At 40.9% G+C, this 121,616-nt stretch overlaps 1 protein-coding gene and 3 long non-coding RNA genes across 6 annotated transcripts; 2 read left to right on the forward strand and 2 right to left on the reverse strand.

The window, feature by feature from the left end:
• Positions 1–17,187: 17,187 nt before the first annotated feature.
• Positions 17,188–82,728, reverse strand: LOC148002588 (uncharacterized). Of its 2 annotated transcripts, none has more exons than XR_015633062.1 (3): positions 82,698–82,728; positions 48,281–48,408; positions 17,188–17,795 (listed from the first exon to the last, which is right to left on the reverse strand). It is a non-coding gene; the product is annotated as an uncharacterized LOC148002588 (long non-coding RNA). The 2 variants fall into 2 exon arrangements; XR_015633061.1 differs by lacking the exon at positions 17,188–17,795 and adding an exon at positions 27,560–29,910.
• A 363-nt stretch (positions 82,729–83,091) lies between these two features.
• LOC102548829 (uncharacterized) lies at positions 83,092–112,591 on the reverse strand. Its single transcript, XR_015633056.1, has 4 exons — positions 112,350–112,591; positions 104,394–104,453; positions 84,775–84,922; positions 83,092–83,728 (listed from the first exon to the last, which is right to left on the reverse strand). It is a non-coding gene; the product is annotated as an uncharacterized LOC102548829 (long non-coding RNA).
• On the forward strand, positions 99,803–102,900 carry Ccdc54 (coiled-coil domain containing 54). The gene is made up of 2 exons (NM_001398860.1): positions 99,803–99,835; positions 101,713–102,900. The coding sequence occupies exon 2, from the start codon at positions 101,857–101,859 to the stop codon at positions 102,847–102,849; it is 993 nt and encodes a 330-aa protein (NP_001385789.1). The 5' UTR covers positions 99,803–99,835; positions 101,713–101,856; the 3' UTR covers positions 102,850–102,900.
• A 36-nt stretch (positions 112,592–112,627) lies between the features above and the next one.
• LOC120095654 (uncharacterized) lies at positions 112,628–119,969 on the forward strand. Of its 2 annotated transcripts, XR_015633059.1 has the most exons (4): positions 112,640–112,787; positions 113,826–113,908; positions 116,657–116,773; positions 119,101–119,969. It is a non-coding gene; the product is annotated as an uncharacterized LOC120095654 (long non-coding RNA). The 2 variants fall into 2 exon arrangements; XR_015633060.1 differs by lacking the exons at positions 116,657–116,773; positions 119,101–119,969 and adding an exon at positions 114,371–114,656 and having other exon boundaries at positions 112,628–112,787.
• Positions 119,970–121,616: the final 1,647 nt, after the last annotated feature.

A 121,616-nucleotide genomic window follows, 5' to 3' on the forward strand; every position in this document is an offset into this window, starting at 1 on the left:
ATAATCTGCTGAAGGAAGTCATCTCGGAATGCACGGAGACACTGTGTTCTTAGACTAGACGATTTGGCATAATAAAAGTGTCAATTCAAATGTATTTCCACCCAAAATCCCACAGGGCTTTGTACACACAAACGGTACAAACTGATTCTAAACTTTACAGGGGGCCTGCGAGATGGATCAGAAGGTGAAAAGCACGTGCTACACAATCCTAACACAAGATTCAGCCCCAGAATCCTCAAAAAGCCAGGAGCCTTGGCTCAAATCCATAATCTCAGCACTCCGACCGGAGATGGAAGGTGGAGAGAGGGCAGTCCCTGGGAAGCTTACAGTCAACAAGGCAGGACTACAAGAGCAGCAGAGCCCATTGAGACCCTACTGCAGCAAGACGGAGAGCCACGTTGTCTTCTGACCCCCACACAGGTGCCACAGCGTACGTGCACCACACTCACACACGTGCACACAATAATAAAAAAAATGAAAATGTAAGTGGATGTGGAAAACAAAGGAACCATGGTAACCCAGACAATCTTTGAAAGAGCAGAAAATCTGGAGGTGATTTAGAAATTGACAAAGCTATACTGATCGAAGCAGCATGCTACTGATGAAGAGATCCAGAGGAAAATCAACTGAATGGAATAGGGAAGACAGGAGAAACCCGCACAGACCCAACTGATTGGTAATTCTTTTCACAATGAGTAGATAATCAATGAAATACCTTCTCAAGGGAGTAGGACATTGGTGGATGCCCCATACATAACAATGGGAAAATTGGAATCTATATAAAAAGATGAAACTCAACCTTTTCACCTTACGCAAACCTTAATTCAGTATGAAATCTAGATCTACACATACAACTACAAAACATTTGAAGAAAAATAAGAAGTCTTCACGATGTGAAGTTAAGCAAAGAATTTATTTTTGATTTCTATATACGCTTTGTTTTTTATTTTTTTATTTTTTTTATTAACTTGAGTATTTCTTATTTACATTTCCAGTGTTATTCCCTTTCCCGGTTTCTGGGCAAACATACCCCTCCCCCTCCCCTTCTTTATGGGTGTTCCCCTCCCCATCCTCCCCCCTTGCCGCCCTCCCCCCAACAATCTAGTTCACTGGGGGTTCAGTCTTAGCAGGACCCAGGGCTTCCCCTTCCACTGGTGCTCTTACTAGGATATTCATTGCTACCTATGAGGTCAGAGTCCAGGGTCAGTCCATGTATAGTCTTTAGGTAGTGGCTTAGTCCCTGGAAGCTCTGGTTGCTTGGCATTGTTGTACATATGGGGTCTCAAGCCCCTTCAAGCTCTTCCAGTTCTTTCTCTGATTCCTTCAATGTGGGTCCTATTCTTAGTTCAGTGGTTTGCTGCTGGCATACGCCTCTGTGTTTGCTGTATTCTGGCTGTGTCTCTCAGGAGAGATCTACATCCGGCTCCTGTGGGCCTGCACTTCTTTGCTTCATCCATCTTCTCTAATTGGGTGGCTGTATATGTATGGGCCACATGTGGGACAGACTCTGAATGGGTGTTCCTTCTGTGTCTGTTTTAATCTTTGCCTCTCTCTTCCCTGCCAAGGGTATTCTTGTTCCCCCTTTTAAAGAAGGAGTGAAGCATTCACATTTTGATCATCCGTCTTGAGTTTCGTTTGTTCTAGGCATCTAGGGTAATTCAAGCATTTGGGCTAATAGCCACTTATCAATAAGTGCATACCATGTGTGTTTTTCTGTGATTGGGTTACCTCACTCAGGATGATATTTTCCAGTTCCGACCATTTGCCTACGAATTTCATAAAGTCATTGTTTTTGATAGCTGAGTAATATTCCCTTGTGTAGATGTACCACATTTTCTGTATCCATTCCTCTGTTGAAGGGCATCTGGGTTCTTTCCATTTTCTGGCTATTATAAATAAGGCTGGGATGAACATAGTGGAGCACGTGTCTTTTTTATATGTTAGGGCATCTTTTGGGTATATGCCCAAGAGAGGTATAGCTGGATCCTCGGGGAGTTCAATGTCCAATTTTCTGAGGAACCTCCAGACTGATTTCCAGAATGGTTTTACCAGTCTGCAATCCCACCAACAATGGAGGAGTGTTCCTCTTTCTCCGCATCCTCGCCAGCATCTGCTGTCACCTGAGTTTTTGATCTTAGCCATTCTCACTGGTGTGAGGTGAAATCTCAGGGTTGTTTTGATTTGCATTTCCCTTATGACTAAAGATGTTGAACATTTCTTTAGGTGTTTCTCAGCCATTCGGCATTCCTCAGCTGTGAATTCTTTGTTTAGCTCTGAACCCCATTTTTAATAGGGTTATTTGTCTCCCTGCGGTCTAACTTCTTGAGTTCTTTGTATATTTTGGATATAAGGCCTCTATCTGTTGTAGGATTGGTAAAGATCTTTTCCCAATCTGTTGGTTGCCGTTTTGTCCTAACCACAGTGTCCTTTGCCTTACACAAGCTTTGCAGTTTTATGAGATCTCATTTGTCGATTCTTGATCTTAGAGCATAAGCCATTGGTGTTTTGTTCAGGAAAATTTTTCTAGTGCCCATGTGTTCCAGATGCTTCCCTAGTTTTTCTTCTATTAGTTTGAGTGTATCTGGTTTGATGTGGAAGTCCTTGATCCACTTGGACTTCAGCTTTGTACAGGGTGATAAGCATGGATCGATCTGCATTCTTCTACATGTTGACCTCCAGTTGAACCAGCACCATTTGCTGAAAATGCTATCTTTTTTCCATTGGACGGTTTTGGCTCCTTTGTCAAAAATCAAGTGACCATAGGTGTGTGGGTTCATTTCTGGGTCTTCAATTCTGTTCCATTGGTCTATCTGTCTGTCTCTGTAACAATACCATGCAGTTTTTATCACTATTGCTCTGTAATACTGCTTGAGTTCAGGGATAGTGATTCCCCCTGAAGTCCTTTTATTGTTGAGGATAGTTTTAGCTATCCTGGGTTTTTTGTTATTCCAGATGAATTTGCAAATTGTTCTGTCTAACTCTTTGAAGAAATGGATTGGTATTTTGATGGGGATTGCATTGAATCTGTAGATTGCTTTTGGTAAAATGGCCATTTTTACTATATTGATCCTGCCAATCCATGAGCATGGGAGATCTTTCCATCTTCTGAGGTCTTCTTCAATTTCTTTCTTCAGTGTCTTGAAATTCTCATTGTACAAATCTTTTACTTGCTTGGTTAAAGTCACACCGAGGTACTTTATATTATTTGGGTCTATTATGAAGGGTGTCGTTCCCCTAATTTCTTTCTCGGCTTGTTTCTCTTTTTTGTAGAGGAAGGCTACTGATTTATTTGAGTTAATTTTATACCCAGCCACTTTGCTGAAGTTGTTTATCAGCTTTAGTAGTTCTCTGGTGGAACTTTTGGGATCATTTAAATATACTATCATATCATCTGCAAATAGTGATATTTTGACTTCTTCTTTTCCGATCTGTATCCCCTTGACCTCCTTTTGTTGTCTGATTGCTCTGGCTAGGACTTCAGGAACTATATTGAATAAGTAGGGAGAGAGTGGGCAGCCTTGTCTAGTCCCTGATTTTAGTGGGATTGCTTCAAGTTTCTCTCCATTTAGTTTAATGTTAGCAACTGGTTTGCTGTATATGGCTTTTACTATGTTTAGGTATGGGCCTTGAATTCCTATTCTTTCCAGGACTTTTATCATGAAGGGGTTTTGAATTTTATCAAATGCTTTCTAAGCATCTAATGAAATGATCATGTGGTTTTTATCTTTCAGTTTGTTTATATAATGGATCACGTTGATGGATTTCCGTATATTAAATCATCCCTGCATGCCTGGGATGAAGCCTACTTGATCATGGTGGATGATTGTTTTGATGTGCTCTTGGATTCGGTTTGCCAGAATTTTACTGAGTATTTTTGCGTCGATATTCATAAGGGAAATTGGTCTGAAGTTCTCTTTCTTTGTTGGGTCTTTGTGTGGTTTAGGTATAAGAGTAATTGTGGCTTCGTAGAAGGTAATCGGTAGGGATCCATCTGTTTCAATTTTGTGGAATAGTTTGGATAATATTGGTATGAGGTCTTCTATGATGGTCTGATAGAATTCTGCACTAAACCCATCTGGACCTGGGCTCTTTTTGGTTGGGAGACCTTTAATGACTGCTTCTATTTCCTTAGGAGTTATGGGGTTGTTTAAATGGTTTATCTGTTCCTGATTTAACTTCGGTACCTGGTATCTGTCTAGGAAATTGTCCATTTCCTGCAGATTTTCAAGTTTTCTTGAATATAGGCTTTTTTTTTTTATTAACTTGAGTACTTCTTATATACATTTCAAGTGTTATTCCCTTTCCCGGTTTCCGGGCAAACATCCCCCTCCCCCCTCCCCTTCCTAATGGGTGTCCCCCTCCCAACCCTCCCCTCATTGCCGCCCTCCCGCCATAGTCTAGTTCACTGGGGGTTCAGTCTTAGCAGGACCCAGGGCTTCCCCTTCCACTGCTGCTCTGACTAGGATATTCATTGCTACCTATAGGGTCAGAGTCCAGGGTCAGTCCCTGTATAGTATTTAGGTAGTGGCTTAATCCCTGGAAGCTCTGGTTGCTTGACATTGTTGTACTTTTGGGGTCTCGAGCCCCTTCAAGCTCTTCCAGTTCTTTCTCTGATTCCTTCAACGGGGGACCTATTCTCAGTTCAGTGGTTTGCTGCTGGCATTCGCCTCTGTATTTACTGTATTCTGGCTGTGTCTCTCAGGAGCGATCTACATCCGGCTCCTGTCGGTCTGCACTTCTTTGCTTCATCCATCTTGTCCAATTGGGTGGCTGTATATGTATGGGCCACCTGTGGGGCAGGCTCTGAATGGGTGTTCCTTCAGTCTCTGTTTTAATCTTTGCCTCTCCCTTCCCAGCCAAGGGTATTCTTTTTCCTCATTTAAAGAAGGAGTGAAGCATTCACATTTTGATCATCTGTCTTGAGTTTCGTTTGTTCTAGGCATCTAGGGTAATTCAAGCATTTGGGCTAATAGCCACTTATCAATGAGTGCATACCATGTATGTCTTTCTGTGATTGGGTTAGCTCACTCAGGATGATATTTTCCAGTTCCAACCATTTGCCTATGAATTTCATAAACTCGTTGTTTTTGATAGCTGAGTAATATTCCATTGTGTAGATGTACCACATTTTCTGTATCCATTCCTCTGTTGAAGGGCATCTGGGTTCTCTCCATTTTCTGGCTATTATAAATAAGGCTGGGATGAACATAGTGGAGCACGTGTCTCTTTTATATGTTGAGGCATCTTTTGGGTATATGCCCAAGAGAGGTATAGCTGGATCCTCAGGGAGTTCAATTTCCAATTTTCTGAGGAACCTCCAGACTGATTTCCAGAATGGTTTTACCAGTCTGCAATCCCACCAACAATGGAGGAGTGTTCCTCTTTCTCCGCATCCTCGCCAGCATCTGCTGTCACCTGAGTTTTTGATCTTAGCCATTCTCACTGGTGTGAGGTGAAATCTCAGGGTTGTTTTGATTTGCATTTCCCTTATGACTAAAGATGTTGAACATTTCTTTAGGTGTTTCTCAGCCATTCGGCATTCCTCAGCTGTGAATTCTTTGTTTAGCTCTGAACCCCATTTTTAATAGGGTTATTTGTCTCCCTGCGGTCTAACTTCTTGAGTTCTTTGTATATTTTGGATATAAGGCCTCTATCTGTTGTAGGATTGGTAAAGATCTTTTCCCAATCTGTTGGTTGCCGTTTTGTCCTAACCACAGTGTCCTTTGCCTTACAGAAGCTTTGCAGTTTTATGAGATCCCATTTGTCGATTCTTGATCTTAGAGCATAAGCCATTGGTGTTTTGTTCAGGAAATTTTTTCCAGTGCCCATGTGTTCCAGATGCTTACCTAGTTTTTCTTCTATTAGTTTGAGTGTGTCTGGTTTGATGTGGAGGTCCTTGATCCACTTGGACTTCAGCTTTGTACAGGGTGATAAGCATGGATCGATCTGCATTCTTCTACATGTTGACCTCCAGTTGAACCAGCACCATTTGCTGAAAATGCTATCTTTTTTCCATTGGACGGTTTTGGCTCCTTTGTCAAAAATCAAGTGACCATAGGTGTGTAGGTTCATTTCTGGGTCTTCAATTCTATTCCATTGGTCTATCTGTCTGTCTCTGTATCAATACCATGCAGTTTTTATCACTATTGCTCTGTAATACTGCTTGAGTTCAGGGATAGTGATTCCCCCTGAAGTCCTTTTATTGTTGAGGATAGCTTTAGCTATCCTCGGTTTTTTGTTATTCCAGATGAATTTGCAAATTGTTCTGTCTAACTCTTTGAAGAATTGGATTGGTATTTTGATGGGGATTGCATTGAATCTGTAGATTGCTTTTGGTAAAATGGCCATTTTTACTATATTAATCCTGCCAATCCATGAGCATGGGAGATCTTTCCATCTTCTGAGGTCTTCTTCAATTTCTTTCTTCAGTGTCTTGAAGTTCTTATTGTACAGATCTTTTACTTGCTTGGTTAAAGTCACACCGAGGTACTTTATATTATTTGGGTCTATTATGAAGGGTGTCGTTTCCCTAATTTCTTTCTCGGCTTGTTTCTCTTTTGTATAGAGGAAGGCTACTGATTTATTTGAGTTAATTTTATACCCAGCCACTTTGCTGAAGTTGTTTATCAGCTTTAGTAGTTCTCTGGTGGAACTTTTGGGATCACTTAAATATACAATCATGTCATCTGCAAATAGTGATATTTTGACTTCTTCTTTTCCGATCTGTATCCCCTTGATCTCCATTTGTTGTCTGATTGCTCTGGCTAGAACTTCAAGAACTATATTGAATAAGTAGGGAGAGAGTGGGCAGCCTTGTCTAGTCCCTGATTTTAGTGGGATTGCTTCAAGTTTCTCTCCATTTAGTTTAATGTTAGCAACTGGTTTGCTGTATATGGCTTTTACTATGTTTAGGTATGGGCCTTGAATTCCTATTCTTTCCAGGACTTTTATCATGAAGGGGTGTTGAATTTTGTCAAATGCTTTCTCAGCATCTAATGAAATGATCATGTGGTTCTGTTCTTTCAGTTTGTTTATATAATGGATCACGTTGATGGTTTTCCGTATATTAAACCATCCCTGCATGCCTGGGATGAAGCCTACTTGATCATGGTGGATGATTGTTTTGATGTGCTCTTGAATTCGGTTTGCCAGAATTTTATTGAGTATTTTTGCGTCGATATTCATAAGGGAAATTGGTCTGAAGTTCTCTTTCTTTGTTGTGTCTTTGTGTGGTTTAGGTATAAGAGTAATTGTGGCTTCGTAGAAGGAATTCGGTAGGGCTCCATCTGTTTCAATTTTGTGGAATAGTTTGGATAATATTGGTATGAGGTCTTCTATGAAGGTTTGATAGAATTCTGCACTAAACCCGTCTGGACCTGGGCTCTTTTTGGTTGGGAGACCTTTAATGACTGCTTCTATATCCTTAGGAGTTATGGGGTTGTTTAACTGGTTTATCTGTTCCTGATTTAACTTCGATACCTGGTATCTGTCTAGGAAATTGTCCATTTCCTGAAGATTTTCAAATTTTGTTGAATATAGGTTTTTATAGTAAGATCTGATGATTTTTTGAATTTCCTCGAATTTGTAGTTATGTCTCCCTTTTCATTTCTGATTTTGTTAATTTGGACGCACTCTCTGTGTCTTCTGGTTAGTCTGGCTAAGGGTTTATCTATCTTGTTGATTTTCTCAAAGAACCAACTTTTGGTTCTGTTGATTCTTTCTATGGTCCTTTTTGTTTCTACTTGGTTGATTTCAGCTCTGAGTTTGATTATTTCCTGCCTTCTACTCCTCCTGGGTGTATTTCCTTCTTTTTGTTCTAGAGCTTTTAGGTGTGCTGTCAAGCTGCTGACATATGCTCTTTCCTGTTTCTTTCTGCAGGCACTCAGCGCTATGAGTTTTCCTCTTAGCACAGCTTTCATTGTGTCCCATAAGTTTGAGTATGTTGTATCTTCATTTTCATTAAATTCTAAAAAGTTTTTCATTTCTTTCTTTATTTCTTCCTTGACCAGGTTATCATTGAGTAGAGCATTGTTCAATTTCCACGTATATGTGGGCATTCTTCCCTTATTGTTATTGAAGACCAGTTTTAGGCCGTGGTGGTCCGATAGCACGCATGGGATTATTTCTATCTTTCTGTACCTGTTGAGGCCCGTTTTTTGACCAATTATATGGTCAATTTTGGAGAAAGTACCATGAGGAGCTGAGAAGAAGGTATATCCTTTTGCTTTAGGATAGAATGTTCTATAAATATCCGTTAAGTCCATTTGGCTCATGACTTCTCTTAGTCTGTCGACATCACTGTTTAATTTCTGTTTCCATGATGTGTCCTTTGATGAGAGTGGGGTGTTGAAATCTCCCACTATTATTGTGTGAGGTGCAATGTGTGTTTTGAGCTTTATTAAGGTTTCTTTTACGTATGTAGGTGCCCTTGTATTTGGGGCATAGATATTTAGGATTGAGAGTTCATCTTGGTGGATTTTTCCTTTGATGAATATGAAGTGTCCTTCCTTATCTTTTTTGATGACTTTTAGTTGGAAATTGATTTTATTTGATATTAGAATGGCTACTCCAGCTTGCTTCTTCCGACCATTTGCTTGGAAAGTTGTTTTCCAGCCTTTCACTCTGAGGTAGTGTCTGTCTTTGTGTCTGAGGTGTGTTTCCTGTAGGCAGCAGAATGCAGGGTCCTCGTTGCGTATCCAGTTTGTTAATCTATGTCTTTTTATTGGGGAGTTGAGGCCATTGATATTGAGAGATATTAAGGAATAGTGATTATTGTTTCCCTTTATATTCATATTTGGATGTGAGGTTATGTTTGTGTGCTTTCATTCTCTTTGTTTTGTTGCCAAGACGATTAGTTTCTTGCTTCTTCTAGGGTATAGCTTGCCTCCTTATGTTGGGCTTTACCATTTATTATCCTTTGTAGTGCTGGATTTGTAGAAAGATATTGTGTAAATTTGGTTTTGTCATGGAATATCTTGGTTTCTCCATCAATGTTAATTGAGAGTTTTGCTGGATACAGTAACCTGGGCTGGCATTTGTGTTCTCTTAGGGTCTGTATGACATCAGTCCAGGATCTTCTGGCCTTCATAGTTTCTGGCGAAAAGTCTGGTGTGATTCTGATAGGTCTGCCTTTATATGTTACTTGACCTTTTTCCCTTACTGCTTTTAATATTCTTTCTTTATTTTGTGCGTTTGGTGTTTTGACAATTATGTGACGGGAGGTGTTTCTTTTCTGGTCCAATCTATTTGGAGTTCTGTAGGCTTCTTGTATGCCTATGGGTATCTCTTTTTTTAGGTTAGGGAAGTTTTCTTCTATGATTTTGTTGAAGATATTTACTGGTCCTTTGAGCTGGGAGTCTTCACTCTCTTCTATACCTATTATCCTTAGGTTTGATCTTCTCATTGAGTCCTGGATTTCCTGTATGTTTTGGACCAGTAGCTTTTTCCGCTTTACATTATCTTTGACAGTTGAGTCAATGATTTCTATGGAATCTTCTGCTCCTGAGATTCTCTCTTCCATCTCTTGTATTCTGTTGGTGAAGCTTGTATCTACAGCTCCTTGTCTCTTCTTTTGGTTTTCTATATCCAGGGTTGTTTCCATGTGTTCTTTCTTGATTGCTTCTATTTCCATTTTTAATTCCTTCAACTGTTTGATTGTGTTTTCCTGGAATTCTTTCAGGGATTTTTGTGACTCCTCTCTATGGGCTTCTACTTGTTTATTTATGTTTTCCTGGACTTCTTTCAGGGATTTTTGCGATTCTTTCAGGCATTTTTGTGATTCCTCTCTGTAGGCTTCTACTTGTTCTCTAAGGGAGTTCTTCATGTCTTTCTTGAAGTCCTCCACTATCATGATCAAATATGATTTTGAAACTAAATCTTGCTTTTCTGGTGTGTTTGGATATTCCGTGTTTGCTTTGGTGGGAGAATTGGGCTCCGATGATGCCATGTAGTCTTGGTTTCTGTTGCTTGTGTTCCTGTGCTTGCCTCTCGCCATCAGATTATCTCTAGTGTTACTTTGTTCTGCTATTTCTGACAGTGGCTTGACTGTCCTATAAGCCTGTGTTTCAGGAGTGCTGTAGACCTGTTTTCCTGTTTTCTTTCAGCTAGTTATGGGGACATAGTGTTCTGCTTTCAGGCGTGTAGTTTTTCCTCTCTACAGGTCTTCAGCTGTTCCTGTGGGCCTGTGTCTTGAGTTCACCAGGCAACTTTCTTGCAGCAGAAAATTTGGTCTTACCTGTGGTCCTGAGGCTCAAGTTCGCTCGTGGGGTGCTGCCCAGGGGCTCTCTGCAGTGGCAGCAACCAGGAAGACCTGTGCCGCCCCTTCCGGGAGCTTCCGTGCACCAGGGTTCCAGATGGTCTTTGGCTTTTTCCTCTGGCGTCCGAGATGTGTGTGCAGGGAGCAGTCTCTTCTGGTTTCCCAGGCTTGTCTGCCTCTCTGAAGGTTTAGCTCTCCCTCCCACGGGATTTGGGTGCAGAGAACTGTTTATCCGGTCTGTTTCTTTCAGGTTCCGGCGGTCGAATATAGGCTTTTATAGTAAGATCTGATGATTTTTTTAATTTCCTCTGAATCTGTAGTTATGTCTCCCTTTTCATTTCTGATTTTGTTAATTTGTACACACTCTATGTGTCCTCTCGTTAGTCTGGCTAAGGGTTTATCTATCTTGTTGATTTTCTCAAAGAACCAACTTTTGGTTCTGTTGATTCTTTCTATGGTCCTTTTTGTTTCTACTTAGTTGATTTCAGCTCTGAGTTTGATTATTTCCTGCCTTCTTCTCCTCCTGGGTGTATTTGCTTCTTTTTGTTCTAGAGCTTTTAGGTGTGTTGTCAAGCAGGTGACATATGCTCTTTCCTATTTCTTTCTGCAGGCACTCAGCGCTATTAGTTTTCCTCTTAGCACAGCTTCCATTGTGTCCCATAAGTTTGGGTATGTTGTACCTTCATTTTCATTAAATTCTAAAACGTCTTTAATGTCTTTCTTTATTTCTTCCGTGACAAGGTTATCATTGAGTAGAGCATTGTTCAATTTCCACGTATATGTGGGCATTCTTCCCTTATTGTTATTGAAGTCCAGCTTTAGGCCGTGGTGGTCCGATAGCACGCATGGGAATATTTCTATCTTTCTGTACCTGTTGAGGCCCGTTTTTTGACCAATTATATGGTCAATTTTGGAGAAAGTACCATGAGGAGCTGAGAAGAAAGTATATCCTTTTGCTTTAGGATAGAATGTTCTATAAATATCCGTTAAGTCCATTTGGCTCATGACTTCTCTTAGTCTGTCTACGTCTCTGTTTAATTTCTGTTTCCATGATCTGTCCATTGATGAGAGTGGGGTGTTGAAATCTCCTACTATTATTGTGTGAGGTGCAATGTGTGTTTTGAGCTTTATTAAGGTTTCTTTTATGTATGTAGGTGCCCTTGTATTTGGGGCATAGATATTTAGGATTGAGAGTTCATCTTGGTGGATTTTTCCTTTGATGAATATGAAGTGTCCTTCCTTATCTTTTTTGATGACTTTTAGTTGGAAATTGATTTTATTTGATATTAGAATGGCTACTCCAGCTTGCTTCTTCCGACCATTTGCTTGGAAAGTTGTTTTCCAGCCTTTCACTCTGAGGTAGTGTCTGTCTTTGTGTCTGAGGTGTGTTTCCTGTAGGCAGCAGAATGCAGGATCCTCGTTGCGTATCCAGTTTGTTAATCTATGTCTTTTTATTGGGGAGTTGAGGCCATTGATGTTGAGATATATTAAGGAATAGTGATTATTGCTTCCTGTTATATTCATATTTGGATGTGAGGTTATGTTTGTGTGCTTTTATTCTCTTTGTTTTGTTGCCAAGACGATTAGTTTCTTGCTTCTTCTAGGGTATAGCTTGCCTCCTTATGTTGGGCTTTACCATTTATTATCCTTTGTAGTGCTGGATTTGTAGAAAGATATTGTGTAAATTTGGTTTTGTCATGGAATATCTTGGTTTCTCCATCTATGTTAATTGAGAGTTTTGCAGGATACAGTAACCTGGGCTGGCATTTGTGTTCTCTTAGGGTCTGTATGACATCAGTCCAGGATCTTCTGGCCTTCATAGTTTCTGGCGAAAAGTCTGGTGTGATTCTGATAGGTCTGCCTTTATATGTTACTTGACCTTTTTCCCTTACTGCTTTTAATATTCTTTCTTTATTTTGTGCGTTTGGTGTTTTGACAATTATGTGACGGGAGGTGTTTCTTTTCTGGTCCAATCTATTTGGAGTTCTGTAGGCTTCTTGTATGCCTATGGGTATCTCTTTTTTTAGGTTAGGGAAGTTTTCTTCTATGATTTTGTTGAAGATATTTACTGGTCCTTTGAGCTGGGAGTCTTCACTCTCTTCTATACCTATTATTTTTAGGTTTGATCTTCTCATTGAGTCCTGGATTTCCTGTATGTTTTGGACCAGTAGCTTTTTCTGCTTTTCATTATGTCAGTTGAGTCGATGATTTCTATAGAATCTTCTGCTCCTGAGATTCTCTCTTCCATCTCTTGTATTCTGTTGGTGAAGCTTGTATCTACGGCTCCTTGTCTCTTCTTTTAGTTTTCTATATCCAGGGTTGTTTCCATGTGTTCTTTCTTGATTGCTTCTATTTCCATTTTTAATTCCTTCAATTGTTTGATTGAGTTTTTCTGGAATTCTTTCAGGAATTTTTGTGACTCCTCTCTATGGGCTTCTACTTGTTTATTTATGTTTTCCTGGAATTCTTTCAGGGATTTTTGCGATTCCTCTCTGTAGGCTTCTACTTGTTTATTAATATTTCCCTGTGTTTCTCTAAGGGAGTTCTTCACATCTTTCTTAATCCTCCAGCATCATGATCAAATATGATTTTGAAACTAGATCTTGCTTTTCTGGTGTGTTTGGATATTCCATGTTTGCTTTGGTGGGAGAATTGGGCTCCAATGATGCCCTGTAGTCTTGGTTTCTGTTGCTTGGGTTCCTGTGCTTGCCTCTCGCCATCAGATTATCTCTAGTGTTACTTTGTTCTGCTATTTCTGACAGTGGCTTGACTGTCCTATAAGCCTGTGTTTCAGGAGTGCTGTAGACCTGTTTTCCTGTTTTCTTTCAGCTAGTTATGGGGACAGAGTGTTCTGCTTTCAGGCGTGTAGTTTTTCCTCTCTACAGGTCTTCAGCTGTTCCTGTGGGCCTGTGTCTTGAGTTCACCAGGCAGGTCACTTGCAGCAGAAAAGTTGGTCTTACCTGTGGTCCGAGGCTCAAGTTTGCTCCTGGGGTGCTGCCTATGAGCTCTCCGCAGGGGTAGCAACCAGGAAGATCTGCGCTGCCCTTTCTGGGAGCTTCCGTGCACCAGGGTTCCAGATGGCGTTTGGTGTTTTTCTCTGGAGTCAGAGATGTGGGCAGAGTGTAGTCTCTTCTGGTTTCCCAGGTGTGTCTGCCTCCCTGAAGGTTTAGCTCTCCCTCCCACGGGATTTGGGTGCAGAGAACTGTTTATCCGGTCGGTCCCTTCAGGGCGGTGTCTCAGACATAGGGGACCCGCTGCTGCTGTGCCCTTATCCAAGGGAACGCAGAGGCCTTATACAGTTTCCTCTTGGGCCAGGGATGTGGGCAGGGGTGGGCAGTGTTGGTGGTCTCTTCCGCTCTGCAGCCTCAGGAGTGCCCACCTGACCAGGCGGTGAGGGCTTTCTCCCACGGGGTCTGGGAGCAGAGAGCTGCTGCGGGCCGGGATCCGCGGGTCCATGGTGTGGATTTTTATGTCCCCCAAAGCTCATGTATTGAAGACTTGGTCTCTGCTGGTTGTGAAACCAGGCACTGTTGGAAACTCTAAACGGGGCCTCGTTGGAGCTGTAGTTCACTGGGTGTGTGCTTTGTTGAAATACCTAGAACCTCTCACCCCTTTTCTCTTTTCCTTCCCAGCTACCTACCAGGAAGTGCTCAGTATTGCTCCACCCTCAGGCACAATGTTCAGCCTCATCACAGACCCAGAGTAACACGGCCTTTCTTCCTCTTAACCTGTTTATCTTAGGTATTTTGTCCCAGTGAAAAACACCTAGCACATGCAACTCAACCGTCTGTCCTTGTTTGAGGAACATATCAACTGTGACACAGGGCTTCTGGACAGTGATCAAAAGATTTTTTTCAATGAATTACAAAATACCATCCCACAACTGATGTCAATTAACCACAGTTTGCAATCTCATGCTTTAAAACAATTTTTTTTTTCAAAGGAAAAGTAACAATAAAACCTTAAGAAGCACGCTAATGGGAGTTGAACTTGGGGCTCTACCACTGAGTTTCTTTTTTAGCCTTTCTTTTATATTTATTTTGAAGTAAGAACTTGCTAAGTTATCCAGGCTGCCCTTGAGCTTGGCTTAGACCCCACCATATTGGTATTATGGAAGCCAGATATCATGTCTGTCTTGTCAAGAAAAACCTAAATCGTATCTTTAAAAATACATTTCATCATTACTGACAATGCTGTCTGATCAAGTCACACCACAGCTTTTCAGTGTCTGTTCTTTCTCAGATTATGTTAAATAACAATTAACACATTATTGGTTATTGCTATTCCTGATTTAAGGTGCTGTGAGGGAAGATTCCCACCCTTGTTTCTTTGCACACTTCACACAATCCTTCTACTTTGGGGATGCTGAAGACTTTGTCCAATTAGATTTGGGTAATAAAAGCTTTAGCATGAGTCTTACTCCCTCGAGTTCCTCGGTAACAAACAGGAAATGCAAGCACTTAAAATAATTGCTGGAAAAACATAGCCTTATCTCTAGAGTCTAGAAAGACGTGAAGGAAGGAGAAACCTTTGCGTGGAGGGGTAATCAGGCAGGGCAGAGTGTAAAATCACTGAAGAGGAGTTCCTTAGCTACCTGGAGCTACACAGCTGGCTTCTTTCCTCAGAACAGATCATGTGTACAACCATAAAGAAACTTGAGAAGCTTTGGGGAAAGGATATGAAAGCATGAACCAATCCGAAGACCAGCAGGTACTTCTTTGGTAAAGGATCAAATGGCAATTGTTTTGTACGTTCTATTCCATGTATATTCTATCATATCCCAATAATAATTTACAAAAACAAGGGCAGGCTACCTGTGTCCCAGGGCCAAAGGTTGCTCCCTATTTGTCAAACCAATGTAACTACATTTGAGCTGTAGATAAAAACCACAAAAGATGTATATACCTATGAAAAAAGCCTCTTATTGATAAATCTAATAAAGACCCAATCTTTTTTTTTATTAACTTGAGTATTTCTTATTTACATTTCCAGTGTTATTCCCTTTCCCGGTTTCCGGGCAAACATCCCCCAATCCCTCCCCCTTCCCTTCTTTATAGGTGTTCCCCTCCCCATCCTCCCCCCATTCCTGCCCTCCCCCCAACAATCTAGTTCACTGGGGGTTCAGTCTTAGCAGGACCCAGGGCTTCCCCTTCCACTGGTGATCTTACTAGAATATTCATTGCTACCTATGAGGTCAGAGTCCAGGGTCAGTCCATGTATAGTCTTTAGGTAGTGGCTTAGTCCCTGGAAGCTCTGGTTGCTTGGCATTGTTGTTCATAAGGGGTCTCGAGCCCCTTCAAGCTCTTCCAGTTCTTTCTCTGATTCCTTCAATGGGGGTCCTATTCTCAGTTCAGTGGTTTGCTGCTAAGACCCAATGTTTTATGATGCCCATGACCTCATACATCTGACCCATCTCTTTATATGAAAGCTTAAGAGATTGCATAACCTAAAATTATTGTTTCTGGCCCAAAATGTTGCTATCCTTATTATATGAAGTTAGATGATGTGTTGAGAACACCCACAATTACAGAGGAAGGGTTCATTATGCATACACCTCTTACTGTCAGATTTCTTTGTGGGTGCCAGAATGTGCATGGATAGAAACTTGTCAACCATGTGCAGAAGTTTTCAATGTGTCCGATGAGCTCCCTTTACCCATTAACCGCTGATACCTTCCCTTGATGGGAGCCATAAAGGCCAGAAGCAAACGCTATGGCCTCCTTTATAACATACCTCCTTAGAGCTTTCCAGAGAGTCTTACCCGAGCCAGGAGGATTCCCTAAGAGATGGACACTTGATCTCTACTGAGACAGGACCTGTTGCTGCATAATCCCAGACTTATTTCCTCACTGCGCTAAAGGAATAAGAACTAGATGTGAGACCGTGGCGCCGAGGTGACAATGACTGGGGTGGGATGTAACAAGTATGAGGGCCATGAGTAGATCATCTTAATTTGTGTCTAAATCTGGGATGTTCTCTCTCAGAAAATGAAATCCAACATTATCTACAGACACTAAAATTCAGGTGAGTCAGCAGGTCAAGAATAAGCTGTACAAGTTTTTTCTTCCCCCAACTGCTGTTTCAAGAACACATAGTAATTACCACAGAATACAAAGTGTATCCTGCTTTTAAAAAATAATATCCTGATGCTTTAGCAGTAGTAATGCTTCTATTTTATTATGAGCTGCCCACGGCACTTCTTAGGTTGTGACTCATTTGAACAGGTTTGTTGGTTGTGATATTTGGTCTTTAATTCACCCAGTTTAAGGAACATTTTATTCTCAAATGATGGAGTGGGGAGGGGAATAAAGAATCAAATATGCTGGAATAGAGTGGGTTAGTACACTATGGAACGGCAGGCAGTTTAATCAAAGACCAGAATAAGGAAAAGATCTTATATCACACCAGAGCTGGTATGTGACTCCTTATATTCAGTATTTGGTTTTTTTATGACTATGATTTTGGGAGCTGTATTATCATGAGTCATCCTTCTGTTTACAAGGCTAACGTTTTGTTCTCTCCTGTCACTGTGAGGAGAGTCTGATGTTCACGTCATTCTAATTTTCTCTCCTGAAGGCGCTAGTTATGTATCGTGAATTGCTCTGGGTTTCAAAACCTTAAAGGACATCTTCAAAGAAAGGTGCAAAGACTTAAATTCCCTTCATCAAGTTTCTAATCGAACACAAGATAGCCTTATATTAAGACCCATTTGAGAGCAGCAGAAGCGTCACGTCTTCACCAAATCAAATAGGATTCTTATTTTAGCACCCACTGCAACTCTTTCCTTGTGGAGAGAAGCAAACCCCTGAACAGCCTGTGCAATAACAGGAACAGAGTACCCATCTCACCCTCCCTCCCTCCCTCCCTCCCTCCCTCCCTCCCATGTGGTTCCAGAGGTTATTGCATGTTAGTTAATGAACAACTAGTCTTTCATGGATCCTATTTTTGGTCCTTTAATTCTTTACCAACCTTGTTACATGGCTAGTATTGCTATCTACAAATTACAGAGCAGAAAAGGAACAGGAAGTCAAAGACCCGTTTTTGTCACACAGGTGGCAGAGCCAAGACTCAATCAAATATAAGGTACTCACACCAGTGATTAGGATCTAGAATTGCTATGAAAACAAAACCTGAGGAATGCCTTTGAAGGCATCTCTAGATTTGGTTAATGGAAGCAGGGAGATCCACCTTAAATGTGAAAGGCACCCTTCCATCATCCATGGTCCTGAGCTGAACAGCAAAGAAGAAATCAAGTCGCCTTCTGACATTCATCTCTCTTTGCTTCCTGACTGCAGAAGAGTTGGGAATCTCGAGTTCCTGCAATCTTGGCTTCCTCCTCATGATGGACTGTGACCTTGCTCTTCCTGTCTTAAGTTACTTTGACAGACAACTTTGTGTCAACAAAGAGAAAAGTAACTACTACAGTCCAATTCAGTCCCAGGGCTCCAGGCTATGAGGATGGTCTTGCCCAGGTCTCAGAATGCACAGCCAATGACTACTTGCCCTCCATCTTGGGTATCTCCAGCAGAATAGGCAGGACCTGATAAGAGATGCAACACATAAGCAACATAGACTCACCATTGTGGATGTGTTTACAAAGTGCCACAGGATATTTGTCCTGAATTCTTTCTGTCTGTGCAGAATGTACAATTCAGTAGACAAGAGTACCACTTCTGGATGTAGGTTATTCTGATGGCTGGTTGGCCTCCAGAATACTTTGGTATGTTGACCTTGATCTAGTCTATCACATACTTTAGAAGTTCCATGTTTATCCTAATGTAACTAGTGGCCACTAAGCACTGAACCTGGATGACCCACTTTTTCAAATTTAGTCCAGTTCAAGCATGGAGAATTTGGAATATTTGTGCAGCGAGCAATTTGCAGTCTAACACCTGGTTCAGTTGATAGATATCCAAACCTGTCTAGACACAGGCTATTAGGGTTTTAATATGTCCCGCCCAAAGTTTATGTGCTGGGAACTTAATCCTCAGATGTATTTGTTAATGATATTTGTAGGTGATTAGGGCTAAATAAAGTCACAAAGGAACGTCTTCTATAATGACATTAATACAATATACTGCCTGATGAACTAATGGAATAGTTCCTTCTTTTTGCCTATTAATACATAAGTTATGTTTAGTGTTTTTCTAATTTTTGTTAGCAATTATCAACTGCACAGGCTAATGGGTTTCCTCATGACATTTTACTCATGCACCTAGCAACACTTTATCATTTCCAGCTCCCTATTGCCATATCCCACCTCCTCACCCCAGTTTATCTTCTTCTGCCTCCAGCCCTTCCTCTTACTTACCCATATTATCTTTCTCATAATCCTTTTCTCTTGGATTGTTACATGCATACATGCATATAAATACAGAAAGGAAGGCCACCTGCTGAGTCTGTTTAGTGTTGCTCATATGCTTATGTGTTTATGGGTAACCCCTCGGGATTGGATAACTGATTCACCCTCCCCCCTCTCTGCAGCCAATAGTTGCTTGTACGTCTTTGTGCAGTGGTAGGTAGGACCTGGTGCATTTTCTCAGGTCTACATTGTCATGTCAGTTGGTAGTGTCATGTTGCTGGTCTTGTTCAGACAGCCATATTGTTGAGATTTCATTCGTTTTATGATAAGATTAAATATTTTGTGTTGGATATTTTCTTTATTCACATTTCAAATGTTATCCTTTTTCCCGGTTTCCCCTCCAGAAACCCCCTATCCTCTCTCCCACCCTCTGCTTAGGCAGTCTTGCTGCAGACATCCTGACCCTCTGGCTCTCACAGTCATTCTGTCCCTTCTTCCACTGTTCCCTGAGCCTTAGGAATGACACTTGTGCTGTAGCTGTATCAACTGGGCTTGAGCTACCCACAGTCAGTTGTTTTCTGCATTTAAATTTTATGAAATTAACTATATCATCCCCCACTTCCTTTTCTTCCCTCCTGTGGTAGTTTGAATGAAGATGACCCCCATAGGCTCCCAGGAAGTGGCATTGTTTGAAAGGATTAGGCCGTGTGGCCTTGTTGGAGTGGGTGTAGCCTATTGGGAGAAAGTGTGTCAGTGGGAGGTAGGCTTTGCAGATGCACAAGCTCAAGCCAGAAGCAATGGCTCTTTCTTCCTGCTGCCTGCTGAACCAGATGTAGAACTCTCAGCTCCTTCCCCAGCACCGTGTCTGCCTGCACAGAGCCTGCTTCTCTCCATGAAGACAATGCACAGTAAGCCAGCCCCAAATAAATGCTTAACTTTATAAGAGTTGTCATGGTAATGTTGTCTCTTCACGGCTATAGAAACCCTAAGACATCCCCAAACCCTCCCATATATTCCTCTTTGCTTTCTCTCAAATTCATGGCCTACTTTATAATTAATCGTTGTAACACACACATATATGTATTAGGTAAATATATATATATATGTATGTATATATATATAAAATATATGTTGCAGTAAAAGTTAAATAGAAACATTTTCTATCAGTTCCCATGAGCTGGATCTGCTCACTCCTACTGCTATTCTGACACAGGTCTGCAAGCCGCCCTCTCCTGGCTGTCTCTCTTTTAGGTACCCTCTCCTCGAGGTCCCCTAGGCAGTAGTTACCAGGCACACACACACACACACACACACACACACACACACACACCTCATTCTGTGGACCCTGCGTGTCACTCCCTCCACATGGGCAACAGAACCAAATCTGCACGCTCCAACTGCCTCTCAGCCATTTCTTTCACACACTGTCCTCTTTAGCCCGATAGAATAAAGCCCCAGAGACTTGGAATTTAGCAATTAGGTTTACATGATAAATTCTCTATCCACACAATAAATTCACTGCCAATTGATAAAGATATAAACTGCCCACCTAGACAAGATAAAATCGATCTAGTTCACCTAAATCTGAACCATCTTCCTCCATAGACTCCATCTTGATCTCTCCCTTTTCCTCCTCCTCCTCCCTCCTTCCTAAATGTTATCTCTGCCTACCTTTCCTTCTCATCTAATGATAGGCTTGGCCTTACCCTGGCCTGCCTTGCTACATGATGACATCATACTACACATCTATGTAACACATCTATGTAATATATGTATATATAACAAATATATGCATAACATATGAATACAATTTTTAAAAAGGAAAGCATGGAATAGACTGAAAGTACAAATATACATATACATATATATATATATATATATGTATATATATTTCTGGCAAAAGCTAGGAATTATTGTAAAAATTTATCCTTGTAGGCTTTCCAGTGCCCAGTCCAACTTGGGATCCTTCTCATGGCGAGCAAGGCAGGGGAGACCAAAGCCTGACATTATGCATGCTATGATGTGTTTACAGACAGGAAGAAGTATGGCTGTCCTCTGATAGACCCTATCGGCAGCTGTCTGAGACAGATGAAGATACATACACCCAACCATTGGACTGAATTCGGGAACCCCTATAGAGGAATTGTGAGAAGGACTGAAGGAGCTCAAGGAGAGGACAACCCCATAGGAAGACCAGCAGTCTCAACTAAGACCCCAGAGATCCTTGTGGAGATCCCAGAAACTGAACCACCAACCCCACCCTGCCCCCCACTCCCACCTGCACATATATAGCAGAGGACGGCCTGGTCTGGCCTCAGTGGGAGGAAATGCACCTAATCCTAATCTTGAGATTTGAGGCCCCAGGGAAGGGGCACACCTGGTGGGGGGGACCCACTCAGAGGCAAGAAGGGAGGGGGACTGGGGTGAGGAACTGGGTGAGGTGACCAGGAAGGGGGGGCAATGACTGAAATGTAAATAAATAAAATAGTTCATTAAAAATTCATCCTTTTAGATATTGCTTCCTGCATTGCCTTCTTATGAAATAAAAAGGAAAAAATAAAAAAATCATAAACTATTTTAAGTATAAGGAAACACACACAATCCTTTAAATCTTTTAATTTTTTTTTTATTTTTAATTTAAGGAATAGCAAAGCAGCCATCGCAACGGCATAAAAGCTTAAAGGCCAAACATAATGAGAAGTAGAAAAACAAAACTGACATGATTCAGGGGAAGGTAGGAAAGCTAGAAGCTTCTCGGAGCCACCCAACAGGAAGTAGAAGAAGCTACTGCTCACTCTCCTGGTTGCCCCACCCCCACCCCGGGGCCACACCACAAAACTCTGGATCGAAGAAGCCTTCAGTGCATTTATGTGAGGATACTGAAGGAGTCGGGCTTGGGTGGGCAAACGAGAAATATTTTCATCCAAGACCGCACACAGGAGAGGATGATTAAACAAAGTCCCCACCAAACATTCCTGACGGAAGACGGTCCTATTTGCTCTCTAGCAGGTCCCTAGCTACGGTTAATCTAGTCTAATAAAACAGATATCACCTATGAATGCATATGCCAACGTCCTAGATAAAAATGTTATACGACTACTTCAGAAGTCTAATAAAGATCTATGAAAGCGAGTGTGTTTCATATCAGGAATAAAGAAAAATCCAATATAGAGACACTTATTAAAGTGGAAAAATCATTCGATTATATCAAGAGATGCAGAAAGAACACCCGATAAAATTCCGCCATGTTCCTGATAGAAATCTCTTAGAATATAAGAATTGAAAAGCATTTCCACGATGTGTTTTTTTAAGAGTAATTATTATAAGTATAGTAAATGTAATTTTAAATGCTGGGATTCACAGTCTCTTACAGTTGACATAAAAAACGAAGGCTCTCTGTATCTTAGATGATCATTCATCCCGTCTCTTCAACTGAAAACCCTTGAACGCTGAGATGAGCTCATACTGGTATTATACCACCACATTTATTACCATTTCTAGGGTATTTTATACACCGTATCCTCATGCCTCGTAATCTTTTAGTGGAAGTAACGCCTAAATTATTCCATAGACCAACTGACTGAAATTCATCAGTAAAAACAGTTATTTCCATTTGAGTTCACGAATGAGAAACAGCCACAATTCCTGTTCCAAATAAAATGGCTCCTCCCATGATTCCAATGGTCATGCAACACACATGAATGTCCTTCATTCCGCCTTTCGTTTAAAATGGAAATGAAGGAATAAGAAATAAATGGAAGTGGGGAGAGGGAGAGAGAGAAGAAGGGAGGGATGGAAGGAAGGAGGGGAAATGCTCATCTTCCTTTCCTCAGAAGTTTCCTCTTACCATTTTGTACATGCACAAAGATGTTCCTCTCAATCTGATCTAAGAACAGACTGGTCCAGATGTGCTGGTCAGGTCCTCTGGGTAAAGTTTGCCCTGACATCTCTCAGTACCTTGTTAGGGTTTTCCTCAGTCTTGTCTGTGTGTCCTTGGGAACCACTTTATCTGGCTTCACACATCCAGAGTTGGAGAGCTCACTGGACCCTTTAATGACAAACATGCCTTGCTCAGTTTCTAGGGACCTGCGGTTTGCACAGGAGCCATTTTTAGTCATCCCCACCTCACTAAAAGGAGCTTCTCATTATTTTTGCTCTCTATCAGAATCCCTGCTCCGTTCCTCTTGTATTTCATTTCGTCTAGCCTTAAACAGCATTAATTCTCCCCAAGGACACTCAGTATCACTCGGGCAAATTTACTTGAGAATATGAGTCATTTGAAGGGGGCATTCAAAGCAAAGGAGGAAACCTTCACAAGATTCCCTGTTTTGAGAATCTAAATGAGAGGTCACTTGTAAAAAAAAAATCTGCCACCGGCTGCGGTGGTGACATGCACCGTTAGTCCCAGCACTTGGGAGGCAGGCAGATCTCTGAGTTCAAAGCAGCCTGGTCTACAGAGAACCGTCAGGGCTACACAGAGAAACTCTGTCTCAACAAAAACAAACAAACAAACAAAACCTTCTTCTTCTTCCTCTTCCTCTTCCTCTTCCTCTTCCTCTTCCTCTTATGTGTGCTTATGTGCTTATGTGCTTATGTGTGTGCATACGTGTGTGTCTGCATGCACACACTGTGGAAATCAAGGGACAATGTTGGGGGAATTAGAATGTTCCTGGTTGTTTTGAACAGAGAGAGTCTCCAGTCTTTCTTTTGCTGTATTATGTACTCCTGACTTACAAGCTTCTGAGCAATTGTCCGGTCCCCACCTCCCGTCTCACAGTAGGAGTGCTGTGATTACAGGTTTCTATCATAGTATTCTACCTTTGACATAGGACCTGGAAATCAAACTTGGAGGACTGAACTCAAGTCATCATTGCATGGTTAGCATTTTTTCCCAGCACGGGCATCTTCCCACCCTTCTGGGGTACATGTTGTTGCAGTGTGGTGGTCCAAACCTGACAAAAACGCCCTTCTTGAAAAGGGTGAGTGGTCCCTTTTCACATTCACAAGTTCCTGGTTTCTGAAACTTGTTCCTTCTCTCTTTCTTTCCTCCTTTTGTTCTTTTTTCCCTCTCCTTCTTCACTCCCTTTCTTTTTTCACATCTTTCTCTGCCAGTACCTGCCTTTAGGAAACTTTAGGATTCAATTACTGTAAAACAGCAATACCCAGTTCTTTACTAGTATAGTATATATTCTAGCATAATGACTCCTGATGAACAGTCAAAAATATCAAAGGGAGAAAAACTGAACCATGGATTATGTGGGGGACGGGGGATATGAACTATTTTGGGGTTTTAGTATATTTTCCCCAGCAAAAATAGCAACAAAATTATATTTAATTGAAAAAACTGATTAATCACTTAGATTCCAGAACAGAAAAAAAGCTAGATATGGGGGATTTTTGGGATGAAGTCAAGAATCTTAAAATACACATGACAACCACATGGGATTTGGATAATTTAGAAATACTTAAATTTAGATAAAAGTTCTCTGTCATCTTTCTGTCTTTAAAGACCATCACTGAATAAGGTTTTGTTTATTATAGTATAAGCTAAGTGTCCTGGTTGGTTGTATGTGGTTTTTTTTTTTTTTTTTTTTTTTTTTTGTCTTTTTTGTTTTTTGTTTTTTTTCTTTTGTTGTTGTTGTTGTTGTTGTTTGCTGTGTTTTTAGTTATTACTCTATTTTTTGTCAACTTGACACTATTAGGGCCATGGGAAGAGAGGTCCTCAATTGAGGAAATGCCTCCTTCAGATTGGCCTACATGCAAGTCAATGGGGGCATTTTCTTGATTAAGGATTGATGTGGAAGGGAGGAGCCCAGGGTAAGTGGTACCTCCCCTAGGCAGGTGGTCCTGGGTTGCATAAAACCTCAAGATGATTGAGCCATGGAAGATAAGCCAACAAGTAGCTTTCCTCCGTGGCTTCTGATTCACAGTTCTGTCTTCAGGGCCCTGCTTGAGTTCCAGCCCCAACTTCCTTCAGTGGTGGAATGTAATTGTTAAGATGGGATATACCCTTTTCTCTACAAGTTACTTCCGATCACTATTTTATCACAGCAATGGAAAAGCAAGGTAGGACTGTGGTGGCTACTCCTGGTTGTCACCTTGACTATATCTGGAGTGAACTACAATCCAGAATTGGAGGGCTCACCTGGGGTTCAGATCTTGGAAGACACAAGTTTTTGACCTGGATCTTGGCATGGAGATCTTGAGGCATAGTAGCTATGAAACACTTAGGCCCAGGCCTGGTAGTACATGTCTTTAGTCCCAGGAGAGTAAGGCAAGGATCTCTGAATTCAAGGTCAGCTGGGACAAAGCAAGTCCCAGATCCAGGTATGCTAGTACACCTTTAACCTGAGCACACTTGCTGGAGACCCACATAAAGACATTGGAAGAAGGAAGATTTGCTCTTCTTCGTCTGCTTGCATTTACTTGCTAGCATATCTGTTGGAACCTACTTCCACAGAAGACCAGCTGAAACAACTAACCTTGTGGGACTGAGCAAGTACTAGATCTTGGACTTCCCATTCATAGGTGACCATTGTTGAGTTACAGACTGATTGACTACAGACTGTAAGTCAGCACAACAAATTCCCTCAATACAGAGAGATATTCCATAAGTTCTGTGACTCGAGAACCCTGACTAAGACAAGGACAATGGGTGTAATTTCTAGTGATTCTAGGCTTCCAAATATTCTTCATCAGTTGTTTGCCTGGGTTTTCAAGGGTATACATTTTTCCAGGAATTGTTTGACATTATAAAATGTATATATAAGTCAGGCATGGTAGTACACACCTTTAATCCCAGCACTTAGGAAGCAGGGGCAGACAGATCTCTGTGAGTTCAAGGTCAGCCTTGACTATGAAGTGATTCATAGCCAGAGTTCTGGTCCACAGAAAAATTCTGTCTCAAAACAAGCAAACAAACAAAAACGAAACAAAAACAAACAGAAAGGTATACGTAGATAATTTTAGTGAGTAAAATTTGACAATTATTTCAAGTTTTCAGTTGTTTTCCTTTTATTTAAGACAGGTTCTCATACAATGTATCCTGATTACAGTTTCCAACTTTCTATTCCTCCCAGTTCCTCCCCACCTCCCCACCCCTCTGGACCCACTCCCTTTCCATCTCTCATTAGACAAGAACAGGTTTCTAGAAGATCAAAATCAAGCATGACAAAATAAAATATGATAGATGAAACAAAAACTAGCAAATCAAAGTTGGACATGGCAACCCAACAGGAGGAAAAGAGTCCCAAGAGTAGGCACAAGAGTCAGAGGCCCAGGAGTCCCATAAAAACACTAAATAGCTGTACTGTACATGCAGAAGACCTGGTGCAGATCCATGTGCTTCCTGTGCTTCCTGCTTCAGTCTCCGTTAGTGCATTTGAAACCTGCTTAATTCATGGAGAGGACCTTGTTCTGCTGGTTTTCTTTATCCTCTCTGGTTTCTACAAGATCTGAGGGATTCTCTGAGCTCTGAAGGGAGGGATTGATGGAGACCTCCCATTCAGATTCTGTCTGTCTGTCTGTCTGTCTGTCTATCTATCTATCTATGTATCATCTATCTATCATCTATCTATCTATCATCTATCATCTATCTATCTATCATCTATCTATCATCTATCATCTATCTATCATCTATCATCTATCTATCATCTATCATCTATCTATCATCTATCATCTATCATCTATCATCTATCATCTATCTATCTATCATCTATCTATCATCTATCATCTATCTATCATCTATCATCTATCTATCATCTATCATCTATCTATCATCTATCATCTATCTATCTATCATCTATCATCTATCTATCTATCATCTATCATCTATCTATCTATCTATCTATCTATCTATCTCTATCTTTCTCTCTATTTTATCTCTGCAAAGTCTATCTTACTGTTTTTTCAAAGAACCAATTCTTTGTTTCTTTGATTCTTTATATTGTTCTCTTTGTTTACATTTTATTGATTTCAGGCCATAGTTTGATTATTTCTTGCCATCTACTCCTCTTAGGTGTGCTTCTTTCTTTTTGTTTAAGAGTGTTTAGATGTGCTATTAAGTTGCTAATATAACATCTTTCCAATTTCTTAATGTAGGCACTTAGTGCTGTGAACGTTCCTCTAAGTAACTAATTCATTGTGCCCCATAAGTCTGAGCTTGCTATGAATTCACTTTCATCGAATTCTAGGAAATCTTTAATTTCTTTGTTGTCTCTGTCTTGACCTACTTTTCATTCCATAGAGAGTCGTTCCCAGTTTTATAAGTTCGCAACCCTTCTGCAACCAGTTTCTGGTTTTGTTCATATTTAGATTTAATCAACAGTGGTCTGATAGGATGCAGGGAGTTATTTCAATTTTCTTGTATCTGTTGAGACTTTGTCTCTGAGTATGTGGTCAATTGGGAGAAAGTTCCACGAGGTACAGAGAAGACGGTATACTCTTGTATGTTTTGAGGAAATGTTCTGTAAATATCTGTTGGGTCCATTTGGTTTATAATGTCTGTTAGCTCTAGTATTTCTCTGTGTAGTTTTTGTCTAGACAACCTGTCCATAAGACAGTAAGAGTGGAGTACTGAAGCATTCCACTATCATTTTGTGAGGCACAATCTGTGATCTAAGGGGTAGTAATATTTCTTGCACAAACTTGGGTACCCTAGATGGGGCATCGGTGTTAAGAATTGAAATGTCATCTTCATGTTAGATTGCAGCTGTTTTGTTTCTGCTGCTGTTGTTGTTGTTTGTGGTAGTAGTGGTAGTGGGGTTTGTGACTCTGTGTGTGTGTGTGTGTGTGTGTGTGTGTGTGTGTGTGTGTGTGTGTGTGTGTGTGTGTGTTTCCCTTCTTTTGGTTTGGCTGGTGTGAGATTTTGTATTTCCTTTGTTTTTATGGGTATAGTTAACCTCCTTAGGCTGGAGTTTTCCTTCTATCACCTTCTATAGGGCTGGACTTGTAGATTGTCTCAGTCAGGGTTTCTATTCCTGCACAAAACATCAAGACCAGTTGGGGAGGAAAAGGTTTATTCAGCTTACACTTCCACATTGCTCTTCATCACCAAAGGAAGCCAGGGCAGGAACTCACACATGACAGAAACTTGGAGTCAGGAACTGATGCAGAGGCCATGGAGGGTACTGCTTACTGGCTTGCTTCTCCTGATTTGCTCAGCTTGCTCTCTTATAGAACCCTGGACATTTAGCCCAGGGATGACAGCCCCCCCCCACTAGGCCCTCCTACCCTTGAACACTAATTGAGAAAATGCCTTACAGTTGGTTCTCACAGAGACATTTCCTCAAGGGAGACTCCTTTCTCTGTGATAATTCCAGCTTATGTCAAGTTGATACACAAAACCAGCCAGTACATAGATAAATATTGTTTAAATATGACTTTATCATGGAATATCTTATTTTCTCAATCTATGATGATTTAAACTTTTTCTAGGTATAGTAATCTGGACTGGCATCTGTGATCTCTTAGAGTCTATATGACTTCTTTTCAGGCCCTTTTGGCCTTAATCTCCACTGGGAAGTTGGTTGTACTTTAATAAATAGGTCTGCCTTTATATGTTAGTCGGCTTTTTCCCTTACAACTTTTAATATTGTTTCTTTGTTCTATATGTTTAATGTTTTGATTATTAATGGCAAGGAAACTTTCTTTTCTGTTCCAATCCATTTGGTGTTCTGTATCCATATTGCCCCTTTATAGGTGTCTCCTTCTTTAGGTTAGGAAAATTCTCTTTTATGATTTTGTTGAAAATATTTCCTGGGTCTTTGAGCTCAGCTTTTTCTCCTTCCTCTATTTCTATTATTCTTAGGTTTGATCTTTTCATAGTATCCTGGATTTCCAGAATATTTTGTCAAGAGTTTTTTATTTTTAGTAATTTCTTTGACCGATGTACTCATTTTTTTCTATTATATCTTCAATGCCTGAGATTTTCTCTTCCTTTTCTATTCTGTTGCTGAAGCATTCCTCTGTAGTTCCTGTGAAAACTCCTAAGTTTTTAATTTCCAGAATTTCCTCTGTTTGTGTTTTCTCTGTTGATTCTCTTTCCATGTTCAGATCTTGAACACTTCTATTCATTTCCTTCCACTGTTTTTATTTTCTTGGGTTTCTTTAAGAGGGTTATTCATTTCTTCCAGCCTTTTGTGTTTTCCTGGCTTCCTTTAAGGGATTTATTCATTTCCTCACATTGATTTTGTTTCTCTGGATTTCTTGAAGGGATTTGTTTGTTTCCTGTTCGAGGACCTCCATCATCTTCATACAGTTGGTTTTAAGGTCTTTTGCTTCAGCTGTGCTCAAGTGGAGACATAGCATTCTCTTGTGATTATCATGTTATTGTAGGGAAGAGCTGTGGCCTCTAGCGGTCTCAGTTTCTAATAATTATAGGTCTAGGTGCTGATTTCTGGATTTGTCTTTGTTGGTGGTTGTTTTGTTCCTTGGATTTGGTTCCTTTCCTGGATTTTTGGAGAGGGTTCCTGGCCTGTTTAGCTGATACTCTCACAGGGAATGCCTGCTGGTGTTGGAGGCAAGGGTCCTAGGATGAGTTGGTGGAAGCAAGGTTGGAGGAGAAGGTCTTTGTTATCCCCCTTGGGACTGGGGTCACAGAGAAAAAGGAGACCACAGCAGATTTGCTGTGTAGAGCTGGGAATGAAGCTGGCGGTATTGACTCCCAGGTGCAGTAGAAGAGGCGTGGTCCTGCCTTCAGCCTACTTGTTGCCTTGAAAGGAGGGGAACTTGGGATAGCAGGGGAATGACTGCTGGGATTGGGGTCTGGGAAGACTGAGGAGATTAGAAGGGGGAAGAGACTGGAGGATTGGAACTGGGGAAACAGAGAAAAGAGAAGGTCTGTAGGCAGCCTACCTGATTTCTGGTAGATGCAGCCTGTGGCTTAGAAGGGAGTGCCTGCCTGAGGAAAAGCAATAAATGGGGGCAGGGAGGTTAGCCCCCAGTGAACGTGATTGTTGGGGGGAGGGTGGTAATGGGAGGAGGATGGGGAGGGGAAGCCCATATAGAAGGGGAGGGGGAGGGGCTAGGGGGATGTTTGCCTGGAAACCGGGAAGGGGAATAACAATCGAAATGTAAATAAGAAATACCCAAGTTAATAAAGATAAAAAGAAAGAAAGAAAGAAAGAAAGAAAGAAAGAAAGAAAGAAAGAAAGAAAGAAAGGAAGGAAGGAAGGAAGGGAAGAAAGAAAGAAAGAAAGAAAGAAAGAAAGAAAGAAAGAAAGAAAGAAAGAAAGAAAGAAAGGGAAAAATCTATGGATCTATGGGATCCACAAGAAATGAAAGGTGGTGGGCAGGGGGTGGGGGCGGCCATGAGCTTCTGCTGCAGAACTGGGATGAGACTGGAGGATTGGATCTGGGGGAAACGAAAGAACGATTGACATTATTTTTTGGAAGTTTAATATTATGAACCTAACTATAAAATAATATTTTGATTTATCCCTAACCCAGAAGCTATCTCCAATTGATAATCACCCGCAAAAGAAAAAAAAACTGTTTTTGTTTTTGTTTTTTTCCAACAGAACCACCCTTAAGGACAGACCACACCCCCGCAGCAGTACATGGCTAACATGAAACAAACTCAATGGTAATTTTGGAGATTCCTACTCTCATTATGCTTTGCCTGGGCATATTCTTCTTCCTTCCCCTTCCCTCCCCTCCCCTCCCCTCCCCTTCCCTACCCTCCCCTCCCCTCCCCACCTCTCCCCTCCCCTTCCCTCCCCTCCCCTCCCCACCTCTCCCCTCCCCTCCCCTCCCCTCCCATCCCCTTCCCTTCCCTTCCCTTCTCTCCTTCTTATTTTCTTTTCTTCTTACTTTCTTTTCTACAGGTCTTTTGCATACATATTACAGTTCCCTGTGGTGTGTTTTTCTGGGATTTATGTGTATGCAAATGTGTATCTCTGTGTCTATATGTGTTTCTTGTGCCTTTTCTTTAGCTTCTTTGTTTGTTTGTTTGTTTGTTTGTTTGTTTTGTGCTATTCTGGTTTGTTTTTATCTTATTGTTTAGATGCCCATTTGTATTCTAATGAGAGAGAGAAAATATAATAAATTATTTCTCTGCTGGGGAAATGAGTTAATACAAGCCAGATATATATATCTACAGGTTTTTCGGCAAGCCACCCTCGGACTGGTTCTCATGTCCTGGGAAACAAGGCCAGGGAAGTCACCTTGGGAGGGAAATAGAGGGGAGAGGAAAGAGAAAGAATGAAAGCCAGCACAGAGAAAGTTGAGGAGTCCAGCTTCTCACCTAGAAAGTTCAGGGCAGAGGGCAGGCTGTGCCCTGTAACAGGTAGGAACTAAGGGATGCTGGGAGAACCTGAAACCAGGTTCAAAGAGGTTTGATATATAAAATATACACCTTAGTTATTTGACCCATGGTCTGATGCCCAACAGTATAGGTTTGAGTATGTGGGAAATCAGGGAGGACCTGAGAGGAGTTGAAGGAGGAAAAATTATATCAATCATAATATGTTATATGAAAAATATCTATTTGTAAAAAAGAACGATCTTAGTATTATGAACCTTTCTAACTGTAAGACTTAATACTTGATTTAAAATTTAGAACTTAAAATAACATCAAGATGTGTTATTTAGGAAACTGTAAATAGCAAGAGACATTGGGTTAAATTTCGTTTCCATGAATCTTATCCTACATGTAATAGCTACCAATTAAATGAATGTGTCACTTCTCAATGACATTGAACATTCTTCCATTTTAAAATGCATTTAAGTAAAATAACAGTCTCAAAGACGTTACCCATAATGATCCTGATTGTCTATTTTCTAGTTTCTTTTTTGTCTGAGAAAACAATACTTAACTTTGTTAACGGATTTAGTTAATAAAATTGCATGTGAAGCAATCAATATGCCTCATATAGACATATATGCTATGTATGTAAAGTGGATGGTTTTACAATAATTTTAAATCTTCATGTATCTTTCATTTTACTGTAATTTTCATTATAGTTCCTTAATTTTTAACATATAGTATTTCAGGCTGTATCACAAGTAGGGTATAGAACAAGCTACCCCCACACACACACACAAATCCCCCTTATTATCAAAGATATTCAAACTATACATCACACTAAGCCTTACAACTACTGATCCCTGTTTCTACAGTCGTATCTTTTCCAGAATGTCGTTTACCCTGAGCTTTTTGACTGACTTCTTAAACTTAATCTACCATATTTTACATCCAGTCATGCTGTCACATGCATTAAATATTCAACTTTCTATTGCTGAAAATATTCCACAGTTGTTCTCCATTGATGCAACTGGGGAACATTGAGTTGATTCTAGCTGATACAATATAAAAAACGCTTTTCTGTTTTTATTGGCAATGAATGCATTGAACCTCTCTAAAAATTTGGAAGGAACTAATAGCTTGACATCTTGCATCTTCTAACCATAAATATACTTTATCTCTGTTTTATTCTCATAAACCATTAATATCTTTCACCAATGTTTTAACATTTTTATCAGACAGAATTTGAAAATATTTTATCTGTCTCATACCTAGGTAACATTTCAATTTATTAAAAAACTCTCCCAAATTAAAAATAAATGTTCCTATTGTTATTCAATAGGGTATAAGTTATTGATTCTTTTAAAAATTGGTTTAGACTTGGTGTGGTGGTGCTGACCTTTAATGCAAGCACTCAGGAAGCAGAGGCAGCCAGGTCTACGTAGCAAGCTCCAGGCTAGCCAAGACTACATAGTGAGAATAGCAACCATTCTATTTCTTCCCTTCTGATTTTAAACTCACTCTTCCGATTATACTTTACAAACTAGGGTTTGTATTAGAAGGCGGAGAAGGAGTGCAGAGAGAGGAGAAGCTTACCCCACCCATGCTTTCCAAGGTTAAATAGTTAGCCTTTGCTCTGAATATGGTGCTCATGCAGAGACTCTTTACAAACTGTGTTAGCGTCCCTTTTCCGGCAACCACTTGAGAACTTCTTTAGATGGCACCTCGGAATCTATCAACATGGCTAGTTCCTGTCAGTGAGGTGAATATGTTAGTTGACTTTTGAATGTAGAGCCAGCCTTGCATTCCCAAGAGGAACTCTCCTTGATCACAATGGACTACAAGGACTTTTAGGATCATGCTAGGCTCACTTTGCTATAGTTTTATTGAGGATCTGGGGTCTGTGCTGGAGGAAGTCTGTAATTTTCCTATCTGGGTTGTCTTCATCTGCTTTAGATATTGGTAAACACTGCATACTTCATAAGTGGGAAAATTGTCTTGTACCTATTTTGTCAAAGATATCACTAAAAATTGGTTTGATTTCTAAAAAAAAAAAAAAGCCCCAAAACCCTGTTTGGCATGGTTCACCAATCACCTGAGAGTTTTCTTTTTCATTATTTCAAAGTATGAATTTAAGTTTTATACAAATATGAGACCCTTTGGGTCTCTATTTCTTATTATTTGCATCTTTCAAGAAATAGGCCTACTTTGTCTTCATTGTGAAATGCATGCACAGAGTGTTACTCACACATATTCTTAGTGCCTTCAGAGTCCAGAGTGGTAACTGCTGCCATCACTGACTTTTGTCTCTTCTCTCTTTTGCTTTCTGTTGGTTTCCTATCAACTGATTAGACTTTTCAAGAAGCTAATATTGGGGTTTTATTGGCCCTATGCTTTTCATATTTCAATTTCTTTTATTTGTCTCCTGATCTTTATTGTTTCCTTCCCTATGCTTGTGGGTGGAAGAACCCAGACGTCTCTGGTTTATTAGAGGGAAAGCTGACATTCTCGACGCCAGACCTCTTTGCTTTCCAGAATTAGCATTTGGTTGATAGAACTTGCTCTCCAAGGACGCTGTTAACTGCATCACAAAACTTTTACGTTATTGTATTTTCATTTTGTTAAAAAATATTTTATTTATTTTAGACATCTTCAGAGTACATTCATACTACCATGGTTATTATTCGGTCATCTTCATGAATGCATATTTTACCTCAAGCAAAAATTGTATTTTCCCGAATTAGGTTAACACTCTGGAAGATGATGAAACACTGCAGAAAAGGAAAATCCCTTGAGGCATGATGGGAAGGACCTTATCAGATCCAATTAGTAAATAATATTCAAGCCACATTCGAGACTTTCAAATGTCCCAATTAAGGAGACATAACTCATCCCTGAATCAATCACTCTCTCAGCCAGGGGCTCGAACATAAGGACCTTTAGGCTCCAGACTCCAGGCTGCAGGCTGCAGTGTGCTCCAAGTTTCCTAATGCAGCTGTGCTCGGGTCATTTATACCCCAGTAATAAACCCTAACCTTTATTCCTAGAAGTAACCTCAATAAAACTCATTGATCTGTCAAGTTGAACTTTGTAATATCCTCACTTTGCTCTGTTGTGGGCTCTTTATCTGGGCTATGTGTGTGTGTGTGTGTGTGTGTGTGTGTGTGTGTGTGTCTGTGTCTGTGTCTGTGTCTGTGTCTGTCTGTGTGTTGTCTCCCAGGGAAATGTCTGTCACACAACAACAGCTAACAAAGTACTTCAGATATGAAGGGCAACTTTGAATACAGAGTCTACTGAAGACTCACAAACAAGGCTACTCCATTTTATTCTAGTGTTCCGCTCTTGATTGCCTTCATTGTTTTCTTTCCCTCTTTTTGATTCAAGCTTCCTTACTCTCAGACAGCACATATTGCTTCAATGTGCTACCTGCAAAACCACTATCCTTAATGATCTGGGCTTGCTTATATCGTTCCTGGCACTAATTCTAACCCTGCTTATAACTGGTTCAGTCAAAGCCATCCACTCAAACTGACTTTGGGGTTTCCCTGTTTCCCTTTTGGTGCAACCCAGCTTTGTTTGGTTCCTGCTCTTCTTTCAAACAAGCTGGTCTCCTCATTAACTGAACTCAGTCAGTACGCAATGTACATGGCTGCCAAACTCCTGACGGATGAGATAGAAACCTAATGTCTACGCAGTGAAAATCCTTGGGAAAAAGTGTTTCTTTCTAGATGACAAAGTGTGCAAGGCAAGCTCACCAAAGCAATCAAGATTTCACAGAAGAAAACGGGAACAGACAGGATATTTATAGATATTCGTCCCTTTGACAGACTTGTAAGAAAGGAGGCTGAACTAAGGTAAATCTTCATCTTTGTCCAACTTACAAATTGCAGTTGATAATCTTTCATACCTCAAATATAATCTTAATTGTTATAGGCTTCCGTGATCTGCCTTCAGTGGAAACAGTTAGATGTGAATGTCTGATAAAATCAGCCTGGCACTAGGCAATGGAATTTGCACCAGGCTAATTCTGTATGATATGACATCTACCTCTAGGTATTTGAAGTACCAATGATTATTAGCTGCAGTCTATAATCTTAGAATCATGCAGGGATCTATGATGCCATTAACTGATGTCTGCTTTCAGGACAGTTCTTAATATCCTGTAACCATTTTGACCTACAAATTTCCCTCCAGAGGAAAAGAAGAAATTTAGATAATTTGATTCATAAAGGAAAAGCTTTAAATTTCAATTTAATTCAAAAGTTAACCAATGGAGAAAAGAGTATTTGAAACTGCTCTTTTCTACATTTCACACTTTATGTGAGATTAAGAAGTCAGTAGAATTCTACCGATGATGGTGCAGAGGGAACCAGATAATGGCCTTATTGCTAAAACCATGCAAACGCTCATCTGCGGAGTTCATAAATTTAGGCAAGTGGTAGTTAAATGAGAGGCCTTTCACACAAGAGTGCAAACCGAATTGGAGAAAGAATGTTACAGCTTCTGTTGGGGCTATAATATTACTATAATTATCAGAGAGGTAAATACAGAAGTCATGAAAGTGTATAGTGTGGGTCATGCCCGGCAACATATGTTGCCTTTTCAAATTAGACATCAGTTTTCCTTATTTAATTTGTTCACTCTTGACTCCAACTCACAACAGATTCTTTCTTGTAGTAATCACCTATGCCACAAAACTCAGGTGTGGGCTCTCCAAGACCTAATGTCTGCTGAACAAGTGCTATTCTATCATGATCCAGACACGATCTTTCTAAGAAAACTGATAAAGATTAAAATGACTACTGTACAACTATCTTGATCTATACAATCTACACTGGTACAGTTCTGAATGGATCTTGTGTCTAGATGACAAGAGTCAATCCTGTGACGAGCTAGGGGAAAAAGTTAAGAAGAAATCAACCTAATTCCCCATCTCTGTTAATACTGAAATCTAGCAATACTGAGGCAAAGCAAAAGTAACTGCTTTCACTTAGTCCAGGAATTACGACCAAGAAGATAAAATTCTATACCATTTTAACTATTGGCTTATCAAGACAAGTTGTCCCAACTCTCCAAGACTTTCATCTTGCTGTGCTCATCAATCCAAAGATCTTTATCTTGCTATCATTCAAAATTAGAGCATCAACTATCCCCCAACTACTACTTCTGGGGAGTCATTTGGAAATCTCCCATTGAAGTGGCTTTAAAGCTCTGTAAGTATTCTTCCATAATTTCTACATCTTGAAAAATTACCCACATCCTGTGAAGTTGGCATCCTTTGTTAGTATTCATCTAGTGAACTCAACCTTGGTTGACTGGTTGTTTTCTCTGGTAATATACTAGAGTAGGCTAGAGTTAACACCACCATATATCTCATTTAATCTTATTACCTTGAGTATATGGCTCCTTTATCCTCAGGATATCTAACCTGACTGATCTTCCTTCCTTCCTTCCTTCCTTCCTTCCTTCCTTCCTTCCTTCCTCTCTCTCTCTCTCTCTCTCTCTCTCTCTCTCTCTCTCTCTCTCTCCTTCTTTCTGTCCTTTTTAAGTTATTTATTTGTCTTTTGTTTACATACTTACTTACTTTAGTGTGTATGTGTGGACAACTTGTGGAAGTTTGTTCTCTCTTTTCACCATTGTGGGTCCCAGGAATTGAACTCAGGTCATCAGACTTGGTGACAATCATATTTACCTGTGACATCTCACCTGTGCACTGACTTGATTTTCTATAATTACCTGTTTGTGTTTCTCAAAAATTTACATGATTGCAATATTCAGTGACCACTTATACAAACTTATATTTGTACTAGAACATGGATGACTTACTGGAGATGGGGCAAAAATTGGAATACTCTTCTGATACACATGTGTTATTGTAATTACCCTAAAATGCAAACATATAGAAGAATTTCCTATGAATGAGAACTCTGACCATTGTCTTGCTGGTTTCACGGGCAGCAGGTTTGTTTCTCTAGGAGACCAAAGCTTTGAATTCTGGACCAATCTTGTAATCTCAGCTCTCCAGTCAAAACACCTACTTACATGGTTTCCTCCATCTCCTTTATTAAAGTAAGCATCCTTTGTTCCAACCCTTTTCTGAGTTTGGGTGTCTTCCCCATCTACTCTCCAGTAGCAGAATGGAGGAGGGACACGAGTGGTCATATGACTAATATGTTCTTCCTTTGTATTGACAAAACTATTGTCTCTACCCAGTAAAGTGGAAGTTTAACTCCAAAGCTTTTATACCGAGATGAGCTAGCATGTCCTAAAGCCCTTTCATCTTTGTAGGACTCCTTCACATTCTTATGACCCATGTCTTAATAAAACAGATCCATTGTATGATATGGCATCCCTCTATAATTCTCTCAGTGGTCTAGTTTGGTGAGGAGACACCATGGCCAAGGCAGCTTATAAAAGAAGGCATTTAATTTGGGACTTGCTTATAATTACAGAGGGTGAGACCATGACCATCATGGCAGGGGGTGTGATTGTCAGGTAGGCATGGTGCAGGAGCAGTAGCTAAGAGTTTACATTTGAGTCACAAGACGGAGGCAGAAAGAGAGCTAGACTAGGCCTGGTATGGGCTTTGGAAACCTCAAAGCCCACCTCAAGGTGACACACCTCCTCCAACAAGGCCACACTTTCTAATCATTCCTAAAGAGTTTACCAGTTGAGAACTAAACACTCACACGTGTGAGCCTAGAGCGAGGCATTCTCATTCAAACCACACAACTGAACAAGGCACTTCTGTATTCTTAGTCTAACATGAAAAGACTTAATTTCCATCCGCTTATTCGTACTATATAAGACCTGATCATCACTCAGCATCTTATTCTAGGGATGCGGAAGCAAGGGAAAGGTGGAAATCTGCTTGTGACAAGGGCTTCTGAGAAACCCAAGTTAATGTTAAGTCAAAGATCTTCTACTGCTGATTCTGTGCTACCTCTAGCAATATATGTCACCTTTAAGGAAAGGAAGGTTGTTTCCTTGCTTTGAGAGCAACAGAGTTCCTATGCCCTTCCACCAGAGCCACCATTTATACTATGCAGTGACTGTCATATGGACTGCCCAGTGTACCCTATTAACTTCTTTCTTTATAATGCATAGCCAAAGATTTTTATTGTAAATTACTTGGACTATTAGTCAGTGTCAATCTTTCCCTGCAGGAATGTAACCTTTGCAATGTCAGGAACCATATTTTCATACAGAAAAAGCTTATGCTTGGTGCTCTTTGCCTCATGGTAGGCACTCAACAGGGCCTGCAAAGGCCCCAGCAAAGATCTTCAGTGTGTGAACAAAGAAAGCCGCACAAATAAATACAAAGGGAGCCAGACGTCTGGAGGCAATGCTTCCTAAATATACTTGTCACAAAGGTTTTCACCGAAATGTAATGCTGCAAGAAAAGTAAGCGAAATGGAGTGAATTTTCATAATGCCACATAGTTTACACTACATTTTCTCCTACTCTCGTTGTATTAAAAAGCCCTCTGCTGCAATTTATAAAATGATAGTATTGCTAGGTAATAGTTTTCAGTGTTTGTGATTTTTAAATTGACATTATTTGAGAAACTTAAATTGGCTACTCTATCTCAGTCATCCAACTTCTTTCCATTTTAATAGTACCCCCTCTTCATAAAGCCTGAGAGTCTGATTTCATTGATCTAAGGCACGTCAAAGTATAATTTTCTAAGTAATAAAACATGAATCTAGGACAAATATACAGTGTACGGTGTCAGAATATTTTGAGCTCATTAATGAGAAAATGAGGCACAATGTTAAACCTTTTCAAAGGATATCAAATTTAAAGAGAAAAAAAAAGAAAACTGAAAAAAAGGTCGTAATTTAGATACAGGACAATATCTTAATCTCTAGGGGTTACCCTTTCCAAAGGACAGAAACCAATGAATCTTTCACCAGAAATGAAATCATTTAAACTGTGTCAACATTCTTTAGGTTGACATGTAACTTTAGAGAATTTGGACCCTCATCAACAGTAAACAAAGCAAAATTGGTTCCTTTAGGTGTGACAGGGGACCACGTCCATTCATTAAGATGGCCTCCATCTTACTCCACAGACCCTTTGGAAATCCTCTTGATTTATTTTCCAGTTTTATATAATTTAAAGAAAAATTTCTCTAGTATCCAGATTTAAAGTTGTCTATATCTGGGTGCATTTATGTGTGGGATGTATATATGTGTGCATATATGAATACATATTTATATTTATAAATTGAGACTATGAGTAGAAGAAAGAGTTAATATGAGTAGAAACTATTAATATGGCTCCAGTAATTTCTCAGCTGTGCATAGTGGAAGACTGGAACCAAGTGACATGGCGGACAGAGATTGCTGTCTTCCAGTTCAGGAGGCTGCACATTCAAGATCAAGGTGTTGGCAGGGCAACGGATACCTAAAGATGCCAGAGGAGGATCTGTTCCCATCTCTCTCCCAGCTCCTAGTGGCTGCCTGGCTTATGGCAGCAGAACTTGTGTGAGTGTTCACGTGGCAGGCACATTCCTGTGTAAGTATTCACATCACACACTCCTTGTTTGAGTGTTCACCTTGCACACTCCGTGTTTGAATGTTCACCTTGCACACTCCTTGTTTGAATGTTCACCTTGCACACTCCGTGTTTGAATGTTCACCTTGCACACTCCATGTTTGAATGTTCACCTTGCACACTCCGTGTTTGAATGTTCACCTTGCACACTCCTTGCTTGAATGTTCACCTTGCACACTCCGTGTTTGAATGTTCACCTTGCACACTCCTTGTTTGAGTGTTCACCTTGCACACTCCGTGTTTGAATGTTCACCTTGCACACTCCCTGTTTGAATGTTCACCTTGCACACTCCTTGTTTGAATGTTCACCTTGCACACTCCCTGTTTGAGTGTTCACCTTGCACACTCCTTGTTTGAATGTTCACCTTGCACACTCCTTGTTTGAGTGTTCACCTTGCATACTCCGTGTTTGAATGTTCACCTTGCACACTCCGTGTTTGAATGTTCACCTTGCACACTCCGTGTTTGAATGTTCACCTTGCACACTCCTTGTTTGAATGTTCACCTTGCACACTCCTTGTTTGAATGTTCACCTTGCACACTCCTTGTTTGAATGTTCACCTTGCACACTCCGTGTTTGAATGTTCACCTTGCACACTCCTTGTTTGAATGTTCACCTTGCACACTCCGTGTTTGAATGTTCACCTTGCACACTCCTTGTTTGAGTGTTCACCTTGCACACTCCGTGTTTGAATGTTCACCTTGCACACTCCTTGTTTGAATGTTCACCTTGCACACTTCTTGTTTGAGTGTTCACCTTGCATACTCCTTGTTTGAGTGTTCACCTTGCATACTCCGTGTTTGAATGTTCACCTTGCATACTCCGTGTTTGAATGTTCACCTTGCACACTCCTTGTTTGAGTGTTCACCTTGCATACTCCTTGTTTGAATGTTCACCTTGCACACTCCGTGTTTGAATGTTCACCTTGCACACTCCTTGTTTGAGTGTTCACCTTGCATACTCCTTGTTTGAATGTTCACCTTGCACACTCCGTGTTTGAATGTTCACCTTGCACACTCCGTGTTTGAATGTTCACCTTGCACACTCCTTGTTTGAGTGTTCACCTTGCACACTCCTTGTTTGAATGTTCACCTTGCATACCCCTTTCATGAGTGCTCACAGGTCACCCCTGTTCATGTCCTAAATTTCAACCACGTTATATTAGGGTCCACCTTATCCCAGAATGACTTCAACTTGACTAATTACACCTGCAAGGACCTTATTTCCAAGAGAGGCCATTTAGAGATATTAGGGTTTAGAACGCCAACAGATGAACTGAGGAGGGAGTACAATTAAATCTATAATATGTAAGGTTTTACCGAGAATTTTCTTCACTTTCTAAATTTTCAGAAAAAATAATGTCAACAATCATTTCCCAAACCATTAGGAATGGTTCTAGAGTCCTTTGTTTCTTGGGACAGCCATGGCAAACAACCACGATCCGGCCGACTTAAACAACAGAAGTCCATTTTTGTACTCTGGAGAGCTAGAGGCAAAAATCAGGATCTTTGTAGGGTCACATTCCTGGAAGGCTCTAGGAAAGAGCTGGATTTTTTTTTTTTCATCTAACATGTGGCTCAGGGGAGTCCTTAGCATCTCCAGACTTTCTTCTGCCTATGTTCACATCTAATTATTTGTAATTCCTTTGTTGTGACCCAAGGTCTGAGGTAGCCTTATCTGCCTTCCAACTCTGTAAGGAAGACCTTGAACTTCTGATCTTCCTCTTTCTAACTGAAAGCTAGGATCACAGAGGTGTAGACCTCCCTATACCTACTAATGTGGTGCTGGAGAGCAAAGCCAGAGCCTCATGCTCTCTATCAATTGAGCTACAAACCAAGCCATGTTTGCTCGCTTTTGTTTTTTTTTTTTTTAATTGTCCTAGGACTTACTGTAAGTGCCATGACTTATCGCAATCAAATTAAAATTAATGCACATTTGAAAATTAATAAATGTGTACTATACAATATATCCACTGTCCCCTTCTTATTCTGTCATTGTTTTGTGTGTGTGTGTGTGTGTGTGTGTGTGTGCGTATGTGTGTGTGTGTTTCATATCTAAAAATACAAGGTTGTATTCAAATTTTATGCCCACTAAAGCAGCCAAGAAAAGAATGAAGACTCTTCATAAAATTTGTCATGGTCACTGTGTTCTTTGCCATTGCCAGTCTCTTACTTGTGGCACAGCCTCCATTCTCAGCTGGAGCTTTGCCGACACTCACTCTCTTCATGCTGCCACTAATAATTGTGTTGCACTTCGGCACTCATCTAACTGTTATGTATGGCTATTCTTTGTCATATGTAAACAGGTTAAGAAAAGAAACATGAATGTATAGTTTGAGGGCTCTTCTTCGGTTATACACTCTCTCTGGCACACTATAGACACATCTAGTCTGCTGCTCTCTTCAGTGTACCAACCTCCACAAAACCGCTGAGCATCAAAATCTGGATTATTGTGCAGCAGAGTCCTTAGGCTCGAACCTTACCATGTTCTGCTCTCAAGGCAGCCCAGTTCCTTTGGGAAGAATTTTGAAGCTGTGTTGTTGGGAATTACCTCTTCCGGTAAGGAAAAAAAAAAAAAGACGAAAAAGCCCTGAGTCCATTGTGGTGGCTGGAGAGCGCAGCCGTGGTCTTGGATACTTTCAGTTGCCCTTCCCTGTCAAGGAATCTCCCCTAGTCTTGAGGTGAGACAAAAGAAACCAGAGCTTCACTGACCACATGTGGATAGGGGCTCCTGCTAACCAATTGAGAATAGGTAGAGGGACACTGACCTCTTTGCCACATTTACAAGGAATTTAGATTCTGCAACTCATTTGTGGAGTCAGAGAAATTCTGGGCTTTTGTCTCTCCCTGTGAAATGTTATATTCACTGATAGGATTTTAGGAAAGGGGTGCCATTCTGGTTCTACCTAGCCACAGGAAATTCCGCGTTAGGGGTCTCTTATCACAGCAGTCCTGCTGTTCTTGTTTAGTTCTGAGTAAGTACTCTGAAACCGATGCTTCCTCCTTTGCTGAAGTGGTTCTTAGCCTTCTTAATACTGCAATCCTTTAATATAATTCCCCATGGTGACCTCAACCGTGTAATTATTTCATTGCTACTTCATAACTGAAACTTTGCTGCTGTTATGAATCATCATATAAGTATATGATATGCAGGGTATCTGATATGTGATCCCAAAGAGTCACAACCCATGGGTTGAGAAGCACTGCCTTGCTGAAAACCATTGACATAAGTTCTATTCGCTGGGAATTCTTGGGTTTAAGATGCTTTTCGCTAGGCGTGCTTGTTTGATAGGAGAGGAAGTCCACAAAATTCCTTGCTACTGTTCCTAATATCACTCCATTGTAATAGGTTTGGTCATTTGCTTTTAACTGCAAGCACGAGCTCACACACAGGAGCTGTCAAAACTTAGAAAAGTAAATACACTATCAATTTTTTTTATGAAATTTTGTGATTAGAAATATTTGACAAGTGGATCAGATTTACTTCAGACATATTTTTCTCTCACAGCCTATGAGATACTGCCAATGTTTGATAAAAGATGATTAGAGGACAATATTTGGTGTAAAATGTTTGAAAATCTACACTTAAAGTCCGAGGCAGACACTTAGTGAAGTGAGTAGTCAAAAATAAAAGCTGGGTGGGTGTAAACCAGAGTTACTTTTTGCATCAATTCAACTACAAATATTGATCTAGGGACAGCATCTCTGTTAAAGGAACAGCTAGGTCTGTTCATTAAAACTTTCCATATCAACTTGGGAGGTTAAGACAAAAAGAAGTCCCCTACTCACGACATTCACTGGTCTCATTTGGTGCATTAGATATGGTTTTAATTTCAAAATAAATTAGTAAATAAATCAATGCGTGGTCTCGTGTGGATTCATACTCTGATACAAAAGCAGAGTATTCTGGGATTTCTCCTGTATGTGATTTCATATATTAATATTCTCTGTGATGTGCTGTGACAGTGATTGTCAGTTTACACGATGTGACATCTATAAATGTGCTTTAATTACTTATCCATTTCAATCATTTAGCCAACAAATGCTTGCTCAGTAAATACTGGGCCCTGAATTCCACAGATAACCAAGGTCTGCATCTCTCATGGCTTTCTAAGCCTTGCTTTATTTAACCAGGGAAATGAAGGAGAGTGCTATGTGTAATATTGGATACAGTTGTACACTGTCCAGGCAACCTGGTCAGGAATAAAAGCAGTCATTTCCATGAGGTTCTGGAAGTGTTGGCTGCTGCTGAATTTCATAGCTGCATCTCTCTCTTGAGATTGTACGCTGTCAAAGGGACCTTCCTTGTCCAAGGTCATAACACCTCCCCTCAGGCACCTTGTAACCAATTACTGGTTAAAGTGAAGCATGAAGACCTGTGTGTTTAAGTCAATTTGTGCGTGGCTCTGAAGCGCTATCACAGCTGCAAAACACCCCAAAGGAGTCCGTGAGTCTTCAGTTACAATTTCGTTGCTCTGCGATTTTTGTCACTGTCCACTTCTGCTCCTACAATAGCCCACACACAGTCTCCATGTCTTTAGGAAACTCAACGTAAGAAAAATAATGGGTACCAGAAATGATCCTAGAAGGTAGACTCTAAAGGAAAATTTTGAACTGAATCACTTCCTGCTCGATGGTGGAAAAACTCATTATAACTGTCACAGACCTTCAGAGAAGCTTGAACTGCTACCCCCACAACTCTGATATAAGAACAAGGCTCAGATACCCTGGGACTGGAAGTGGGGGTATCTAGGTGCAGACTCTTGGAAGCCAAATATGGCTGAATCTGGTGGGCAGCAGAAGAGCCCACTCCTCTCTGCTAAGCACGGGTCTGTTCCTCTTGTGTGTGGTTGGTGCCGTGATTGCTTCTCATAAGACTTCTCCTTGCCCCCTCGGAAGCTTCCTCCACCCACCTCCTAGCCACCAGCCCTTGATGTAAGGTCAAATATCATAAACCATCTGAGGAAATTTGGGGTCTGCTAAGAAAGGGATGGGAACTATACCCAAAGAGAACAGGCTACCCCCCTGAACTGATAGCTACAGGAGGATTTGTGAGGCCAGAATACAGGGTTACCTTACTAAGAAGTACAAAAGGTAAGCTGGGAAGATTAGTCAATGGTTAATAGCATGTATTATTCTTGTGAAAAGCACCTTGAGTTCAGTTCCCAGGACCTTTTTCAGGCTGTTTACAACTGCCTGTTAACTACAGCTCCAGTTTATCTGTCAGTCTTATGGACAGACACAAGTGCCTGACTCATGTGTACGGAGCCACATACAGACTTGTCTTAGGATTACTATTGCTGTAATGAAACATCATGAGTAAAAGCAACTTGGCAGGAATGGAGTTATTTCACTCACAGCTTCAAATACCAGTTCATCATCAAAAGCAGTGAGAGCAGGAACCCAAGCAGGGTAGGAAGCTGGAGGCAAGAGCTGACGCAGAGGTCATAGAGTGGTGTTGCTCTCTATGGCTTGTTTAGCCTGCTTTCTTATAGAACCAAGGACCAGACTAGGGGTGGCACCACCCACAATGGGATGGGATTTCCCCCATGAATCATAATTAATAACATGCCCTACAGTCAGATCTTATGGAGACATTTTCTCAATTGAGGTTCCCTCCTCTCTGATGACTTTAGCTTGTGTTATGTTGACATAAAACAAGCCAGTACAAGATACACACAAATACATAATTTAAAAAAATAGAAAGAATCTTTAAAAGAAATACAATATATATGAACAAGAAAGAGCTCGATACATCAGTATGCTCCTACGATACATAACTGAGCACCCTGACAAAAGTCATATCATCTGCTAGGATGTCTTCTGAAGGCTGGAAGATAGCTGTGTTTTACACTGGAGTGTGTTTGTTTATTTATTTATTTGTCTATTCATTCATTCATTGATTCATGATAGGATTTCTCTGTGTAGCACTGGCTCTCCTGGAACTCACTCTGTAGACCAGGCTGACCTCAAACTCCAAGATCTCCTTGCCTCTGCTTCTCTGCCTCTCTCTGCCTCTCTCTGCCTCTCTCTGCCTCTCTCTGCCTCTCTCTGCCCCCTCTGCCTCTCCCTCTGCCCCTGCCCCTGCCCCTGCCCCTGCCCCTGCCCCTGCCCCTGCCTCCTGAGTACTAGGATCAAAGGCATGTGTCGCCACTGCCCAACTATACCAGAGCTTTTTGATCTGCATGTGGGCATTGTACAAACCCTGGCAACAGAAAAAAAAAAAGAATCTGAATGCACAATGACCAAAAATTAATTCGGAACCAAGTATGTGTTGGGTGCTGGGCACTTCTGCCAGTGTTGCTTATGTTGCATCTCAGGACTTCATGGAAGTCTTGGTTCAAGGCCAACCATATGCACTTTGCTCTGTGTGCTGCCACACCATTGCAATGACAAGGAAATACTCCTGATACTGTTATGCTCAAATTCTAAACTGCAGCCCGTTGTGGATTTCAGTGTTGTTATGGTACTGAAAGGTATTCTGCTCCTGCAGAAAAACGGCTTGGAGCAAAGTTTTTTGTTATTATTATTTTCCTACTATCATTCCTCAGCAAAAGTGTCAGTCAAATTCATGTATCTTTGGGTTCATTTGTATTAAAGTATTTGATTTTTAAGACTGCTGTTTGAGTTGCTGATTTGAGTTTCGTAAAAATTAGTAAATTAATTTCGGCTTAGGATTAGGACAGAATTTCCAACAATTTCTGAAATGGCTCTAAACGTGCTACGTAATTATATAAAATGGCACTTTCAGTATTGGCAATTTCAAAAACCAAAATGTCTACGAACTATGAAAAACATTGAGGGAGTTCTGTGTCATGCAGTATTATTAAATGTTTAGCCAGGATTTAATTCTTTACGTAAAAATAAGTAAGCACATTTATCTCCTTAGCATACAAATTTACTTTCATTGCTAATAAAGTGTGAAATTATATGTAGGCTGAAGAGTTATTTTAAAGTCACTTGTTTATGAGTTACTTTCAGTATATGTACTGCATACTGTGCAGATATTTTACCTATCTATGTTCCCACAGTCATATAAAGTTTCTGGGGTGAAAGCTGGTGTGGAATGTGTTCAAGAAGGCTCACTGCGTGTGGTGCAACTGCAAGATCTTTTTGGACAGTTTAGGAAGAAACCAAAAGACTTAGAGAGAGCACAGAAGACTGAATATTTCTCGAGGTCTAAGAGTCATCTTCTTGCCATCTCTGGTACATAAGAGGACCCAGAGAATGCCACAGTTGCCAAGCAACTAGAGAAGAGTAGTGTGCTGCTGAGGACTATTTTCTTTAGGTCACAACAACCATCATTTACTACTACTGCGTTAGCAACTCTCAGCTCTCAGGTATACCCCATAGTGGGTGATGTAGAATCCTTGGGACCATAGAGAAAAGAGAAAAACAGTTGACCGTGGTTGATAGTGGAGTTAACTTGGCATGTGATGGCAAGTGGACTGTTGTACCATTCAGGGATTGTCCTGTGTCTTAGTTCTCTTAGACAATGGAAAAATGTACCACAATCTGGGGCGACAGAATTCTGGAGGCCCAAGTCAAAGTGTTCTGAGGACCACACTCCTGGGGGATTTATGGAAATAGTTTTCTGGGAATTCCAGCTACTGGTGGTTGCTAGTGGTCCTTGGCGGCCTTGGCTTGCTGCAGGGGCCGTATCCTTTTTTCTCATGCGTATTTCTTTTCCTCTTTTGTGTTGTGTTGGTGTATGCATGCATATATATGTGTTCATGAGTATATAGGTGTGCATGTGTACACATGTGCCTATGTATCTGCACATGTATTCATACATGTGGAGACCAGCAGACAAATTTGGTTGTAGTTACTCAAGCACATTGAATATTTTTTCTCTTTCTTTTTTTTTAAATTTGTTTTTTTTTAATTTGTTTGTGGATGATCTCTCACTGTTACAGAACTTGTGAAATAGACTAGGCCAGCCCCAGGAATCTGCCTGTCTCAGCACTGGATTCCTTGTATTTGTGCAACATGCACTTTACCTTGTGCATGATCTCCCAAGCATTCCTGCCATGCTGTTTTTTGCTTGCTTGTTTGTTTGTTTGTTTTGGTTTTCTCAATAGAATTCTTGATAATGGAAGTAGGGCCATAACCCATATGAATTTATCTTAATGGCCACCTCTGCAAATAGCCAATTTCCAAATAAGGTGACATTCAGAAGTACTAGGAGTTAGGACTTCCACATTTCTTTGGGGAGACACAATATAGCACAGAATACCCCAAATGTTAGAACTGAGAAGAAATTATCATTAAGAATAACTTTTGACGGTGCACTAGACTGTCTTCTTAGGCACTTAGGGTATGGTAAGATAAGAGAGGCCCAATGTAAAGATGGTTGTACTCATGTGCAGAGTGAACAATTCAGAAGAGAAGCACATAGAAGAAGGTATGAGTCAGGTATGGTAGTAACACAATGAGGGCTATGAAGACAGAACCCAGTTGCCTCAGTTCAGTAACAACTTCCTATAGTCAAAACCACCTCAAAATATGGATGGAGAAATGGATTTAGAGAGAAAGGGAGCTGATTCATATCACAGCATTTGGAACTTGCTAGCCAGTACCTCAGGCACAGTGTAAATATTCAATAAATGAAGTGCTTGAAGAATCAGTCTTAGATTTTGTCTCCTGCTATTGGAATACTGTAGAATTGTTCATTGAACCAGGAGGGAAAAACTGGCACAAAAAGACTTTCAGTGAGAAGAAAGAATTAGGATGCATACTGAAGCCCTTTTCCTCTAGGCTTCTTCTGGTTGGTCAGGGACTTCCTGAACCACATGGGGACAGGCAGGAACATGAGTGTTGGCAGGCACAGGCCTCAGTTTCCCCAACCCTTGCTCCAGCCATATGGAAATGAGAAACTGGCTCCAGTGTGCCAGCAAAACTGATGCTCCTGGCCACTTACCTCTGAGAGGAGGTAGAGTCAGGGAGGCAGCCACAGAAGCACACCCACAGGACCTGGTGATGTTCTGATGACAGTTGACCCATCAGCATGACTCAGTCATTATCCCTGGTTCTATCCAGACCAAGAATCTATTTGAGAAGAAAGTGAAAAAGAGAGGTGAAAGTGAAGGGTGGGCAGTTCCAGTGTTCCCTCTCCCAGGGGGTGGCCACACATTGTTCCTATTAACACCAGCTGTGTCAGTTACACTTCCTGGTTTTATTTTTAGTTCAGAAAGTAAGCCTGCGCCCGTCTTCCTTTCCCAAACACATAATAAAGTCTTAAAGAGAAAAGACCCATCACCAGCTTCCTGTGTATTCTCCACCGTGCCAGAACTATGGAAGAAAGAAATGCAGTCTCTTTGAATAACTACTACTATACAAGTTACATTTATTGATGGATTTTAATATACTAAATGATGTTTTAAGTGTTTGGCACACATTAGCTACATTAGTCTCCACAATAGTTCTTCAGGGCATATATCATTAAGATACCCATCTAACAGAAGTGGTAACTGACATTTGGTATGGTCAGGTAATTTTCCTTTTCATAGAGCCGGATGTGGCAGTGCCAGGCTTTGAATGCCTAGCCTATGCTATCTCAAAGAGTAGACTATCACAGAGGAAGAATGACAGGGATGCGTGGGTAGTCAACAACATAGGAGTAGTCTATCCAGGGTCAACCAGAGGGACATACCCAGCAACAAATGTGTATGAAGTTTAAAGAGGTGTTTATTTTATTTCATTTTATTTTATTTTTTAGTGATAGGCAATTCTAGTGCTGGGACAGTAGTCTGACGTCTGTAGGAGAAGACTAGACAGGAAAAAGAATTAAAGCCCCAGTAGCTATTTTGCTAGTCACTCAAGGAGGATTTAAGGCTTTTTTGTTTTGTTTTGTTTTGTTTTGTTTTATTCTCAAATAATTTATTCATTCATCTTTGATTTCATTAAATCATTATCAGATTTGGTCTTGAAACAATGGCAGGTATTATAAAGAAAATATCTTGATGTTTCTGCATCAGGTACGATGATAAGATACTGGAGTAGGTAATAACAAATAAATGAATGGATTATGAATATGTCCACAAGAAGAAACATGAAATCATCAAGATGTCATGAGCAGTTGTACATGTATTTTATATTCTTTTTTTTTACCTTTTCTTTTTTTCCTTTTTTCTCTTTTTAGAAATTTTTTATTATATATTTCTTTACTTACATTTCAAAGGTTATTCCCCTTCCTGGTTTTCTGTCCATGAGCCCCCATTCCCTCCCCTCCCCCTTCCCCATACGGGTATTCCCCCTACACATCCCCCTGATTGTCCTCCTCCATATTCTCCTGCATTCAAAAAGACCTCCAACTGAGTAAATCTGAAAACACTGCACGTGTGGTGAACATGAAGAGCAAATAGCTTTTTAAGTATCTGCTTTTCCTACATCAACTGTCTTGAGCAACTTAATCCAGCTGATTAGGGGCGTAGTCCCTTGTACTGTCCCTCGATTAGTGTCAGAATGGCAAGCTGGAGGGATGCGTATGCCCCAAAGCTGCAGACTTTCAACTCTCCCAGGAGAACTGCCCTGGTATCTCACATTCTGGAAATGAAGTGCTAAGGATTGTTGGTCAGCCTAGGCCACTGACTCAACACCAAGTCATAGTAGGAAGCAGGAGAATTTACCAGATGTGGAGCAGGGCGTGTGGAGGAGGAGACGAGATACAGAAGTGAGGTGAGACTGTAACCCTCAAACCCTGGCAAGACTCCAGTGCAGGAGTCAATGGGGTGGTATTTACAAGAGGAGAGGGAACCTTCGGTGGTGGGGAGCTACCAACAGGACCCAGTGTGTGATGCATAGAAAACATAATAGGCCAGAGTACAGCTTGTAGGGGATGGGGTGAGCTCCAGGTGCTGGGATGAAACTGACAAAGAGGCCTTCATTTCTGATACACTTTGCATATATAACCTAGCACATAGTTGGTAGCATTTTTCTACAACACACAAGTGGTTGTGTTCCATCACAAACAGTGAATTAACAAACACTGAGCCATTGCTCCTAGGAGAAATTCTGGATTGGGTTCTTGGGAGTCCTCCCCACCCCCATTCATACTATTTTCATCAACCACTCACGCCTACCCTTGACGTAGGCTGTGTTTCTCTTAAAAAGACACCTTACTCAACACGTGCTGTTAATTAACACTGAATCCATGGCCAACTACACCACTACTCATACCTGAACATAGCTTATTCAAGACATGCACTTCCTCTACAAGGCCTTCCTGGGCTTGTGAACCCTGATCAGTACGGCTCTACAAAGAGACATTTATGCATAGAAAAAGAATATGGGGGAGGGCAATCAGGAGGATATATAGGGGAATACCCGTATGGGGGAGGGGGAGGGGAGGGAATGGGGGCTTATGGACAGGAAACCAGGAAGGGGAATAACCTTTGAAATGTAAGTAAAGACATATATAATAAAAAAATTTTAAATGCTTAAAGGGGGAGCTAACAAGACCACAAAAGGGAACTTGTTTACAATATGACTACTAAGAAAGAAAAGGCTGAAGATCACTTTGTTTAGCTTCAGTGGGGTCTGTGCCTGTAAGCTGACAGATTTTTCACTTTTTTGTGCCTATCTACGAGTGACTATGAAACCAATCCCAACATTAACATAGGGATTACAAATAATTTTTTTTTGCAAAGCTGTGAGTTGAAAATATGGAGTCTCATTCAGAACCTGCCCCACATGTGGCCCATACATATACAGCCATCCAATTAGACAAGATGGATGAAGCAAAGAAGTGCAGGCCGACAGGAGCCAGATGTAGATCGCTCCTGAGAGACACAGCCAGAAGACAGCAAACACAGAGGCGAATGCCAGCAGCAAACCACTGAACTGAGAATAGGACCCCTGTTGAAGGAATCAGAGAAAGAACTGGAAGAGCTTGAAGGGGCTCGAGACCCCATATGTACAACAATGTCAAGCAACCAGAGCTTCCAGGGACTAAGCCACTACCTAAAGACTATACATGGACTGACCCTGGACTCTGACCTCATAGGTAGCAATGAATATCCTAGTAAGAGCACCAGTGGAAGGGGAAGCCCTGGGTCCTGCTAAGACTGAACCCCCAGTGAACTAGATTGTTGGGGGGAGGGCGGCAATGGGGGGAGGATGGGGAGGGGAACACCCATACAGAAGGGGAGGGGGAGGGATTAGGAGGATGTTTGCCCGGAAACCGGGAAAGGGAATAGCACTCGAAATGTATATAAGAAATATTCAAGTTAATAAAAAGAAAGAAAGAAAGAAAGAAAATATGGGGTCTGAAAATAGTGACCATCAACAATATGTATTCGACGTTATTGTTAACACAATACTTAGAGAGTTCCGGTACTTTACCACGATCGATGACACCACTCGATAGATTTATGATTAAGCCCACAGCACACAAAACAGTAAGACAGAGCAAGCAGTGCAGGATGCACGCTCTTCGGAGCGCAGGGCTGGCTCGCTACAGAGCTCCTCGGCTTAACGTCTGCTGACCTGGTATATCTGTGGTTTTCATTTAACCACAAGAGCTCGTCTGCTTTGAGTTTGGGGCCGTGGTTCATTGCGTCCTATTCTGTTTATCCTTTAACCGGTGGTTTTCAACCGTGACTGGATATATGACAAGTGTTTGACTGTCCTGTCCCTCTGTATGGCATGTACATGTACAGTGGAAGACACCTGTTTGCTGACTCTGCCCTGGACAAAAAAAAAATATGTGGACACAGCCAACGGGTTGCTAGTGGTATCAACTCTTAAATGAGCTCAGTGCTAGCCAGAAAATCTAACTTCCCTAGTCCATCCCTGCTGCCTTTTCTGAGACAGCCATTCCTTATCTCAACCTCTGAAGAAACCAGCCAGTTTGGGTTGTAATGATTCTTTGTCCCTGGAAGTCTTCCTCACAGGAACTGAATGCCCTGCATCGGTCCACTCTGTCATTGAAGCTACTTCTCTATGGCAGAGAAAAGAAAATGAATCAAAGTGGAATTTCTCTGGCCTCACACCATAACATTAGCCCATTTCCTGCATCTGGGCTCCTCCTCCTCCTCTTTTCTCCATAGACAGCGATTCATGGTGGTATATGCCTGTAATGCCAGGAGGGTGAGGTAGGAGCATTGCCAGTTCAAAGCCAGCCTGGGCTAAACAGCAAGACCCTGCATCAAAAAATTCAAAATAAAATAAATAACAAAGATGGATGACCAATCTGTACTTTCATTGAAGGACTTCCTGTTCTGCCCCCCCCCTTTTTTTTCCTACCCCAGGATATCGGTTAGTAATAAAAAAAAATCCTTTCTTGTTCCGCCATTATTGACAATATTACACTTTTATTTCTGACAGCGAAACAAAGACATTTTTAGTAGCCTCTGGAGAGGACAACGTATTAACATACACTTTAAGAGGGGTCAATGAGTTTTCTATAAACAAATGAGCTAATGTAAGAGCTTGGTTATTTTTGAAGGTGATTTAAAAAATGAGAAACTTCTGGAAGCATATGTCACGAGTCACCATAACTCGTGACAGAAATTGCTGCTGGAATTTAGTGTGTTTGTATATTTGCATGGTTTTTCTTGTTTCTTATGTCAAAAAGTAGTAAAAATACTATGCAAAATGAAGATAATGAAAATAAGGGATTGTAATTTTTCCAAAATCATTTTATAATGTCTGTGCTTGGGACAAACTAGAATTTTAGCTAAAGCATGTAAAACACAAAATACAAAAATGCACTATTTTCTCCCATTGCCTAGTTTTGAGCATCAAACACAGGTTGCTTCAGTTCTAAGAAACATGCATTTTATGTTTCAAAATAACGCAGATTTATTTCTTAACTACACTAAAAGAAAATGAACTGCTTACTATGCTTATTTCCATTTTAAATATTTTTAATAGCACAGCAAAATGTGTGCATGACCCAAACAAACAAGTTTCCTTGCCTTTCTGGGTAAAAAAAAAAAGTCATGATGAACAGTCTTTATGGTGTCAGGGGTTGCCCTGAGCTTGCTTCTGTCCTTGGCTCTTTTGGCTGAAGTTCCTCTGATATGAGCCTATCCCATAATATGTGCAGTTAGTTAAAAAACACACACCAAATGCTAAGACAGTGAATAGAGTACCTGTCATCCTGGGGAACACATTTCTCAGAAAGAAAAGAAAATTACCAACTAAACTTCATGATATGCAAAGTCATTCTTAATTCTAGGCCAAAAAGAAGGGAAAAAAGTCAGTTGGGGGGCTCTCTTTCCCTTGGAAAGGCAGATAACAAAACTGACAGTAATATTTAAGATGCGATATTATTTTGACTTTATTGTATATTAACAAATTTTTGTGAAGCTATTAATTTGTCTAATTTCACTTTTTTCACCTGGAAAAACATGACTCGGTTCTTTTCAGTATTTGGACCATAAATGTGTCTATGTTATTGAAGTTTGCTAATAGGCTAGACATTTTTGCCCATGTTGTAAAGAGTGACCTGATCCAGTAATTTCAAAAATGCTATCTGGCAGGCATAGTGAAATCAATGGTAATGACGCCTTATTTCCACAGTGTCTTTCATCTGGAGATCTCGAAACATCACACACATCTACAGCATATTATTATCATGTCATGCTGACTCTCTGTGAGAAGAAGTACATTTTGGAGATGTTTAAGTTTTTGCATCCTTTACCTTCCTTGGTACATGTGTCAGTGCCTCTGGAATTTTTAAAGAAAATTTTATTATTTAGGCACCTTGGAGGATAGTTTTCAAACAATAGACAGTTTCTACTATGCTACATGAAGTATAGGGTGGGCGGAATTCTTAGCATATCCAAAGCCAAATGCATGAGTTAATAATGAATTAATAGTATCTGGAACGTTTTGCTTATATGCATCAATCTACATATTTTCAACATTTTAGTAGTTATGTATTCATAACAATTATCAGGAAGCTAAACAACAGAGCCCTTACTACCATCTATGTGATTGTTTGTAATGAGGAATTATTAGTATTGAAATCAGGCCTAAGCAGGTACTGTCATACTGAACGTACTCTTCTTAGACTGAATGTGGCTGCTAAGGCATATCCACTAAGGAATCAGGCAGTCATAACTAAAACTTGTGCCGAGGCACACGTTTACTTGAATAAAGGCAGTGTGGCTGTTAAGGTGCCTGGTGTCAATTCTTAGGTATTGCGGTTTGCAATGCCCCCCCCCCCCCCGCTCTCGGATCTTTGAACGCTTTGTCAACCAGGAAGTGGAACTTTTTGAGGATTAGAAAGATTAGAAAGTGTGGGCTAGTTGGAGGAGGTGTGGCCTTGATGGAGAAAATGTGTCACTGGGTTAGGCTTTGAGCTTTCAAAAGCTCATGCAACACCTAGTTCTCTCTCTCTCTCTCTCTCTCTCTCTCTCTCTCTCTCTCTCTCTCTCTCTCTGCGCCCCCCCCCCCGGTCTACTGCTTTTGCCTGTGACTCCCTTCCCCCACCCCTCTGCCTGCTGCCACTGCCTGTGAATCAGGATTTAGCTCTCAGCGACTTGTCCAGTCTCAGGTCTGCCTGCATTGCTGCCATGCTCCTCACCATGATGAGAACGAACTCACCTCTGGAACTACCATCCAGCTCAAATTAAAAACTTCTTTTATAAGAGTTGACTTGGGGGGTTGGGGATTTAGCTCAGGGGTAGAGCACTTGCCTAACAAGCACAGGGCCCTGGGTTCGGTCCCCAGCTCCAGGGGGAAGAAAAAAAGAAAAAAAAAGAGTTGACTTGGTCATGGCACCTCTTCACAGAAATAGAACTCTGACGAAGATAGGTATCAAGTTTCGATTCATCATTGTGTATCCCCGTCACTTCTAGAAGTCAAATTCAAGAATATACATCATTACAAATTACCAGTTCAACTCTTTGTTGATCGAACTTTATCATGATTAAAAGGTTTAAATATTTTAGTTGTAAAAGAAGACATTTTCACAAAAATGTGAGCACCGGCAGTGATCGTGGTAAGAACTCATTAGTGACTGGATTACCTATGCACATTTAAAATGCAGCTTTAACAATAAAAAGATACTGTTCAAATATGATGGAAACTGTTGGAAATGCAGCACCTGAAAAAAGACATATTTCATTATGGATTGTGCCACCAGATGCTGGTGTCCTTTAATACATAAAGAGGACATTTTGGAAAACAGCCCATTTTCTTAGGTAAAACAGGATAGGCAGCATTCTAGGAGCTAAAATACTGTGTGATAATGGCAGGAAAGTAAAGGTTGCTTGACGGTATGAAACAGTTAATGAAACACATGTAAAGCAACTGGCAAACGATGGGGAAAGCAGTGATTGAGGACAAAGGGAGTGAAATGATTAAGAACTTGAGATTGTCACAGCAGAGTTTATTTTAGAACTTCAGGCATGAACAGAAAGTGAAGAAGCAATTGTTACTCAGAGGAAGATGAAGGGAACAAATCTCTCCGTAGGCCGCTGAAGCTAATATTCCAATATTGTTTGGTTGGAAAAAAAAACTTTCTCATTTCTCTCATGTAATCTGAACAAAATGGTCTGATGAAACCTTAAAACTGTGTCCTGATTAAACCACACACCTGATGTAATGCTCTAAAATGTTATTATTGATACATTATCTTAATTATATTAATTATCTTAATTAATATACGATCACAAAAAGTGATGTTAAGCTGAACATGGAAGCTGTCAGGCCACGCCCAGTTGGAAAAACAGGAAGGTTTCACTAACATGGCCAAGTTTTGCCACAAACACTTTCCATGTGTTCAGAGAGAGGTCAGGTCACTAGTGGCACCCATGAAGGCTTAGGGGAAAAGAGCAATTAAATGCCAATCCATGCTGACCACAGAAGTTTCACAGTAGTCTTAGATGACAGAGGGAAAAATAGAAATACAATATATATCATAAGCACAAGCTAAAAATCATCAGAACTTTGAGGCTGGAGAGAATACTCAGCAGTATAAGCTCATCGCTCCTAGAGGATCCAGAGGTTCCAGAGGTTCCAGAGGATCTGTTCCCAGAACCCACATTCAGGCAGCTGAAACCACTTGTACTTCTAATTCTAGTGGCTCTGACACCCTCATTTGGGGCCTCCACTGCACCAGTTTTTATGTAGTATATTCAGGCACACACACACATACATTTTTAAAACTCAGAAATGTTCATCATGTGTAATTTTTTAAGTTCTCTTCTGCACACAGAAACCCTTATATATCTAATACATTCAGCACCTTTATAGAAAAATTGTACTTATCCTAGACCTAACATTGTTCCTAGGATGATAGCAAATTCTGCTACTAGAGCAGAGAGTAAATCAATACTGAAAAAAAGCCAAGTTGGAGGATGATGTGCTTTGAATAAGTATAGACCCCATACACTCATGTCTTGGAATTCTTGACCCATAGGGCATGGCACTATTAGGAGGTGTAGACTGGAAAGAGTTGTGGCTTTGTTGGAAAAAGTGTGCCACTGTCAGGGCAGGCTTTGGATCTCCTATGTGCAACCTGTGCCCAGTGTGTCATTCAGTCCTCTTCTGCTGCCTTCAGATCAAGATATGGAAATCTCAGTTCCTCCAGTACCATGTCTGCCTGGACACTGCAACGCCTACCACCATGATGATAATGGACTATAAACCTCTGAAACTGTAAGCCAGCCCCAATTAAATATTTTCCTTTATATGAGTTGTCATGCTCATCGTGCCAATAAAACCCAAACTTAGACAAAGGACTCACAAACCTTATTCCAAAGTCATTGTGAACTGGTATGAAGAGATACCACTGAGTACCATGAGACAAAACCAATGAAACAGCTTTAAGGCATTTTTTTTACATACAAAGATAGAAAAATACTTCGAAAGATAAAGGATATTCTTTTCAATAGACTATACTGGGAAAACTGACTATCATCACAAATATAAACACTTAATTCAGAATATTAATTAAGTCAGTTGGACAACCCACGTATAAATAATTAAAAGTGAAACGGTAATGGAAGCTTTAAAATTATAAATATTCAATAAAAATAACATAGGACAAATTTCTGACTAGAACTAGGTAAAGTGATCTTAAATATTCATCACAATTAAAAGTAAAAAGGGAGGTGCTGCAGAGATGGTTCAGTGGTTAAGAGCACTGGCTGCTCTTCCAGAGGTCCTGAGTTCAATTCTCAGCAACCACGTATAGAACACAACCTTCTATATTGGGATCTGATGCTCTCTTCTGTGTGTTTGAAGACAGTGACAGTGTACTCATATAAATAAAATAATTAAACCTTTAAAAAATTGAAAAAGAAAATAGCTAACATCTTGAAAGTCACAAAAATTAGAAAGCCATTATGTGTCCATCTCCATCAAGAAAGTGAGGAGAGAATCAACAGTGAGAAGCAGAACCATGTGTTGCTTATCTGAGAGGAGCCTGACACCCAGAATGTATGGGGATGTAAGCTAGTAGTTGTCTTAGGGTTTTACTGCTGTAAGGAGATACCATGACCAAGGCAACTCTTACAAGTCAACATTTGATTGGGGCTAGCTTACAGGTTTAGAGATTCAGTTCATTGTCAAGGCAGGAACATGGTGGCATCCAAGCAGGCATGATGTAGGAAGAGCTGAGAGTACTACACCTTCATCTGAAGGCTGCTAGCAGAATACTGACTTCCAAGCAGCTAGGACAAGGGTGTTAGAGCCCACATCCACAGTGACACACCTACTCCAACAAGGCCACACCTACTCTAACAGGGCCACACCCTCTAATAGTGCCACTCCATGGGGTGAGCATATACAAACCATCACAGTAGTAGAGCATTTGCCTAGGATTCAGGAGACTTGACTCCAATCATTTAAACAAACAAAAGAAAATCTACAGTAATAGTAAGACACAACTAACATAAAAACAAACAAACAAAACTTAAAAAGACATTTCTCTAAGTATTGTCAAATGTCTGTGAACACATGAAAAAGTACTCAACCTCCTTAGTCATAAAAAGAATATAAATTAAAAACAATTAAGATATTCCACATCCATTAGATTAGCTCCAACAGAACGACTCGGCCTGGTGAACAGCCTTATAATCCTATAAGCCTTATATAAGCCTATATACTCTGAAGGGTGGATCAGATGGATCTGAAAGAACCCCAAATCGGGGAGACTCTCGCTCCAGTCTCGGGATGGTGTGCCCCAGGAAACACGAGTAGCCGATCTTGATGTAACAGCAAGAGGTAGTTTTATTAACGAGATCTCGGGCCGACATGTATCTCTCGCAGGAGATAGAGGAGCCGATCTCAAGCCTCTAAAGGCAGGGGTTTATATAGGGAAAGCCAGGGGATTTCACGCGGTTACACACAATTAACTGATTCAAATGGTGCACAGTTACTTTTGGCGTGGAGTTACATCAGCAAAGCATACGTGCAATCTAGCATCTCAGCAATGTGGGTAGGGTGACTCATCTCACTCAGCAGGGGGATGACCCATCCTCAGGGAGTGAAGGAAGGGGAGGGGGTGGCTCTTCAGATCTTGCACTCAAAGCCAGGCATGCAACCTACTGAGTTGCTGACTCAAAATATAAAATCCAAAAGGTCTGCGGACTGTATAAACCAGTAAAGTGCTCACCTAGTGTGCAAGACTCTGGGTTCAATCCCCATCAACACATAGGTACACTCAAAGTTGATATTGTTGTTAGGAAAGGTGTAAAGAAATGGAAACTTTTCTTCACTCTTTGGGGGCATGAAAAAAAGTGCAGCCATTTGGAAACCTGATCGGCTGCTGTATCGGTTGCTTTTCTCATTGTCACGATCAAATATCTAACAAGAAGCCACTTAGAGAAGAAATCGCCTGGGCTCGTGGTTTGAAAGTACAGCCCATCATGACAAGATGTAGGAGTGACTCAGTTATGGTGTCAGTGGCTCACTCACACATGGTCAGTTTACAAAACAAAAGCTGGCAGGAAGTAAGGTTAGGCTGTAACTCTCAAAACCTGCCACTTGGTGACTCACTTCCGCCAGCTAGGCCCCATCTCCCGGGGACCCTTGACCTCCCAAAATAGTGACTCGAGCTTGGGATCTCATACAGTCAAACATTTATAGCAATTTTAAAAACTTAACCAAAAGCTTCCTGTATGACCCAGGACTTCACTCTTAGGTATTCACCCATAGGAAATGAAAATATAATCACATTAAAATTGTACATGGCAGCTAGAGAATTTCCTCAGAGGCTAAGAATACTTGCTGCTGTTGCAGGGGACGTGAGTCTAATTCCCAGGACACACATGGAGGTGCACGACCATCTGTAACTCTAGTCCCAAGGGAAGTGACATCATCTTCTGACCTCCCACGGGATCCAAACACACACGTGGTGTAAATAAAGACAGGTGGACAAAACACTCATACACATAAAGTAAAAATAAATAGATGAACGCTTTAAAAAATGTACATGAATGTCCAAAGGAATATTTTCACAATACTCAGAAACTAGGAACAATCTAATACCTATTGATTGGTAAATGAGTGACACTATGTAATATCTATCCATGAGCCATATGAGATATGTGCTACAAAATGTTAAAAATTTGTTACTGTTTCAAATGTTTGGCCTAGAGTTTTGTTTTGAGCATTTGGTCCTCGGCTTGTAGCACTATTTTGACGCCTGGAATCTTTAACAGGTGAAGCATGGCTGTCACAAATAGGCTGGTAGGGATGGGCCTTTGAAAGATATACTCACCCCTGGTCCCAGCCTGTGTTCTCTCTGCATCCTGCCCTGCACCATAGGAAAAACCTCTGCCACGTGTTCCCCCTTCTACTGGCAGAGCCAGAACTTCATGTGCCAGACTGAAATATCTCTGGAACCATGAACTAAAGTAACTCCCTCCCTCCCTAAATTGTTTCTGCTGCGGGTCAGAGCAACATAGAAACAGCGAGTACAGTGAACGCACCCAGAAAACTAAAAGCAAGCAGATGTAGAAGGGTGCATGGCATGTGACTCCATTCATTCGCAGCATCTGAGAGTGAGAAAAGTTGTCTAAGATTCAACATGAGAGCAAGGACACACTTCAAATGTCCTCAGGAGGCAAGGAGGGATGGGAAATAATTGAAAGCTAGATTGAGGTAACAAGCACTTTTAGTTACGGTTTCCACTGCTGTGAAGAGACAACATGACCAAGGCAACTCTTAAAAGGGAAAACATTTAACTGGGATTGGCTTACGGTTTCAGAGGCTCAGTCATTATCATTAGCTGGGAAGCATGACAGTGTGCTGGCACACACGATACTGGAGGAGCTCAGAGTCCTGCATTTTGATCAGAAGACAACCAGGAGGAGCTTTTCTTCCACTCTACAGAGCCTGAGCACTAGGAGCTACACAGGCACATAAACCCTTCAACAAGGCTACACCTACTCCAATAGGGCCATATCTCCTAATAGTGCCACTTACCATGGACCAAGTATATTCAAACCACCACAGGAACCAAAGTAGAATCTCTGAAACTCTCAAGGATAACTGTGGATGAGCAATAACAATGATATACTAACAACATAATAACTATAGATGTGCAGAAGGATGAGGGCAGCTTCTTCACAGCATTGTCATAATCACTTGGCAGAGCTGAGCCATTCTCAGTCTCACAGTTCATCTACTAAAAGAGACAAACACCTATGAGCAAGTACTCCAGACGCAACAGCAGAAAATGACCTGCGCCCTCCTTAAAGGAATATGGATATTTATTCAGGTGGCAGGAAAAAGAAGTCCTAGAGCTGGTGATGGCTGTTGAAGAGTGTGCTACGTTCCATTACTGTAACAAAACACTTGAGATAATTTATAAAATGAGAAGGTTTATTTTGGCTCACTGGTTAAAGAGGTTTCGATCCTTTGATGGACTCTACTGTTTTTGAACCTGTGGTGAAGAAGCACGTCTTAGCAAGGACCATGTGGTGGAATGGAACTCACTTCATAGTCAAGACATGAAAAGAAAGAAGCAGGGTTCCACTGTCAAATGCCTTTGGGAATCCCAGTGACTGGAAGACCACCAACACACCATACCTTTTTATATTTTCACTATCTGCCACTAGCTGAGGTCTAAGTTTCAATATGTGAGCATCTGCAAAATGCCCTGTACACAACAGCACAGCAATGCTAACGTCTCAAGTCCAGCAGAACTGAAACTTCAGCATTCATTGGATTGCTAGGAAAGCTTGTTGAAACTCTTGAACATGGGCCAGCTAGATGGTTCAGTGAGTAGATCACTTTCCTGTGAAAACCTGAAGACCTGAGTTGGATTCCAGAAACCCACAGAAAGGTAGACCACAGTGAGGAACCAGTCTGCAAAGTTGTCCTCTGATCCTCACATACTCCATGACATACAGAGACACACACACTCACACACACACACACACACACACACACACACACACAACATACAAACAATAGACAATTTCTATTTAATTTTTTAAAAAAGCAATTCTTGAACTCCTAGTCAACACCTAGATCCTGGGTCAATGGGGTTCTGAATGTATAACAAACTTACAAGACTGAAAGACATAGAGGGTAAGATGGCTCAGCAAACATGGTATCAGGAAGGGACATTTTCCTTTAGTCCATCATGGTTTGAGACGACGTCTGGGCAATTTGCTGACATTGACATGCATATGAACCATGAAAGTGTGTAGAATGAAAGTATGACGGTTGTACCATTCACATCACCGCACAGAGAAATTCTATCATCCAGTCACAGATAATTACCTGTCTCGTTTGTCGCTTGTTTCAATCTTTAGTTCAATCATTGGAGCCATTTTATCTTGCAATTAATAAAGACTACCCATTTTTTCCAACTACATATATAATTGAAGCACATAAACAAACACAATGTATTCGCTTATTAATAATCTTATAATTCATTAGTTTAAAATGTATAATTGAAAGACAGGTTGCTTAAATAAAAGAGTTCCAGGGAAGAAGATATATGACTGTATATAAAATCAGCTCATCACAAGCCTGATATGATGACGAGTTAAAAGAATTACAGAAAATATTCTTCACGTACTCAGGCAAATGAATCTAAATGACAGCACCCAGCCAGCTCTACATAAAGTGTGCAGGATAAATATTGCCACACTTAGACATCATGGTTAAATATTATCAATGATGCATTGCCTTTGTCCTAGCCTGCACTTTTACTGTATGAAACGCCATATTGGTGTCATCCATTAAAATGCAACATCTTCTCCCAAGCATGACTACTCGATAGTTAGGAATGTGATCACATTGTGGATAATTGCTGGATTGTTGCTTTTAAAATAACATCTGTGTGTATGTAATTTGGGCAGAAATATGTCAGCTCCATTGCCAGAAACTGATGTTATTACAGCACTCTTCAGAGGTATAACAGCTTTCAAAAGAAACCCTTATAGCATTTTATTTTTATCACAGGAAAAACCTAGGGGTGTGCACATGATTTTAAGACAAGGCTGTGCTTCCCCGGGCCATCTAATTTTTCAGCATACTGCTCTTGTCATTACACCTACACCCGTGGGAAGCCTGGGAGCCATGGGCTGTCCCTGGACTGTCAGGGACCCTTTTCTCTAATAAACAGCCTAATGCCTGCCTCCTGGCTGCGATTGTGTGCGCTAGCCCTACCATGAATGCTCTACTCAAACCGCTTGTTTGTAAAAGTCACTGCAAGGAAGGAAACTTTGAAAAGAATATCAATGTTATAAATGTTTATAAAAAGCCATTTGGTGCTGCCCTAATGTAGCTGAGGGCTCAATGGTCACATCAGGAGCTTTCTGGAAAAGTATTGGGGTGATAGTTTGGGCCATAAGTACTGCTGTCAGGAGAGTATAGCCATTCACAGGACTCACCCCTCCAGACTTGGCCCACCCCAAGGATCACTTCACATGCAGCAAGGAGCATCATGGGAAAGTTCTTCAAGGGTATTTGCTGATTGTTGACATCTCCAGCATCTAACCAAGTAAATAAAACACACTCCGGCATGATATCATCCATCTATCTCCCAGGTAAGATGTGCAAACACCGTAGATGGCTACCTCTTATCACTTCCCCGCTTTTAGCAGTTTCTTATTTTTTATTTCTGGCCCTTTCTCTTAGAGGAGAAATCAATGATTGTATTATCAGACTATAAATCCATTTGTGCACAACTTCAACATCTCTACTTCCATAATTGATGGAGCAAGTAGACAGAAAACAGGTAAAGATACAGTAGAACTGACCATGTCATCAATCATGAGGGCGAACTGACATTTTGAGAACACTTCCCCCAGACTGCAGAATCTATGTTCAATTCAGCTCTACATGGACCACGCAGAATGATAAGGCCAGATGTTGGAGCACAGGACTCAATAACAAATGACAGATATCAGACAGCAATGTTTTCTGACAACCACAGAATTAAACTAGAAGTCAGATACAGAAAATATGTACACATTACTAGGAGTGTGGAAATTACAGACCATAATTCTAAAAAGTTCATAAACAAAACAAAAGATGAGAGCAGTAATCGTAAGATATTTGAAGTCAAATGAAAATTTAAAAAAACGTAGCATATCAAAGTTTATGGAATATGGTGTTTAAAGGAGAATTTATTGTTCTACATGATTTATAGGAAAATGTATCTATAATTAAAATCCAAAATTAATGGTATGTGCTTTCTATTTTAAGAAGGAAATGAAGCAAATGGGGTGGGAGAAACACAAGAGAAGAAAGTGCATTTGAGTGAGAAGTGCTTTTTCTGGGGTCACACCCTCACACTGAAGGAATTAGAGCAAGAACAAGACCACTGTGGAGACAGAACCAGGAAAAAAGCTACTAGCCCATGAAAGCAGTCCTCTTTCCTCCTCCTCCTCCTCCTCCTCCTCCTCCTCCTCCTCCTCCTCCTCCTCCTCCTTCTCCTTCTCTTCCTCCTCTCCTCCCTTTCTCTCCTACTCTATTCTTTACTTCATGATGCTGTGACCCTTTCTCCTCACAAACATCACAAGTGACATGCCTCATGTTCCCAGTCCCTGGAGGAAAGAACCTGTTTTTCTTCCAGATTCTGTTTATAACTCCTTACAGAGGACATGAGCTATCCTGGTCCAGGTGCGGCCCCTGTTCAGGTCACTGTAACCATGGCAATGAGTCTATTATAGCTGGTTATCTTCCCTATGACTAGGGTACTTCTCTCAAAGGGGAAGAGGGAGGTGTCAGGGCACCCAGTGAAAGCACAGGCCTTGCTTCCTCGGTCCGTCACTCAGCTGGCAGGTATTGGAGCATGAGTTAATGAGAACGCAGGATAAAACACAGATGGAGCTATGAGCCAACACACGGTAGAAACTAGAAGAGTGTCAATTCTATGTATCATCTTCACCGCATGCAAACCGTGTCATTGAGGAACATGGTAGTAAATACCCACCTCGCTTGATGATCCTGTTTACGTAGTTCGGATTTTGAAAATGTTTTTAATGAAAAGCTGAGAATTTCATTCTCTCAGATAGATCAGCCAACAGCCAGCATGTATGAAGCAGAAACCAGGAGTGTTTTGAGCATCATTCATCTCTATGCACAAACAACCTTTTTTCTCTCAGCTCACCCTTCCAAAGAGTCAAAGGAAAAACATTGCGTGCTTCTTTATTCACATTTCCAGTTAGGATGCAAATCTAAATTTAATATGTTCCGGCCGAGCAGTTTACAACTAATTCTGATGTGGTAATGATGTTTAGGTTTTTCTGTGAAATAAACCAATTTTGCTGGTTTCAGATCAGTAACAAATAACCAGCCATCACTGGTAAATGCCTAATGTTCTAGCAACTAAAGTTTGATACCATGCACGATATCTAATTGAATTGAGACATCATTATAAGCCAGGAAAAATATTTTATTTCTGTGTGATTCTTCAAATCAAAATGAAACCAGGACATTTTGAGTAAAGGAATCCTAGGGGTAACTGAGGCAAAGCTTGTTCAAACCACTTCAGGCTATAAAACACTAAATCAGATTAGGTGTATTATTCAAACTTCTGTGAAACTCTAAAAGCAAATATTAAGTAAATGTGTTCTAGTTAATTGGGTCTAACATAAGTTTAAATGAAATTTTAGAGACAGGCTTTGAAATAGTATAATTATAGAAAATTGTTTAATCAAAGTATTTAAAAATATTTCATTCTATAAATTTACAGAAATGAATTTTTATAAAAAATAATGGCTACCTGTCTAGCCTAAAATCATACAGATTTTCTCTATATATTAGAGATTAGAATAATTCAATGATATTTGGAATTATGAATAATACATAGACTGAGACATAGTTCATGAGTTCATAGTAAATCACATAATCCGTAAGTATGCCTACAAGGAAGGCCATGCTATGCATTATCTCTTCAGCGAACCTAATGCTATTCTTGGTTTGATAATTAAGAATGTTGTACACTCATATAGTGTGCTTTGACCAAGTCTATACCTCATATTCCTCTTCTGTCCCCCCATATCCACTTTTCCTTCCTGACTTCATGCGTTCTCTTTTTTTAACCCACTGCATCTACTTAATGCTACCTGTGTATTCATGGATGAGGACTCATCTACTGCAGAGTGGGGCTACATCCTTAACTGTTCTTCCCCGAGAAGCCCTCAATGGCCAATAGCTTCTCGGCTAGAGGTGTGGCTTTATGAGCCCCTCCCCGATGTAACTGATTGTTAGACATGACAGGCTTATTGTACACGTGAACCCACAGCAGTTGTGACCTCATGCATGAGACTGAATAAGAACACACACACACACACACACACACATCAGTTCTGTCATTCCACCATTGTGAGTACTGGGATAAAACTCAGAATGTTATACTTGATAACAAGCCCCTTTACTCACAGGGCCATCTCACAGTCTCATAGACTCCTATGTACAAGTTTGGGTGATTAAGCAATAACTTATGTAAAAGGCTTTATTTACATTTATTGGAATGGAATAAAAATTTTCCTCATCAATCTTACTTATGTGTATGTAGTGTGTATGGTATGGGGGCATTCTGGTGTTTCTGGGTTCACAAGTATGTGCATACAAGTTTGTGGAAAGCAGATGTTGACTTTAGGTGAACCAAGTAATGAAAGTCCTGTCATCAGTTCCTATCATATATGTATATTTTTATAGAGTTTTATCTTCAAATATAAGTTTTCATTTGTCCATAAAATAGCCCAAGAGAATAATCCATAAACGTGTAATACCACATCTCATGCTCAATTGTGTAAGAAATGCCAAGCAATTTTCTGGAGTGGCTCCACCCATTTGTATTCCCCATCAGGAATATATGAGCGACCCATTTCTTTCTCTCACCTCATGTGGTGTTATTTTTCATTTAGCTGTTCAGCTAGGCATATGATTGAATGCATGCTGGTCTTGAATTTTATTTTCATGATGGATAATTATACTGAATTTATTCTCATGTTAAATTATTCTCATGTGCCCATTTGCTGTATGTGTACCCCTCATTGGTTTAATATATTGTCCTTGGATAGAGGAAGGATCAGATAGTTGGCTGGTAAGAAGTGTGCTATACCTGATTGTAGTCAGAAGGTTGAGAAACCATCCTACTTTGTATACTCAGCCAGGGCTTCCCACTTGAGTCCAGAGCTCACAGACTTAGTTGCCTCTTTGATGTCTCCTCTTGAGAGAGTACGCATTCGTTACTTTACAAAAGCATATAGAAATAAGAGTTCTAGGAAATCCTATTCTAAACGGGAGAAAAATTCATGGCAACTAGAACACAGCTTCCATGTATGTATGCATGCATGTGTGCATTGATGGTGTGTATGTGTTTGTGTGTGCGCAAACGCACACAAGCACGTGTATTTCACTGGATCTGGCTTTTACTAGTGTTGCCCCATCTATTTTGCATCTGTGTTCACATCTGACATTGGACAGTAGTTCTCTCCACTGCACAAACCGTTTCGGCTTTAACTGCTGCTTGACCAAGTACTGTCAGAGACAGAGGCTTAAGGCAACAGTCTATTTTATCATGCTTCCCGGTTTTGTGAGTTGGACTTTTGGTTTGCATTTCCCTGGGAAAGTTTTCAGTTCTGTGTGGTATTAATTGAGATCAAGAAGTAGGATTCAGCTAGTCAATGGACTGGGCTGCATTCCCAGACAAACTCAATCAAATGTGTCTTGGCGGGAAGGCTGGTATGCTCGCTCAACAGAGTCCCAGGGCTTTGCAACAGGCAATGCACAATGGGAAGTCTTATTTCTCATGTACTAACTCCAGCATCTAAGAAACCAATGCCTCTCCACCTTCCTTATAAAAGCTGGTTTCAGTATTGTCATGGCACCACTGCCATCCCACTTAATGGTTGAAAAAAAATGTCTTGGCAGTGAAAATTGTAGAGAAAAAAATTCATCTCTTCTTTGAATAATTCCAAGCAATTCGCATCTACATCTTATCTACCATAATATTATTTATGTTTTTATTTTCAGGATCAAACTACCAGGATAACATGAGTTTGGATTATTTTCTGTTTTTCATCCAACATTTAGAATGTTTTTACCGTTCTCCTTCTTAAGTTCTTGGTAGAGGTTCCTTCTAAAACCTCAGGATCTAGACTTTTCTTTGAGAATACAATGATTTTAAGAGTATTCTGGCTTTCTATTTCTTTCTGAACTAATTTTCGTATGTCATTTTCCCAATGAATCATTCACTATGTCTCTATTTCCAATATCTTGGCACAAAATTGTTGGTTGCTATTCTATTTTAACATACTCTAATAGTCATGTCAATTTTATTATTAAAACATATATTATTAATATTATTATTTATTAGTGAAGCTAAAATCCTTCAACTGTTTTAGAATTTCAGAAACTAACATGGTTAATCATTTCTATTCTGTTTGAACTTTTTACTCATTTTCTGTTTTCATCTTTTTCTATTTCCTTCTCTTCATCTTACGTTTATTTCATTTCTACTTTTGTTTTATACCTTTTATTCTAAGCATAACTTGTCCCTGTAGTGTGTAGTTTTGCTACCCCACTTTAAGCTTCCAGTGGACCATGCTACAAGTCCCACTCAGGTTCCCTCGGGCCTGCAGATGAAAGACACACACACACACACACACACACACACACACACACACACACACACACAAGCTTATCTCTGACATGCTTTAGCTCACTGGCCAGGCTCTTCTAAGCCTCTCTTGGCTATCATGCCACTACTAGCTCAGTACATTAAATCTGCCCTCATCTTTAGTTGTTCAGTTACCCTCTCCTTGTTCATCCCCTAAATTTGACCTCAGCTTAAATATGATTCTAATATCCCTCCTGCTAACACAGGCCCAGATGGCGACATGGCCAACGGCTACTCCACTCTAGATTGCACGTGACAGGAGGCTCCTTCTCCCTTTGAAGCATTGTGAAAACCTTTTTCTCCTCTTTGTATCTTCTAGCTTGCCTGTGAAGTAAACTGGAAGTCCTGCCTATTCTGCCCAGCTCATTGGCTACTAGCATCTTTATTGATTGATCAATAAGCAATTGGAGAACAGGACCTTCAGTCTTCATGTGCAGATTTCTTTTTGACAGGGTCTCACTGTGTAACCCTGGCTAGCCTTGAACTCCTGCGTCTGCCTCCTAATTATTAGGATTAAAATCATATACCACCACCCCTTGCTCTTCATATATTCTAAACACACTTTTGGATGACATGTTGTAAGTTCCCACTCTATTCTCTTGAGAATAGATGCTGTTGATTTTAAAATGCTTCATTATATAAATGTTTTCTTCTCTGTTATGTGCTTTCATATTCATAGACACTATTGCATATTATTTTCAAAGCAATCTAATATTCTTTTACCTGGGATTAATATTGGGAGGTATCAGATAGTGATCAAGTATTAGTTCTTTTATTCATAATTATCTATCTAACCAGAAATATTTATTGAAGGATCTTCGTTTTCCCTGGTCTATATTTCCTTCCTTACCATAAATTAAATAATCATATGTTGAGTTGTTTGTGTGTGTGTATTATTCTGTTACATGGGTTTGCTAATCCATCCTTGTGATAACACAATACTATTATAAAAATTATAACTTTATAAAAAGCTTAATAACAGATAAAGTTTTCTTCTACTAAGAAAGTTGATTACTCTTAACCCATTGTACCACTGTATCAATTTTCTAATGATCCTGACAATTTATAGAGTCAGGCTACTTCATTAAAATTATGCTCAATCTTGTAGATCAGATTAGGAGAACTGACATTTAGAAAAGTTAACTCTTGCCCAAACCCCGTGGGAGAGAGACCTCACCGCCTGATCAAGTGGACACTCCTGAGGCTGCAGAGCGGAGGAGACCACCAACACTGCCCACCCCTGCCCACATCCCTGGCCCAAGAGGCAACTGTATAAGGCCTCTGGGTTCCCGTAGGGGAGGGCCCGGGAGCGGCAGGACCCCTGCGCCTGAGACACTGCCGGAACCTGAAGGAAACAGACGGGATAAACAGTTCTCTGCACCCAAATCCCGTGGGAGGGAGAGCTGAACCTTCAGAGAGGCGGACACGCCTGGGAAACCAGAAGAGACTGCACTCTGTGCACATCCAGGCGCCAGAGGAAAACACCAAACGCCATCTGGAACCCTGGTGCACGGAGGCTCCCGGAAGGAGCGGCACAGATTTTCCCGGTTGCTGCCACAGCGGAGAGGACTTAGGCAGTACCCCACAAGCAAACTTGAGCCTTGGAACCACAGGTAGGACCAACTTTTCCCCTGCAAGAAACCTGCCTGGTGAACTCAAGACACAGGCCCACAGGAACAGCTGAAGACCTGTAGAGAGGAAAAACTACACGCCCGAAAGCAGAACACTCTGTCCCCATAACTGGCTGAAAGAAAACAGGAAAACAGGTCTACAGCACTCCTGACACACAGGTTATAGGACAGTCTAGCCACTGTCAGAAATAGCAGAACAAAGTAACACTAGAGATAATCTGATGGCAAGAGGCAAGCGCAGGAACCCAAGCAACAGAAACCAAGACTACATGGCATCATCGGAGCCCAATTCTCCCACCAAAGCAAACACGGAATATCCAAACACACCAGAAAAGCAAGACCTAGTTTCAAAATCATATTTGATCATGATGCTGGAGGACTTCAAGAAAGACATAAAGAACTCCCTTAGAGAACAAGTAGAAGCCTACAGAGAGGAATCGCAAAAATCCCTGAAAGAATTCCAGGAAAACACAATCAAACAGTTGAAGGAATTAAAAATGGAAATAGAAGCAATCAAGAAAGAACACATGGAAACAACCCTGGACATAGAAAATCAAAAGAAAAGACAAGGAGCTGTAGATACAAGCTTCACCAACAGAATTCAAGAGATGGAAGAGAGAATCTCAGGAGCAGAAGATTCCATAGAAATCATTGACTCAACTGTCAAAGATAATGTAAAGCAGAAAAAGCTACTGGTCCAAAACATACAGGAAATCCAGGACTCAATGAGAAGATCAAACCTAAGGATAATAGGTATAGAAGAGAGTGAAGACTCCCAGCTCAAAGGACCAGTAAATATCTTCAACAAAATCATAGAAGAAAACTTCCCTAACCTAAAAAAAGAGATACCCATAGACATACAAGAAGCCTACAGAACTCCAAATAGATTGGACCAGAAAAGAAACACCTCCCGTCACATAATTGTCAAAACACCAAATGCACAAAATAAAGAAAGAATATTAAAAGCAGTAAGGGAAAAAGGTCAAGTAACATATAAAGGCAGACCTATCAGAATCACACCAGACTTCTCGACAGAAACTATGAAGGCCAGAAGATCCTGGACTGATGTCATGCAGACAGACCCTAAGAGAACACAAATGCCAGCCCAGGTTACTGTATCCAGCAAAACTCTCAATTAACATTGATGGAGAAACCAAGATATTTCATGACAAAACCAAATTTACACAATATCTTTCTACAAATCCAGCACTACAAAGGATAATAAATGGTAAAGCCCAACATAAGGAGGCAAGCTATACCCTAGAAGAAGCAAGAAACTAATCGTCTTGGCAACAAAACAAAGAGAATGAAAGCACACAAACATAACCTCACATCCAAATATGAATATAACGGGAAGCAATAATCACTATTCCTTAATATCTCTCAATATCAATGGCCTCAACTCCCCAATAAAAAGACATAGATTAACAAACTGGATACGCAACGAGGACCCTGCATTCTGCTGCCTACAGGAAACACACCTCAGACACAAAGACAGACACTACCTCAGAGTGAAAGGCTGGAAAACAACTTTCCAAGCAAATGGTCAGAAGAAGCAAGCTGGAGTAGCCATTCTAATATCAAATAAAATCAATTTCCAACTAAAAGTCATCAAAAAAGATAAGGACACTTCATATTCATCAAAGGAAAAATCCACCAAGATGAACTCTCAATCCTAAATATCTATGCCCCAAATAAAAGGGCACCTACATATGTAAAAGAAACCTTACTAAAGCTCAAAACACACATTGCACCTCACACAATAATAGTGGGAGATTTCAACACCCCACTCTCATCAATGGACAGATCATGGAAACAGAAATTAAACAGAGATGTAGAAAGACTAAGAGAAGTCATGAGCCAAATGGACTTAACGGATATTTATAGAACATTCTATCCTAAAGCAAAAGGATATACCTTCTTCTCAGCTCCTCATGGTACTTTCTCCAAAATTGACCATATAATTGGTCAAAAAACGGGCCTCAACAGGTACAGAAAGATAGAAATAATCCCATGCGTGCTATCGGACCACCACGGCCTAAAACTGGTCTTCAATAACAATAAGGGAAGAATGCCCACATATACGTGGAAATTGAACAATGCTCTACTCAATGATAACCTGGTCAAGGAAGAAATAAAGAAAGAAATTAAAAACTTTTTAGAATTTAATGAAAATGAAGGTACAACATACCCAAACTTATGGGACACAATGAAAGCTGTGCTAAGAGGAAAACTCATAGCGCTGAGTGCCTGCAGAAAGAAACAGGAAAGAGCATATGTCAGCAGCTTGACAGCACACCTAAAAGCTCTAGAACAAAAAGAAGCAAATACACCCAGGAGGAGTAGAAGGCAAGAAATAATCAAACTCAGAGCTGAAATCAACCAAGTAGAAACAAAAAGGACCATAGAAAGAATCAACAGAACCAAAAGTTGGTTCTTTGAGAAAATCAACAAGATAGATAAACCCTTAGCCAGACTAACGAGAGGACACAGAGAGTGCGTCCAAATTAACAAAATCAGAAATGAAAAGGGAGACATAACTACAGATTCAGAGGAAATTCAAAAAATCATCAGATCTTACTATAAAAACCTATATTCAACAAAACTTGAAAATCTTCAGGAAATGGACAATTTCCTAGACAGATACCAGGTATCGAAGTTAAATCAGGAACAGATAAACCAGTTAAACAACCCCATAACTCCTAAGGAAATAGAAGCAGTCATTAAAGGTCTCCCAACCAAAAAGAGCCCAGGTCCAGACGGGTTTAGTGCAGAATTCTATCAAACCTTCATAGAAGACCTTATACCAATATTATCCAAACTATTCCACAAAATTGAAACAGATGGAGCCCTACCGAATTCCTTCTATGAAGCCACAATTACTCTTATACCTAAACCACACAAAGACCCAACAAAGAAAGAGAACTTCAGACCAATTTCCCTTATGAATATCGACGCAAAAATACTCAATAAAATTCTGGCAAACCGAATTCAAGAGCACATCAAAACAATCATCCACCATGATCAAGTAGGCTTCATCCCAGGCATGCAGGGATGGTTTAATATAAGGAAAACCATCAACGTGATCCATCATATAAACAAACTGAAAGAACAGAACCACATGATCATTTCATTAGATGCTGAGAAAGCATTTGACAAAATTCAACACCCCTTCATGATAAAAGTCCTGGAAAGAATAGGTATTCAAGGCCCATACCTAAACATAGTAAAAGCCATATACAGCAAACCAGTTGCTAACATTAAACTAAATGGAGAGAAACTTGAAGCAATCCCACTAAAATCAGGGACTAGACAAGGCTGCCCACTCTCTCCCTACTTATTCAATATAGTTCTTGAAGTTCTAGCCAGAGCAATCAGACAACAAAAGGAGATCAAGGGGATACAGATCGGAAAAGAAGAGGTCAAAATATCACTATTTGCAGACGACATGATAGTATATTTAAGTGATCCCAAAAGTTCCACCAGAGAACTACTAAAGCTGATAAACAACTTCAGCAAAGTGGCTGGGTATAAAATTAACTCAAATAAATCAGTTGCCTTCCTCTATACAAAAGAGAAACAAGCCGAGAAAGAAATTAGGGAAACGACACCCTTCATAATAGACCCAAATAATATAAAGTACCTCGGTGTGACTTTAACCAAGCAAGTAAAAGATCTGTACAATAAGAACTTCAAGACACTGAGGAAAGAAATTGAAGAAGACCTCAGAAGATGGAAAGATCTCCCATGCTCATGGATTGGCAGGATTAATATAGTAAAAATGGCCATTTTACCAAAAGCAATCTACAGATTCAATGCAATCCCCATCAAAATACCAATCCAATTCTTCAAAGAGTTAGACAGAACAATTTGCAAATTCATCTGGAATAACAAAAAACCCAGGATAGCTAAAGCTATCCTCAACAATAAGAGGACTTCAGGGGGAATCACTATCCCTGAACTCAAGCAGTATTACAGAGCAATAGTGATAAAAACTGCATGGTATTGGTACAGAGACAGACAGATAGACCAATGGAATAGAATTGAAGACCCAGAAATGAACCCACACACCTATGGTCACTTGATTTTTGACAAAGGAGCCAAAACCATCCAATGGAAAAAAGATAGCATTTTCAGCAAATGGTGCTGGTTCAACTGGAGGGCAACATGTAGAAGAATGCAGATCGATCCATGCTTATCACCCTGTACAAAGCTTAAGTCCAAGTGGATCAAGGACCTCCACATCAAACCAGACACACTCAAACTAATAGAAGAAAAACTAGGGAAGCATCTGGAACACATGGGCACTGGAAAAAATTTCCTGAACAAAACACCAATGGCTTATGCTCTAAGATCAAGAATCGACAAATGGGATCTCATAAAACTGCAAAGCTTCTGTAAGGCAAAGGACACTGTGGTTAGGACAAAACGACAACCAACAGATTGGGAAAAGATCTTTACCAATCCTATAACAGATAGAGGCCTTATATCCAAAATATACAAAGAACTCAAGAAGTTAGACCGCAGGGAAACAAATAACCCTATTAAAAAATGGGGTTCAGAGCTGAACAAAGAATTCACAGCTGAGGAATGCCGAATGGCTGAGAAACACCTAAAGAAATGTTCAACATCTTTAGTCATAAGGGAAATGCAAATCAAAACAACCCTGAGATTTCACCTCACACCAGTGAGAATGGCTAAGATCAAAAACTCAGGTGACAGCAGATGCTGGCGAGGATGTGGAGAAAGAGGAACACTCCTCCATTGTTGGTGGGATTGCAGACTGGTAAAACCATTCTGGAAATCAGTCTGGAGGTTCCTCAGAAAATTGGACATTGAACTGCCTGAGGATCCAGCCATACCTCTCTTGGGCATATACCCAAAAGATGCCTCAACATATAAAAGAGACACGTGCTCCACTATGTTCATCGCAGCCTTATTTATAATAGCCAGAAACTGGAAAGAACCCAGATGCCCTTCAACAGAGGAATGGATACAGAAATTGTGGTACATCTACACAATGGAATATTACTCAGCTATCAAAAACAACGAGTTTATGAAATTCGTAGGCAAATGGTTGGAACTGGAAAATATCATCCTGAGTGAGCTAACCCACTCACAGAAAGACATACATGGTATGCACTCATTGATAAGTGGCTATTAGCCCAAATGCTTGAATTACCCTAGATGCCTAGAACAAACGAAACTCAAGACGGATGATCAAAATGTGAATGCTTCACTCCTTCTTTAAATGAGGAAAAAGAATACCCTTGGCAGGGAAGGGAGAGGCAAAGATTAAAACAGAGACTGAAGGAACACCCATTCAGAGCCTGCCCCACAGGTGGCCCATACATATACAGCCACCCAATTAGACAAGATGGATGAAGCAAAGAAGTGCAGACCGACAGGAGCCAGATGTAGATCGCTCCTGAGAGACACAGCCAGAATACAGCAAATACAGAGGCGAATGCCAGCAGCAAACCACTGAACTGAGAATAGGTCCCCCGTTGAAGGAATCAGAGAAAGAACTGGAAGAGCTTGAAGGTGCTCGAGACCCCAAAAGTACAACAATATCAAGCAACCAGAGCTTCCAGGGACTAAGCCACTACCTAAAGACTATACATGGACTGACCCTGGACTCTGTCCCCATAGGTAGCAATGAATATCCTAGTAAGAGCACCAGTGGAAGGGGAAGCCCTGGGTCCTGCTAAGACTGAACCCCCAGTGAACTAGACTATGCGGGGAGGGTGGCAATGGGGGGAGGTTTGGGAGGGGAACACCCACAAGGAAGGGGAGGGGGGAGGGTGATGTCTGTCCGGAAACCGGGAAAGGGAATAACACTTGAAATGTATATAAGAAATACTCAAGATAATAAAAAAAAAAAAAAAGAAAAGAAAAGTTAACTCTTTCAATATGTGAAAATAGTATCTGAATGTCTTAAACCAGGAAAAGGGAACCCTGCTTCTTCCCTTCTCCACCTTTTTTTCTTCTTGCCTTCACACCCAATTACTAAAAATACCTGCCTCTTTAAAGCCGCCCCTTCAGTCTCCAACTAACGAATCACTAAAAGGAAGAGACACAAAGCCGTTACAAGATGGCACAGAGGCCAGCATGTCTGTGCCAACTGTCTACACCGAGAAACCCGGCGTTCTCCAAACAGTAGAACACGGTAGAGAAAGAGATAAAAGACTTTGTGTAGCCTGAAAAAAAAAGGGGGGGGAAGCAAGCACGTCACAGAATGAGACAGCTGTATTAAGCTTTAACTAAAACTGAGGATTGCAGTTACTGTTTGCAGCCAGTGTCTCCACCAAGATATTCACTTCCTAACCTCCCTCTAGCAGCCACGGTATAAATCCGCCTGGCGTGTTCCTTCCTAAAGACTAAGTGATGCTGCATGCTCCAGGGAGGAGTCTAGAGAGACCTAGGGAGCCTCTGGCACCCTCAAATCAGGCCACTGTTATCGGGTTTATCGCTCCCTGGCTTGCTCTTTTTCTCTTCTTGTAATCTGGTCGTTTCCCTGAAGCCTGCTGCCTATCGCTTCTTTTTCAATCTCCCATCGACTTCTGCTTTCTATATAGTTTGTATTCTTCCTCTACTCTTTTAGGTTTATTTACTGACTTTTAAAGACAGAGACTTAGCTTGTCTTTTTGGTTTTTGGGTTTTTTTTTTTTTTACTAATTTTTCTCCATTTCTAATAAATGTTTTTGAAAATGATAGGCTTCATCCATGTAGTTCAAGTGGTTAATCCCTCTTGGAGGACTTGGGCTTTACAATTCTTCCTGGCTTCTTGGGAGTATGTCCCCGGTTACACTTCGGCAGCCTTGCTGTGGTGTGCCACGTGCGACCTTGCTTTCCCTGACCATTCTTCTGTGTCACAGAGCACTTTGGATCTACGGTTCGATGTCTTCAATTCAGTTTTCAAAATTGTAAATTTCACTTCAAATGTTTTTCTGGCTCATTTTACTTCTACTTTCTTCTCCCGTGATTGTAGCCATGTAGGTTAGGTGTGTCTCCTACTGTGCCCTAATTATTCAGTCCGTCTTCCACCTTTAAGTGGAATCTTTCTCTAAAGTATTTTCTGATTAATCCCCTCGTCTGCTGGACCTACACTGAGGACAAACTCACCACTGAGTTTTCTCCTCCAGATTATTGTCCTGGAATCTCCGTTGAAATATCCTAAACAAAGCATAGTTACTTGAAAGGATGCTCGTCCCGTTACCTCATTTCCTGAGCACCCGTTATCCAGACTCCTGCATTATGTGCTGTTTTCTTTTGGATTCTGATGGCATCTCTTTTACTTCGTGTGCTTTTGAACTGAGTGACGAATAGTTATGTACAAAACATTTTCTAATTTAAATTCAGCCTCCTGTTCTCCTTCCTGGGACGTAATTTCTATCATTTTGGCAAATGCTTGAAGGCTTTCAAGCTGGAATCACCTCTAGTACTTCAAGTTTGTTTTAGTCAGGAAAGCATGGGCTTCATTTCCAGTTATTTTTTCTACTCCTAGAGTAGGCCATGAGGGGAGAGCCATCCAATGAACAGGGATTCTACCATATCTTGACTTTCTTGGTAAAACCCTTATCAACATTGTTTTGGGGGAAATGGGACATAAAGTACACATACCATCAACCTAAAAATGATTGAATTTCTTTCTTCTAAGACTCAACTAGTGCTACTGACCCACCCTAGCCTTTTCCAAGATCACAGCTTAGTCCACAAACTTTGGACAGTTAACTCAATCTTGGTGAATGCTATGGCTTAATCTCTTTTTCTCAAACTTTGACTTTTTGTCATGGTAGTTCTGACTACCTGTGACTCTGTATTATATCACAGAATTTAGTTTATGGTTTCTTTTTTATGGGTCAGATTGCTAGAGTTTTCTTTCTTCCTATGAATCTAGAGGCCAAAGACAGACTTCCTTCTGCAGGATTTATGTATAATCTTGTTTTATGGCAGGTCCAAAAGTAAAAGTCCGTTATGTTAATTATAACATCATTTTGCAAGCATTTTTTTTAAGGTAGAATACTTGAAATGGTTATCACACAGAAGCCAAGTTAAAGGTTAAACTACTTATAGAAAAAAAACTGAATGAATAAAAATGCATACTTCTACTACTGGAAATTGAATGTTTTGAAATGCTTTTCCAACATAAATAAAATAATTAATCTCGCTCTTCTTTTTCATTATGTTCTAATAGTTTTATTGATGACTAATAAGTCTCCAGTGAGTCAGTGGCATAACATTATATTCTCATATGGAGATGAGTTGATAACTACAGCAGCCATTCATTTCAACATAAAGTTCTGGGGGTGGGAGAGAGAGGGAGGGAGAGAGAGAGAGAGAGAGAGGGAGAGAGAGAGAGACGGAGGGAGGGAGGGAGGGAGGGAGGGAGAGAGTAAGTGGTAACCAGTTATCTTAGGACTTATATTCTTCAGCTGTGAAACTGGCAGTAAGCCTCACCTGCTGACTCACTGTGAATGGAGTGTTCAGTGGGTGTTGAATGAAACGGAAGGCCAGAAACCCAGACTAAAACCTATGGAAGTAATTATTACTTTTAAAAATTGAAGCAAGTCATTTGTTTCTTTTCAAGATTAAAACATAGTCAAAGAGTTGGTATGTTTATAAAGAGAGGTGGGAGGTATTCCACACTCCTAGTAGCATTGTTCCAAATGGCTTCCTTCTGACTAGTCATTCAGGTATAACCATGGGCCTTTCTAAGCCTGCTCCTGTTCCCAAATAATGACATGGAGACTATATTTATTTACAAGCCTTTGGCCTTATAGCTAGGCATTGTTTGCCATTAGCTCACGTAACTCAATTATCCCTTTTATACTAATCTAAGTTTTGCCACATGGCTGGTTAGTTACCTCTCCTGACTTCCCAGACTGCTTTTTCCTCTGTGTTTCGCTGGCTCAATGTCTTGACTCATTTCCAGAATTCAGTCTCTCTCGAGAAGCCCCACCATACTATTCTGCTTTTTGTTATAGCCTTTTTACTTCAATCAACCAGAATGTGATGGGGAACACTATTTACAAAATGCTAAGGCAGGAGATGCTTAACGGTACCAAAATGCAGCCTGTAATTACATCTCTGCTAGTTCAGAAATCAGCATTTGGATAACACAGGAATAATCTTTACACAGTGCATAAAAACATCCTCCAGGTTTACATGTTAATTATGAAAACAGTATGATTGTGTCAAAACCATGAGTAAACTGTGCGGAACACAGAGGTTAAAACTAGAAAATCCCAAGGGACTGACCTGAGGCTTCAGTGTCACTTCAATTTGCCACCAACAGCATAGCTGAATGAGGTCCTCAATGGCCTTCCACACCCTTGCTAAGATACTGGTGTAAGCCCCGTTTGATTATGGGGCTTGGTGATATTTTACATCCCTAAAATGGTCAGGATCTGTGGCCTCTATTGGATGATATCTTCATTACTATATTTTTTCTTGTCCAGCAAGAATGGTGATCTGAAGGGTCATCCTTTAACCAAGTTCCAAACTAGACCTTATGGGTTCTGAGGGAACAAGATGTCTCCATCAAATCCCTCCCTTTAGGCCTCAGAAGATTCTGCAGAAGAGGAGGAAGAGAGACTGTTAAGAGCAAGAGAAGAGGAGGACTCTGAGGAATCAAGGTCCTCTAGACACAACAGGACTGGCATACATAAGAATATAGACTACAGCAGCATGCAGACCTGAACAGTCTGCTACTAAACCCTGAGCTGAAAGGAAAAGTAGACACAAGCCCCCATCCCTAACCCAGAAGCTATCTCCATTGATAGCTACTTGCAAATTAGCTTACTTCAAGAGTGTCTTACTTAGGAAACAATCTACTCTTAAAGACAGGATGCATTGTAAGCAGTAGACAGCCAACACAAAATAAAGTCAACAGCATTAATTGGAGATTCTTTTTTTTTTTTTTTTGGTTCTTTTTTTTTTTTCGGAGCTGGGGACCGAACCCAGGGCCTTGCGCTTCCTAGGTAAGCGCTCTACCACTGAGCTAAATCCCCAGCCCCTAATTGGAGATTCTTAATCTCTTGGGGAATTTTTCTTTTTTTCATTTTACAGGCCCTTTGCATATATATTATGGCTTCCAGTTTTGTGTTTTTTAAGGTATTCCTGTATGTATGAATGTGTGTGTCTCTGCATCTCTGTGTATTTCTTGAGCTTTACTTTTGGCTCTTTTTCTTGTTTGATTGTTTTGTCCTATCTTGATTTGTTTTTAATCTTATATCATTATTATTATTATTATTATTATTATTATTATTATTATTCCTTATATGCCAGTTAGTTTTCTAATGATTGGCAGAAAGGGTGTGGAACTAGATGTGAGGAGAAGCGGGGATGAACTGGGAGGTTCTTCTGGTAGAGACAGGGGAAACCATAATCAGAATATAGAGTATGAACAAAATCTACTTTCAGGGAGGGGGATGTTTGCCCGGATACCGGGAAAGGGAATAACACTCGAAATGTATATAAGAAATACTCAAGTTAATAAAATAAAAAATAAAAAAATAATAATAATAATATTTAAATTTAAAAAAAATCTACTTTCAGTAAAAAGGGGGAGGGCTGGAGAGATGGCTCAGTGGTTAAGAGCACTGACTGCTTTAACAGAAGTCCTGAGTTCAATTCCCAGCAACCACATGGTGGCTCACAACCATCTGTAATGAGATCTAATGCCCTCTTCTGGTGTGTCTGAAGACAGCTACAGTGTACTTATGCACAAAAAAAAAATAAATAAATAAAAATTTTAAAAGGGGGAAAGGTCATGAGTTCAAGGGCAGGATAGCTGGACTCCATAGTAAGACCTCCTTTTCAAAACAAACAAATGAATCAATGCTTTCTTAGGGGCAACAAAAAGACAAAGAGACATAACACGACACAGCAGAAGGTTCAGTATTTCAAGTTATAGCTATGTAATGGGCTACATGGGAGCCTGTCTTTAAAAAGTTTATACTGGAATAGTGTATCAGTTAGTTCTCTGGAGGCACATAATTTATGGGTAGTCTCTATATAGTAAGGGAATTGTTATGATGACTTACAGTCCGTAGTCCAATTCCCCACAAAGGTCAGCTATGGATGGGAAGTCCAAGGATCTGATAGTTGCTCAGTCCCACAAGGCTGGTTGTTTCAGCTGGTCTTCTGTAGAAGGGGGTTCCAACAGATGTGCTGGCAAGTCCTTATGTAGGCCTCCAGCAGAAGGTGTGGCCCAGGTTGAAGGTGTGCACCACCACACCTGGATCTGTGACTTGCTTTGCCCAGATGACCTTGAACTCAGAGATCTCCTTGCCTTGGTCCCCTGGGATTCATAGCTACTATGCTTCAAGATCTCCATGCCAAGATCCAGTTCAGAAACTTGTATCTCCCAGACTCAAGATCTGGATCACAGGTGAGCCTTCCAATTCTGGATTGTAGTTCATTCCAGATATGGTCAAGTTGACAACCAGGCATAGCCATTGCAAATATTTAACATTTAGATTAAAGAGAGCTTTAACAGTACATCCCTCTCAGGCAATGCAGCAGTTCAGGCATCTAGCCAGCTAGAATACCCCATCATGCCTAAAATCACAAAGGCCTCTACATTCATAATCACCTGTGGGAGTTATTGGCTTCTTCTTAATATTTAATATAATTTTAATTTTAAAGTAATATTTTAAGGTTATGTTTAATAGCAATTTACTGGTCATTTGACTTCTAGCAAGTACTGAGCTGGCTCAGCAGAGTAAAAAGAAGTGCAGGAGGAGGGTTCTACCCTCAAGCAAAGGCAAGCATTGCACGTGTGCAAAGCTGAGGGATGATGGGGCCTTGTAAGACACAGCATAGATCAAGTGCATAGACACTGAGCAGGAAGACGTATCTGAAAACATCAAAGTGACAAGATTTCTGCCACATTGCTAACAGAAAGGGTATAGACCTTTCTGTGTTTTTCCTAATCCACCCTAGCAAAAAAAATAATAGATTACATGTATTGATTTCTGACTACTATACGGAACAGGCACCGTGTCGAATTCCTTAAATATCTTATTTAGTGCTCACAAAAACCCCAGAGGGTCAGCACTTTTAAAATTCCATTTTCTAGATAAAAGGGATTAAGAGATTGACTTGGGCTCTCGCTGCTAGAAAAAAAGGCAGAACACAGTCCTAGGCGGTGTTACCCAGAGAACCTCCAGCCCAAGAAGTAGCTGCTCCTGAGCATCTGGGCTGCCGCCCGTTTGGTCAGACGGAAACTCACCTTGGATAAACTGAACACAACACTGTACTCTGCTATGAGAACTCTTCAATGCGTGCGTCCACTGTCTTTATTTAAAAGCTTCATCCAAGCCTTTCTGGCTCCTTCTATTCAGGAACAAGCCAGTCCTTGGTGCTTCATCGTTCTTAACGTGCAGTTTCACACATAGTAACTGTTGGTGCAGTTCTTGTCACATGTGCACACACACACACAAACTTAGGACAATCCAAAACACACACACTAGATCCCAGCTATGGTATAGCAATAATTTGAATTTTCTAGTGAACGCATGAAGTTCAGGACACAGGTCCTGCTCCCCAGTTTATAGTTCGGGGCAGAGAGATGAAAAACGAACACATGAAAGGCAAACAAACAGCTCAAGAGTTATTCCACACACAAAAGTCAAAACGAAGCTCACCTCGGGATACTGTGGACGGCTCGTCAGGCTGCTGTAGAGAAAAGAGATTCCGTTGTTTGGATTGGTTGAGTTTGGGTTTGGTTGTTTTGAGAGTGGCTTTCTCTGTGTAGCCCTGGCTGTCCTGGAACTCACTCTGTAGACCAGGCTATCCTCAGACTCGGAGATCTGCCTCTGCTTCCTGAGTGCTGGGATTAAAGACAAGCAATACCACCTCCTGGAGAGTCTATAGGATTTTTCTTCCCTGTTTGTATTTATTTAACATGCATTCTGAATTAGGTACTTAACCGTAAATATGCAATTAAAACATTTACAAAATTTTGACAGATTTTTTATTTGCCATAAAAAAGAATGTTGATTGAATTTTACCAAATAATTTCTGATGTATTCAAGATGATTACATTTTTATTCTTTTTATTGATTATTTTATTTGTTTACATTTCAAATGTTGTCCCCTTTCCAAGTTTCTCCTCCAAAAACCACCCATCCTATACTCCCCTCCCCTTTGTCTCTAAGAGGGTGCCCCCCCCACCTACCCACTCACTCCTGCCTCACCCTTCTAGCATCCCCATTCGCTGGGGCAGCAAGTCTCTATGGGACCAAGGGCCTCTCCTCCCACTGATGCCCAACAAGGCCATTCTCTGCTACATCTATGGCTGGAGCCATGGGACTGTCCATGTGTACTCTTCGGTTGGTGATTTAGTCCCTGGGAGCTCTGAGGTGTCTGGTTGGTTGATATTGTTCTTCCAATGAGTTGCAAACACCCTCAGCTCTTTCAGTCCTTTCCTTAACTCCTCCATTGGGGTCCCCATGCTCAGTCTGATAGTTGGCTGTGAGTATCTGCATCTGTCTTAGTCAGGTGCTGTCAAGAGTCTCTCAGAGGACATCCATACTAGGCTCCCATCTGCAAGCACATCTTGGCATCAGCAATAGTGTCAGGGTTTGGTGTCTGCAAATGGGACGGATCCCCAGGTGGGACAGTCTCTGGATGGCCTTTTCTTCAGTCTCTGCTCCATTTTTTGTCCCTGCATTTCCTTTAGACAGGAACAATTCTGGGTTAAAATTTTGAGATGAGTAGGTGGCCCCATCTTTCAATTGGAGGCCCTGCCTATCCACTAGAGATGGTCTCCTCAGGTTCAATCTCCCCTCTGTTGGGTATTTCTGCTAATGCCATCCCCATTGAGTTCTGGGAGGCATCCCTGGTGTCTGGGACTTTCTAGTGGTTCTCCCCAGCTATTCAACCCCCACTGCTACATATTTGTATTCTTTACCCTGGCCCTCTTCTCATTCCTGATCCTGCCCCCCTTTTCCCTCCCACTCCCCTCTCTGTGAAACGAGCCACCAAGATGGCTCAGAGGACAAAAGGGCCAAGACTGAGGGCCTGACCCATGAGGAGTGAGCTGAGTCCTGTAAGTCAATCTCTGACTTCCACTCGCATGCTTTGTCATAGATGTTTGTGTTAATTTATGTATTACATTATTACTGAGTGGGGTGTGCCCTGGTGTATATGGAGAGGTCAGGGGGACGACCTTTGAATTCTGGTTTATCCTTCACCATAGGTTACAGATATCAAACTCAAGAATTCAAAAATCAAGGTCAAATTAAATGATCACATTCAAAAGTAGGCAGGCTTTCAAGGCAAGAGCTTTTAACCACTGAGCCATCTCCCTGGAGGGCAAACTAGTTTCAAACTCAGGTGTCTCGTGTAAATTAATGTATACCTAAGAAGCCACTCGCTACAATCATGTTGGGATTGTATTGTTTGCTTGCTCGCTTGTTTGTATGTCTGTATGTTTGTTTGCTTGCCTACTTGTTTAGAATAGTGACTTGGGTAGCCCAGACTAACTTTCAATTTAATACATAATTAAAGATGAACTTGAACTTCTTCTGATCCTCCTCCCTCCAACTGCAGAGCGCTAGGATTACAATTGCACCCCAGCACGTCATTTACGCAGTTCTGGAGACTGGGCCTACAGTGTGTGGGGGCTAGCCAAGCACTCTACCAGTTGAGCTATAGCAGCCCGAGCCCTCATGCTCTTATTCTCAGCATTATTAAGGAATGTATCTTTAATTAGCTTACGGGTAGCTTGCTGTTAGGAGACTGTTTCCTGAGTTCAGCCATCGCAGGAAGAAATTCCACTTGTCTGGCAGGATCAAGAAACCGAGTTCATGTTCCCAGGCCCCAGAACTCAATTCCTGTCCTACTTCCTTAGCTGTTTCAGCTTGATCTGTTAACCAATAAAGGACATAAAGAGGGAAGATCTTGTTAGTCCCTTATCTAAACAAAGGCGCACAGGTCATAAAGGTGCTGCCTGTCTTGACTTAATTGACTACTGCTGCTTCCCCCCTCCTTTGTTCTCTTAGAATTCCAGACTCCAAGTCAGAGTCCAGGAGGGGATCTGACTGCAAAAGCAGACCCAAGGACCCTGAAGCCAGGTGACCCAGGTAAGGCCGAGTCACCAACCTTAACTTCCTTGTTTAACTCCTCATGTCAAAATATGCAACAGCTGGGGTTGGGGATTTAGCTCAGTGGTAGAGCACTTGCCTAGCAAGCACAAGGCCCTGGGTTCGGTCCTCAGCTCCAGAAAAAAAAATATGCAACAGCCCACTCTGATCCCCTGGCTGTGTTCCCATCCTATAAAAAGTGTTACACAGTCTCCTTTCTTGGTGGTGGTTCCCATCCTGAACTGTCTGCCCTCCTGAGCACTCAGAAAACAAAGTGAGTTGTCTCGGCAACAATGCTAAGAAGGGAGCTGTAGTGATAGAAACCCAAATGCACATCCTGGATTCAGTGAAGAGCAGCATTGGGAATTTGTCTGGACGTGGATTATTTGTACATTTAGAGGAACTTAAGCACGCCTTAATAAATGGTCAGGCTCTAACTCCTGGATGATTTTGCATACTATGTGATAATTCACAATTAAATAGTCAATATTTAATTTAAACTGTTAATAGCCAAATACTAGATAACAATGAAGTGGTTTTTAAAAAAAAAAAAAACCCGTAAGTTTAAAAGCATATAAAATTGGCTTACATTACAAAAAGTGGTATATAGCAGAATTTTGACATTTAATAAATGGGATTTTCAGTTTTAGAATTCTGGAAATTGAATCTACCTTTGGAAAATGAGGCATCCTTCTCTACTGCTGGAATTGGAAATAAGATATCACAAAGTCAAGGACCCTCATTTCTGAAGATGGTCATGGAATCCAATAACAAGATAGCATGACTGTTCATTGAAGGAGACTAGATGTCATCTTTGCTCTGGAGTCTGAGTACCCTCAGATGTGTACACTTCTCTGCCCAGGCAGTTTCTCTACTTTCTATTTTTCATGGGTATTTACTCCTCCAAGAGTTAACAATGGAGCAGAACCAGAGTCTTCTGTTCATAAGCCCTGAGTTCCCCACACCATTTCAGAGCAACCCATCTGTACTAAGTAGACACAACTGAACATTGCCTAGGAAGGGACCACCTCCCACACATTGTAAATAATGCAACAGAAAATAATGGAAGGAGGGATGGAGAGTGAGAGCAGAGGGAAGATGAATCGTTCATGGACCTTAACCCTGGTAATAGATCGTTGGCCCCGTTAAGTTCTGGGGAGGATTTTAGACTGTTAGGAAAAAGGGATCACCATAAATGGGTTTACATAGCAGCTTGCTTTCTTCCAGAGTTCATAGACAGAAAGAACCAACAGTATTATCTACATTGGAGTTTCTGTGAAATCAAACCATCAACTCTAACATCTCATAGCTCATGCCCACTAACTTAAACACAAGGAATTTGGAAAATCCATAGAAATATTGAAGGAATTAAAGGCAGTTATCGAGTGCTTGTTTTTTACCTTCAGCATAGGCAGAGAAGGAATTTTTGAGATAGTCTTCACTCACTTCTGCCGCTTTTGTCCCAAAGACTCCATTTAGGCCAGTCTGGCAGCATGATCTGGCTTCCAAGCTCCCACTCAACTTGCTCCCTTTTTGAATAGGGTCAGGTAGTTTCACAGGACATGGGGTTTGCCATCAAGAAGCCCAGCTGGTCACTGACTTCTGGCCCTCCTTCTTTCTTAAAACACTATCAGTGGTGTTAAAAAGAAATCCCACTGCATTGAAACATCAGAATGAGGCCTTGCAGGATCAACATCACTGACTACAGTGAAATTAAAAGCAGAAATTTAGGGGAAGATGCAAGGAAGACAAAAAAAGGAAAAAAAATGAGGTCACCAGGAGCAGAGGAGCACACTGGTTTCTGTCTCTCACACTTTCAAGTGGCCTAGCTTGCATGGGAAAATGCTGGGTTACTAAATTTACTGGAATATGAAGAACGTTCTCCAATGTACAGTCTGAAGCACACTGCAGGCATTAATTAAACGTTTATCAAATGCCCGTGGTAGGTCAGGTTCTGAAGTATTTCTCAGATATTATTTCCTTGTATAATTCGATCTCTGTCGATAGTTTTGTAAAATGGTTATCATTCTTACATAAAGCAACAAGGCATAGAGATTTTTATGGAACAAGGAAATTTCAGGTTACAATTCACTGTACTCTTAAAAAGCAGGTATGTACAATTGTTTGTTATTTATGGAAGAAAGAAAAAGCAAGGTAATCAAATATGAATTATGAACCCTGTATCTAAAAACAAAAATTCAAACATGCATAGTTTTACTGATAATTTTAGGAAATCCCACTAGAGTTACCACATGTTAATGAGAGTGGAGCCATCTTCTGGTTCTTTGTCTCCTTAATAAAAAGAATTAAAGAAAAAATTCAAATGGCAGCTTGAGGACAATTTTTATTACAGTTTAGTAAGCCCCAGGGACAAGCTGTAAATCTTGGAAACTGCTCACAGGGGTAAAACAGATAAAAGGCCATGCCACCATTCGAGATAAACTGACATGGGGGTCAGCGACATAGCAGACAAGAAACCACATGTGGGGAAACTTCAGAGAAAGAGGAAAGCCCAAAGTGTGGGAAAGAAAGAGAGAAAGGAGAAACAGGGAGGCCTCACTGTTCTCAGTAATTTAGAAACGAAGGCAGGCATACAAAGCTGGATTATACTAGGATTTGGAATTCTGGGAAGGAAAAGTACATTATCTCATCCGAGGGATAATTACTCCTCCTTGCTAGGGGTGGTCCCTTAGCCAGATTATTAACCCAGTCCAACTAGGATGTTAGGTTTCCATTCATGCCAAAGCTTCCACTCTCTTGACCCAAAAGCAATAAAATTGTTTTCCCTTAATAGGCCTTTATTGCTGCTATAGCATTAGACTTCTCGAAACATAATTCACACTAACTAGGCTTTACTTGGGTCTTCTCCAAATTCCAAAGCTAGAGAATATTACTCAAGCTTATAATGACTGCCAAGTAGCCTGGGTTGTTGGGCACATGAGATACTTAATACCTTTTGCTATTTTCTATCATTGAAATAATGGGGGAAAGCACATAGCAGACGAGAGATCTAAAGTTTACTTATTTGGTGGATATGCCTTACATGTGTGGCAGCCATAGTCTTTCTAATACCCTATCCCAAACTTTAGCCCTGTCCCACACCCTCCTGAAGGCACAGAATTCATCCTGTTCCTGGAGGCAGGCAGGAGGATTCAGGGCGGGGAGAGGACAAAAGATATGAGGTGTAGAGGCCCAGCTCCCAGTCCCAAAGTCCACAAAAAAGGCAAGATGAGCCCCCTCTTTGGAGACAGAGATTAGTGACGTTGACTGTTGTCCCTCCTTTCTGAAATACAAAATCTAGAAAGGAGATATCACCATGTTATCTCTTTCTGAAACTCTCTCTCTCCCTCTCCCCCTTCCCCTTCCTTCCTCCCTCCCCCTCCCCTCCCCCCCTCCTTTTCTCTGCATTTAGTCTCAGGGACTTCACTACCCTATCATTTTATTCCCAGCCATCAGTAGGAAATAAGAAATGAAAAGACATAGCCCTACTGTGGGTAAAAGCAAGGAAACCTCTCCCAGCCACTCAATCATGTGTGCAAAATAAGCTAATGTGTGGCTGTAAATGATGTGCAGAGACAAAGGACAGACAATTCTCAGCAGTGAGTCAGGATTAACTACATTAATAGCAATGGTTCTATTGACATCTCAGAAGGAGACAAGCCAGGGCTGACTCACCAACCCACCGAGGTGACTCAGTACACGGAGAGGTTACTTGTGAAGGTAGGAAGGAGCGGACCCGAAGAAGGCTGAGGGAAAGTAACGGATGCTATACCTGATAATAACAGTGGGGCTGAAAGAGCACAGAAGAAACGTCAAAATTAAAAACGACTTAGCTACTTATCCCACAGTCTCATCTACCCTCCTCGAGCTGGGAAATGAGGTTCAAGGCTAGAGTGAGGCAAGTAAGCTGGAGGAGCTGTGGTAGAAATGTCAGCTCCCTGAGGCTGGGTAAGATCCAGATCTAAGGGCTAACTTAGCATTTGGAATCACGGCTGCTACAGTCTCTCCCTGCAGACTATCTGTATTCCATGATAAAATAGCCCCATAGGAAGAACAACAACAATATCAACCAACCAGACCCACCAAAGCTCCCAGGGACTAAAGCACCAACCAACGTGTACACATGGGGGCACGCATGGCCCCACCTGGATATGTAGCAGAGGATGGCATTGTCTGGCATCACTGGAAGGGGAGCACTTTGGTCCTATGGAGGTTCAATGACCCAGGGTAAGGGAATGCTAGGGTGGTGAGGTGGCGGGAGTGGATAGGCAGGAGGGGAGCACCCTCTTAGAGGCGGGGAAGGAGAGGGGATAGGGGAGTTATGGAGGGGAAACTGAGAAGAGGGATAATATTTGAAATGTAAATAAATACAATAACCAATTTTAAAAAAGGTATTTTGTTTCTCAGTGTCTTAGTTTGGGTTTTATTGCTGTGAAGAGACACTATGACCAAAGCAACTCTTGTGAAGGCAAACATTTAATTGGGGCAGTGTTAGTTTTAGAGGTTTAGTTCATTATCATTATGGTGGGAAGCATGACATCTTGCAGGCAGGCTTGGTGCTGGAGGAACCAAGAATTCTGCATCTGTATCTGAAGGCAGCAGGAGACTCCTCTGCAAACAGACAGGATGAGACTATCTTCCCCATGGATATAGCTTGAGCTTATATATGATTCCTCAAAGCTTGTCTCTACACTTCCTCCAAGAAGGCCACACCTACTGCAACAAGGCCAAACCTCATAATAGTGCCACTCGCTATGGGACAAGCATTCAAACACATGAATCTATGGGGCCATACCTACTCTAACCACCACCCTCAATTATTAGCTACTTAGCAATGAAGTCAGGATATGTAATTTTCCAGCAATGACTGACTCCTACATGGCTATTACAGAAACAGCATATTTCCAACCCAACCACCAAAGACACCTTTATCACCCTCCCACTGGTATTCAGTGGCTTTCCATCAGAGGTTTGCAAGGGACTCCTGGGGTTTTGCCACTTCTCTTGCCTCTGGTTTTTACTAGCAATGAGGCATGAGACACTGCATAAATATGTGTTGACAGTCCAGAGGTTGTTAGCTTGCATGGCAGAGTGAAGAACGCACCAAACAGAGCTCTGACTTCATAGTTCCCCCCACATAGAAGCCTCAGTCACAGTAGCAACTGTTCAAATCTTAGCCACAAAGAATGATTCTTCCAACAGACATCATTCCTGAGTCACACATTTCCACAGTGGTCACTGTCAGCACTCCACATAGTCTAAGTATTGAGCTAAAACATCTAAAAGGGGCCAAACTCATCTACAGCAAACGCTCATGGATGAGCTGTGGATCCCAACAGACCCTTGCCTGCCCTTCTCCAACTGCTGGATTTTACCCTGGGAGTAAACTGTGGTTCTCTGGATGGTTGAGGAGGTAGAACTGGAAAGGTCTAGAAAGTACTCTGAAATCGCACGTTAATCTGTGCATATGTTATCTTCTGAGAAAGCATGCAAAGCTACCATGGCGTTCTCCAAGTTTAAGATCCTCTGTATTACCCATTTGTAAGTGGTCAGCCACATCACTTTCATGATAATTACAACGGGCATGTAAAACTCCAACATATAACAACAAGGAATGGCATTGCCAGGCCTAGCAGTCTTTTGTGTTTGGAGGGCAGGCAGTAGTATGCATGAATATGCACATGTACATATGTTCCTTTATGTCCATGACAGAGATTCACTGAGCCTACAGGTCAACATTATTTTTGGCCAAGTGGCCAAGTGGAAGCCAGTGAGCCCCAATCATCTTCCTGTCCTGTCTCCTGTCCCCTGCCACTTTGCTCAGTGCTAAAGTAAACACCATGGGTGGTCACGCCAAGCTTTTTGAGTATAAGCTGAACTCAGGTCTTCATGCTTTAATAGCAAGTACTCTTACCTACCGAGCCATCTCCCCAGACCCTATTCCCATCAGTTTGCTTTTTTAAATTGCTATCAAAATGGCTGTAGTGGTTTGAGAAGTTTAGCCCCCATAGACTCATGTGTTTGACTGCTTGGTCCATAAAAAAAATGGTATTTTAGGAAGTGTGGTTTTATTGGAGGAGGAGTGGCCTTGTTAGAGGAAGTTCATCATTGTGGAGGTGGGCTTTGGTCTTAAATATTTAAAGCATTCCCAGTGTGAAACAAACCTGGTCTCCTCCTGGCTGCCTGCAGATCAAAACGTAGAACTCTTGGCTCCTCCAGCACCATGTCTGCCTGCAAACAGCATGCTTTCTACCGTGATGGTAATGGACTGAATCTTTGAAACTGTAAACGAGCCCCGATAAAATGTTAGTCTTTATTAGAGTTTCCTTGGTTATGGTGTCTCCTCACAACAATGGGAAGCCTAACGAGGCAAAACATAAAGTCCAATGACAGCTTACTCATTTAAGGATATAAAATGACCAACAGTTTCAGCCAGCTTCTGGTGATTTCACTACATACCATGAAAGAGACCCCGGAAACTTCACTAGGATGAGTTGCAATTGTTATGCCAGTTACAGTGCAGAACCTTGACTATCAAAGCCCAAGTCATTGACCTATATGCTTAATAGAACAGCCTTGTGGATCTACATTTCTGTCATTCGATACTAAAATACTTCAAGACCGTCAGTAAACAAGTCAAATTTCCAAGAAGAGATGGACCCTCCCAAAAGTTCTGAATCTTAGAATTAGACATCTACAAATCCTTATTTTTTGTATTCTGGTTGGCTTTTTTCATACTAGAAATATCTGCAGTGGCAGAATACAGTTTCAAGGAGGGAGATTTTAATAAATATTTAAAACAGTGAATAAATACTTCCTCTCTTAGATCTCAGTTGTAAAACCCTGGGTTGGAAATGAAGGGAGATGGGGAGAGGAAGAAGCTTCATTTTATTATTGCCTTTGGGTGCTACTTATTTTGTATGTAATCAGCGTAAGGAGAAAGAATACATCTAGAAAGTTAAATAGCTCCTTGCAATCTAAACCCATGCAGGAACAAGGATGCAGGTAGCTTTAAACAAAGAAAGGAAATTATTCTAATATCAAGCTATTGAAGAAAACCACTACAGAAACAGAACACAATGTTATTTCGAGGTTCTTCGGTGAGGGGAAAGGTATGGATTTAAAAATTAGATGTATTAGACGTTTTAAAGTTAATCCTTATGGGCCTCATCAATATCTGTCCGTGCATTAGTGCTGCTCACGGTACGGATGAAATAGAACGGAAAATAATATGACTAGGACAGAGAGTGTATGACTAGAAAAACAAAAACAAGGGTCTAGTGATAAACACTTGTTTACCCCACAGAGACACTGGTACCAATCCCCTTGGAAATAACATGCGATAACAATAGATATTTTTCAGAGTGGGAACTATCAAGGGAAAAAACACCACAATGTTTCACATCATGACCTTTCAAGTTTTCAAATTTTAGAGTATGTAAAAAGCTAGCTCCCTGGATTTTGTAGTCCAACATACTATCAAGCATAATGCATGAAAGCCCATCACAGTTCCTCTAAAATATTAAGACTGCCATATCATAGGAACATGCTCACATAGTGAGGTCCACGTTCTTTATAATTAGGAACTTGAAAGAATGCAGGTAGCTTTAGACAAGGAAAGGAAATTATTCTAATATCAAACTACTGAAGAAAAACACTACAGAAACAGAACAGGATGCTAGTCGTACTTTATGATTTCCGGATCTGTTTACAGTCTCCTATGTGATTACTACTTGTTCTGTGACTGTCTTCCTTTTTTACGCAGTGCAATCAAGAAATGAGACGGAAAGGTGACACTGTGCTGTATTCATCAAATAATGTTTTCTCAAAAAGAAAAAAAAATGAGCCCTGCTAAATGATTAAAACCCAGGGAAACCAGGTGTGTTGGCTAGATGGGTGCACTGTGCTTCCTTGCCGGTTCCACTGGGGGAGAGGTGAGTGATTACGCAAAACACAGCTCTTTCGTTTTCTCGCCCCCTTTCCGGCCATTTATTTTTATGACTACATCAATTCCACACATCGAGACCTAGAAGGCACTGCAAGAGGAGTGTCAATCACAAGACAAAGCAAGCAGAGGTGTAAAGGTAATATTTGAGAAGTGAAACCAAGAGATGAAGTTGAGCATTACGGAAACCAGGCAACCTCATATAATATATTACCAGGGAAAACCAAGCATAACAGAAGGGTGGGAGGAAGGGGGCAGGAGAGAGAGAGATGACATAAAATACTAACGTGCCCCGGAGTTCTGGAGCTGAATGGTGAGTGGTGCGTTTAGATAAGGTAGGGAGAGCTCCTTTTAAATTTGGAGTTCATTATATAAGATGACATATAAAGAGATAAGTACTTGAGTACCTAAACAGAGGACAAACAAATTCCCCTGCAACCCTGCAGGGGCCGGGAGAATACACTGATTGCCTTTGTTTCTCTGGAGGCCTTAATATGCCACACAGGGGAAGTATACCACATACCTTAGCCACCTCCAGAGTCCATGTCATTAACCTCAGGGCTGTTACCATCATTACTGGCTCTGCCTTTACCTTTGCCATATCTGTTTCCAGGCAAATAATTACCATCTTCTCCCTCCTCTCCATTCACCCCTTCTGCCACTTAAGTGCTTCTGGCCTTTGGGGAAGCAATTAATGAATCCCTGTGGCTGAAGTCGTTAAATGACACTGGAGGAACTGAGGAAAGTTATTCCTTTTAGAGGGCTAGCAACGTATGTCCTATCACCCACAGAAACTGGCCTAAAAGAAACTCAGTGGATTCCTTGACAATCATCCACAAGTATATTCATTTATTCATTCATTCACTAATTTATTCATTCATTGATTCATTGGATAAGACTTTTAAGTACTATACAGATAACTTGGCATCACTGGGTCCAAACGCCCAGTACTCACAATTTAAGAGAAAAAAATTTTTCTGGACTCATAGTTTCATAGATTTCAACACAAAAAGTGGGTCAGTCCCTTGGATTTGAACCTGTGATCAAGCAGAAGGGCATGACAATGCAAGGCGGAGGTGGCTCCTCACCTCGTGCATTGAAGGAGCAGGAAAAATGAACAAAGGGAACTCAAATCAGATTGTGCCTCCAATCAGCCCCTGCCTTCCGCAGTTTCTCCTGCCTCCTAAGGATCCATCTGCCTATAAATCTATTACTGCAGCCTACAGACATGGTTCAGCAGCTAAGAGCACTGGCTGCCCTTACATGGGTTCCAGACTGGGTTCCCAGAAAACACAAGGTATCTCATGACCTTCTGGAACTCCAGTTCCGGCAGAGCTAAAATCCTCTCCTGGCCTCCCATGGCTATCATTTGCACATGGTGCACACGAACTCTGAAAGCAGGCATGTGAAAATGAACAATTTTAAGAAAATAGCATAAAATCAACTATGGTTTAATCCGATGATTTAGTCAGAATCCTCATGATCCTATCACGTGCCATAATTCTGTCACATGGCAACGATGCCTTTGACACATGAGTCTTTTTGTAGGGATGGTACTTCATATCCAAGTCACTCCAAACAGAAATCATATCTTGGGGTTTGTGACAAGGCCTGGTGGGGTTGAACGTGTCTCCTGGGGCGTTCATTGATTAAGTGCTGATGGGACTGCCCAGCATTGGCAAGCTAATATGTGAGTCAGTGACAGGTAGATACTCAGCCAGTTAGGAGCACTAGAAAGTGAGAAAATCTGACCAAGAAGGGAGGGACAGCATCGTGGAGGGCTAGATGACTCATAAAGGACGTACACAAGTTTGCTAGGGCAATAAATAGTAGAGCATTCCAGAAACAGTCCACACAATTTTAGAAGCAGTGTGGGAAGGAAACCAGCATGACCAATTGTGTATCTGTGTGTATACATGCATCTGTATTGAGCCTGTCCTAGTGGCAGAGTGTGTTCTAAGCCAGTGTGTTACTACTGAGCAACCGGACTCTCAAATATCACATGAAAGGTAGTTGACCTTCTATCTCTTCACTAAATATGTTCACCATACTGTTTTGGCTTCTGGCTTCATACAGTTTCAATAGTACTGTCAGCGACATGTATTTTCACGTGTGTCACGTCTCTCTACAGACTGTGTATCACTCTACTGCTTTACAAACATTATGCTTGTTCCTCCTTCCCTATCTTTAGTCAGTGTGGTACATCTGATTTTTTTTCCCAGTCTCTATATTTTTCAAAGCTAAAGTGGAAAAAAAATAGAAGAAAATTTCACCTTCAGACCATTCATCGATACTTGGCTTGAGTAAACATCAGATTTAAGCTCCTTGATTAATAATATTCTAATTCTCTAGGGTTAGCTACTCTGATCATTTGAAAGAACTTCCTGGTGGAAGGAGTGAGTTCTTGTAAATCTGGCCACATAATTTCACAGGCAAAATAAAAGACCCAATAAATGCTTCTACTTTTAGACCACTAAGACCATGTGAGTAATAGATTACTACAGGTGAACCATAAACTCTCCCAGTAATGCCCAGTTGCTAATAAAAGCCTTTAACTATCCCCATTCCCTTTTACATGTGTACACATGAGAAAGAAGGTTAGTTAGAGTGAATATATTTTATACAGTCTTGATTCTGTCATAATAAAGTTATAACCATTACAACCAAATACATCAGTATCTTGGGATAAGTAGTATTTATTATTAGAAACTCTTCTCTAGAGGTCATCTCGTGCCATCTGCCTGACCACATTCAGTGAGCAGTCCTGTGTGTGAGGAAATAGCCTGCTGGTTTGTCTGCCTGCTGAGGTCCTTATTACCAAAGCATCTCATCCACTTGCCATACCTACTCTCTATATGGGTCATAGTGAACGAGAGAAAGAAAGACAAAACTGGAAACTGAGGAAGTTACTTCAGCCAAAGCTTCAAATGCTTGACTATTTCCTTCTTCCATTTGGAGGAAGAAAAGTGAAATGTCTAGGAGGGAAGGGGAAAAGACCACCCTTCCATTGAGCACTTTAATTTCCAAATCTATAGAATAGGTTCAGGTATCATCCCCTTTACACACTTCGGAGGAAGGCAGCCATGTGTCCATGAGAACAGTGAGCAATGGGATAGCCTTGAACTCTAACTGTTCTGGCTCCCCACCATTCCCAGGAAAGCCACAGCACTCCTGGGAAAACCATCCTCTTACGGCGCACTTTTGCTCAGAAGACCTCCCGCTAACCTCAAGCTGCTTCATTCTGGACTGCCTGTGTACCCTGGCATGAACTCTAAGAAAGGAAGTCAGCTGGCTTCCTGTTTCCCACTGACTTGTCCAACTTCACCAAATCAGCATAGACAGGACTTCCCGGGATGCCATTCAGTGCCTAACAAGCCCCAAATCTTGTTCCAATATGTGTCAACCACAGCTAGACAGGTTTGTATGAAACAGGCTAGATTAATATTTCAAGAAGTAATCAGAACCCACAAAATTGTTTTTATTGTTGTTAAAAATTGGATACCTTCCCAAGGATCTACTATTAACGTAGCTCATTTTTACTTAGGAGTTAGAACTAATCCAGCTCCTAAAATCTTTCCAAAATTCTGCTTCAAACATCTTTATTAAATAAAGTATCTAGATAAAACTTTTGTGATCTCATATTGCTAAGTAATTTTTAATAAAAAGTTTTGAAAAAACAAATGTCTACCTTCTCCTGAGTTATGACAAATGTGCACATTTTTTAATTGGATATTTTATTTACATTTCACATGTTATTCCCCCTTCCCAGTTTCCCCTCTAGAAACCTCCTATCCCATCTCCCTCTCCTGCTTCTATGAGGGTGCTCCCCCACTCACCCACTCCCACCTCCCCACCCTGGCATTCCTCTAAACTGGGGCATTGATGTCTGACAAGGCCATCCTCTGCTACATATGCAGCTGGAGCCATGATTAGCTCCATATGTACTTTTTGGTTGGTGGTTTAGTCTCTGGGAGCTCTGGGGGATCTGGTTGTTATTGTTCTTCTTCCTATGGGATTGCAAACCCCTTCAGCTCTGTCAGTCCTTTCTCTAACTCCTCCATTGAGGTTCCTGTGCTCAGTTCAACGGTTGGTTGTGAGCATCCACCTCTGTATTTGTCAGGCTCTGGCAGAGCCTCTCAGGAGACAGCTCTATCAGGCTCCTGTCAGCATGCACTTCTTGGCATGAGCAAAAGTGACTGGGTTTGATGTCTGAATATGGGATGGATCCCTAGGTGGGAGAGTCTCTGGATGGCCTTTCCTTCAATCTCTGCTCCACTCTTTGTCCCTGTATTTCCTTTAGACAGGAGCAATTCTGGATTAAAAATTTGAAGGTGAGTGGGGGTCCCCATCCCCCAACCAGGGGCCTTGCCTAACCTCTGGATATGGTCTCTGCAGGTTCTCCCTCCCCTTTGTTGGGCATTTCAGCTAATCTCATCCCCATTGGGTCCTGAGATCCTCTTCCTTTCCTGGCATCTGGGACTTGCTAGTGGCTACTCCTAGTTCCCCAACCCCCATTCCTATTTTGTGTGGCAGTTGAGATCAAACACAAACTCTAGAACCAGGATATGGAATGTGAGGTCTTTGCCTGCCTACTTTTTAGCTGTATCACCACAGGGAAGTAGCGTACGTTCTCTGAACTTCACATAAATAGATGGTATTTGTAACCACGTGCTATGGTTGATTTTGTCAACTTGACAGGATCTAGAATCACCTAAGACACAAACCTTTAGGTATGTCTGGAAGTTCCTAGATTGGTATGATACAAGTGGGAAGGACCACCTTAAATGTGAGTGGGACCATCTCTTGGGCTACAGCCCTGTCTTAGATTTTAAAAAAAAGCAGAAAGCAAGCTAAGTACCATGTTAAGCTAAGTGCTGTGTTTCTGTCTCTCTGCTTTCTGAGTGCAGATGCAATGTGACCAACTGCCCCATGCTTCTGTGACCATGGCTTCCTCACCATGGTGACCTGATGCTCAAACTCAGAGCCAAAATGATCCTGCTGCAAGTCTCCTTTATCTGGTAGTGTGTGTGTGTGTGTGTGTGTGTGTGTGTGTGTGTGTGTGTGTGTGTGTGTGTGTCAGAAACAAATAATACATACACTGTGTCTCAGAGTATAAGTTAAGTGAGACTTGGCTGGGTTTAGCCTGGTTGGAGCAGTTGCTGCAAGCAATCACCCCAATTTGAGAATCCTTAAAATGTGCGACTATATTATCTATGAACCTCCTCTTCCAAATGTATACAATATTAGTGAAATTAAATTTGACCATTAGTGGGACATCTAATTAAACATTTATTGTTTCAGTCTTACAGCTTTCATTTAGTATGTTGAGCCCATAGTTTGTTTATTTTGCTCTCTGGTCTCAGACACTTGTATTGGCCCTAGAAATCTTCACAAGGTCTAAACACTGCTCCTCTGGAAGCTGACGGATAGAATGGCATAGGCCCAGGTAAATAGGACCATGCTGACCCTAATCATTCTGGCTTCAATCCCCATCCCATTGTAGCCTGTTTCCTGGAGAACATTTTCTTTTCCCAGCAAGAGTTTGGAAAGATAGCTAGCCATTTCAGAAAGAGCCAAGCAGCAATTCATAGACAGAGGGATGCAAAAACCCCAGGTACTGTCAGTGAGCCAAAATTCTTAAATCACTTTTGGCTTGGTTCAGAGTCTATACCAAAATCTATGCCAAGACTGACCCTGCAATTTGGCACAAATGAAAGAAATAGTGACTTAGTAGCAGGTTTGTAAATGACATTAATTTTTTAGTCCCCTTAAATAGAAAGGATTGCTTCACAAGAGACATTGGTATCCGGTAACATGCCATTTTGATTCTAAAGTGTTTAGGCTTATATGTTCAAAGAATAAAACTTTACCTCAATGCATCATATGGACAAAATATTATTCAGTATTATTAAAGATTTAGATTTCCAAGAGGCAAACTATTGCCCTCAGAGGCAATAGTTCTCAAAGTGTGGCAGATGGTGAACCTTGAGAGTAGAGATATTTCAAAATACTAGAATATCACTTGCCTTTGTGACTTGCACTTTGAAAATGCATTGCAAATGCAATGGTGGATTAAGCTGGTTGTCCCTCAGGACATAACAAGGTTGTAAATCAGAAAGGACCAATGGTGAATGTATTCTGTACCACCACTCAAGTGTAGAGGGAAAAAAAAGATGTAAGAAAAAACAATTTCACTCAAAAAGTGTTCTTGATGAAGCAGTATAAAAATTCCCATTAAATCTCAATGTTTTATATATCACATGATGTGGGAATACAGATAAGCGTTTCTGATTTCCAAAGTCTGGTGGTTGTCTGTGGGCCTCTGTGCTGGAAGTTTTCCGTGGAGATCTCTGGTCAGTTGGGTTCTCGGGTCCAGGAGAAAGGAGAGCTCGAACAGGTGTTGTTCTACCTCTTCTTCAGGCCAGACTTAGCCAACAGGAGATGACTATCCGGTGAGGGTGCAGGAGGGCTTCTGGCAGTGACTGTGGGAGAGCAGATCTCTTCCCCAAGCAGCGGTGGTACAGCTCTTATGACAGAAGCTCTCAGACAACAGATGACAAAGTAATTTTTGCACACCTTTAATTCTGAACATGACCCTTAAATACAGTTTTTGGGTGGGTCAACTCATCTACATATTCGGGGGCATAGGCGTGGTCCTGTGTCTATGACTGATCTGTCTTGAGCCTTTGTGACCTATGGTCACATCCTCACCTGTGGAGAAGGGGCTTGGGGCATTGCTCTACGTGACTTGGTATGTCTCAAACTTCTCTACAGAGGTTTGGGGGTGGGGGGCTGCAGCTAGTGAGACCCTGATCTGGGAGGTTGGGAATTCACCTATTATTGTTTCCAGGGATTTGACCTGTCTTGACCAGGAATCAGGGTACCTTTCACAACTCACCACCCCACAGAAATTTTTGAGTTAGGCTAAACCAACCCCCTTTCTTAGGAAATGCCATTTATATCTATACCATATAAATGGCAACAAATTATGGCAACCATGCTTGGGGCATTTGGTAACCCTTTTTTTTTTTTTTCGAAACGGGGATATGGGAAGCCTGACGTTTGAAATTTAAAAGAAAGCAAACTTGGAAAGTTTCAAGCTTTTAAGCTAAAATTACAATTTTGAAAGATTTGCATCTGCCATAATATTTCACAATCCTAAAGGGCTTTCCTAGTGACATTGGAGGTGATATAAATGAACATGATGCATCTTCGCATGTGTGTGTGTGTGTGTGTGTGCGTGCGTGTGTGTGTGTGTACAAAAAAAGAGGAGGAGAGGCTACACTGACACAGGCAGAGGAAGAGAAAGGGTGTCTATTCTTTATAGCTCTACCTTATTCCCTTGAGACAGGGTATCTGCTCCTGAAATGTCCCTGTTTAGGTTAGCTGTACACAGCTCTCAGGGAACATGAATGACCATGTGTAGCTTTTTGTTTTTACATGAGTGCTGGGAAATCAATGCTTGCACAGAATGCCTTCTTATCAACCAAGCTATCTACCCAGCCCTGTGACATTTTCTTATTGTATAATAAAAATGAACAAATATTTAGAAGATATACATAGTTGAATTAACTACAATTCCCATGACCACCTAAGAATATGAAATTCATTGATCTGACCTAAGATTACACATCTTAGGTATACAACTTTTTGGTGTACACCAAGATTCATATGGTAAACCACTTCATTAAAACTACCAGTTGTCAAGTTGTGCAGAATAAGCAATAATGGTGTTAATTCACTAAAAAAGACCTACAAGGCCAATCTACATCTCACAAATGTAGAAACATGTAAGAATATTAAGTATATTCTGTTAGTTTAGGCATTTTATTTAATAAATTTGTTTTGTTTTTGTGGGTGAGAGTTATTTACTCCTGGCTGTCCTTTAACTTAGTGTTTACATTGTAGGATTGCCCCAAACTCACAGAGATTCCCCTGCCTCTGCCTCCTAAGTGTATTCCACCATGCCTGTCCTAATCTAGGAGTTTTAAACATTTACACGTATATAAAACAGCGTGTTACTCTTTTACATTTTATTTCTGTAGAAGGTAGAATTATGGTTAGGGAGTCAGGATGTTTGTCTAGAATTCCCAAAGCCCTGGGTTGGGTTTCCAGTACCACATAAATTAAATGTTACCAGTGTGACCAGTGTTAGCACTTGGTAGGTGGTGGCAGGAAGATTAGAAGTTCCAGTCATCCTCAGCTGCATAGTTTTAGACAAGGCTGTGATAAATGAGACGCTGTCTTAAAAGAAACAAAACTAGCTATTTTCCATAAAATATACGTATTTTGTGCTGCATGTAATGAGTTCTTATTTAAACTTAGGAAGATCGTAAGACTTTCTTAATTTGTAATATGGAATATAAATAAGTATAACTCACATAAGCAAAAGCTCTGTGGTTCTCAATCACTTTGCAAGTGAATAAAAGAACTCATCCTGTGACAAAAATGTTGATACCCGCCATGCTAGTTAGCTTAGCTGTGGTCTAGACCAGTGGCCATTGTGACATCACTATCAGATAAGGACCACAGGAAAGATCACATGCAGTAGGCTGTTAATCACAAAGTTCTGAAGTTAGGCTGCTTGGAAGAGGTAAGCCATTTAGCCTGCCTGTTGCTTCCTTTGAGGTTCTCCACAGGGTATTTAATGATGTGACAAAGAAAGAACTCCAGCAAATAAGAAGAGAAAAGCCACACCTGCATAAAAATCGCTTCTTTCCATGATTCCAGTCATGTGTCTCAGCACTTCGGGTCTTATGTCTCAGTAAAAACATGTACAGATTTCACACCAAAAGAGTAAGAGTTGCCGCTGGGCAGGTGTGGACTTCAAATCTCCACAAGATCAGACGATCGCTTAAAAATGTTTACCAGAAATGTAAGTCCCGGCACTCATATTCAACCAACTACCCAACAACGGCTTCTTACGATTGTGACCAAGATACTCTCAGTTTGAATGAAGAAATGAGTCTAACATTTATGCTCCAAGACATTAAAACGGGACAAATGGAACTCCTCAGCCAAATGACTGACATTGTCAGTGCAATATCAAATATCCAGGACAAGGTCAACCATTATCAGAATCAGATGGAAGCCCTAGAAACCAGAATAAACATCAGCGAAGACAGACAAGCTACAAGCAACAAAGACATCCTCTCCATGAAAGAAGATATCAACACTCTAAAGAAGAAGATGACAGACCTGGAAAACCAGAATTCTTACTCCAGCGTACACTGTCTAGAGGTCTTGGAGGGAGAAAAAGGTAAAGAAATTGCACAGCTCCTCCAAAAGCTCTTACAACCTGAAACCACGAAGGATACGGCCACCTCTTCAGACACCGTCATCTCTTCAGCAGAGCCAGAGGGAGCGCCCAGTTACCCAGAGCCCACTGATGAGCTTAAGAAAAACACAATGTCGTCTCAGCCTATAATAACGCTGAAGAAAACGAATAGCCTCCAAAATGCATCAATGGGTTGCAAACACGTAAGGCCAAATATTTATATTTACCCTGACTTCAGTACATGGATCAAGCTCACTTTTGTTCATGGAGGAAGTTGGAGATTTTTCCTTAATGCCACCAAGTTAGAGGAATTCATCCAGTGGCTTCTGTCTAGGCCAATGATCCTTCCTGAGGAACCACAAATCATACCCCAGAGAGACTATGCCTTCATTGGACCCATTGAGAGGTTGGCCACAGTTTGCCTCTCTCTTTTCAACTATGTTTATTGCCTTTTTGGTTCCTCAAAAGAGGAAATAACTCGACTTTAGAGTTATTTCCTGCTTGGCTTGGTACAAAATAAATGTAGCCTGTTTCAAGTAGTCATGTGTGTCTGTGCTGTGACGTCTAGTTTGCTGGTTGTGTGTATGCCCACGGCCCACTAAGTTCCCACACATACAATGTTGAGTTGTATCGGTCATCTTGGTGGACAATTGTGACCCACTTTATACCAATGTCTTTGTCCTCTCACAAGTAGTTCATGAAGACTCATCCTGTGTCTGTTCTCATAAGTAATCAGAACCAAGAACGAAAGAGAAAATGGAATTGGGAAACATTTGTCAACTTCCACATCAGTCCTGGTGGCCTTGGCAGATAAAAATCTGTGATATGAGATAAAAATTCAAACAATATAAAGAAAAAATATCCATTTTCAAAAACCACTGAACTTAAGAATATATTGGGGCCAAAGAGGTGGTTCAGATATTAAGAACACATGCTTTTCTTACAGAAAACCATGTGTGTTCCCAACAGACATGTCAGTCTGTTGACAACCACTTGTAAAATCAATTCCAGGAGATCTGATGCCCACTCTGGCCTAGGTGAGCCATCTACATGTACATGCATAAACTCAGGCACATACATAACCATCAAATAAAATCATTTTGTTTACACACACGCACACGTATATATTTATGTATACATATGAAAGTCCAAGTTATGGCAATATGAATTACAACAGGACATCTTTCCTCTTTAGCTTCAACTCTGTTAGTCAATTAGATATGAGAGGAAAGGCTAAATACTGTTCATCTTTTCCATTTTCTTGAAAGGAGACAAACACAAGGTCTTGCACATTTGCTACAGAGAAAAAGGCAAAAACTAAAGCTATATTTGTGAAGTGAACCTCGTCACTATATTACTATAAAACTTCACATGGCAAGGTAAGGATTCCAGTGAGATGTTCGGGGAAAGCTTCATTGTTAGATGTCATAGATACTTGTTGCTGTAGTGTCATTTTTCCACACAGCACATGAAGCAGGGGGTTAGAAACGTTTCCCTCACTTCTTAACCCACTGAATGAACCATCTTTCCTATGGAGACCAGGTTATTAAACTGAAAATATTCTCCACATATGTACTAATTTTAATTAGCCCCGGTTAGCCACTGGAGATAGAGAACAAGCAAGCTTTACAGAGGAGGAAGGAATATTGAAAGTATTACAAAAGCAAAAACTAGGAGAGTAATACAGGAAACCCAATTCAGTCTGGTATTTATTTTACCACACCAATTTTTTTCATTTATGAATCCAATACTTTGATTCTCCTTTACAAATTTACAGACGTGTATGTACACAAAGGCCTTTAATACATTGCTTTAAAAATATGCCCATGTGCAATACACCTAATAAAATTCAGAGTATATCTTAAATGTGTCATCTTAAATAGTGGACCTCTATGTGTGTTTCAACAGCAAAGGTGTGTACCAGAAGAAGCCAGGTCCCTCGCTCAGCACACCATGTACCCAGGAGTGAAGAAAGTAGCCATGGCATAGGCAAATAGTAACATAAATGGCTTCTACAAAAGAAAAGACTCACCAAGTGCATGCTGAGGTATTTAGTGGTCCTGTGTGTTGAGCACATATCATTATCCACTTCCTGTAAATATATATCGACAGAGTTTGTAAGAAACTGCTCTGTAGGAAGAAAACGCACAAGATGTATGCTCTGAACCTAAGCTCTAAATCTTAACATTTTTCCTTAATTGTAATTAGGTTTGCTCTGTTTTTTTTTTTTTTGTATAAACAGAACTATATTACTCTGATAGAATTTTTCCCACAGAAACAAGAGATCGTGAAGGGTAAGAGAGAAAACAAAAGACATTCTCTGTACTTTGTACACACACAGCACTAAGCAGAATGGATAAAGTAAGCAGACAAACAACCCTTAAGGCATGACAGATGGGAATGGGCCACAGAGAGAGAGAGAGAAGACCTCCCAGTACTGGAGAGAACAGGAGCACTCCTGTGGTCTGTCATAATGTAGGGAGGAGAAGAGGGCAGACAGAAGCACAGGAGTGAGGCTGAGAGGGAATGTGGAAAACAAAAGCCAGCAAGCACTGAGCATGTATAAAGTACAGACAAGCTGGTAAGTCCTTCCAAACCTTTATGGACCTCATCTTCTCATCAGTGACTCTTGCTCACAATGCTCATTTTAACCCATATTTTATCTGCATACAAAAGCTGCACTGAGTGCTGCACCCTGCAATCGTAACATTTAGAAGGCTGAGGCAGGAGCATCACAAACTTACTCCAGAATGTCCCAGACAAAATGGACTTTCCTAAGGAAAAAGGAGAAAGAGATGAAGAGGGAAGAAAAGGGGAGAAGATGAGGAGGAGGAGGAGGAGGAGGAGGAGGGGGAGGAGGAGGAGGGGGAGGAAGGGGAGGAGGAGGAGGAGGAAGAGGAAGAGGAGGAGGAGGAAGAGGAAGAGGAAGAAGAGGGAGGGAGAGGAAGGGGAGGAGGAATAGATGAGTAAGAGAGAAAGAATCAAGGTGACTACATGATTTTCTCAAGGCTTCAAGAGATGATTCTGTTCATCCTGGTGAATTAAGTTCCCTCTAAGGAAAACGGTGATTTTGCTTTCTGACAAGATCTCAAGTGACTTGCTAAGACTATAATGGAGCTCAAAAGTGCAGGTCTGATTTCACACATCTCTCACGTGCGCAAATCTTGCTCATGTTCCTCTTCCCGTGCCTCAGGGTCTTATCTGTTACCCTCCTTAATTTCACATTCTTACATGGTTTTTTAATTTTATTTTGTGTGTAGGTGCATACATGCCATGGGGCATGCATGGTACATGCATGGACCAGAGGACAACTTCAAGACTTGGTTCTCTACCTCCACTACTTGAGTTGTGGGTCCTTGGGCCAGGTGGCAAGTGCTTTTCCCAGCTGCACGATCTTGCTGGCTCTCTTCCCCATCTGGCTAATCACTTTTCTGTTGGTTTAGTTTTTATCAACCCCACTTATGATTTTATTCACCTACTTGATGTCTGTTGTTTCCTTCTCTCTTTGCCTTTCTGGCAAGCTCCTTCGGGAATGGGAGGCCCAGACTCTCTGTTCCTAACGTCTCCCTTTTCTTCTCATGGGTTATATCTTCACCCTAAGGTTCTCTTTGGCTTTTTCTGATTGTTCTTGTGGGTCCTACTTGGTTTTCTTAGCTGACCACGCCCCTAGTCCCAAGTATTCCTCAAAAATATGGATATGTCACAGTTTAAATTAAAGAATCTGTGCGTGATCCAAAATCTTCTGAGATCTTCTGAATTCTTGACCCAAGCAACCTTATATTTTCTTTGAATAGCTATGAAAAATGCTGCTATAAATATGATTAGACAAGTATATAATCTATACATTCATATACATACTCAGATATGACACCATCGTACTTTCATCAAAACATCTCAGACCATTGTTGCTGTGAATTAAGCACATTTGTTGGGGACGCAGCTAACATAGGGTAAAGAGTGAAGACTTTGGAGAACAGACCTTAGAACTTATCCAACTTCACTGAATGGATAACTGGAACTGGCCACTGTGCCCACCGTTGTATACGGTGGTGATGTTTCTGACTATATGATTATGGATTTTCTCCCCTTATGCCTGGCATTCTTCAGTTTTCACAACTCTAGATTAAGAGCAATTTCTGTCTTGAGATTGTTGCACTCATTGAGTAAGATCATGCATTCTGTGTGCCTGGGAGAGCCTGATTTAGCAGAGATTCAATAAAGGGTAGTCATTTCCGTCCCTCTTCAACTAGATGGAAGGGTGTTAAGAAAGGGCAGGAAGATGAATGGGAGCAGGGGCCTTGCCTCAAAGAGCTCCCTTCAGAACTCTGCCTCCTTTTATCAGCCATAAAGGGCTCTAGACAAATAATAAACAAAGTGACAGGCTAAATACAAAAGCTTCAAGCCGACTCTCGACTCCCTTATCCAAAGATAGTGTGATCAGAATAAGACAGGGTGTGAATATCTCCTCCTGATCTGGGCATGCAACCAATATTCCATCATCTGCAACAGCCGCTCGCCAACCTTTAATTGCACTCTACATAAATAAGCAACAAAGGAAAGGACTTGGAAAGAAGAAAGAAGACTGAGTTTAATATGAAGAAATTGACTAAAGTTAAGATTATTTGCTTCAATAAACATATTCACCAAGAGCACTGTTTAAAACAACATTCATCAACATTTATTGAAATCTGACACTGTACCAGGAACTAGATGGGCCAGGTGTGACCAGCTAGAGATAAAGACAATGCTCTTACTTCTGAAACACACTTTGAATAGTGTTTTTTCTACCTGCCAATTATGTTGACCTGCTGCTTAGATTCGGACTTAAAACAATTCACTAACCTCATGCAAAATTTGATTCCAGTCTCCCTCCCCGTGGGACACAACTTGAGTTCGTTATACACACACACACACACACACACACACACACACACACACACACACAGAGTTATTCCTCAAAACCATAATTTCAACTTTTGCAATATTATTTTATGCTCTATCAAAAATATAGTGGCCAATATATCAATAGGTGATGCTGGGAAACCACTTGTAAGGTTTCCAACTCAGAAAGCATATCATAAATATATAGTTATGTGTTGGACTTTTGTTACCTTAAAAATATAACAATAAAGGGTCTGATGTGGTAATTATTAATGAAACTGCAAGCCAAGTATCAATGTAGTCCCATGCTAACATGTATTCAGAAAAAATCCACAAGAATGGTAGTCCTGACAGCTGACTCCTACCATCTTTGCTCTTTGGAGCATCTGATGGTGGAAGGAAAAGCCGGCAGGTTATAGAGACTAGTAGATGACTTGGGAGTTAGAGACAAATGACAAGAACTAAGTTTGAGAGCTAGGGCAGAAACTCTAGGATTAAGAATCTAAAGTGGGGGAACTCTTGGGTAAGGAAGGAGACAAGGAATATTTTGGCTACTATGCCTGGAGAATAGGGCTGAGGTGGGGTCAAGTGCCCCACAGTGTTAAAAGACACTATTGGGCTGGTGGTGCATGCCTGTCTTCCCAGGACTCCAGAAGTAGAAGTAGGAGAGGCCAGGAGTTCCTAGATGTGCTTAGCTATAGGGCAAGTTCAAGGCCTGCTTGAGTTTCATGAGACCCTATATCAAAAAAACAAAACACAAATAAATAAAATATAGGGTGTGTGTGTTGCACATATTTGTGCATGGGTGTGTAAAAGTTAAAGGACTGTATTATCATTCCTCTGGCACTGTCCCCCTTGTTTGTTCAAACAGGGTCTTTCACCAGATTACTAGATAGACTAGGCTGACTAGCCAATGAGCCTCCAGGATGAATACAGTGCCTGTCTCTATCAGCCTAGTGCTGGGATTCCAAGCACGGGCCACCACCCCTGGGCTTGGTTTTGTTGGAGGGTGTTGTTTTGTTTGTTGTTTTCATTTGGGTAGGATTTGTTTTTTGTTTGGGGTAAGTGGGTGGTCGTTTCTTTTGTAATGTGATTTGTAAGAATGGACTCAGTTCTCACACTTGCAGGTCAATGTACCAACAGAGGATCTCCCCAGCCCCCCAATTACAGGTTTTGATCTCTTGTTTATCCTTTGGAACAAAATCTTGTATTAGTAATATTTCTATAGCTATGACAAAACACCTAGAACATTCAACCTGTAAGGAGGGTTTGGGCCAGTAAGTGGCTCAGTGGGGAAAGGACTTGCCACCAAATCCAAGTTTGGTGCTTGGGACCCATATGGTGGAAGGAGATATCCAACTGTTTTAGGCCGTCCTCTAGCCTATATGAGTGAACTATGACACACGAATTATAACTTAAAAGTTTTAAAAGAGAGAGGCAGGGCTTCATTTCCACTGATAATTTAAGAGGTTCCATTCCTCATCACTTGGCACCATTACTTCTAGATTTGTGCTAGAAAGTACACCTGGCAGAGTGTGGGTAAGAAGAAAGCCACTCAGTGACAGCCAAGAAGCAAAAAGGAGAGGACAGGGCAGAAGCCAACGTCCCCAGCAAGACGACACCCCTCTTCTACTTGCTTCTTTCTATTAGGCCCTACTCTTTAAAATTTACCTCCACACAGCTTTGGAAGCCTTATATAAACCAGATTAAAACACACCTATTTGGAAAATAACTATTTTTTGAGAAATAGGACACTCCAAGCTTTTATGAGCTTTGGCATATTGGTGGCAGACTCTGTCAATGAGGCAGGGCAGGAGTTGGAACCATGAAACATGTAGCTGTAGTGTGGGACTCTTCTGGGACTCTCCTGTCATTTCATGTTTCCTTCTTCTCTCTCTCTCTCCTCCACCCATACATCCACCTTAGTGTTTAAGCAATAATGTAAGGCATGAGACTTATTCTAGCACAAGACGAGGATAGAATGAGAGAGAAGACAAGAAGATAAAAGAAAACCTCCCGGTAGAGCTGAGAAACAAGGAAGAGGTTGAGGCTTAGGCATAGTCTCTTATGCATTGTTCTAGTTTGCTTTCATAGGATAACAATGACCAATAGCAACTCAAGAAGGAAAGGGTTCACTCCTCTTACAGGTTACAATCTGCCATGGAGGGAAGCCAAGGCAGGAGTTCAAGGCAGAAACTTGAAGCAGAAACCAAGTAGAAACACGGTTTACTGACACGCTCCCTCTGGCTTGTTCAGCTAACTTTCTGTGTCTAGGCTTGCCTGCCTAAATATGGTACTGCCCACGGTGGGCTGGTCCCTCCTACAACAATTATCAATCAGGTAAATGCTTCAAAGGCATGGCCATGGGCCAATTCTTCAGTTGAGGCTTCCATTTTCCCAAGTGACTATACTTGTGACAGCTGAACCTATGACATGACTGTGGGAGCTTGAATGAAAATGGTTCCATGGGTTCATATATTTGAATACTTAGTCACCATGAAATGATACTATTTGGAAGGACTAGGAAGTGTGCTTTGAGGTTTCAAAAGTCCATGATAGACCCAGTGTGTGCTCTCATTCTCCCCCTGCCCATCCCTCTCTTTCTCTGCCTGTAGATCCAGATGTAGCTCTCAGCTAATGTTCTGACATGTAAGTACCATGCTCCCTGCCATGATGATAATGAACTAACCCTCTGAACTGTACGCAAGCCTGAGTTTAAGGTCCCTTTATAAGAATTGCCTTAGTCATAGTGTCTCCTACTAACAATAGAACGGTGCCTAAGACATGCACTAAGACGTCTACAAAGCAGATGTACTAGGTGGGGTTAAGTAGCTGTAAAAACACTATTGACAGCTGGACCATAGCACATACCCCATGCTATAACAAATAAACCAACCAACAAACAAAACATAGAGTGCCTCTTCAGGCAATTTAGTGAAATGGATGGTCCTCCTTTTTTCTTCCTGAGTTACATTTTATCCCCGAGGAACTGCCCAAGCTTCTAAGTGCAGCTCCCAAGAGAGCTCACCAATCTTTTTCTTTGGTCAAGGTTTCCACCTATTTTTAGATGCTCCCCTTCTCCCCTGCTGTTAACTAGAATAGAAAAAGAAATACGTGAAAATGTGGCCAGGTAATAGTCTGATTCTGATGCTGTATTCTTTCCACTAATTGTTGCTGAAGGATATTCTCATAGGCCAATATCCTGGTGAAGCTCGGACACATCTTTCAGATATTAGAACACTGAAGTGGGGTGCCACTCTCACTTAAAGCAGTCCTCAGTCAGCTTAGATTTTCCCAATATTAAGGCAATAATTGCTTGATTTGCGGGCTGTAATTGGATCACAGCCATCAGTGGCATCGTTATTTGTTGTTAGAAGAAATATTCACGGCATCGTGCCTATGGCAGCCCAATTAGAGGCACTCCATCGGAGACCCGCCTAGCATTTTCAGTATGCTATCTCAGAGGTATGATCAGAAGACAAATCAGAGCTGACTTAATGAAGTTTCTGATCAGAGGCTTCTCTGAAGACAGTAAGTTATTGGAAGAGACAAAGAGAAGCTGATAGCTAGTAAATTTATGTACACAGTCGGAAAAAGAAAAAAAAGAAAAAAAAACAGGAAAATCAATGGAACTTCCTGGATTCAATCACAAGTGGTTTCTACTACAATAGAAGCTTTCTCCTTTCTCAACAGCAGGATTCCCCCAAAGTTAAACGATTAGCAATGAAAAGAAGCCTAAAAGCTATTTAGTTCTATGATATGTAAGTATGGGGCTGGAGAGATAGAGATGAGATTTCCAAACTCAGCTTTTGAAAGAATATATCCTGGCAGATTCTTGAAAGCTAATCTCTCCCTAGCATGAGTTAGGGAAATGACTTCATCCTTAGCCATTAGAAAATCATGACAATAAGAAGCCAGATAACCCTTATTGCAGAGACTAAGAATGGGCACCTAAATTTTGGAAGGCCTGAGTGAATGAAGGCTATGAAGGCTATGTTACCTACCTACCTTGCTAGATTTCTAACTCTGAGCTAATATTATTGTCTCTGAACTAGAGATAATAATAGACAAAAAATGCAGAAATGAATAAAAATACTTACTTCGGTGCCTAACGACTGCTGCTGCCACTTCTATTAATATCATAGGATAGACTGGGCAGCAGTTATGTGTTCAATAAATTGAGACAGGAAAACACAGAGGGCCAAATTTCTGGTCCAACTCACTCAAAGGAACCTAAAACTGGGAGGCAGAGCTGATTTGCCTGGACTGGAGGGTTTGGACAATTGTGTGGGGTTCCAGATGTTAATTAGGTCATGCCCTTCAGACTTCACTGAAGCCTTGAATCTGATCATTAAAGAATTGGCCATGTGTAGGGGGGAATGCACTGACCTAGAAGCCAGATACATTAAACTGTACCAACACCCTCTGACTGTTACCTTTAATAACAAAATAGCAGATTGTATTCGTCAAAATTAGGAATCCTCTTTGATAGCTACCCCACCAAGCAAGCCTCTTCTTCCTCAAGCCATACAGTTCATGTCCTACTATTTGGGGACATATTATTGTTCCAGAGTATCCTTGTTTGTCTTCTATTACCTGAACTTTTGGTCAGGTGCTAATATTATGCAGCAGCATAATAAATATGTGTACACACATTCATATATTCCCAGATATATGTGTATATATACAGGTGTCAAATATGTATGTACAGCATACAGATATATTAGAGACATCCACTCTTTATTATTCTTATCTTCTATCAATGATGAGGTTTTAGGCAATACAAATGTAGACTAAAAGCTAGCAATAATAAGACCCTCCCACACATTATAATTCTGGTAAGAACCTCAGACGCAGTATCTCTGAAAGTTAATTTTGTGTTTGTTTCTTAAGTTGAGAAGCTGTGACTAATGCTTAAGTCGCTTGCGTGACTTTTAAGGGACAATGATAAATGGCTGCACAACCAATCATACAGGGGAACCACATCGTTTGACAAGCGGCTTGTGTTAATACACTTAAAATTAAATGTAGTAAGCCACACAGCCTGTCTTATTTCCCAACCCTTTCTTTAAAGCATAGGGTGTTTCTCTTTCCCACATCTGCTTACCTGGCTTTGGACATGTTACCAATTTTTACTGGTAGATGTCTCTCTTCTCATTGTCTTTTTGTTTCCATGTCTTTGCCCCTTTTCCTTTAAAGCATTTTTTCTTAAAATAGACAGCTCATGTGGTCACACGTATAGGTACACCAAGGTTACATTCAAGCATCAGTCTTCTTCTCTTGCACACATTTTGGAATCCACACGCGCATGTATCTGCCCCTTTTTCTGGACTGTCCCTTCAGTTATCCCTGGCTTCCTGCTCCAACTTCCTGTTTCCGGTTCGTTGTTCATTCCCCAATACCAACCCCCGTTCTTCCCCACGGTCTAATTCCTCTTTCCCACTTAGACCAATACCACACTTCAGCTTCTGTTTGTCCTCTGTATGCAGCTGCTTAAATGTATACATATGATCTCTTCTGATTAACTCCATTGTAATCCTCTAGGGTAGGTCTCAAATACACACTTATTTCTTCCGTTTCGGTTGAGGGTTACCTTTTCCTCTCTCTCTCTCTCTCTCTCTCTCTCTCTCTCTCTCTCTCTCTCTCTCTCTCTCTCTCTCTCTCCTCCCCTCCCCTTCCCCCCTTTCCTCCCCTCTCTCTCTCTCTCTCTCTCTCTCTCTCTCTCTCTCTCTCTCTCTCTCTCTCTCTCTCTCTCTCTCCCCCTCTCTCTCTCTCCATTTCTTTCCACATACATTTATAGAATAAAGTTCAGGAATAGAATTTATTTTGTGCAATGAAAACCACTGAAGTTTCCTTAGTTTGAATTTCAAAAGCAAGTGAGCAGCGCTAACTATAATTTAGTGAGGAGAATAGAGCCTGAGCTATACATGTTTTCACTTACCGGATTTTTCCTCATCGCCTCTCAATGGAAGAAAGAATTGTCCACACTGAGAAAAGATATCAAAAGCAGTCTTAATCTAATTTTCTTCTTTTTATTTGTTCTAATATTTTGGTCCCTTTGTGGCTTCAAACAAATTAACTTTCAAATTTTTCTCAAAGATAGAAGTGCCTTTTTGTCAGTTTTGCAGTTCACTGAAAATGACTTTTAGAAGAAGCGTGTTTTATAGAAACACTGATTATAACTCTGTCATCTGCAACAATGAAGTGCAAGAAAGTTAAAAAAAACCAGTCAAATAATACAAAATTTTTTTGAGATTTGGGTAAATTACTAATCTAAGATAGGACCTTGCTTAGTTCCCCTACGCATTCTAAAACAAACCAAGAGTTTTGAATCTTCACATTTGTAAAATTAATTCCAATATACTTATAACTTTGGGGATGTCCATGACAAGCAGACTAAAGAAATTGTAAAGATCCACTTCACTGTGACTCATCCAACTGAGGCAAAGCCCTAGGTAGCCTCATTACCTCTCCTTTATTAAAACAAGCTCAACTCAGACACAAATGGAACTCTTAATCAGAAATGAAAATTCCACAAGTATTCAGGTCCCTTGTTAACTGCAAGTACAAATTATTCTCTCAGGACAAGAAAGTCACTCATGGATATGACAAGCTGGGTGGCTCCTGATCCTCATCTCATGAGTGTTCTGCAGACTCCCTAAGTGGGTAAGAAATTCAGCAGGCAAAGCTTTAAAACACATCTCCACCCTCAACTCCACTATTGTATATGTTTCTTGTAAACAGGTCTCCCGTTCAGGGGTAGACGTTGGAAAAGGCATGAAGACCGTGTGTCTTGCTCCCAGCCTGTGAAATGTAACCATTTTAATAAGACAAGTCAGCCTCAATGCCAACAAAATAAGTTCCAAATTGAACAATGAAGTACTACATTCCTATGTTGTCATCTTGGTTTTATCTCACTAGAGACTTTTTAAAATTGGTGTTGTATTTAGTTAAATCATAACTGCTTCATTAATGGGGTCTCACGAAATGTTTCAATAAACGCACTAGATTGTATGGCTGGATCAAGTTAATCCACGTATTCACCACCTCAATTTCTTACCATTTTTTGAAATGTACCCTACATTGATTTGGATCTCAGTGTTCTAATGGTAATTTTATTGCTTTTAGGGGCATCCAACTGTGTTTTCCAAAATCGATGGCTTTACTAATCAACATTCATGTTAATAGTATGCAAATTTACCTTGACCCCACATTCGCTTGGACACTTGTCTTTCTAACCGCAGCCAGTCTGACAGGTGGGAGGAGAGAGCTCAATGAAAAATTTTTTCATATACTTCTGAGTCATTTGTATACCTGCTTTTGGGAAATACCTGTGAAAGTCCTTTCTTGTTTTTTATTTGTTTTCTTGCTATTCGATGTATGTTTTGAAAATACAGAATGGGAGTCATAGTTACTCTGTGGAGTGTCTTCTTTTCTCACCATCTTCTTTGTTTGTTTATTGTTTTTTGTTCTTGTTGTTGGTTTTGGGTCTTTTGGGTTTTTTATTTTTTATTTTTGCTGTTATTGGGGTTGTTTTGCTTGTTTGGGAGGGTAGGGTTTTTTGGGGTTTTTTTTTTTTTTGAGTTGGGGGAGATGGGATTTTGTTGTTGCTGTTGTTTTTGAGACAGGGTTTCTCTGTATAGCCCTGGCTGTCCTGAAACTGGCTCTGTAGATCAGGCTGGACACAAACTCAGAGTTCAGCCTGCCTCTGCCACACTGCTTTGTGCTCCCTGCGAAATGAGGGTGCTCACTAGCCCAGGATCTTTGAATCCTGGAATGAAAGACACACCCACATTAGCTTATCTTTATAATGCCCTGGCTACCTCAAAGGCTAAACCTTCCCCTGCTATCTCAGGCCAAATTGAGGAACTGGCCAGTGGCCACTTACCAGAAGTCTCACACGGCTGGTTGGTTTTATATCCTGTAAGTCCTGCATCTCCTCCTTCTACCCCCAGTCATGATGATTCTCTCTTTCCTGGTCCTCTCTGCATCCTACCCACACAACTTTAAGTGTCCTACCCCATGCCCAACCATTGGCCATTGGCATCTTTATTGATCGGTCAATCAAAACCCAATTGGAGAAAAGGACCTTCAGCATCTGGACAAGCAGATTCCTGATTGAATCAAAGCATTAGAACCAATCTGCAACACCTGAGTGCTGGGGTTAAAGGCGTGCATCACCACTACCAGGCTTCTCACTGCGTACATGGCTCATTTGTTCTTAAGTCAGTGACCATTGACAATGTGCTATCTGTGCTAAGTTCTAAATATTGAGTTTATGGGTAAAACAGGCAAGGTTCTTAGAGAGTACACAAGTCCACAGAGTGTTTCCTTATAGCTTTTGCTTTTCTTCTCTTTTCTTTCTTTCTGATTTCTTTCTCTCTCCCCCCACCCCTCTGATATCATCCTGGTATTTCCAGTTCTGTTTAATGCCATGGCCATGTCTTTCATTGCTTTTACTGTATGGTTCAGTGAGTTCATTCGGTTCCTTTAAACACTACTCTCCCCTTATCATGCCTCCTTTCCCTGCTATTGCTGAGTAATATTCTTGTTGCACTATACAAAGGCTATTGCATACTCTCCTATGCAGTCTCCAGCTACAGTCATCCTCTCCTAGACTCCTATCATCTTCTCGTCCCAGAAATAAGCAGAGATCTGTTGGGAAATTCTAGGAATCCTTTTCCTCCTCGGTTAAAAAGAGACACATGAGGACACATACGTCCCTTGTTTATCTTGTGACATCTGTTTGGGTTTTTTTGGAAACTTCCTCTCTACTCAGCCTTTCATGTGTCTTTGCTCATGCCTTGAGCCTGCATGTAGTTCTCTCCACTTTCTCTCCGGAAGAAAGCTCATCTTCTCTCATATATTCCATTGCCATCTATAGTCAGTCTTCCAACATGCCATATTCAATCCAGACCATTCTTCAAATTGTAGAGACACAGTTCCAAAGCTTTACAGTAGCTCTACATACCACATCTGAATGTGTTTCAAGAATTTATAATATGGGAGACTTTCAAATACATTTATGATCAGTAACTACCGTGATAGAGAACTGCCTGCCCCCTAGGCTTTCCTCCCATAGTAAATGGCACCAGCATCCTTCCCCATGTTCCAGCCAGAGCTGTCTTCAGCATTTCTTTTTCCTTCGGTGTCTCCATTACCTCCCAACCCCTGCCAAAATAACCAATTACCAAATCTACTTGGCCCCGCCTCCTTTTTCTTCCTTTTCTATTTTAAGTCACCTTCGTCTCTTGCCTGAATCCACATTATTTATTTTCTAAACAATTTTCCCTCTAGACCACCTTTCTGCTCAACCTTTACCCCATTTTTCATACAACAATAAAAAGTAATCATTTTACATGTAAAACTCATAATTCCTCTACTCAAACTATTCAATGGCTTCTCAATGTGAAGGGTTGCCTCTCAAGTCCCTCTGTGTGTTTGCTGAGTAAAACCAACTGAATTTTGCCTGAGGGTGTTACATATGCTCTGCCAGGATGCTGTTCCTTCCACACTGTGCACGGCTTTCAGGTATGAGTTTAATTACTACTTTCTTACAGAAATCTCTTTGATTCGAGTATAAATAATATGGGGTTTGTATTAACTCTTACAGCACCCTGTGATTTAGTAATGAAATCCCATTGGTATCTATGAGGGAAATCTGACTTTATTGGGCAAGCTTTCTGAGGAGAGTGAGTAGATATAACTTGTCTACTAGAACATTCCCAAAGAACAGCAGCCAGGAATAGTATGTACTCAATAAGACTTGCTGGAAAAATAAACTGAGTATAATTCGGGTGGCAAATCCAATTACCTTGTTATGTTCAGCAATGTATTTGGCTGGATACTAAATACAGGCCTTACCTATGTATGATAAATAATTATGATAATTACTAAATTATATTTATACTTCCACAGGAAGTTTAATTTTAGGATTCAATAAATTTCTCAAAAGTAAAAGAAGTTCTGAATTTTTCTAGAAAGTTCATTTTAAGGGCAGACTTTCATTCGTTTGTTTATGTCATTGTTTGGGTTAGATTTTGGGGGATGTTATACTGTTTATTAATGTAGTTCACACCGGCCTGGAACTTACTGTGCCATTGAGGATAATTTTGAATTCCTGGGTCTCCCAGGTCTTTACCTAGTAGATGCCAAGGGCAAAGCCACCCACCCACTTTTGAAATAGTAACAATCAAAAATGTAATTAGACATTACCAAAAGTCCCCCATGAGAAAGTTGAGAGTTTCTTCTTGGCTAAGAATCACTAAAAACTACCTCTCACAGGCTGAAATAACTGGCTAACTTAATCTTTCTTGAAAAACCACCAGCTATTCAGTTGTCATTTTTTTAGGAAGAAAAATAAGTCAAAATTCAGTTCAACTTCAATAAAAATGAGCATTTTTGCCCATCAACATTCAAAATATATTAGAATAACATTTGTCATCCTTTTGAAGCATTATCTAAATGGGATGAAATTTTAATTTCAAATCCAGAACTGTGAAATTAAGGATGAAAAAAGTGAAAATGTGACATCTAAAATTTTCTTCCACTATGTTCTCCCAGGGAGACTTAAAGGCCAGCCTGAGTCTCAGAGGTCCATTACTAATGTATGTGGGAAGAAAATGATTAGCATGTAATGAGAGACTGCAGGGGAGAAGCCCTTCCAAAGAGGAAGAAGACTGATGAGGACTTAAATTCTGAACATGTTCACATTCTCAAGGGCTCTGATTCATTGACATAAGAATATTATGGCAGACAAAAGTGAGAACAGGAAATAATTAGAGAGCATTTTTCAACATCAGTCCTTTTGACATTCTGTACCGTGTAATTCTTTGTTTCAGGTGACTTTCCTGTGCATTGTAATAGACTCAAGAACATCCCAGGTCTTTACCTAATAGATCCCCAGGGCAAAGCCACCCACCCACTTTTGAAATAGTGATGATCAAAAATGGGTTCAGACATTGCCAGAGGTCCCCTATGGGAAGGTTGAGAGACTGTTCACAGCTAACAATCACTGAATAAGAGAAAGCCAAAGTCATCTGTAGATTCAAGAAAAGCACAACAGGACACGGGTTTTCTGTCATCAGCTTTATTCAAAAGCTGCCTGTCCCCAAGAGTTCCCTGTGATAATAAATGGTTCCAGAATCCTTCCCCTGTCCCAGCCAGAGCCATCCTAAGCATTTCTTCCTCCTTCAGTGTCTCTCTTACCTCTCGCCCCTGCCAAGATAGCCAATCACCAAATCTACTTGGCCCTGTCTCCTTTAACTTTTTCCAAATCAAGTCACTCTCATCTCTTGCCTGAGCCCACATAATTTATATTCTAGCAGGTTTTCTATCTAACTTGCCTTTCCATCTCTCAAACCCATATTTCACATGATTAAAAAAATAATCATTTTAAACATAAAACTTACCAAACATTCCTCCAGTTGTACCACTCAATGGCTTCTTGATAGGAACTGTTTAGAATCCCGCAACCCTGGCTAGGAGCAGCAGTGTACTAGAGTCAAGTTGGGTGTGCACGCTCTGATGAAATGGCACCTACCATCCATGCTACCAAGAACTTTGTGGTATGTTTGTTTGGCACAGCACAGGGGCAAATGTTAGCCAGTTTCCTAAAGCTCTCTGTAAGGGCAGTCTCAGACTATAAATATCTGGGAGGAGGAAGCTGTTGTTGCTAGTTCTTGTGTACACTGGTCACTTACTCCCACTTGGATCATAAGCAAACCTTGGCATCCCTCTAGAACCTGGCCCATATGGAGAGATATGGGCCCAAGGCCTTGACCTTTGTCATGTGTGTTCCCATGTCTACAATACACATACCCTCAGGAGTTACTCGAGGTTTCCTCTGCTCCTTATAGGCATTGCACTCTTAAACGCAATCAGAAGTGGACTCCTAATCCTACCTCCTTCAACAGAAACCAGCAGCCTGACCTCCGGAGCTTCAGGAAGACTCAGCTGTAAATGTTTCCGATTCTCAGAAGTGCACAGGGCTTGATTTTCTGTATCATATTTCATCCTGCTTAAAACAGGATGAGTCCCTTTTTTTTTTCAGAGTCCTGAAACTCTCTAAAGCAAACTGTAATGAGTCAGTATAGCTCTGCCAGGCGGTGTGATCACACACCCGCAGCATGGAAACAGATCGTCATTTCCTCAGCTAAGCACCAGATGAAGAACTTGGCTCCCGTGGAGGGGCCATGCTGCATGAGAAATATGTTTGCTTTTGTTTGTGTGTTGTTGAATCTATGCAAGTAAAAATATAAGACTACACTGAAAGCGCAGTGCCAGAGACATGCACAGGGTACGCTGGGGAGTTGGTACAGAGTCAGGAAGACTTTACTACAGCGCTGGATGTCTGAGGTCTGTCTTGGAGTGTGAAGAGCAAGCCATGAAAACTGCATCTGAGGTTAGGAGAAAGAGCAGGCTCAGCAGAAATGCAAGTTGGACGCAGAATTTGAAGAAGCACAGTATAGTTCTACTCGTGGGGTGGGGGAGGGGCTGCTCAGCAAAGCTGGATTATCCAGAGACTTTGGGGAGAGTGATGGAATCATTTGCAATGGAGAGACAAGATCCTGAAGCAGGGGAAGCTGGGTAATAAGCTCATGTTCTGTGGTCTAGGAGGTCCTTGATTTTAAGACGCACCATTCATATTTATAAGAGCTCTCAAGAGAATTTAGAAGCACTAATCTAAATACACACACTTTATTAAAAATTAACAACTGAGACATCACTTACTCGTCTTGTTTTAATACGTGAATCAGAATCTACATCTAAACCTTCTTGACAAATACAGGATGCAAAGAGACACTTTTAAGTCACTGTTGGTCACTGGGCAGATATATTTACCTTTTCACCAGTGCCTGTGGCCTCGACTGTTTTTTTTTTTTTTAGATTGACAGTCATTTCAAGATAAATCAAATTATATTAGACTTTATTCTTCTGTATTTCCTGCTTGGTTAAAGTCAGAGGGATTGTGGTTGCTGCTGTTGTCCTTTGAGACAAGATTTCTCTATGTAGCCCAGGCTGCCCTTGAATTCAGAGATCCATCTGCCTCTGCTTAAAAAACCAATAAGGGTAGCCTGGCTAAGAGGACTTTGTTTCTTTGTTTGCCTCTTTTTTCTCTAATTTAGTTTATATCGTTGTGAGTCAAATAGCCTCTCTTAGCAATTGAAATCTTTTGACAGACTGATATTCCATAACTGGACAAAAGTCCTGTGTGAATACAAAGTAACCACAATAACTCCTACCCATCCTGAAAAGCCACAGGAGTGGAGGAGACAGCTCCATGGCTGAGTCCTTCCACAACATGTATGAGATCCTGGGTTTGATCACTGGGGTAGCAAAAAAGAAGGAAGAAAGGGTAGGAGGGGGGAAGGAAAAGAAGGATTGAAGAAAGGGGGGCTGTCTTTAGCTTCTGTTGAAGGTTGATTTTGTTTGAGAGAAAGAGTAGAGAGGAATTGTTGCAGAGAGGGACATGGACAAAGGTCCGGAAAGAGTGAGGCACACAGGGCGGACAAAGAATGAGCAGATGTGATCGGTACGTGAGGTATTTATGCAGGAAAGCCTAACGCCGAATCCCATTAACTTGTGCAGATCACATGCATTGGGAATAGTAATACAAACCATCAGTGAAGGCAGAAAGCAGATGACTCAACAAGGGACACTCAGACTTAGGCAGTATGACAAACCATCAGTGAAGGCAGAAAGCAGATGATTCAACAAGGGACACTCAGACTTAGGCAGTATGTGGTTCCTTCAATTTCTAGAACATGCCTAACATTCTTTTTCAACCACGACCCTAATGCGTCAATTTAAACCTCCATTCATTTGAATGCACAGTCTGTCACAATGTAATGCCTTATCTACTTGGTTTTAAAATCTCCTTTTGTTGATTGGGTTTGGCATCTTTCAGATCCCCCCCACCACCACTGTAGCTCAGGCTAACTTAAAGCTCACTATGCATCTCAGACCATCCTAGAACTGGAGGCACCCTTCCTGCTTCAGCCTCATACTAGAATTGCAGACATGAGCCGCTACAGTGGACCGTTTTCCATCTTATTTCTGCCCCTCTCATTTCTTGTTGCTCAAATAAGCACACAGCTCATGCAACCTCCAGACAGCAATCTGCTGCCTCTGTCACTCCAGCAAGTTCTTGCATTCACCACTCGACTGCTTAGCACCCTGAAGTTAAAAGATGATGTTAGGACATGCATAAGACTTGAGAGTTGGTCTGTTTGTGGGAGCAGCAGTGACACTCAGGGCCTTCCATGAATAATTCAGCTCTTTCCTCACTTCTCTAGTTAAAGAGTCTTCATACACACACATACAGTCACATGTTTGCACACAACACATACTGTCCTGGATTTTGTCAACTTGA

This window comes from Rattus norvegicus, chromosome 11, assembly GCF_021556685.1.
Source record: "Rattus norvegicus strain SHRSP/BbbUtx chromosome 11, alternate assembly SHRSP_T2T, whole genome shotgun sequence".
Taxonomy (NCBI): Eukaryota; Metazoa; Chordata; class Mammalia; order Rodentia; family Muridae; genus Rattus; species Rattus norvegicus.

Excerpts from the sequence above, each read along its gene's own strand:
- Ccdc54 (NM_001398860.1), top strand. The coding sequence starts at position 101,857 with ATGTACAGATTTCACACCAAAAGAGTAAGAGTTGCCGCTGGGCAGGTG.